Source organism: Gossypium raimondii, chromosome 9 (genome assembly GCF_025698545.1).
Source record: "Gossypium raimondii isolate GPD5lz chromosome 9, ASM2569854v1, whole genome shotgun sequence".
Classification (NCBI taxonomy): Eukaryota; Viridiplantae; Streptophyta; class Magnoliopsida; order Malvales; family Malvaceae; genus Gossypium; species Gossypium raimondii.
Window position 1 is genome coordinate 5,898,453 of NC_068573.1, and position 144,179 is coordinate 6,042,631.

At 33.2% G+C, this 144,179-nt stretch overlaps 6 protein-coding genes and 1 long non-coding RNA gene across 14 annotated transcripts in view; 1 reads left to right on the top strand and 6 right to left on the bottom strand.

Moving 5' to 3' along the window:
• Positions 1 to 2,053, top strand: part of LOC128032534 (uncharacterized) — a 2,344-nt gene extending 291 nt beyond the window's left edge. Inside the window, exon 2 of the mRNA XM_052621139.1 lies at positions 1,610 to 2,053. Within this exon, the coding sequence (XP_052477099.1) occupies positions 1,610 to 2,053 (444 nt within the window). The remainder of the gene's footprint in view (positions 1 to 1,609) is intronic.
• Positions 2,054 to 17,359: 15,306 nt separating this feature from the next.
• On the bottom strand, positions 17,360 to 18,190 carry LOC105797421 (probable leucine-rich repeat receptor-like protein kinase At1g35710). The gene is made up of 2 exons (XM_012627403.1): positions 17,923 to 18,190; positions 17,360 to 17,763 (listed from the first exon to the last, which is right to left on the bottom strand). The coding sequence occupies exons 1-2, from the start codon at positions 18,188 to 18,190 to the stop codon at positions 17,360 to 17,362; spliced, it is 672 nt and encodes a 223-aa protein (XP_012482857.1).
• A 30,164-nt stretch (positions 18,191 to 48,354) lies between these two features.
• On the bottom strand, positions 48,355 to 49,257 carry LOC128032535 (uncharacterized). The gene is made up of 4 exons (XM_052621140.1): positions 49,061 to 49,257; positions 48,887 to 48,979; positions 48,716 to 48,817; positions 48,355 to 48,558 (listed from the first exon to the last, which is right to left on the bottom strand). Exons 1-4 carry the CDS (start codon positions 49,115 to 49,117, stop codon positions 48,355 to 48,357), a joined length of 456 nt encoding a protein of 151 aa, XP_052477100.1. The 5' UTR covers positions 49,118 to 49,257.
• Positions 49,258 to 60,518: 11,261 nt separating this feature from the next.
• Positions 60,519 to 62,818, bottom strand: LOC105797422 (probable leucine-rich repeat receptor-like protein kinase At1g35710). 2 transcript variants are annotated; one of them, XR_008188707.1, is made up of 2 exons: positions 62,468 to 62,818; positions 60,519 to 62,260 (listed from the first exon to the last, which is right to left on the bottom strand). XR_008188707.1 is itself a non-coding variant. In XM_052620763.1 (2 exons), exons 1-2 carry the CDS (start codon positions 62,610 to 62,612, stop codon positions 61,712 to 61,714), a joined length of 807 nt encoding a protein of 268 aa, XP_052476723.1. In that variant the 5' UTR covers positions 62,613 to 62,818; the 3' UTR covers positions 60,519 to 61,711. The 2 variants fall into 2 exon arrangements, 1 of the variants encoding a protein (XP_052476723.1); XM_052620763.1 differs by having other exon boundaries at positions 62,355 to 62,818.
• Positions 62,819 to 97,504: 34,686 nt separating this feature from the next.
• On the bottom strand, positions 97,505 to 100,968 carry LOC105798237 (MDIS1-interacting receptor like kinase 2). The gene is made up of 2 exons (XM_012628227.2): positions 98,217 to 100,968; positions 97,505 to 97,958 (listed from the first exon to the last, which is right to left on the bottom strand). Exons 1-2 carry the CDS (start codon positions 100,966 to 100,968, stop codon positions 97,570 to 97,572), a joined length of 3,141 nt encoding a protein of 1,046 aa, XP_012483681.2. The 3' UTR covers positions 97,505 to 97,569.
• Positions 100,969 to 124,200: 23,232 nt separating this feature from the next.
• Positions 124,201 to 126,270, bottom strand: LOC128032815 (uncharacterized). The gene is made up of 2 exons (XR_008189155.1): positions 125,825 to 126,270; positions 124,201 to 124,599 (listed from the first exon to the last, which is right to left on the bottom strand). It is a non-coding gene; the product is annotated as an uncharacterized LOC128032815 (long non-coding RNA).
• A 1,273-nt stretch (positions 126,271 to 127,543) lies between these two features.
• LOC105798239 (uncharacterized) lies at positions 127,544 to 131,611 on the bottom strand. 7 transcript variants are annotated; one of them, XR_008188650.1, is made up of 7 exons: positions 131,422 to 131,607; positions 130,910 to 131,035; positions 130,641 to 130,709; positions 130,341 to 130,448; positions 129,848 to 130,233; positions 127,870 to 127,999; positions 127,544 to 127,767 (listed from the first exon to the last, which is right to left on the bottom strand). XR_008188650.1 is itself a non-coding variant. In XM_052620642.1 (4 exons), the coding sequence occupies exons 1-3, from the start codon at positions 131,039 to 131,041 to the stop codon at positions 130,049 to 130,051; spliced, it is 339 nt and encodes a 112-aa protein (XP_052476602.1). In that variant the 5' UTR covers positions 131,042 to 131,337; the 3' UTR covers positions 127,544 to 127,999; positions 129,848 to 130,048. The 7 variants fall into 7 exon arrangements, 1 of the variants encoding a protein (XP_052476602.1); XR_008188651.1 differs by having other exon boundaries at positions 127,544 to 127,779; XR_008188649.1 differs by having other exon boundaries at positions 127,544 to 127,999; positions 129,848 to 130,186; positions 131,422 to 131,611.
• Between the last annotated feature and the right edge of the window lie 12,568 nt (positions 131,612 to 144,179).

The following is a 144,179-nucleotide window of genomic DNA, read 5'->3' on the forward strand; positions in this document are numbered from 1 at the left end:
TTTGAATTAAAAACAAAGAACAAGCCATGTCAGTTAGGTGAGGAAGTTGACGTGGATTGAGTCAGTTGCTTAACACGGAAGCCTATAGAACCACATAAATCCTTATTGTCTATAAATGTCTCAGGTGCAAAATGCAATAATCCATTTTGGAATTTGACCCCTCAGTGAATTAAATGACAAATTGAAGTTCCCTACATAAAATGGAAATTCAGGAATCGTGCCCGTTAGGTTATTCCAACTGAGATCTAAGCTGCTTAAATGAGTTAAATTCTCAAATTGGAAAGGTATCACTGCTTGGAGAAGGATATGGCTAAGATAATGTTTTGGGAATTTAGTTGAGAAGGTATATCTCCACTAATGATGTTGTGGCTTAGATTCAACTGGTATAGAGATATGCCACCAATTTACAGGGGATTCCTTCCACTCAAGTTATTGTTTGCCAAAATTAAGTACATTAAATTTAGAAAATAACCAATCTGAGATAGAATCGGGCCATTCAATTTGTTGTCTGAGAGATCTAAGTATCCCAGGGCATTCAAACTCTCAATTTCATGGGGTATGGGACCTTCCAAAAGATTCGAAGCCATGGATATATGCCATAAATTAGGTAAATGAAGTAGAGATAAAGGGATTGAGCTAGTGAGTTTGCTACCAGAAAGAAGCAATAGAGTCAAAAAGATTTGAGTTAAGGTACAAACGACATAAGCTCGGTAAAAGACCTAGAAATGAAGGGATTTGACCACTCAAGTTATTGGCACCAAGATCCAAGTTAATCAACCTCTTAATATTTGTTATTGTTGAAGGGATGAAACCATTTATTTTATTTTAGTAAAGAGAGAACGATTCCAGTTTGAATAAATTGCCGAAAGTTGGAGGGATTGGGCCAAAATTTTTATTTGAACTCAAATAAAGAGAACTGAGATTCTTTAATTGACCTAGAGAGGAAGGGATGGGACCCAAAAGCATGTTTAAGGATAAATCCAGTGTAACCAAATTCATTAGCCTTCAAATTTCTTGCGGAATGCATCCGTTAAGTTGGTCCCTAGAAAGAACCAACGATGCAAGATTGGTTAAGTTGTTGACAGAAGATGGAATTGAACCAACAAGCATATTAAAATATAGATCTAATGTAATCAAATTTGTCAGTGTCCCAATTTCTTGCTGAATTTTTGAACTTTGGCCTGCAATACAATAGCAGAGAAACATTGAAGCTCAACCAGTACAACAGCTACATTTTATTTATATGTAACTAGCTTTAATTCTTTTGTAATTTGTCTTTAAAGTTAGTAAGATTAGTTGCTTATTTGAATGATGTTTAATGTGATGTAATTGTTAATAAGTCAGCTTTATTTTGTGTGTAACTCAAGCTATGTTTTAGTCAAGTAATTAGTGACAGCAGTTATACATTCGGAAACCGTCTTGTAACTTATATGTTTTTAACTTAATGAAAGTTAATATGAAATCAGTTTTTTAAGTTTCATTTTTATTCAATTCTCTTTGCATACGTTTCTTTACTTTTCTTCTCCTTAGTTTTTCTGTAAAAACACCAACAAATGGTATAAGAGCCTGTCATCTTTCAAGGCCTCTATTGTTGGTAGCTGTTTTTAAGAGAAATCTTGAAGAGAAAGAAATTGAAGTTGTTTTTTATTATTGCTGTAACGTGAGTTTTACACCACCACCACCACCTGTTTTTGCTGGTGAGAACTACCACATTTGGGTAGTGAAGATAAGGACTTACCTACGAGAACATAACTTGTGGAAAGTGGTTGAAAATGACACAGAACTAGCTCCATTGAGGGTCAATCCCACTATTGCACAAATCAAACAACATAGTGAAGAGTGTGCTAAGAACCACAAAGCAATGTCATGCTTGCAAAATGGAGTGTCTGATGTGATTTTCACTCGAATAATGGCCTGTGACACTCTAAATCAAGCTTGGGAGAAGTTGAAGGAAGAGTTTCTGGGGTCTGATAAAACCAAGCAGCAACAGTTGATCAACCTCAGGAGAGATTTTGAGAACTTGAAAATGAGAGAGTCTGAAACCATTAAGTAGTAATCGGACAGAATAATGGCCACAGTCAGCAACATCAGGCTCCTTGGAGATGATTTCAGTGAGAACATAATTGTTGAGAAGGTTATTGCAACCCTTCTTGAAAAATTTAAGTAAAAAATCTCTTTATTGGAGGACTCGAGAGACTTATCAACCATCTCACTGTTAGAGTTGATAAATGCTTTATTTGCAATCGAGCAAAGAAGGGCTAATAGGCTGAAGGAGCATCCTGGATGAGCTTTCCAAGGAAAAACCAAAGAAAGCTCAGGTTCGAGCTATAGAGGAAAGAAACCATGGCATGACAAAAAGGAGAAACCAAAGAGAAAAGTTGGAAAGAAAAGGTTCCTACTATGCATTCACTGCAAAAAGTCCATACACTTGGAGAGGTGCTACTCGTACAGGCCTGCTATTCAGTGTAAGAGCTGCAAGAAGTTTGGTCACGTTGAAAAGGTTTGCAAGAACAAAAGAAGGGCACAAACTTAGCAGTAGAATTAAGCTCAAGTTGCTGAGGACATTCAAGCTCAAGAGTAGCATGTTTTCACTGCATCCTATTTTGTAACCTTCAACAAGGTTAGAAGGGACTGGTTAGTGGACAATACTTGCACTTATCATATGGCATCTGATGAAAGGTTATTCAAATATCTTAACAGCAGCTTTGTTTCCAAAGTCAGGATTGGAAATAGAAACCTCATTGAAGCCAGAGGTAGGCGCAATGTTGTAATCAGCAGATATTCAGGCAACAAAACAATTTTAGATGTTCTTTTTGTACCTGATATAGATCAAAATCTGTTTAGTGTTGGTCAGTTGATAGAGAAGGGTTATTCACTTATTTTCAAGAATAACTCCTGTGTCATTGAGGATTCACTTGGTCAAGAACTAGTTACAGTTGCTATGACTGAGATGTGAATTAGTTGGAAATGAAAGCCTATACTAGTCTTGCTGATAAAGCTAGTTTATGGCATAAAAGGTTAGGCCATGTCAATTATAGATCACTTGGTTTGCTGCACAAATTCAATCTGGATGAAAACATGTCAAAAGCTGAAGTCAAAGATAGAGTTTGTGAAATTTGTCAGCTTGGGAAGTAAGTGACGCTGCCATTTCTAGTCAACAAGGCATGGAGAGCTCGAGACAAGCTTCAATTGGTCCATACTGACAATTGTGGACCAATGAAGACCTATTCTCTAAATGACGGCAAATACTTTATGCTATTCATAGATGACTATACAAGGTTCTGCTGGGTTAATTTTTTGAAACAAAAGTCAGAAGTACCTGAAGAATTTAGCCAGTTCAAAGCCTTAGCTGAGAATCAATCAAGTTGTAAGTTTAAGGCCTTGAGATCAAAGAATGTCACTGAGTACTTGTCAGAAAGGTTTCAGAAGCTATGTGAGCAGGCTAGAATTCAGCATCAGCTGATAACCATTTATACTCCCCAGTAGAATAGAGTTTGTGAAAGAAAGAATCGAACAGTATTTGACATGGCTAGATGCCTATTGTTTGAGAGTAAATTACCAAGTAAATTTTAGGCTGAGGCTGTGAACACATCAGTGTACCTACTTAATAGATTGCCAACCAATGCTACCAAAGAAAAAACTCCTTTTGAAGCTTGGTTTGGAATTAAGCCAACAGTTTCACATCTAAAGGTGTTTGGTTGTGTCTGCTATACACTTATTCTAGCTGAGAAGAGAACCAAACTAGAAAAGAGATCTGTGCCAGGAATCTTTGTTGGTTACAGTAGCACAAAGTAGGTGTTTAGGGTCAAGTACAATGCTGATTGGTCCCTAAACAATCACAAGGTAAGACTTGTAGTGAAAGGATACAACCAACAATATGGCATCGACTTCATAAAAACCTTTGCTCCTGTTGCAAAGTTAGATACTATAAGGCTTTTGTTTACCTTAGCTGCTCAAAAGAAATAGAGAGTGCATCAACTGGATGTTAAGTCTGCTTTTCTGAATGGCTTCCTCAAGGAAGAATTCTTCATTGAACAACCAGATGGGTTCAAGATTCCTGATGAAAATTATAAGGTCTACAAGCTAAAAAAGGCCTTGTATGGTCTGAAGCAGGCACCAAGGGCCTGGTATGATAGATTTGATACATATCTGTTTAGGTTCGGGTTCGAGAAGAGTATTAGTGAGCCTACTCTCTATGTGAAGAAATCAGAGAATGACCTTACTGATTGTATCACTTTATGTAGATGATTTGTTCGTAACTAGAAGCAAGTGGGAGCTTATTGAAAAGTTTAAAATACAGATGCAAGATGTTTTTGAAATAACTTACTTGGGGAAAATGACTTACTTTCTTGGCATGGAAGTGAATCAGTCTGATCATGCCATCTTCATAAGTCAGTAGGCTTTTTCCCTAAAGATCTTAAACAAATTTTGCATGTCAAACTGTAAAATTGTTAGCACACGAGTGGCTCAAGTTGAAAAACTAACCAACAATGGCAACCATGAAAGAGTTGATGAGAAAGAGTATAGAAGCCTTGTAGGTTGTCTGCTTTACTTGACACCTACAAGGCTTGATATCATGTTTACTATTAGCCTTCTATCTAGGTTCATGCATTACTGTGATGTTGTTCACTTTAAGGCAGCTAAAAGAGTTATTAGATATGTGAAAGGAACTTTGAATTATGGAGTGAAATTTGAGAAGGCAGAAGAACAAGTTAACATGATATTTTGATAGTGATTGGGCAGGATCCATTAATGATATGAAGAACACATCTGGCCATTTCTTTACCCTTGGCTCAGGGGTCTTCTGTTTGAGTTCAAAGAAACAACAAATAGTAGCTCAATCAATAGTAGAAGCAGAGTACATTGCAGCAGCAGCTGCTGTTAATCTAGCCATTTCACTTAGGAAGCTTTTATGTGATTTGAATGAAGATCAAGTTGAAGCTATTGAGATTAGAGTTGACAATCAGTCAGCTGCTACCATAGCAAAAAATCCAGTATTTCATGGCAAAACCAAGCATTTTAAGATTAAATATCTTTTTTTTTAAAGAGGCTGAACAATCAAACACTAATTCTTCTTCTTACCAAACCTTGCAGCTCAGGAAACCAGTTTGTTGATATTTCAACTAAGTCTCTCAGTGCTACAAGGTTTGATAAGAAGAAGAATTAGTGTTTGTTGAATATAGTCCAAGGAGGAGTGTTGAACTTTTTCTTGCAATGCAACAGTAGAGAAGCATTGAAGCTCAACCAGTACAACAGCTACATTTTGTTTATATGTAAGTAGCTTTAGTTATTTTGTAATTTGCTTTTAAAGTTAGTAAGATTAGTTGCTGATTTGAATGATGTTCAATGTGATGTAATTGCTGATAAGTCAGCTTTATTTTGTGTGTAATTTAAGCTATGTTTTAGTCAAGTAAATAGTGGGAGCAGTTATACATTAGGAAACTATCTTGTAACTTTTATGGTTTTAACTTAATGAAAGTTAATATGAAATTAGTTTTTTAAGTTTCATTTTTATTCAATTCTCTTTGCATCTGTTTCTTTACTTTTCTTCTCTTTAGTTTTTCTGTAAAAACACCAACAGGAATGGATCCATTGAGTTAGTTTCCATAAAGAACCAATGATGCAAGATTAGTTAAGTTGTTGACAGAAGATGAGATTGGATCAACAAGCATATTAGACGATAGATACAGTGTAATCAAATTCGTTAGCCTCCCAATTTCCTGTGGAATGGATCCATTAAGTTGGTTGTCCAGAAGAAGCAATGACTCTAGATTGGTTACATTGTTGATAGAAGATGGGATTGGACCAACAAGCATGTTGTTTCATAGATGGAGATTAACCAAACTTTTCAGCTTTCCAATATTTGGTGGAATGAAACCATAGAGCTGGCAATTTCTGAGATAGAAAGTCAATAGGTTTTTTAGGTTCCATATTTGGGGAGGAATGATGCTCCATAATGGATTAGAGTTTATAATCAAGTGAGTGAGATTGGTCAAAAGACCTATAGCTGAAGGTAGATGAACAATGAGGTTCCTCATCAAATTTAGAAAAACAAGATTCTCCATCTTCTCAATTTCCATGGGAATGGAATGAATCTAATTTTAAGAAACATCAGGAATTGCAAATTGAGTAAGGTTTCCAAGTGAAGAAGGTAACTCACCTTTAAGATTATTTGAGGACAGGTTGAGGCACTTGAGTTTGGAAAGTGCACCTATTTGAGGTGTTATACTCCCATTTAGACCATGGCCACTAAGATCAATCTTGATGACACTTCCAGCAGAACTACATCTAACACCAGGCCATGTACAATGGTGAACACCTATGTTGCTGTAGTTTCTCCACCACCGAGTTTCCATCAATGCTTTTTCCTCAGCTACAAGAGATTCTGAATCATTATTTGTTACTCTAGTAATCTCACAGCTCCTTACTGTTATATAGAGTAAAAAGAGCAAAATAACAATAAATGTGTAAAAGGAGAATGCCATAGCTATTAAGATCAGGATTGAAGCTTTACTCCCAATTCTCTACCTAATTTTAAAGAGCGGGAAAAACATATACATATATATAACGATATGAGGTGTTTATTTGGATTACTATAAAATTAAATTTGTTTTTCACCTCTTTTATAATTTCTTATGCAGTTAATATTTTAATTAGATAAAAGATGCATTTTGGAATATAACCATACACAAAATTTTGCATCTCTTTAATATTAGGGGTGAGCAAAACTCGATTCGACTTGAAAAATAAAAAATTAACTTTCGAGTTCGAATCAAGTTTAATTTTCGAAATTGAATAAATTGAATATCAAACTATAATATTTTACATTTTTACTTCAAACCCCTAAATCTTTTTTAGTTACCTTAATACTTTTACTCCCCTCCCCTTTCATTCCACCCCCATCTACCCCAAACCCATTTTTCCCCTTTTTTTTTTGAATATTTCCCCCCATTTATTTTTTCCCCAAATTTTACTCCCCCAACCCTCAAAACTTTTTATTTTCCTCCTAAATTTTTACTTGTCACCCTTTATCCCTAAATAAAAATCATCCAAAAAATCTCTAAACCTAAATAGTAATGATTTTATTCATATCTACTATTTATGGGATTAAATTAAATTTCATATTTTGTACTATTTATATTATCGATTTACTTAATCATATTAAACCTTTATAAATTTCTTTTCAAATTGAATTATTGATGATACCATAAAATATTCGTGTTAAAATTTTATATTGGTATAAATATTTTCACATTTTATCTTTAAGATAAATTTTATTAAAAAAATTATTTTCTATATTTAAATAGTTTATTCAAAATACATAATGACAAAAATTAGAAGATAATTGAAGCAACTAAGCAAGCAAAGAAGTTAACCCGTATATAAAATATTGATAAATAAATTATGAGGAGATGAAAGTTAATAACAAATTTGATTACGGCGGGTGACAGTGGTTAAAAGAATCAAAAGTCATTTTTTTTAAAATTTAACTCAAACAAATATATTTGATTCGATTCGATTTAAATTCCATTTCACTTGACCTGGTTCGAGAAAATTTCAAATCAAGTTAGGATGATAAAATAGGATTTGTCAACTCAATTAACTCTTTTGATTAGATCCAACGCTGACCCCTGTTCAATATGTTGTCAAAATACTATTTATGAAATCAAACAAATATAATTCATATAAAAAATTATAAAACATATAAAAGTAATATAATTTTATTAGGTAAATGTTATATTTTTAAGTCTTTAGTCATTGCCTAAAAAAGTTGTGTTTGTTTGGTTGAAGTTTGTAATGAAGAACGTGATTAATGAAGGAAAGCCATAGGTGCTTTGAATCATTATTCCTTCCTAAATCCCTATCTCAATGAAGGAAAAATGATTCCGAGCATTGACAAAAATTCACTTAGATCTGTCCTTCCATGGTATTTCCAATCCAAAGCTGTCAGCAAATTATAAAATTAAAAAAATAATTTAAATAAAAATATACATAAGATCCTATATTCCACCATAGACGCCAAAAAACTTCTAGGTAGAATATTATCCTGTATGCATTGACTTGTATTTGTAAACTGGACGCTCTAAAGGACTCCTTCCTTGAAGCTTCTAACAAAGTGACAATGATGAAAAACTCATGCCTTCTATTTACTAATTGGGAAAGAATATTGATAAAAATGTTATTTTAACAATATTTATTTTTTAAATTGGGAAAGAATGAAATCTATGCGATGTCTAAATCAAACAAATAAAATTTATATAAAATAAACAAAATGTATACAAAGCATTTTAAGTAAGTCTTTGGTCATTGCCTATAACACAAGTTGATTAGTATCATACAAAGATTAATGAGGTCCACATTAACTCGTTCTTGAAAAGAAAATAAAGTTGGAAATTAAAAATATGAATGGACTTTTCCAATCAGTGTCGGTTCCTAGTCTCACACATTCTTATCTTTCATGACAAAAATTTTCCATTAACTCCCTTTTGGAAAGAGGTGAAATTTTTAATTTAGAATTTTATGCTGCAAAAGTTCATATTCTAAAATATAATACGTAGCTTTCAATTTTGGGTGATTTATATTGGATTTTTTTATATAAATCAACAATTAAGTTACATTAAGGAAGGGGAAATGGTTTATAAAATCAGGGATCGAACGTTAGACATAATGTTAAATAATTTGAAACCTATACAAGTTCATCACTGAGTCGGTGACGTGATTGGCTTTATTGAATTTTTTTTAGTTCAAATAACTTTTTTTAAAAAATTTTAACTTATATTTGGATGGATTAAATTTTAGGATGTGTTTAATAAACTAAAAATTTAAGCGCTAAAAAAATTAAGTATTAAATTTTATATCTGGAGGAGTGTCGTGAAGAACCAAATATGGTGACCGATCTTGGAGTACTGGAGTGGGCAAGCAGTTGATCAAATGGACGACACATGAAAAAGCATACCCCCAATACTTCATCGGTAAATGGGCTTGAGTGAGTAATGTAAGCCCAACTTTCACCACATGACAATGCTTTCTTTCAACGATCCCATTTTGCTCCGATGTGTGTGGACATGTAACACAATGAATGATGATGCCATGTTGAGTGAGATAGGAAGTGAACGAACTGAATTCACTACCCCAGTTACTCTGAAACTGCTTTATTTCCCTGTCGAACTACACTTTAACAAATTTCTGAAAATGCATAAAACAATCAATAGCTTGAGATTTCTTTTGAAGTAGAAACAACCAAGAAAATCGACCATGAACATCAACAAACGAAACATAATACCAACTGGACCTGGAATTGATAGGAGCCAGACCCCATATAAAAAACAACAAGATTGAACGGATTGTGATAGGCGGTGGTAGAAGCCAAAAATGAAAGCTTATGTGACTTCCCTTGTTGACACACAAAACGTACATGCTGAACATTACAAAGTTTGAAAATCAAACTTAGGACCCTAGAAGATGGGTGCCCAAGTTGGCAACGCAACAATTTAAATGAACTACATTTAGTGGACGAGTAAGAACTATATCCCAATTTGGTGTTATTTAAGGATAAATTGGGACTACGGACGACATTCAAAATAATGGAGGAGGTCATTAGGGAAAACCTGTAACACCCCTGACCCATCTTCATCCCCAAATAAAGGTTACGGAGCATTACAGATCAAAAAGGAACTTTTAACTTCAAAACATAATAAATAATCTAACTTAAAAATAAATTTCAAGAATTTAATACATTCATAGAAAACATATACATTTGGGCCTTAAATTGAGCTTATGCAACCCTAAAAACCGTTTAGGTACAATTCGAGACTAATTCAAAACAAATCAGAAAACTTTGGAAAAATTTAAAAAATTTGAAAGCATAGGTCACACAGCCGTGTGACATAGTCCAAACCGTGTGTACATTCCAAATAGGGACACGGTCGTGTCCTAGCCCGTGTGTCCGCCCGTGTGTGTATTCGAAATAGGGCCACATGGTTGTGTCGCAAGTTATGTGCCAAACTGTGTAACTCTCTAACTTAGGATAAATAGTCGTGTGAAACGTGCACCAAAATTATTAATGCCACATGACCGTGTGGTAGCCCGTGTGCTCCAAATTTAACCCCTAAAACAAACCGTCACAACATCGATTCTTGCTCAACAAGACTCACCATTTACACATGCATTCAATGGTTCAAAATACTTCTTAAACACACACAAACATGCCATATCAATCAACCTATAGGTTCTAACCAATATGTCACTCAAAGGCACCTCAATTCAAATCAATTTACGATCACTCTATGGCCTAAACCTATTTCATTACAGCCATAACATTTCAACCACACATACATACATATCAAAAAACATACATTTACATGTCACTCAAAGTGACTAAAATACACTTATTTACAAGGCTTTACAAGTCCACCACAAAACATAATCTCCTAAAGACATGTCCAAACCAAGTGGACCAAGTAACATATTCATGACACCTATTACATGAGTCTTATACATGCCATTTATAACCATAGCCAAAACATTCAAAAACTACCAAAATAATTGACGGATAGTGTGATAGGGCTCCAACAAGATTCCAACCGGGTGAGCTTTTCAATGATCTATAAAACAAAGGAAAAACAACTACGTAAGCAAGTAATGCTTAGTAAGTTTGTATAAAGAAACTTAAACTTACCGTTCCTTAACATTTGATCATTCAATGATGCTCATTAAATCATATAGCACTTCCCTTTCCTAACACCACAATTCATATCATTAGTATATAGATTAACAATACATCATCTATGAACATGGCAGACAACATGAATTGTTTACAATTACTCATATTGCATCACATATGTGATTAATGCTCTTTTTCCATGCATTATTGAAGTTCACCTTACCGTTTCATACAGTCATCGATATCTATAATTCTATATATAAGCTTTTCCATTCCTTTACTTACCCATTGAACCATACAGAATAATATCAGGTATTCGGGAACACCTTTCTATATAACCATAACCTTTTCAATAATGCTCACACAAGCTGTGGGTCGAGATGTTAGCTACACGATGCTGTTCACACGAGTTGTGGAGAATTCACAACCTATGTAGGACCTCAGCCATCGGTAAGACATCCAAGACCAACACCCGAAACATATAATCTCTAATGACATGTCATTTGTATCCTAAGCATTCCTAAAGTTCAAACGAGACTTTTTCCATCGATTATTCAAATATCGAATTATTATTGAATCTGTTGAAGGCCCAATTTTCCTGGGCCCAATACCAAAAGAAACCGAAATTAAAAGTCCAAGTACAAATTACAAACCCAAAAACAATTAAACTACAACCTAAAAATTAAAGGCCCGGTGACCTAAAATGTTTAAACATTTTCAAAAACCCTAAAAACCCTAGCCTCTAACCCAAGTGCCGCTACACCTAGCCCTTAACAGCCCTACCACCGCCACTGCATCACCACTCCTCCACGCGCATCTGACACTGCTCTGTCACCTGCAAGAAGCCAACAAACAGAAGACAACAAGCAGAGAAAAAATAGCAAATAATAAAAAATAGAGGCAAAAATATTGTAATTTCGGCTATTAAAAGGCCACAACTACAACATTGTTGCTTCTTTTTTTGGGACAAAAATATCAATACAAAAAAACATATAATAGAAATTCAAAAGGTGATTATTTATGGTTATGATTTTGATTTTTTTATTTTTTTCTTTGAATCTGCTTTTTTTTTAAATACAAAAGAACAAAAAGAGAAAGAAAAACTAACCTGGCCCTCGACCTTCAACGGTGGTGGGTGGTGAAGTTTATGTCACCAAAAAGGGGAGAAAACTGAAAGGTTTTCTCTATTTCTCGAAAGTTGGGTTTCAGTTTCGGCATTTTTTACTCTAAAATCGGGATTCTGAGTAAAAAAGGAGTAAAATAGGGGTTTTTTAGGTTTTTTTAGCCACTGTGGATGGCGGCCCTGTCGTTGGTGATCGACGGCAGCCACAGTGTCCTGATGGCCAACCTTTGGCCAAAAATCGGAAGGGAGGGGAGAGTAGAGAGTGTCTCTGAATTTTTTTTTTTAAAGAATGGGAGAAATAAAATTTTTGAAATTTCTTTTGGCCTAAATAGCCTAGTGAAACGACGTCGTTTCACTCAGCTCCCCAAACGTCCAAAATGGCTTCGTTCTGGGGAGGCCGACCCGAAGACCTGACCCACGGGTCGAGGATTCACGTGTTTTTTAAATAGGTTATTTGCGCATTTAGTCTTTCCGTATTTTCAATTTGTTTTGATTTAGTCCTTTTGTGTACTTTTTTATTTTAAATCGAACCCCATAATTTGTTTAGCTTTTCAAATAAGTCCCTGGTTCGCTGATCCCCTAGGGAAGGGATGCGTGTCCAGGATTGGATTTATTGTCCATTCGACCCTCGTATCTTTGCGCGAGTTTCATTTAGGCCCTGATCTTTTTTACTTTTTTTTAGATTCTGCCCTTTAATTTTATTTTAATTTCAATTCGGTCTTGGGTCCATTTAACTTCAAATTTTGTATATTTTTATTCTTTTTTGCAAACTATTTTGTTTGTTATTTTTATTATTATTTATTTGTTTAGTCCTTTTTTAATCAAATGCCTTATTTATTTTATTTACTTAATATTTCCCTTATTTCATTTTCACATTTTTTATTTATTATTTTCTTTTCTTTTCTTTTCTTTTCTTTTTATATTTTTATTTTACTTAATATATTTCAATTATTATCATCATTGTGGTTTTACTTATATTATTATTGTTCCCTATATTATCATTTGCATCATTATTATTGTCTTTGTTTATGCTTGTTAACATTATGATTGGTTAATGTCAATGTGATGTGTTAATTTTTTATTATTATGCAATATTATGTCATTATTACTTTGAATGTATGTTGCACTATCATTATTAGCTACGTATGACTCCTTTTTACGTATTAAACAATTTCTTTTCAAACACAATCAATTAACGTATATCTTTTTAAATATTTAATTTCTTTTATTTACCCAAGTTTGTAAAAAATGAAAATCTTGAAAACAAAGGCAATGCTTTGTATTTGGGTAGTGAAGATGAAGACTTACCTACAAGAACATGACTTGTGGAAAGTGGTTGAGAATGACACAGAACCAGCTCCATTGAGGGTCAATCCCACTATTGCACAAATCAGACAACACAGTGAAAAGTGTGCTAAGAAGCACAAAACAATGTCATGCTTGCAAAACAGAGTGTGTGATGTGATTTTCACTCGAATAATGGCCTGTGACACTCTAAACCAAGCTTGGGAAAATTTGAAGGAAGAGTTTTTGGGGTCTAATAAAACTAGGTAGCAGTAGTTGATTAACCTCAGAAGGGACTTTGAGAACTCAAAAATGAGAGAGTTTGAAACCATTAAGTAGTACTCTGACAGAATAATGGTCACAGTCAACAACATCAAGCTCCTTGGAGATGATTTCAGTGAGAGCATAATTGTTGAGAAGGTTATTACAACCCTTCTTAAAAAATTTAAGTAAAAAATCTCCTCATTGGAGGACTCGAGAGACTTATCTACTATCTTATTGTTAGATTTGATAAATGTTCTATATGCACTCGAGCAAATAAGGGCCAATAGGCTAGAGGAGCATCTTGAAGGAGACTTTCAAGGAAAAATAAAAGAAAGCTTCGGTTCGAGCTATAAAGGAAAGAAACCATGGCATGGCAAAGGGAGAAACCAAAGAGGAAAGCTAGGAAGAAAAGGTTCCTACCATGAATTCACTGTAAAAAAGTCCATACACTTGGAGAGGTACTACTCGTACAGGTCTGATATTCAATATAGGAGCTGCAAGCAGTTTGGTTACATTGAAAATGTTTGCAAGAACAAAGGAAGGGAAAAAACTTAGTAGCAGAGCTCAAGCTGCTAAGGACATTCAAGCTCAGGAGAAGCATGTTTTAAATGCATCCTATTTCACTGCATCCTATTTTGCAACCTTCAAAAAGGTTAGAAGGGACTGGTTAGTAGATAATAGTTGCACTCATTATATGGCATCTGATGAAGGGTTATTCAGAGATCTTGACAGCAGTTTTTTTTCCAAAGTCAAGATTGGAAATAGAAACCTCATTGAAGCCAGAGGCAGAGGCAATATTGTAATCAGCACATATTCATGTAACAAAACAATTTCAGATGTTCTTTTTGTACCTGATATAGACCAAAATCTGTTTAGTGTTGATCAGTTAATAGAGAAGGGTTATTCACTTATTTTCATGAATAACTCTTGTGTCATTAAGGATTAACTTGGTCAAGAACTAGTTACAGTTACTATGATTGAGAGATGTTTTATGCTAGATGTGAATTAGTTGAAAATGAAGACCTATATTAGTCTTGCTGATAAAGCTAGTTTATGGCATAAAAGGTTAGGCCATGTCAATTATAGATCACTTGGTTTGCTACACAAATTCAATTTGGTTGAAGACATGTCTAAAGTTGAAGCCAAAGATAGAGTTTGTGAAATTTTTCAGCTTGGGAAGTAAGTGACACTGTTATTTCCAGTTAACAAGGCATGGAACGCTCGAGACAAGCTTCAATTGGTCCATACTGGCATTTGTCAACCAATGAAGACCTCTTCTCTAAATGACAACAAATACTTTATGTTGTTCATAGATGATTATACAAGGTTCTACTGGGTAAATTTTCTGAAACAAAAGTCAGAAGTACCTGAAGCATTGAGCAAATTCAAAGCCTTAGCTGAGAATCAATCAAGTTGTAAGCTTAAGGCCTTAAGATAATATAATGACACTGAGTATTTGTCAGAAAGGTTTCAAAGGTATATGAGCAGGCTAGAATTCAACATCAGCTAAAAACCATTTATACTCCCCAGCAGAATGGAGTTTGTGAAAGAAAGAATTGAACAATACTTGACATGGCTAGATGCCTACTGTTCGAAAGTAAATTACCAAGTAAATTTTGGGCTGAGGCTGTAAACACATTAGTGTACCTGCTTAACAGATTGCCAACCAATGCTATCAAAGAAAAAAAACTCCTTTTGAAGTTTGGTTTGGAATTAAGCCAATAGTTTCACATCTAAAGGTGTTTGGTTGTGTCTGCTATACACTTATTCCAGCTGAGAAGAGAACCAAACTAGAAAAGAGATCTATGCCAGGAATTTTTGTTGGTTACAGCAGTACAAAGAAAAGCTATAGGGTCTTTAATCCCTCCACCAATAAGATCATAGTGAGTAGGGATGTAAAATTTAATTAGGAAAATGTATGGAACTAGAATGGTACAGATGCAAGCTTGAGTGAGCAAGGTTAACAAGATAGTAATCTAGAACCAACTGAAGAAGAAGAGCTAATTGGTGATGAATTCGATAATGTATCTATGAGAGACATAAGAACCATCACTGACATCTATCAAAGATATGATGTTGCAATACTAGAACCTACCAATTTTGATGATGCTTCCAAAGAAGACTGTTGGAAAACAGCCATGGAAGCTAAAATGGAGATGAGTACACAAGAACAACACTTGGGAACTGGTTGATAAACAAGACCAAAAAAGAGTTATTGGTGTAAAGTGGGGGTTTAGGGTCAAGTACAATGTTGATGGGTCCCTAAACAATCACAAGACAAGACTTGTGGTGAAGGGATACAACTAGTAGTATGGTATCGACTTCATAGAAACCTTTGCTCCTATTGAAAGGTTAGATACTATAAGGCTTTCGTTTGCCTTAACTTCTCAAAAGAAATAGAGAGTGCATCAACTAGATGTTAAGTTTTCTTGAATGACTTCCTCAAGGAAGAAATCTCCATTGAACAACCAGATGGGTTCAAGATTCCTGATGAAAAGGATAAGGTCTATAAGTTAAAAAAGGCTTTGTATGGTCTAAAGTAGGCACTAAAGGCCTGGTATGACAGAGTTGATACATATCTATCTAGGCTCGGGTTTAAGAAGAGTATTAGTGAGCTTACTCTCTATATGAAGAAATCAAAGAATAAAACCTTGTTGATTGTATCACTTTATGTAGATGATTTGTTAGTAACTAGAAGTAAGGGGGAGCTGATTGAAAAGTTTAAAATGTAGATGCAAGATGTTTTTGAAATGACTGACTTGGGGGAAATGACTTATTTTCTTGGCGTGAAAGGGAATCAGTCTGATCATGCGATCTTCATAAGTCAGTAGGCTTTTGCCCTAAAGATCTTAAAAAAAATTTGCATGTCAAAGTGTAAAATTGTTAGCACACCAGTGGCTGAAGTAGAAAAACTAACCAACAATGGCAACCATGAAAGAGTTGATGAGAAAGAGTACAGAAGCCTTGTAGGTTGTCTACTTTACTTGACACCTACAAGGCTTGATATCATGTTTGCTGTTAGCCTTCTATCTAGGTTCATGCATTGCTGCGATGTTGTTCACTTTAAGGAAACTAAAAGAGTTCTTAGATATATGAAAGGAACTTTGAATTATGAAGTGAATTTTGAGAAGGCAGAAGAACAAGTTAACAAGATATTCTAATAGTGATTGGGCAGGATCCATTGATGATATGAAGAGCACATCTAGCTATATCTTTACCCTTGGCTCAAGGGTCTTTTGTTGGAGTTGAAAGAAACAACAAATAGTAGCTCAATCAACAGCAGAAGCAGAGTACATTGCAGTAGAAGTTGCTGTTAATCTAGCTATTTGGCTTAGGAAGCTTTTATGTGATTTGAATGAAGATCAAGTTGAAGCTACTGAAGTTAGAGTTGACAATCAGTCAGTTGTTGCCATAACAAAAAATCCAGTATTTCATGGCAAAACCAAGCATTTTAAGATTAAATATCATGTTTTTAGAAAGGCTGAACAATCAAAGGAAGTTAATCAAATTCATTGCAGCTCAAAAAACCAGCTTGTTGATATTTTAACTAAGTCTCTCAGTGCTACAAGGTTTGATAACTTAAGAAGAAGTATTAGTGTTTGTTGCATACAGTCCAAGGAGGAGTGTTGAGCTTTGCCTACAATGCAACAGTAGAGAAATATTGAAGCTCAACCAGTACAACAGCTACATTTTGTTTATATGTAACTAGCTTTAGTTCTTTTATAATTCGTCTTTAAAGTTAGTAAGATTAGTTGCTAATTTGAATGATGTTTAATGTGATGTAATTGCTGATAAGTCAGCTTTATTTTATGTGCAATTTAAGCTTTGTTTTAGTCAAGTAATTAGTGGGAGCAGTTATACATTAGGAAACTGTCTTGTAACATATATGTTTTTAAATTAATGAAAGTTAATATGAAATCAGTTTTTCAAGTTTCATTTTTAATCAATTCTCTTTGCATCTGTTTATTTACTTCTCATCTCCTTAGTTTTTCTGTAAAAACACCAACCGGAATGGATCTATTAAGTTAGTTTCCATAAAGAACCAATGATGCAAGATTAGTTAAGTTGTTGGTAGAAGATGGGATTAGACTAACAAGCATATTAGAAGATAGATCCAATGTAATCAAAATTGTCAGTCTCCCAATTTCTTGTTGAATGAATACATGAAGTTGGTTTCCATAAAGAACCAATGATGCGAGATTGGTTAAGTTGTTGATAGAAGATGGGATTAGACCAACAAGCATGTTGTTTGAGAGATGGAAATTAACCAAATTCTTCAGGTTTCCAATATTTGGTGGAATGAAACCATAGAGTTGCCAGTTTCTGAGAAGGAGAGTCAGTAGGGTTTTCAGGTTCCATATTTGGGAAGGGATGATGCTCCGTAATGGATTAGAGTTCATAATCAAGTGAATGAGATTGGTCAAAAGACCTATAGATGATGGCAGATGAACAATGAGGTTCCTCATCAAATTTAGAGAAACAAGATTCTCAATCTTTTCAATTTCCAAGGGAATAGAATGAATCTAATTATAGGAAACATCAAGCACTACCAATTGAGTAAGGTTTCTAAGTGAAGAAGGTAACTCACCTTTAAGATTATTTGAGGACAGGTTGAGGCACTTGAGTTTGGAAAGTGCACCTATTTGATGTGTTATACTCCCATTTAGACCATGGCCACTAAGATCAATCTTGATGACACTTCCAGCAGAACTACATCTAACACCAGGCCATTTACAATGGTGAATACCTATGTTGCTATAGTTTCTCCACCACCCAATTTCCATCAATTCTTTTTCCTCAGCTACAAGAGATTCTAAATCATTATTTGTTACTCTAGTAATCTCACAGCTCCTCATTGTTATAGAGAGTATAAAAAGCAAAATAGCAATAAAAGTGTAAAAGGAGAATGCCATAGCTATTAAGATTAGGATCGAAGTTTTACTCCCAATTCTCTACCTAAGTTTAAAGAGCGTGAAAAACATATACATATATATAAAGAAATGAGGTGTTTATTTGGATTACTATAAAATTAAATTTGTTTTTCACATCTTTTATAATTTCCTATGCAGTTAATATTTTAATTAAATAAAAGATGCATTTTGGAATATAACCATATACAAAATTTCGCATCTATTCAATATTAGAGGTGAGCAAAACTCGATTCGACTTGAAAAAAATAAAAAAATTAACGTTCGAGTTCGAATCAAGTTTAATTTTCAAAATTGAATAAATTGAATATCAAACTATAATATTTTATATATTTACTCCAAACCCCTAAATCTTTTTAGTTACCTGAATACTTTTACTCCCTCCCACTTCCCCCAAAAACTTTTACGCCTCACCCCTTCCATCCCACCCCCCATCTACCGCAAACCCATTTTTCCCCAGTTTTTTTTTGAATATTTCCCCCCATTTATTTTCCCCAAAATTTTACTCCCCAACTCTCAAAACCTTTTATTTTTCCCTTAAACTTTTACTTGTCACCCTTTATCCCTAAATAAAAATCATCCAAAAAATCTCTAAACCTAAATAGTAATGATTTTATTTATATCTACTATTTATGGTATTAAATTAAATTTCATATTTCGTACTATTTATATTATCGATTTGTTTAATCATATTAAACCTTTATAAATTTCTGTTAAAATTGAATTATTGATGATACCATAAAATATTGTGTTAAAATTTTAAATTGGTATAAATTTCACATTTTATTAAAAAATCATATTTGTTATATTTAATATAGTTTTTTATTTCAAAATACATAATGACAAAAATTAGAAGATAATTGAAGCAACTAAGCAAGCAAAGAAGCTAACCCATATATAAAATATTGATAAATAAATTATGAGGAGATGAAAATTAATAACAAATTTGATTACAGTGGGTGATAGTGGTTAAAAGAATCAAAAGTCATTTTTTTAAAATTTAACTCAAACAAATATATTTGATTCGATTCGATTTGAATTCTATCTCGCTCGACCTGGTTCGAGAAAATTTCAAATCAAGTTAGGATAATAAAATAGAATTTGTCAACTCGATTAACTCGAAAAAATTTCTTTCGATTAGATTGAACGCTGAACCCTGTTCAATATGTTGTGAAAATACTATTTATGAAATCAAACAAATATAATTCATATATAAAGTTATAAAACGTATAAAAGTAATATAATTTTATTAGGTAAATGTTATATTTTTAAGTCTTTAGTCATTGCCTAAAAAAGTTGTGCTTGTTTGGTTGAAGTTTCTAATGAAGAACGTGATTAATGAAGGAAAGCCATAGGTGCTTTGAATCATTATTCCTTCCTAAATCCCTATCTCAATGAAGGAAAAATGATTCCGAGCATTGACAAAAATTCACTTAGATCTGTCCTTCCAAGGTATTTCCAATCCAAAGCTGCCAGCAAATTATAAAATTAAAAAAATAATTTAAATAGAAATATACATAAGATCCTATATTCCACCATAGTCCTAGCTAGGTAGAATATTATCCTGTATGCATTGACTTGTATTTGTAAACTGGACGCTTTAAAGGACTTCTTCCTTGAAGCTTCTAACAAAGTGATAATGATGAAAAACTCATGCCTTCTATTTACTCATTCCACTCCATGGAAACTTTCGTAATGATTTTGTAACTTATATGGTAAACATTTACTTCATACTGTTTTTATTTTTAAAATTTATTTAATTTTGATATTTTATTTTTTAATATTTTTATAATTTTTAAAATATTTACTAACATGACATATAAGATAAATAGTATCATATCAACATCAAGGGTATGAAAATTGCAACACAAATATTATTAAAAATTATTGTTTTAATTATCATTTCCATTAATAAAGAAAAGAAATTTGACTTTTGAAAAGTTAAAATAGTCGAATTTTGCTAAAAATTAAAATAATAAAGGCTAAATTAACAACAAATGCAGACATTAAAGGTTCAATTTATCATTATGCCTTTAAATAATATTATATATCCATCTATTTTAAAAAATATTGATGATTTTTTATCAATTAAGTACTAAATTATATTGTATTGATCTGTTTAAAGGTTAGAATGAGTGACTTGCAACTCGGTATAGACTAATTAAATTAGATGAACCTTTTAATAATTTATTTAATCAAATTAGATGAATACAAATCAAATAAAAATCTAGTGCTCTATTGATTCCAACAATATTGTGTTTTTTTCCTTTTAAAAGAAACATAATTATCATGCAACAAGGGATTGCATGTATATGGTTGTAGCAAAGTATAGTGAAGCCAAGTGTATTTATCTTCCAATATTTCCAAAGATATAGTAGCTTGTCTAACTACTTTCGGCCCAGTCTTTACACTTATTCATACATTTTCTCCTATTATTGCTGTACTGCAATTAGTGTTGGGGCAGATGCAGTTATAGAGCAAAAAGAATATTGATAAAAATGTTACTTTAACAATATATGTTGAATAGTTTAATTATTATTTAAATTGGGAAAGAATGAGATCTATGTGATGTCTAAATCAAACAAATAAAATTTATATAAAATAAACAAAATGTATACAAAGATTGATGCCATTTTAAGTAAGTCTTTGGTCATTGCCTATAACACAAGTTGATTAGTGTCATACAAACATTAATGATGTCCACATTAACTCGTTTTTGAAAAGAAAATAAAGTTGGAAATTAGAAATATGAATGGACTTTTCCAATAAGTGTCGGTTCGTAGTTCATATTATAAAATATAATATGTAGCTTTCAATTTTGGGTGATTTATATTGGATTTTTATACAAATCAACAATTAAATTACATTAAGAAAGGGAAATGGTTTATAAAATCAGGGATCGAACGTTAGACATAAATGTTAAATAATTTGAAACCTATACAAGTTTATCATTGAGCCGGTGACGTGATTGGCTTCATTGAATATTTTTTAGTTCAAATTTCTTTTTAAAATTTTATTAATTTATATTTGGATGGATTCAATTTTAGGATGTGTTTAATAAATTAAAATTTTAAGTGCCAAAAAAATGAAGTACTAACTTTTATATCTGGAGGAGTGCCGTGAAGAACCAAATATGGTGACTGATCTTGCAGTATCGGAGTGGGCAAGTGGTTGATCAAACGGACGACACATAAAAAAACATACCCCCAATATTTCATCGGTAAATGGGCTTGAGCGAGTAATGTAAGCCCAACTTTCACCACATGATGATACTTTCTTTCAACGATCCCATTTTGCTCACTCAACATGGCATCACCATTTATTGTTGAAAGAAAGCATCATCATGTGGTGAAAGTTCACCAGTTTCAGAGTAAAATGGTGATGCCAGGTTGAGTGAGACAAGAAGTTCACCACCCCAGTTACTTTGAAACTGCTTTATTTCCTTGTTGAACTACACTTTAACAAATTTCTAAAAATGCATAAAACAATCAATAGCTTGAGATTTCTTTTGAAGTAGAAACAACCAAGTAAACCGACCATGAACATCCACAAACGAAACATAATACTGTCGAAACCACCTTTTTTGAAAAACAAAAAATTTTAGTTGTCGACTTGAAAATGAAAATTGGAGTCACCACCGATCTTTTATTGAGGTGTGATCGGATCACCTTGAAAATAATTTTAGGTCTGCGAATTTTGAGAAAACAGGTTCGGGAATCAGTTACGCACGAGGAAGGGTTAGCACCTTCGTGACGCTGAAAATTGGTACCGAATTGATTGCTTAATGTCTTAATGTCGAAATTTTGAAAAGATTCTAAAATACGATCCTTTAAAAAGAAAATTCGAATAAAATGAATTGGATGATAAGACTCACTTATTTCGAGGAGATAAATTGCCACACTCAGTAAGTTATAGTGCGTCAGCTCAATCTTCGAAATTAGGTTTGTCCTTTTTTAATTTTTTTAAAAAATTCATGTATTTTGAGAAGGATATTTGATTATTTGGGTCAAATGAGAAAATCAAAACCCAGTAAGCTAGGGCTCGATTTCGTAAAATTCTCAAATATCGAATATTACCTTTATTTTCATTTATTATAAAAATCCTCGTCTCAAGAAAACAACATGTCATATCTAATACGTTAGGACACAACGTGTCGAATTCCTGAGAATGAGCTTTTTATTTATGCTTTGATTAAAGCGGCTATTCGGTTTTTTTAGATTCCGAGAAAGATTAGAATCTAGTAAGTTAGGACACAATCTTTTCGAGGATCCTGAATTATTTTGAAAGACTTTTGTATAAAATGATTTTGGTATTTAAAAATGTGAAACGTAACCTTTTAAGCAAACAAAAAACGATTGAATAATAATACACAATGCGAGATGATGATTCATAAACTAAAACGTATACTAGTGAATGTTAAACAATCAATAAGTATATATAACAATACAAAACACATTAATACCATGATTTCATATCACATATTATCCAAATATTAACAACAATGTTAAAAAGTTAAATGAATTGAAAGTTAATTAAAGACACACCGTATAAAATGAAAGGTAGGTGTATATAAAAGGAAATTAAAACAAATGAAATATGTGAAAACTTGAAATATATAAGAAGAATTTAAAAATAATATACACACACATTTGGAATTGAATATTGCATAAGGAAAAATCAAATAAGTGGTGTGTGTAAAAATGTATGTATTAAGAAAATGAGGTTAATAATAATATATAATAATATATGTAAAAGTGTTGATGTAAACAAAATATACTAAAATAGGTAAAATATAATAACATAGTTTTAGAAGAAAATTATATGAAATTAAGAAAAAAATGAAATCTCTAATTTATGACAAGAATAATTTAAAATCAATCGTATATATATATATATATACAAAGTATGGTATCGTAAAAGAGTATTATTATATAAATATTTGAAAATTTAGAAGTATATTTAAATGAATCAAAATATAATGTAAAGTTAAAATCGTTAAAGGTATACTATATTTAGGGCTAATGTATAAAAGAAACATGAAAAATATATTATATAAAAATGACATATAATAGTAATATATAAAATGATTAAAATAATAATACCCAGTAGGATAAAGCTATGCGCATGAAAATTAAAATAATGGTGCAAATAATAATAGAACTAGTAAGTAAGTAAGTAAGTAAGTAAGTAAGTAGTACTAATAATAATAATAATAATAATAATAATAATAATAATAATAATAATAATAATAATAATAAAAGACTAATAATAAAAATATTGATAAACTAATATTAAACAAATCAATAGAAAACAAATAAAAAGGATTAAATTAAAATCAAAATAGAACCGGAAGGAGAAAACGAAAATAAATCGAAATGGAGGGCAAAATCGTGACGTGCGAATAATATGAGGACCGAATGGGAAATATTTCCTTCCCCCAAAACGCTGCGTTATGAGAGGGACTAAAGTGAAACAAAAATGAAATAAGAGGTTTAATTTAAAAAGAGATAAAAGAACTGGATTGAAGCGCGCTTGAAAAACAGAGGGACTAGGGTTGTAAATAACCCATTAATCAAAACATGCGGATCCCCCATGGAGCGGGTCGGGTCACGCACGGATCTGGGTCAATACGGCGCCATTTTGGAGCCACTGATCAGACTCCAAGCGGCGTCGTTTCGTACATCACGTAAGGGCCAAAAATAAAACCCTAAACTGGTAGCCACCACTTCATTTTTCAAAACGAAAAGAAAAAAAATAAAAGAAAAGAAAAATAATAATAAAAACAAGAACCCCAAATGCTCTCCTCTCTACGCCGCTCTGAACAACGATCGTTCAAGAAGGATCTCCGAACCTTCGCTCCAACTCCGATTGCGACGGAGAGAGCAAAGATGAAGCCACGAGGTACGTTCCTCCCCTTCTTTTTATTGTTTCCTCCATTAACAATCGATTGACGAACACAAAATAAAAGAAAAAAAAGTAACCAGCAAATGAAAAAGCAAAAGAAACTCATAAATCACCTCTTAGTATTTCGATTTTTTTGTATTCTCAATGCATAAATCGTTTACAGTGTTCGAATGGCTTTTTTATAGCCCGGTTTGTAGAAAAAAATAATAAAAAATACAAGGTTCACCCCTATTCTGTTATTTTCCTATTGGTTGTTGCTTCCGTGTGTTTTTGCAGGTATTTGGCCAGCCTGGTGGTACGGAGGTAGCCGTACGGATGCGTGCGTGGCTGGGAGGCATGGTGATGCACGCGCGAGAGGAGCCTGACTTGCCTGCGGCGCAAATTGTTCCAGAAACCCTAGGGTTTCTAGATGTTTCAAGCAAATGGGACATTTCGAGTTGGGCTAGGGTCTAGGCAAATTGGGTTTAAATTTTAATGGGCCTTAGTGGGTTAGCATTTAAGCATTTGGGCCACTGTATTGGGTTGATTTGTTTTTGGTCAAATGTTTGTTTTACTTGGACTATTTTTTTTAATAATTAGATTGGAGACTTTTTGGATTTATTTGGTTAATATTGGGCCAGGCTGGGCAAAATTTGGGTATTACAAATACCAACTAGACCCGGAATTGATAGGAGCCAAACCCCATAAATCGAAAACAACAAGATTGAACAGATTGTCATAAGCGGTGGTAGAAGCCAAAAAAGAAAGCTTATGTGACTTCCCTTGTTGACACATAAAACATACATACTGAACATTACAAAGTTTGAAAATCAAACTTAGGACATAAGAAGACGGGTTCCCAAGTTGGCGACGCAACAATGAACTACATTTAGCAGATGGGCAAGAATTGCATCCCAATTTGGTGTTATTTAAGGATAAACTGGAACTACGAACGACATTCAAAATAACGGAAGAGGCCACTGGAGAAAATCTGTAACACCCCTAACCTATCTTTATCACCAAATAAAGGTTACGAAGCATTACAGTTCAAAAAGGAACCTTTAACTTCAAAAATAATAAATAATCTAACTTGAAAGTAAATTTCAAGAATTCAATACATTCATAGCAAACATATATACTTGGGCCTTAAATCGAGCCTATGTAACTCTAAAAACCATTTAGGAACAATTCGAGACTAAGTCGAAACAAATTAGAAAGCTTTGGAAAAAGTTTAAAAAATTGAAAGCATAGGTCACACGGCCGTGTGACATAATCTAAACCGCTTGTACATTCGAAATAAGGACACACGACCGTGTCCCAGCCTGTGTGTCCACCCGTATGTGTATTCGAAATAGGGCCACATGGTTGTGTCACAAGCTGTGTGCCAAATCGTGTCACTCTCTAACTTGGGATACACAGCCGTGTGAAACCTCCACCAAAATTAATAGTGACACATGACCATGTGGTAGCCTGTGTGCTCCAAATTTAGCCCATAAAACAAACCGTCACAACACCTATTTTTGCTCAACAAGCTCACCATTTACACATGCATTCAATGGTTCAAAATACTCCTTAAACACACACAAACATGTCAAATCAATCAACCTATTGTTTCTAACCAATATGTCATTCAAAGGCACCTCAATTCAAATCAATTTACAATCACTCTATTGCCTAAACCTACTTCACTACAACCATAACATTTCAACCACACATACATCCATACATATAAAAAATCATACATTTACATGTCACTCAAAGTGACTAAAATACATTTATTTACAAGGCTTTACAAGTCCACCAAAAAACATAATCTCCTAAAGACATGTCCGAACCAAGTGGACCAAGTAACATATTCATGACACCTATTACATGAGTCTTATACATGACATTTATAACCATAGCCAAAAAGTTCAAAAGGTACCAAAATAATTGACGAATAGTGTGATAGGGCTCCGACAAGATTCCAACTGGTTGAGCTTTTCAATGATCTACAAAACAGAAGAAAAACAACTACGTAAGCATGTAATGCTTAATAAGTTTGTATAAAGAAACTTAAACTTACCGTTCCTTAACATTTAATCATTCAATCATACTCATTAAATCATATAACACTTGCCTTTCCTAACACCACAATTCACATAATTAGTATATAGATTAACGATACATCATCTATGAACATGGTAGACAACATGAATTGTTTACAATTACTCATATTGCATCACATATGTGATTAATGCTCTTTTTCCATGCATTATTAAAGCTCATCTTACTGTTTCATATGGTCATTGATATCTATAATTCCATATATAAATTTTTCCATTTCTTTACTTACCCATTTCCATACAAAATAATATCAGGTATTCAGGAACACCTTTCTAACCATAACCTTTTCAATAATGCTCGCACGAGCTGTGGGTCGAGATGTTAGCTACACGATGCTGTTCACACAAGTTGTGGAGAATCCACAACCAATGCAGGACCTCAGCCATTGGTAGGACATCCAAGAGCAGCATCCGAAACATATAATCTCTAATGACATGTCATTTGCATCCTAAGCATTCTTGAGGTTCAAACGAGACTTTTTCCATCGTCTATTCAAATATTGAATTATTACAAAATCAATTATAAATAACATAGCATTAACAAATAATCAACCAAAATAATATTTAATACGTATAAAATTCATACGAACTTACCTCGATACCATGATCGTTTTAACGAATTCGAAAACTAATCCAACACCTTAGCTTTGCCTCGATTCAAGTTTGATTGATTCTTTTCTTCATCTAAATAGTAGTTTAACTCAATTAAGTGTCTAAAATAACTTCAAATCTTCAATTCAAACCCATAATCCATATTAAGCTAAAATTACATGATTACCCCTAATAGTTTAACTTTAGTACAATTTAATCCTTAAAACCATAACTTGCAAATTACATAATTGCTCATAATTACCCAATAATCGAATTTTATTAAGGTCCTAAACAACCCATATTTATCAAAATTTCACATTAATCTTTAGTAATTTTACATTTTAACAAATTAATCTTAACCCTAAATTCAACAAAACCACTTAACAAAACAAGTTTATTTATTAATCAAATTTAATAATCTAATCAACTAACATTAAAAACGTATCTAATTCATTCATGGCAAGACCCCCAACCTTTAAGAATATTATAAATTAACCCTCGGCTGAGTAGATTAAGCTAAAGTAAGTTCAAAAACATAAAAATTACTAAAAACTAATACAAAAACCACTTACATGCAAGTTCTTGAATTTGCTAAGCTTTAAAGCATGAAAATGGGGTTCATTGGCTAGGAAAACCGGTGGAAGAGATGAAATTAGGAAGATGATACATTTTATCATCTTTTGTTATTATTAATTACTATTTATTTACCATTTTAACCTTTAAAAATATCAAATTTTGCACAAACACCAAGCCACAAAATTCCACTAACACATATATATGATATTATTACCATTTAGATCCGTTCATTAAATATTCTACATCCAATTAGTCTTTTAACAAAAGAGATTAACTTTTGCACTTTTTCCATTTAGTCTTTTTTTTAATTAATGAACTATCTAAACCTTAAAATTTCCTAACAAAAATTTAATACGGCCTTAATATAGCTCTATAATCATTAAAATATTTATTTACTCATCAGAATTGTGGTCTCAAAACCACAATTTCCATCACCACTAAAATCGGGTTGTTACAAAATCGATACAACTCATCATGCATGTGGCCTCAAAGCAAAACTTTATTGGTCTGAGCCTTTACAAAACAATGAAATAGGTGAAACTAAAAGATAACATCATTACCCTAAGAAAACTAAGAAACCGAGATCAAATTCTTTCAAATAGTAGGAACATGTAACATATTTCTGAAATGCAAATGTTTGCGTGAAGTATATACGACACTATGGCCTAAACGATTAATTTTTGCACATGTACCATCACCTATAAGTAGAGGTGTTTTACTTGAATACTCACTTGATTCATGCAACACAAAGGCATAATGGAAAATATGATTTGTGGCACCGAAATCAAGACTCTCAGTAGAAGTAATCGAGATTGAAATTATTGGGCCAGAGGAAGCAATGGACAGGCCAAGAATGTTGACCGAAGTTGAGCCACAAGACTAGATACTAGCCCATATGCTGGTTGGTATGGGATCTAATTGGCTTGGACTAGGGGTCAAGATTGAGACACTAGCAGCCTAGAGAAACCCAGTTGTAGTTGTGACCCAACATAAAATGAGGAATAATTAGAATTAGGGTTATAACCTCCCACCAAAACCTTATCCACACCAGGAAACCATTAAACGACCTATTGAATTGGTAGTAGCACTACTAAGCAACATGCCCTATTCGGCCATACAGCTAGCACTATGGATGGCCACAACCACTCCAGTTGTGACCATGGTAAGAACCACGGCCACTACGATGTTAAAAACTGGCCGAACGAGAATCAACCATAACAACATTCAGTGCAGCAGGATACGATGCGATTTGAGCAATAGGTTGTTGAACCAAATTCACCTGAATAGGAATATCAAAGGTGAATTATTTCTGTCTACTTCCACACTTAATAAGCATGTTGACAAGTTAATCCAAACGCAATGACTCAAAAGTATATGAGGTGACACATTAGAAAGGACTCAAACTTCACCAATATTTTGACAAGAATGATATTCACCTGTTCATTAGTATGGCCACATGCATCGAGTTGATCACAAATGCCCTTGATTTTAACCATATATTCCTTTATTGAAAGATGACCTTTCTTCAGAGAATGCAATCTATGCTTGAGCCAAGAAACCTTGGCATTGAAGACGGTGGTGAACAGTAGGCATGCCTTGCTCTAGATGCCATGAGCGGTGTTCGCACCTGTAACGACGACAGCACATTGCCACTGACAGTCGATAAGAGCCAAGAAGCCAATATTTTACCATGTTGACGATAAGAAGCAAAATCAAGGTTCGAAATCAACTTCCCTTCTTGATCTGACACAAACCGAGGAACGATGATTGTTGACACCATTTTTTGGATGGAAAACGAGGTCGACTTGGGTTTTTGAAAATGAAAACGAAAATGGGAGTTGCCACCAATCCTTTTTGATAAGGTGTGAGCGGGTCACCTTGAAAAGTGGTTGTTTTTAATAAATGATTTGATTTTATTAAAACAACAAGTTTGGTCCATGAAATTCAGAAAAATGAGTTCGGGAGTCAGTTACGCACGAGGAAGGATTAGCACCCTCGATACACCCAAAATTGGTACCTAGTTGATTACTTAATGTCTTAGTGTCGAAAAATTAAAAACTTTAATAAAGTTAAAAATACGATCCTAAAAAAAACTCGGATGATATGGATTGAAATTCAAGAGGATATTTGGCTATTCGGTTAAATGAGAAAAATCGACACCCAGCACCTTAGGGCACGTTTTCTCGAATTTCCCAAATGCAAAACATTGCCTTATTTCTAAAATTTTTTAAAGGATATTTAGCCATTTGGTTGAACGAGAAAAATCGACATCCATCACCTTAGGGCACGTTCTCTCAAATTTCCCAAACGCAAAACATTGCCTTATTTGAAAAGTTTTAAAAGGATATTAAGCCATTTGGTTGAATGAGAAAAATCGACACCCAGCACCTTAGGGCATGTTTCCTCGAATTTCCAAACGTAAAACATTGCCTTATTTTAAAATTTTTGAAAGGATATTTAGCTATTTGGTTGAACGAGAAAAATCGACACCCAGCACCTTATGGCACGTTTTCTCGAATTTCCAAACGCTAAATATTGCCTCAATTAGAAATATTTTCTCTTTTTTTTTTTGAAATATGATATTTATATGCATGATGGAATAATAAACATGATTATATAAATAAAAATGAACAAAAACGAATAATAAATCAATCATGCATATACTATAGCAAATAAACAAACAAATAAACTAAAGCATAAAAATAAACATATAAATAAGTACATAAATGAACATAAAAATAAAGGAAAATATATATGAAAATTATAAAATATAAAAAATGTATGTACATATGAGTATTTTAAAATTATTAAGTAAAATACATATATATAAGTATGTATACATATATTAATGAGAAAAAAGGTATATAGATATACGTACATAAATATGCATATATATAAAAAGTATTTATATATATATATTACATAAATTATATATGAAATATATATAAGCACTTATATAATAATAATATAATATAACATGGCACATATATTTAAAGATTACATAAGTAAATATAAATGGAAATATAATGATAATAATAATAATAATAACAATAATAATAATAATAATAATGGTAACATTAAAATAATAAAGTTAACAAAAATTGACTAAATAATAAAAGATGCTAAAAAAGGGATTAGATCGAAATGAAATAAAAAAATATAAGGCCAATTCGAAATAAAGGAAAACGAAAAGGATCCAATTGCGACGCGCGTGAAAAGGGAAGAACCGAAACAACAAATAAACCCAAAGTTCTAAAACGCAGCGCCTCAATGGAGTAAAATGAAACAAAAGGAAAATCTTAGGGCTAAATTAAAATAAAAGAAAACAACAAAATTGGACCAAATTGTAATGCGCTGAAAAATAGGAGGGACTGCGCGCGTAAATAATCCCTTTTAAGAAAACACGCGGATCCTCCCCTCTGGGTCGGGCCACCGCGTGGGTCAAGGGGTGCCTTAAACGATGCCGTTTCATAACTCCTATTTAAAACAATTTTTTAAAAAAAATTTCATTCTTTCATTGCTTAAAAAAATCAAAAATAAAAGAAGAGAAGAAACCCCTCAACCCCCTTTTCCCTTGGCCGAACGGGCCACCGTCGATCTCGCCATTCGCGGTGGTCGGAGGCACCTGACGGTCATTTTTTAAAAACCGTTTCAGGGGGCCGATTAACAGCCGAATCTTCATAGCCTTGGGACCGTGGAGCAAAACCTCGAACGTCACTTTTCTGGTCCGATTTGGGCTTCAAGACGGACTCGTGACGTGGCGCAAGCGAAGCGACTCAGGTACCGTTTCTTTTTCTTTTTTACTGTTTCTTTGTTTGTTGATGTAGAAAAAAATTGAAAACAAAAAAAAAGCAAATTTGAAACAGAAGAATCGCAAATCACCTTCAAATTTTGTTGTTTTTATTTCTTTTTGCTAATATCTATTCCTTTAGTTACAAAAGATCGGAAGCCAAGAGCTTCAAAATACATTTTCTTCGGCTTTTATAGCCGAATGCTACTGCTTTTGTTGTCTTGTTTGCTACTGTTTCTTGCTTGTTTCTTTCTTTGCAGGTAATGGCGCAAGTGGGACGATGGGACAGTGGCGGTGGAGTTGGAGTTGGTGCGGATGGGACGTCTGGCGGTAGCGACAGAAGCCCTAAAGTCAGCAGATACGGCGCCTAGGGTTTCAATCTCTGAAACCCTAGGCAGATTTTTTTGGGGGGAATTGGGCCTAGGCATTGGGCCTCACCTTTGGGCTGCTAGGTTAAATTTGTTGGGATGTATTTGGTTTAATTGAGTTGGGTAGGTTTAGGTAGGGTTTTTTGGGTTGTATTGGGTAGAGGGTTTTGCTGGTATGGGCCCGGGTCAAATTTTGGGTAGTGGGATTGGGACAAAATTGGGCTGTACAGCTGCCCCTCTTTGCTCGTTATCGTGTAACGATAATAGAGCAAGGACTAAGAAACACCAATTTTGCCCAGTCTCACCGAGTCTCGACTTCTTTTGATGCTCCTCTTCTTCAAGTAGCCTCGTTCCAGTCCACTGTGCCTTGTTGCTTTAATCCACTCTACTGCACTTCAGAAAGATCTGACTTGTAGCTTTAATCTTCTTCGCAGCAACTTTAGCGGAACGAAATTTTTGGTTTTAATTTGCTCCACTGTAACATCAGGAAGAGAAGACTTGTTGTGGTAGATTTAATCCGACCTACTGCAACTTCAGAGGTATAGGATTCATTATTTTAATCCGCTCCACTGCAACTTCAGGGAGATAGGATTGGATGTGATCTGCTCTACTGCAACTTCAGAGAGATAAGATCTGGGGTTTTAATCCGCTCCTCTGTAACTTCAGAGAGATAGGATTGATTTCTTTCGTCTTCTCCACTGCAACTTCAGGGAGATAAGACTGTATGTGATCTGCTCTACTGCAACTTCAGAGAGATAAGATCTGTGGTTTTTATCCGTTCCACTACAACTTCAGGGAGATAGGATTGATTTCTTTTGTCTGCTCCATTGCAACTTCAGGGAGATAAGGCTGGATGTGACCTGCTCTACTGCAACTTCAGAGAGATAAGATCTAGGGTTTTAATCCGCTCCTCTGCAACTTCAGTGGGATAAGATTGATTTCTTTCGTCTGCTCCACTGCAACTTCAGGGAGATAAGACTGGATGTGACCTGCTCTACTGCAACTTCAGAGAGATAAGATATGTGGTTTTAATCCGCTCCACTGTAACTTCAGGGAGATAGGATTGATTTCTTTCGTCTGCTCCACTGCAACTTCAGGGAGATAATACTGTATGTGATCTGCTCTACAGCAACTTCAGAGAGATAAGATCTATGGTTTTAATCCGCTCCACTACAACTTCAAGGAGATGGGATTGATTTCTTTTGTCTGCTCCACTGCAACTTCAGGGAGATAAGACTGGATGTGACCTGCTCTACTGCAACTTCAGAGGGATAAGATCTGTGGTTTTAATCCGCTCTACTGCAACTTCAGGGATATAGGATTGATTTCTTTAAATCGCTCCTTTGTAACTTTAGGGAGATAAGCACGTATGTGATCTCGCTCTCTCGCAACTTCGAGAGATAAGATCGTGGTTTTAATCCGCTCCACTACAACTTCAAGGAGATGGGATTGATTTCTTTTATCGCTCCTTTGCAACTTCAGGGAGATAAGACTGGATGTGACCTGCTCTACTGCAACTTCAGAGGGATAAGATCTGTGGTTTTAATCCGCTCCACTGCAACTTCAGGAAGATAGGATTGATTTCTTTCGTCTGCTCCACTGCAACTTTAGGGAGATAAGCCTTTATGTGATCTGCTCTACTGCAACTTCAGAGAGATAAGATCTGTGGTTTTAATCCGCTCCACTACAACTTCAAGGAGATGGGATTGATTTCTTTTGTTTGCTCCACTGCAACTTCAGAGAGATAAGACTGGATGTGACCTACTCTATGCAACTTCAGAGAGATAAGATCTGTGGTTTTAATCCACTCCACTGCAACTTCAGGGAGATAGGATTGATTTCTTTCGTCTGCTCCACTGCAACTTCAGGGAGATAAGGTTTGAAATTCTTCGGTCTACTCCACTGTAACCTCAGGGAGAATAGACCTGATGCGATCTACTCTGCTGTAACTTCAGAGAGATAAGATCCTTGATTTTAATCCACTCCACTGTAATCTCAGGGAGATAGGATTACTATCTTTGATCTGCTCCACTGTAATCTCAGGGAGATAAGATCTCTGGCTTCAATCTGCTCCACTGTAACCTCAGGGAGATAAGACCTAATATGATCTACTCTGCTGTAACTTCAGAGAGATAAGATCCTTTATTTTAATCCGCTCTACTGTGACTTCAGGGAGATAGGATAGTGTCTTCGATCTGCTCCGCTGTAATCTCAGGGAAATAAGATCTCTGGCTTCAATTTGCTCCACTGTGACCTCAGGGAGATAAGATCTGAAATATTCATTGATCTGTTCTCTGGGGAACATGACCTGTATAATGAACCTAATTATGCCTAATGATTAGGATGGCATGATCAAAATGAATCAAATGCTCCTAACTAGACATGTGTGAATGGCGTTTGCATGAATACAGAATTTTATTTTATTTTAATTTTTTGTAGAATGATCCCGCTTAGGTTTTCATTACTCGAACTTTATTAAAGCTTTACGACTGACGTGCTACAACGCCTTCTCGCTTGACTGGCTTTTCTGAAGAAACAATTAGCCAGGTTGCCTCCACTGTAAACCTCAAAGTTTAATCCACTGGGACGCTAAAATTTGTACCATCATTCTCCCACTACAACCCAATGGTAGAAATATGTGGCTTTTCCTCAATCTTCTCCTATCACAATTCAAGGATACAGGACGCGAATTGTTCTAGTTCCTCACACCATTCTCAAGGTGTCATACTCATGTGCAAATGAAGGATCTCTTCTCTGAGGTAACCTCTTACTATTGCCTGATAATCATTGCTTGCTTATTTATTTAAGCTTTGTCACCAACATGGCGCATTGTCAATCAACACATTTGAAAACAAAAATCTGAAGAGAATATCTAAATTTAGACTATTCCTTCTCAAATTTCCAACCTTTAAAATTGATGTGTTCTAAACGATAGTCCTACTTTAGGCTCCTATATTATTTAGAAACTTTTCAGAGTAATATGCAAAACTTCCTTTGTGAAAGTTTTATTAGTCCATTAATCATTATTCTAATGCAACATGTTTGCAAAAAAGGTCATAAAAATGGATAAGAATAAAGTTGGTTCTGAGAATAGCTCGAAGGAACAAATTATCGAAAATAGTAAAAAAGGATGACAAAGAAGTTGATTGGGAATGTATATCTTGGAAAAGAAAAAAGGTATTACAAGAACAACAAATTTAATATAAATAATATAAGAATTGGGTGCCCCAGATATCGCAACTTGAACTTCTCTGTACGAACTTTCTGAAGACCATTTTGAGTTGGACACGTGCTTAGGAGATCTACAGCGCTCTGTCGATGCCCCAAGATGTCGCCTATCCTTTCTTGTTGATTCAAGCATAACAAGATCACCACATGCCCCAATATGATCAAAATTTGAATCACTTTGATCGCCTCATGCCCATTTTGAACAAATATTTGAGCCGCCCTTTTTGGGTTTTCAACTCAAATCCCCTTTGGCCTAAGACGCCCTTTCCGGGTTTTCCCCTTAGCCTCTCCATTTTTTTCTTGTTCTTTTTCATTCTGAATTTTTCATCTAGATTTCTCTTTTTTCATTCTTCTTTCTTTTTCTCATTTTCATTTTGATCTTGATTTTGATTTTTTCTTCTTTCTTCTTTTTGTTTTTTTTATTTTAATTTTTGATTTTTTTATTTTCATTTTGACTTTGATTTTGATTTTTCTTTTTCTTCCCTTTTTTGATTTGAGCCTTTTGGGGCGCAACTTCGACAGAAAAATTTGGATATTCCTCTTTAATTAGGATGGACCAAACAACAACTTGAAGAGATGAAAATTCAACTTCAAATGGGCAAAGTTATGCTGACTCCACGGGAAAGACATTGCCCCGACAAAGAATTACATCGTTCATACTATAAATTTCTAACATCGTGCTGTTGTGCAGATTTCATTATCGGCGTTTAACCCGGGGCATATCCTGGTATGATCATATGAAGACATCTTTGAACCTTAAAGGTCACTCAATAAGGTGTTGCTTCGTCTTTGCGGTCAGGTTAATTCTAATCTTCACCAAGTCCACAATTCCTTGTGAGGTAGGATCTGTCTATCCTCTTATTCTACCATCCTTAACAAGTTCGGAGATAAGCTACGATCTATGTCATCCTTAACAAGTTCGGAAATAAACACATGCCTCGCTCAAGAGAAAAATCTGAGTCTGTAACAGTGTCACTCATGTCATTGATATCTGGGGACTCATAATAAGTACCAAAGAAAGTATAAATTTATGAATAATTATTTATACAATATGATTATGAATGAATGACGTGGAAGAAAATCTAAAAGAATGAAATAATCAGAAATAATTATTTAAAAAGAATGAAAGAATATTGTCTCAAAAAGGAATGCAAAGATGTATTTTATTAGAATAATGACGTTCAGACATTAGCCTATTTCACAAAGGAATTTCTATCGCTTTAGGCTAAAAACAACAAAAATGTTCTGAACATTACTCTAAACAAGCCCTGATAACTATAAGAATTTCTTCCACAAGCTAATTGCTTAAAACACTCCAGATTTATAACGGCAGGTATCTAACAAGGTCCCTTTTCCTTTATGTCTTCATGTATGGCATGGATGTGAACGCTTCCCAACATTTCTTCATACATCACATTCATCCCGTTGTCAATATGATTGGATAGATGGCTTTTTGCACTAGATGAGTCACCCAACTTGACAATACCTTTGTTGATGAATTTTTCGACTAGCTTCTTGAAGGCAATGCAATTCTCTATTGAATGCCCCGTAATTCCCGCATGGTAGTCGCATTGTGCTTTCGCGTCGTACCATCTGGGGTACGGAGGCTGTGGAGGTTTTAAGTAATAAGGAGCAACAGCATGCGCATCGAACAAGCTTTGATACAGCTCCTTATATGACATCGGAATTGGTGTGAACTGGAGCTTCTCAGTACCTGGTTTCACTCCAGATTCTTGCTTTAAAGGGCTCTGATGGCTGGTGGTCTCCGTCTTTGGCCTGCCCACAGTGATTGGTTTTGAGTGGCCCTTGTTATATCCGCCTACATTATCCCTTTTATTCCCCTTCTTCCTTGGGGACTTTATAGTATCTAGGTACTCTACCCTCATCTGCTTTATTTCAGTCGGGCTATCGAGAGCAACAGGAAAATTGTTCCTCACATTGGACCTTGAGTCTGTCAAGTAACCCACTGGTGTTGCTATACCAGTCTGATACTGTTGTGATCTGATAGTAAAGAGTTCCACGTGTGGACGCCCATCCGGCTGGACTTGGACACTTGTCAGAGTATAATCTAGAGAATGGTCAAGATCCTTATTATGAACCCCAAAGTGGACCACTGGGTCCTTCCTTTTTTCTAACTCTCCAGCTGGCAGTCGGTTGAACTGACTCATCAAGGTTCTTTGTAATTCTAGCATCTGATCCTTCATCTCCTGTTGAAATTCAGTCAATTGCTCCCGCATCTGAATCTGCATTTGCTCTAATTTTTCCAACCTTCGTTCCATTTCTCTAGTCTTTGCTTGGGTATCGTAAGGGTATTTGGTTGGTTGGTTTTCCAGGTTAGCTGAAATAAATTTACTCATTTAGACTCTTTCAATGGATTTTAATGCATGTCATGCAATGTAATGCAAATGCATGAAATGAATGCCTAAAGAGACGTTGATTCTGATTCAATTACATTTAGGAAACTTTTCTAGAAAGCAAATTCCCTTACATAAAATGGATACATGTACGACCTCACCCTCATATTCTAAGAAACAACATCGGTCTTTTCCTTCATCCGCATATTTGAGGTAATCTCGCCAATAGATGCCATTGCTAGCTCATTTTCTTGATCTTGGTCGCGATCCATCATATGCCCATCTTCATAAGGCTCGTCAGCATCTTTAAGGGGTTGGAAGGTTGAAAGCTCTTAGACAATTGCCTTAAATCCTCAGGCTACGAAGCAGGGTCACGAACTCTTTCATCGCCATTCTTGTGTTTCTCAGAATATATTTGGGAAGTCGTATTATTTTCCACTTTATCAAGGAATCCGTATTCCATGACAAGCTTTCTAATTTAGTAATCGGACTTGAATCAATATCTCTTTCCTAAGATGCAAATGCAATGTAATGCAATCATAATCAAAATACAACAAGAGGGGTTAGAACAAAACATAAGCAAGCACGGAAAACAAAAAGTACCTAATCAAGTAAATACTAGGGATTTGGAGTGGCTCTACCTAGGTTAAGTTCCTAAGTCCACTATATGAGGGTCGGTTCTAAAGATAAGGTACCCGAACCTGCAGATTCCTCAATCTTCACCCATTATAGGCTCATACAAACCGAGTTCGGTTCAGGGGAATACATTTCCCTATGGCTGCACGGAGATGAAAATCTCACGAAGACATAGGTACGGATGTATCCCGAAAGTGATCCACTATCCTGCACGGAGGTGAAAACCTCACGAAGGACTAGCTTCTCACTCCCACTTAAAAAGGTGTAACCAACGGTCATGCAATGCAATGCAGAAAGATATAAAAATTTACAATACAAAACATGATGAAAACTATAACTCAAAACAAATGAAATGTAATGAGAGGATCGTATATTTAAATCACATTTTCAACTTTCGACAAAAAGAGAAGAGATAATCAACTCGTGGCTTGACTCTCTTATTTAAAGTCCCCAGTGGAGTCGCCAAGCTGTTGACACCATTTTTTGGATGGAAAACAGGGTCGACTTGGGTTTTTGAAAATGAAAACGAAAATGGGAGTCGCCACCAATCCTTTTTGATAAGGTGTGATCGGGTCATCTTGAAAAGTGGTTGTTTTTATTAAATGATTTGATTTTATTAAAACAACAAGTTTGGTCCACGAAATTCAGAAAAATGAGTTCGGGAGTCGGTTACGCACGAGGAAGGATTAGCACCCTCGATACGCCCAAAATTGGTACCTAGTTGATTACTTAATGTCTTAGTGTCGAAAAATTGAAAACTTTAATGAAGTTAAAAATACGATCCTAAAAAAAACTCGGATGATATGGATTGAAATTCAAGAGGATATTTGGCTATTCCGCTAAATGAGAAAAATCGACACCCAGCACCTTAGGGCACGTTTTCTCGAATTTCCCAAATGCAAAACATTGCCTTATTTCAAAAAATTTTTAAAAGGATATTTAGCCATTTGGTTGAACGAGAAAAATCGACACCCAGCACCTCAGGGCACGTTCTCTCGAATTTCCCAAACGCAAAACATTGCCTTATTTGAAAAGTTTTAAAAGGATATTAAGCCATTTGGTTGAATGAGAAAAATCGACACTCAGCACCTTAGGGCATGTTTCCTCGAATTTCCAAACGCAAAACATTGCCTTATTTTAAAATTTTTGAAAGGATATTTAGCTATTTGGTTGAACGAGAAAAATCGACACCCAGCACCTTAGGGCACGTTTTCTCGAATTTTCAAACGCTAAATATTGCCTCAATTAGAAATATTTTCTCTTTTTTTTTGAAATATGATATTTATATGCTTGATGGAATAATAAACATGATTATATAAATAAAATGAACAAAACGAATAATAAATCAATCATGCATATACTATAGCAAATAAACAAATAAATAAACTAAAGCATAAAATAAACATATAAATAAGTACATAAATGAACATAAAAATAAAGGAAAATATATATGAAAATTATAAAATATAAAAAATGTATGTACATATGAGTATTTTAAAATTATTAAGTAAAATACATATATATAAGTATGTATACATATATTCATGAGAAAAAAAAGGTATATAGATATACGTACATAAGTATGCATATATATAAAAAGTATTTATATATATATTACATAAATTATATATGAAATATATATAAGCACTTATAAAATAATAATATAATAATATAATATAACATGGCACATATATTTAAAGATTACATAAGTAAATATAAATGGAAATATAATGATAATAATAATAATAATAATAATAATAATAATAATAATAATAATAATAATAATGGTAACATTAAAATAATAAAGTTAACAAAAATTGACTAAATAATAAAAGATGCTAAAAAAGGGATTAAATCGAAATGAAATAAAAAATATAAGGCCAATTCGAAATAAAGGAAAACGAAAAGGATCCAATTGCGACGCGCGTAAAAAGGGAAGGACCGAAACAACAAATAAACCCAAAGTTCTAAAATGCAGCGCCTCAATGGACTAAAATGAAACAAAAGTAAAATCTTAGGGCTAAATCAAAATAAAAGAAAACAACAAAATAGGACCAAATTGTAATGCGCTGAAAAATAAGAGGGACTGTGCGTGTAAATAATCCCCTTTAAGAAAACACGCGGATCCTCCCCTCTGGGTCGGGTCACCGCGCGGGTCAAGGGGTGCCTTAAACGCCGCCGTTTCATAACTCCTATTTAAAACAATTTTTTTTAAATTTCATTCTTTCACTGCTTAAAAAAATCAAAAAAAAAAAGAAGAGAAGAAACCCCTCAACCCCCATTTTCCCTTGGCCGAACGGGCCACCGTCGATCCCGCCATGCGCGGTGGTCGGAGGCACCTGACGGTTGTTTTTTAAAAACCGTTTCAAGGGACCGATTAAAGGCCGAATCTTCATAGCCTTGGGACCGTGGAGCAAAACCTCGAACGTCACTTTTCTGGTCCGATTTCAGAGACCCGAAGACGGACTCCGGCGACGGCGCAAGCGAAGCGACTCAGGTACCGTTTCTTTTTCTTTTTTACTGTTTCTTTGTTTGTTGATGTAGAAAAAAATGAAAACAAAAAAAAAGCAAATTTGAAAGAGGAGAATCGCAAATCACCTTCAAATTTTGTTGTTTTTATTTCTTTTTGCTAATATCTATTTCTTTAGTTACAAAAGATCGGAAGCCAAGAGCTTCAAAATACATTTTCTTCGGCTTTTATAGCCGAATGCTACTGCTTTTGTTGTCTTGTTTGCTACTGTTTCTTGCTTGTTTCTTTCTTTGCAGGTAATGGCGCAAGTGGGACGATGGGACAGTGGCGGTGGAGTTGGAGTTGGTGCGGATGGGACGTCCGGCGACGGCGACAGAAGCCCTAAAGTCAGCAGATACGGCGCCTAGGTTTCAATCTCTGAAACCCTAGGCAGATTTTTTTGGGGAGAATTGGGCCTAGGCATTGGGCCTCACCTTTGGGCTGCTGAGTTAAATTTGTTGGGCTGTATTTGGTTTAATTGAGTTGGGTAGGTTTAGGTGGGGTATTTTGGGTTGTATTGGGTAGAGGGTTTTGCTGGTATGGGCCCGGGTCAAATTTTGGGTAGTGGGATTGGGGCAAATTTGGGCTGTACAATGATGGTTCCAGTGACATATCTTGTAAGCCCGTAGCCATTGACGATGAGCATCACTTGATGTTGCCACTGGACGAAGGTGTCCTCTTAGAGCTTGACTGTGTCATGCCAAGGAAACAAATGCACGACTTGGTAGGCACCATCTCCATCAGAAAAACATGGCGACGATGAGTGGTTGACTCGAGCTGGATTCTGGTAAGACACGTCTTCATTCGTGGAGCTTTTTGGATGAATAGTAGTCATTGAGCATAATAGACAACAACGGAGATCAATTTTCTTTCTTTTACCCAATCAAGACCCAAAAACAGCTCTGATATCATGAAAAGATCTCACAAACAAGCACAAAAAAACTAGAAATAATTTGCTCTGATTTCTCATTGATAAATTGAAAAAATAGCTTGATTACTTCTGATACAATAGAATGTATTTATACACATATAAAGAGATGATAATCTGTTGCTAACAATATAACAAAACCATCAACAATATAATTGACTATTGTTCATCTAATTCTAATATATGATGATTTGTGTTGGTTGAGGATATCCTGTGATATGGATTAAGGTGCTTGTAAGGGTATTGGGTTTTGTTAATTGGGGGTTGTTCAGGGATCTTGTTGAGGTGCTCCTTCTTAGAGTCTTCTTTTGTATTTAGCCAATGTTGCTTATATTTAGCAATATAATCATTGTGCTGATTCAACCTTAATTCAGTTGGAACCTTCGGTATTACAAAGATTAAAAGGATGTAAGTTTGAATATTTTTAAAAATATATTTTATTCAATTTAAGAGTTGAAAAGGATTATGAGTAGATTTAGAGATTATATAAAAAAATCAATATAATAATTACTCTCAACGTAGACGTAACCTTTTGCATCTATTCAATAATTTATCCTAACTTTTGACATACATGTTTAATTGGGTACAAAAAAGAATAATAAGGGAAGACTGGAAATCACCACTGTCATGCCGTTCTCTATACTTTATAGTCTTACTCTTACATTTAGCCACAAATTTTGTTGACAAAATTAGCGATATGAATGGAGTTTTCCTATCATTGTCACTTTGTAGTCCCACTCATCCACATCTTTCATGACAAAATTTTCCCATTGAATCCCTTTTGGAAAGAGGTGGAGATTTTAATTTACTTTGTTTTACTTCAACATTTTCCAAATTAAGTTTCAACATGGATTGATTCGAAATATGGATTAGCGTGTACACCAGATGTAAAAATAAAATTTCATCTTCTCTTTCAAATTGTCCACTTTTATTTTAATTATAATTTTTTACGTTGTAGTGTATTTGAAATATTGTTTATTATATCAATTATAAAAATAACATATAATAAATTATTAAATTTATGCAATACCTACTAAATTACAATAAAAATTAGTTCAAATTGTGAATAAAAGAAATTTTAAATAGGAAAATATATTAATTTAATAGTATTAAATACACTCCAACTATTTATCATGTATTGTCATTTTTTCCGAGTTAGTATCCAATTAATTTATGAAGTCAATTCAATCAACTATATTATCAATATTTACAAACATTAATGTGGATGAAATAATTTGTGTTTTAACATTAAAATATATAAAAGTATTAAAATAAAGCTTTGATTAAAATGGTAAATAAAATATTTTATGAATGCTAGTGGTACATGTTCAAATCTTAACAATTGTAATATTTTTATGGATACATTCTTATTGTATATGAATACTAACTCGATAATTATGCGGTAACCAAAAACATAATTTAATTTTATTGAATATATTACCTTGTAATACCGAATTTTGCCCCGGGCACAAATAAATAAACACCAAAAATTAAAAAAAAAAACAATAAGCGTCCAGTCCATTTACAATAAAAATAAACCCAAACCTAATTCAGTCCAAATTACAAGGCCCAATTACAATTAACCCCATCCCAATAAACAAAACCCAAATACCTAGCCCAGTAACCCTAAACAGTTTCGGCAGTAACCATAACAGCACCCTCAGCCGCCACTCTTCCGTCTACCCTCCACGTTACCACCGTATGGCCTCCGTACCTGCAAGCAAATAGCAATACGACAACAACGAAAAAAGAAAAAAAACAAAAGAATAGTTTGTAATATTCGGCTATATAAAGCCGAAAAAACAGTGATGTAAAGGTCTTTTTTTTTTACGGAGATTCAATACAAAAATTAGAAAATTTCAAAAAAGTATATAGAGATTAGAAGGTAGTTTATTTTTTTTCTCTGTTATTTTTTTCTTTGTTTACATTTTGTTTTTTAGAAATAAACACAGAAAAGTTTTTTAAAAAAAAGATTGAACCCTACCTTTTTTAGTGCTTGCACCGCCATGGGAGGCTGAGGTTCGTCGTTTCTGATGAAAAATGATGTTTTTAGACCAAGGGAGTCGAAAGGCCCAAAAAATGCCCCTTTTCCATTTTTTGGCCACCGTGAACGGCGGCACTGTCACCGGCGACTGGCTGCCGCCATGGTGGTCTGGCGCTGGAGCCATGGCCGAATTTTGAAAGAGGGGAGGGTTTGAGATTGTTTTCTGACTTTTTTTTTAAGAAAAAGAGGAGAAATGAAATTTTTCAAAAATTTTTTTGGTTTTATAGAAGGTTGAACCGGCGCTGTTTTGAGCCTTAATTCCAGTGGCCAAAACGACACCATTTTGGTCTTAGCTCCCCTGAACCTACGTGTTGACCCGACCTAGGGGGAGGATCCGTGTGTTTTGCTTCGACGGGCTATTTACGTGCGTGGTCCTTCTATTTTTGCAATGGTTTGCAATTTGATCCTTTTTCTTTCTTTTCTTTTTCTTTTAAATTAGCCACGTAATTTTATTTTCGTTTCATTTTGGTCCTGCGTTAAACGCAGCGTTTAGGAAGCCTGGATTAATTTTCCTATTGGTCCTTCAACATTTTTTTGCGTATCTATTTAGTCATTTTATTTGAAGTCTATTAATCTTTTATTTTTAATTTATGCTTAAAACTTTACATTATCTTGCAAATTAATATTTTGTTTTTTTAAACTTCATTTATTTATATTACCTCTTCCAAAATTATCATACATACTTTTATTTATTTATTTATTTTCATCTTAAAAAAATCAATTATGTATACTTATAGCAAATTATTCTATTTATTTCAAATTGTATGTATCATTTGTATTATATTGTTTATTCATATATATATATTAATATATTATTGGTTTTAATTCTAGTTTTATATTAAATTTCGTCTATATATTATTTATTTCAAGCTATATGTTGTTTGTTTTCTAAAATTATTCTTATTTATTCTATACTTTTCTATAATATATATATATATATATATATATATCTCGTTTTAAATGTCTTTATATATATATCTTATGTTTTATATTGACACGATATGAGTTGAATCATGTATATATAATTTTAAATAATTTTATAAATGATTTATTTAAAGTTGTTCTATATATGTATATTATTTTATTTTGAATCAATTTGTATACTAGTTTTTTTTTAAAGTTATTTTATATTCTTTAAATTGCCTTGATAATATCCATTTTAAACTTTCTTTTGTATTGTTTGCTTGATATTGTTTTCTAGTATTTTAGATTTTCCCATTACTCATCTCATTTTGTTATTAATATATATGTTAAGATAACATGTTATATGATTATTGCTATTATGTGTATTGAATTTTTTAACTTGTATTTATTGATTATTTGATGTTCATTAGTATACATTTTGTTCATAAATTATCACTTTACTTTGTACATTATTATTCCATTGCGTTTTATTCGCTTAAAAGGTTACGTTTAATATCATTTAAGTGTCGAAATCATTTTATTCAAAAGCTTTCAAGATAACGCAATACTTGGTATTTGGGATCTTCGAGAAGATTGAGCCCTAACTTATTGGGTTCTAATTTTCCTCGCTGAATCTAAGTAATTGAGTATCCTTTTTTAATCAAAACATATAAATAAAAAGCTAATTCTCGGGAATTCGATACGTCTTGTCCTCTCGAGATGAGGATTTTTTAAAATAAAGACAATATTCTATGTTTGGAATTTGAGAAATTGTGTCCTAACTTACTAGGCTTTGATTTTCATCTGACTTAAACAATTGGATATCCTTTTTAAACTTCACTGTATAAGTTTTAAAAATCAAAAGACAAGCTCATTTTCGAGGATGTGAAACATCACATCCTAACTCATTGGGTGTGACATTCTATCTCCCGAAATAAGAGGGTCTTACCGTGCAACTTGATTTATACAAGTGTCCGGTTAAATAAAAGGATCGTATTTTAAAATCTTTGCAAATTTTCGATATTAACACTAATTAATCAACAAGGTACCAATTTTGGATGTATCGAGGGTGCTAATACTTCCTCGTGTGTAATCGACTCCTGAACCAGTTTTCTGGATTTTGTAAACAAAAAATTATCGTTTTAGTAAATTTAAACTTTTATTAAAATGACTAAATTATGAGGTGATCCGATCACACCTAAATAAAAAGGATTGGTGGCGACTCCGTTTTTGTTTTTCAAAATCCAAATCGATTTTTTTTTACAAAAAAATGGTTTCAACATACCAAATACAAGTTGATTGGTTAGCTTTGTGCATCAACTTGTCTTCCATCTTTTTAAAGAGTGAATTGGAGAGTCTAATTGATGTTCTTCCTCAAACAAAGCGACTTTGATATAAAAGTAATATTTTTTTTTGATTTTTAATATAGAGTAAAACCTAAAAAATAAACACAACTCGAATCTAAGTCACACTTAGGACAATGAACACCCTTAATCACAATACTATTCTATTTGACTAATATCATTCCATGCAATTCCTAATTAATTACATAATTCATTGTGTGATATTTACAGCCAATGTAAATATTAATTTTATCACAAAATAATTTCATAAAAGTGCAATTATTGGGACATTAATTACCCTTTTGTTATTACAAACAACTCTAATTTTCCAAACGTGTTTAATATATAATATAAATATATAGATTACAACATAATATAAATGGATAAATCTGAATTTTGATTTAATGTGTCATATTGTATAAATGAAATTTAATTTGTTGCAATTATATATGCGAAACTCTAATTGTGGTTCAAATGTATACTTGAAACTTTAATTTTGATTTAATTATATACATTTAAAGAAATAAATATATCAATTTATTTTTATATGGGGTAAATATAATTATTTATGCATGCAATATATAAATATAAAATGATGTGATATCAATAATTATGTTAATAATTTATAAGAGTTGGATCAAATCAAAATTTTATGCACAAAACTACATAAAATCAAAATTCATGTATGCAATTACACATTAAATCATAATTCATATATAGTTTTGAGATTTATCCCATCCCATTCCTCGCATCCCACTGCGGTTTTATTCTTTTAAGAATAAAAATAGCTATTATAATAAAAAACTTAATATATCTATCTATTTATTTATATTATATATTAAGTGATTAATTGAATCGGTATCATGTCACCTACCAACCGTATCTCAAGTCAATTAGTAAATTACTAAATATCCATCATTTTGTAACTACAATTTTTTTTATATTTTATATAAAATCTAGAAAAATATACACATTATTGGATTTGGACCCAAGGCTCCATAGATTTTAATATTTTAATTTAATCATTTTAACCAAAACCTCATTTATATTTTATATTTTATAAATATATTTGTTACATAACTATTTTCACTCATATCATGGGTTATGCCATAATCTAATATTGTATTTATATTATATATTACATCATAATTTTTTATTTTGTTAATTACACCATAATTTCTTATGTTCTTTTTGATAGTATAAATTGTAGTTACATAACCACAACTTTTGTAAAGTAGAGGACTAACTGAAAATTGTATCTTTTTATTTTACCATTATCATTCCATGCAACTTTCGTAATTAATTACATAATTGTTTGAGAGATATATGCAGCAGATGTAAATATCAATTTTGACATTCTTTTTCAAGTTACCATCTTTTATTTGTTCATTTTATAGCTAATGAGAACTGTATTTTACATCAGAGAGTGATGTCTATATCTTTTGGGTGGTTCTACTTGAGATATTGATAGGCCGGAGATCCATGGACAAAACCCAACCAAATGGGGAGCATAACCTGGTGGAATGGGCTCGTCCTTTTCTTAGAGAGAGATGGAGATTTTATCGACTTATAAATCCTCGCCTTGAAGGATGCTTCTCAATAATCGAAAGTTAGACCTATGATGAGTAAAGTTGTTGAGACAAAAATAACAAACTTGGAACCATAATAATGACATTTAGATCATGCCTCACTTCGCTATTTCTTTCTCGATTTACAGTTGGGGATGAAGGGCAATCACTACACCAAAACAGGCCTTTAGCGGCGCTTTTTTAGGCCTTTAGCGGCGCTATTTAGCGCCGTAGATACTTTTAGCGGCGCTTTGGAAAGCGCCGCAACAGATGCCGCTAATGAATGCCCCGCTAACTTTAGCGGTGTTTTCGGAAATAAACGCCGCTAAAGGTGTTGGTCTTTAGCGGCGCTTCTAGCACAAACGCCGCTGAAGAATAAGACCTTTAGCGGCGCTTTAGTAGAAGCGCCGCTAAAGACCCTGATCTTTAGCGGCGTTTTTGGGATAAGCGCCGCTAAAGATCAGGGGTCTTTAGCGGCGCCTCGACAGCAAACGCCACTAAAGAACCTAATCTTTAGCGGCGCTTTCATTACAAACGCCGCTAAAGACCATGATCTTTAGTGGCGCCTTTTCCACAAACGCCGTAAAAGACCCTAATCTTTAGCGGCGCTTTGACCAAAAACGCCACTAAAGGCAAAACACCTTTAGTGGCGTTTTTTAAAAAAACGCCACTAAATTTGGCAGATTTGTAAAATAAAATTTTTTATATTTTCAGCCCTCCTGTAAAAACAAATCAGAAGAAATCATATCTAAACCAGCCAAAAGCAATAAATCTATATATTAAACAAATAATATAATAAATATTAATAAATAAAATAAAATTCTTATTATTCTTACAAAAATGTTAAAAGTTAAAATGATAATTAAAAGTCAAAATTGAAGTATATTTACACGGTAATCTAAGACGGCGGCGGTTGCGACTGCTGAAACATCTTCATCATACTTTGAAGCTGCTGCTGGAGTTCATCGAACTTTTGACGCTGCTCTGTTTCCCTCGCTGCAGCCTGTACTTCTCTCGCTGCCGCCTCTGCTTCTCTTTCTTGCCAGATTCGCTTCTAAGTCATTCTTGGAGTTCTTCATACTTTCGTTGAACCTCAGCTTCTCTCGCTGCTGCATCTGCTTTAAGTTGTAGCTGGAGTTCTTCATATCTTTTTTGAACCTCAGCTTCTCTAGATGTTGCCTCTGCTTTAAGTTGTGTAATTTGCTCAGTTGTTGTCGCTTGCATCTGAGCCATCTGGTCTCTTAACCTTTGAACCTCAGCTTCAGCTCAACTCCCCGAAGGCATATATTGTTGCGAGCTAGATCCAAAATATTGGGATGGGTTAACAAAAGATCCTTGAAATCGAACCCGACCATACCTTTCAGGACCCAAAACTTCAGTGATAATCCGGTTATCAATGTCGTCAATATGAACAGAACTATCACTGGAAACAATCGCTTCGTACTCCGCCTTTTTATCCTTTAATTTTTCCTAAAAAATAAATCAAATAGTTAGGAACGCAATATATATTAAAAAACCCAATGCAACATAACTTAACAATATTTGCACTACAATAAATGAAATAAATCATTAGAAAATAAACACTATAAATAATTAAAATAAGTGAAATTGTATTAAGCAAACGTACCATAATTTCTGCAGCTTCAGGAGTCATAGGGTTTCCATCTTTCTTCCTATGTGTAATGTCAAAAAGTTGAAGGCGTCCAACTTTTTGACCGGACGATAGTTCCTACAATACAATAGTAAAAATATTAATGTAAGTAATAAATATCTGCCAATATTAAAAAATTGAAAATACCTCTGCATGAGCTACACACGCAAAACTTTTCGACCCAGCTGTGTGAGTGAATTTTTGTTGCTGCCTACTTTTTTTTCCAACTTCTTCACGATCCTACATTATGAAATTATTAGTATGTTAATTAGGAAATACTATACACCAAAATAATTACAAAATTTTATAAGTTACACATACCTCTCCTTTCTTCGAAGTCCAAAATCTAACGACCTCTTCCCACTGGTACCTCAGCATTCCCGGCGGGACATTTTGTAATCTCTCGTCGAGTGTTGTTTTTGTCTTAAAATAGTCTTTCTTTAAAGTGCTCTTATGGTCTCTCCATCTTTTTCCCAATGCCTTCTTTACATAAGCATCGGAGACCTCTAAAGCAAATCTCGCCTACAAAAAACACAACTTAAGAAAGTAAATGTAAACGAAACTTAAACCCAAGTATTATAAATGACATACACGTTTTGTTACCTTAATGTTATCGAGAGCTTGGTTCTTGTTACTCTCGGGCACTTTATGCCATGACTCAAGTTAATTGGCAACATATTTGCATTCCGTGCTAGAATGCCCATGTATCCTGCTAAAAGGCGAGCTTCTGATCCAACCGGCTGACCAAAGCTATTATTGGATACTTGGACACGCTCGACTGGATCTAGGTCGTATAAATCGCTCGATCTGCACGTCCGCGACCTCTCGCGTCCCACCAGTTTCATCTGAAAAATAAAAGTATTGTAATATCTGAAATTTAAAAAACACAAACAAGAAGTCAACACACATGTAAATTAAATGTTAAATTACTTTGAACTTCTATAGGTTCCTCAGGTGTAACCGGAACATTCGAAGATCCAATAGCAGTCTGTTGTTCAGTGCTGTTTGTTTCGCCGAGTTTGGAGTACCTTGAACAATGCGGTGCGATCGCACTTTTCTTCTAGGCATTTTATCGCAATACAAATAAATTAGTTAAAACTTAGTATACAATTAGAACAATAATATCACATATAAAATAGTTGAAATATCATCATTCGTAAATGTAATTAGATAATCGTAAAAGCTTACTACATTATAATTCGTAAATCTCTTCATCCGTATCCTGACGGACCCATTGAAATTGTGTACTAGTACTAGGGATGTTTTCGTTTAAGTTCTGTTCTGGAAATGGCAAAGTTTGTGTTCTGTCGTCAATGTCATCTCTACTTCCACTGCCCATCTCAAACAAGTCTCTAGGGATGTTACGGAGTACAACGTACCAACCCTCATCAGTTGGGTCTTTTGAGTAAAAAACTTGTTTGACTTGAGAAGAAAATACATACGGCTCATCAATCAATTGTTGTCCTGTGTGAATCAATTGAGCGAAGTTTACCATTGTGAAACCAAATTGATCTTGCTTGATTCCACGTGCAGTATTAACATCGGCCCAATCACCTCGAAATAAGACAACTTTCCATTTGACGTAGTAATCCAACTCAATTATGTCAGTAAGAAGTCCAAAATATTCCACATTTCCCTCCACAGGATTATTGTCCCTAGCACTAGCATAACTTGTAATTGAGGAATTAACCACTATTCCACAATTTTGCGTTCTCCTCAATCTCTCGCGGTATTTTGTATGAAATCTGAATCCGTTTATGAGGAACGACTATATCTTTTAACCACCGATTTGGACCTTGGGAAAGCCATTTAACTTCGTCATTGACATTCTTCCCACTCCAAACCTATTGAATGGAAAGTAAACTGAGTAATTAAAAATGTAAAATCCAAAACATTATTATTTTTCAATGAAGCTCCTATTGCATACCGTTTGGCTTAACCATTCATGAAAAGTTTCTGTAAACAACTTATTGATATCTCGATGTTGTGTTCTTCGGGAGCGCGAACGAGATCTCAATATTTGTTTGTACTCACTATGTTAAAAATATGTTCAGTTTGTTAGACTATAAACAATTTTTAAATCTTGAATATTTATCAAATTTCTAGAACTTACTTGCGTAAAGGTTCCATTGCTTCGTGGTGAAACAGAACATATCGATGTGCTTGAACCCACGATAAATCATCTAATTCTGCAATTTCAACTTTACCGATTGGTTCTCCAAAACTTTGGAACAAATAATTATCGGCAAAGTTATGATCCGTGAGTCCAGCATTTCTATTTAGTCTATTGAACCTCGTTTCAACATCTTCCAAATATCTGGAACAGAAGGTCATACATTCCTCTGCCAAGTAGCCTTCAGCAATCGATCCTTCTGGATAACGCTTGTTGCGGCAATAAGACTTTAATTTGGATAGGAACCTAAACACGGTATACAACATTATCAAAATTTGTAACTAAAGGCATATAGGTGAATGAAGGAAATTTTAAAAAATACTTCTTTAACACCTTTCTATGGGATACATCCATCGATAGAAAATGGGTCCGCCAAGAATTGCTTCGTGCGGGAGATGAATTATCAAGTGAACCATAATGGTGAAGAAGGAAGGTGGGAAGATTTTCTCCATGTTGCATAAGGTCAAAGCGGCTCGATCCTGCACCTTCTGAAGTTCTTGAACATCCAAAACTTTGCCACAAATGGCTTTCATTATGTTGGATAGTTCAATGATACAAGACGTCACCTTCTTGGACATACAACATCGTAGAGCAACTGGCATTAAATCTTGCATCAAGATGTGATAGTCATGTGATTTCAGCGAATATAATCTTCGATCTTTAGCACTAACACATCGAGATATATTTGATGCATACGCATCTGGAACCTTTATATCCTTCAACACCATGCAGAACAGTTCTTTCTCCGTCTTGGACATTGAGAAAATAGAAGGCGGCAACCGATATTTCCCATTCGGAAGTGGACTGGGATGAAGATCAGGCCGAATTCCCATCTGAACTAAATCAAGTCGACGCTGAAGATTGTCTTTTGATTTTCTGTCGACGTTCAAAATTGTACCCACAATGTTCTCGCAGACATTTTTCTCAATGTGCTTAACATCAATATTGTGTCGTAAAAGGTGGTGCTCCCAATAAGGCAACTCAAAAAAAATACTTCTTTTTTTCCACAAGTCTGCCTCATTAGGATCATCCTCTTCATCGGAGTTGTCATCAGCTTCATCATTTGATCTTTTATTTCTTTCCGTGTTTGTCGGTTGATTCATCCTCCCATAAATGAAATTCATATCTTCCAACATTAACAAGATTTCAGATCCACTTGTCTGCGAAGGAGCTTCTCTGAACTCTTCAGTACCGTCAAATGCTGAACTATGAGATCTAAATCTATGACTTTCCGATAACCACCGACGATGCCCCATGTAAGAGAACTTCTTCCCATTGTATAACCATTGCGAACATGTTTGTGCAGCACAACAAGGGCACGCATAACGACCCTTGGTACTCCAACCGGATAAATTGGCATAAGCGGGGAAGTCATTAATGGTCCACATCAAAGCTGCACGTAAATTAAAGTTCTCCTTTCTCAGCACATCGTATGTCTCGACACCAGCCCATAATTGTTTTAACTCTTCAATAAGTGGCTGTAAATAAATATCGATATCATTCCCGGGCCCTTTCTCTCCAGGGATAATCATAGATAAGATAAGGGAAGATTGTTTCATGCAAATCCACGGAGGCAGATTGTAAGGAACAAGCACTACTGGCCAAATACTGTATGCAGTACTCATGATCTTGTAAGGATTAAATCCATCAGATGCTAGGCCAAGCCTCACACTCCTGGGATCGCTTGCAAAGCTTGGAAATTTATTGTCAAATGATTTCCAAGCTAAAGAATCTGCCGAATGCCTTAATAGTCCATCATCAGTTCGTCCTTCATGGTGCCACGTCATTGACTCCGCTGTCTTCGACGACATGAGAAGTCTTTGAAGCCTTGGTATCAGTGGAAAATACCGTAAAATCTTTACCGGCTTCTTTTTTGGCTGTGCATCATTTTCATCGTCGTTCCCATCTTTTGTGTTTCTATTCATCCAACGGGATTCGCTGCATACATGACAGCACTGTTGGTTTCTCCGATCGCCCCAGTACAACATGCAATCGTTTGGGCAACTATGGATTTTGTTGTACCCAAGACCTAAGTCTTTTATCATTTTCTTCATATCTTTGCATGACTGAGGGATTTTTGCAAACGGAAACATTTCTCTCAAAAACTCTAACAACATTGTCAATGAGTTCCCGGTCCACCCTCCCAAACATTTTAACTGGAAAAGACGAATGCAGAAAGACATTTTGCAAACTTCGATCCCTCATATAGTTCTTCGTTCATCTCATTAAGTAGCGTAGAACTTTGCCGCTTCTCCATTCGGCTCTTCATGATGTACACTTCTTAGGGTTCGGTAAAAGCATTTCCACCTATATTACGGTCATCGATGGCACAAAGTCGGGTGGGAACGATCAGTAAACCATGACTGTGAATATTAAATGCTTCCGCAACATCCCTTCAATGTCATCCCTCTAATGATCGATGGTAAGCAAGTACTATCATAAGATACATCCATCCTTGAAGAGGAAGTACTAGCGGGCATTCTCCATGAAAAAACCATTGTTTATAACCACGAACAAATCCATCAACAATTAGATGCTCATATACAACTTCACGATAATGCCAGTTTATGTTGACACACTTCTTACACGGGCAAAGAATCATGTTCTCTTGGCTTGCATATTGAAATGCAAAATTTAGAAATGTTTGTACTCTATTTCGATAACTGTAAACACCCTCGACAAATTCATCCAAGACCGGTCCATTTCTTATTTCTTGAAGCCTAATCTTGACAATAAATTGCACGGGTAAGTTATGTATTGTGTAAGCTATGTAAGTTGTGTATTATGTAAGTTATTATTATGCTTTAAGTTATGTAAGTAATGTATTATGTAAGTTGTGTATAATGTTAGTTAGCAAAGTTATGTATTATGTAAGTTATTTAAGTTATGTAACATGTAAATTATGTAAGTTGTGTAGGCTATGTATGTTAAGTAAGTTATGTATTATGTAAGTTATTTAAGTTAAGTGGTTGTAAATTATGTAAGATGTGTATTATGTAAGTTATCAAAGTTATGTATTATGTAAGTTATTTAAGTTATGTAACATGTAAATTATGTAAGATGTGTATAATGTTAGTTACCAAAGTTATGTATTATGTAAGTTATTTAAGTTATGTAACATGTAAATTATGTAAGTTATGTAGGCTATGTATGTTAAGTAAGTAATGTATTATGTAAGTTGTGTACAATGTTAGTTAACAAAGTTATTATTATCTGTTTCCATTTAAGTTATATAAGTTGTGTATTATGTAAGTTGTATATTATGTAAGTTATTAAAATTGAAATGTAGGATATATATCCATACCATATATGGGGTGATATATTAAAAATATAGGTTTTAATATTTAAAAATAACATATAGGTTTTAATATTTAAAAATAACATATAGGTTTTAATATTTAAAAATAACATTTACATTTATTTTAAAATTATAAAATTCATTTCTAATAAAATTGAAATGTAGGATATATATCCATACCATATATGGGGTGATATATTAAAATATAGGTTTTAATATTTAAAAATAACATATAGGTTTTAATATTTAAAAATAACATATAGGTTTTAATATTTAAAAATAACATTTACATTTATTTTAAAATTATAAAATTCATTTCTAATAAAATTGAAATATAGGTTATATATCCATACCATATATGGGTGATATATTAAAATATAGGTTTTAATATTTAAAATAACATTTACAATTATTGGCAAAATTATAAAATTTATTGACAATAAAATTGGAATATAGGTTATATATCCATACCATATAGCTAAATTTTTAATATATATATATATATATAAAGTTTAAGTAATGTAATATATTTAAGTAATGTAAGTTATAAATTTTTATGCGTTATATATTTAAGTAATGTACTATATTTTAGTAAGTAATGTAAGTAATGTAATATAAATTTATTCATTGACATAAAATCGAAAATCGATAATTTATTCACGTTAAACCGAATAAACTAATCGCCAATAATTTATTCATTTACTGAAATATAAAAAGTGATTTAAGAATCATAATCTGAAATTTAATAATTTGCGCAATTTTTTTGGAATGGGTAAATGATACGTACAAAAATAACATGTACTATATTTAAAACTAGCATAACTTGTAATAAGCGGCAAAGTTACACGTAAATTAAATTGAGCTGGCAACATATAAAGCAAAGATGATAATTAAAACCGATACCCACAGCTTTAAAAGCAAAGATGATAATTTAAACTCCGTTTTAAAACTAAAAAAAACCAACTCAATTAAACGATAAAGCTGAAATATAACCAAATCAGAAATTTAAACATTTGGAGCTGTTTTTTTTTAAGAAAACTATCTAGGGAAATATATTAAAAATACCTCAAATTTCCTCAACTTCGAAGCAAACTTCAAAAAAAAAAAAACACAGACAAGTAAATTAGTACCAACAAAACAGAATAAAAAACAGAAGGGAACAAAAGAATATTTAACTAAATTAAGATACAAATCTAAATTTGAATTTTAATTATCACAACAATCAGAACAATACATAAACAGCAATGCAGAACAAGACTCTATATTTCTTCAGATTTACCGTATGAAATATTTCCAGATCAAATTCACTTAATTATTCATACCAAATATTAATATCAAATATTACACAACTTTGATTCAGATGAAATATATAAGCTCAAATTCACATCAAAGAACATTTGACAGTAGCCTCAATTAAGCAGTACTAACCAACCCTTCTTTTACAAACCTTGAACATTTGACAGTAGCTAAGCTGCTGTCTACAGCCTGTCTACAGTCACAATTTTGGCAAATTGCAGCATTGAGTCTCATAGCCCACAAGATATAATTAGTTACATTTAACTAAATATGAGTAGGTACTATTAAATAATATATGTTGCTATCGCAAAACAAGGTAGAAAATAGAACATCTATTTGCATATTCATTTAGAAAATCTCGCAAAACAGACTCCATGTCAAACAAGATCCCTTTTGTTCAAATTGAAGAAAAATCAGTCATCCCGAGGTATTGAAATTTAAGCAGCAAAAACTGGTATCGATTTCTCCGCACTCAAACCACAGGTGTGAAACACATTTTAAACATTTAAAAATTTCATAGCTTTATTTTTTTACATAAGCTCGATCCTGTACCTCATGAACAACATGATAACAGAAATGAGTCTTATATATTTTGTAATCAATTTTTGCAGGCATTGAAGGCTAAATTGGCGAGAAATAGTGAACTTCAACTCATCTGCAACATTTATTCAGCAAATTGAATTTTCTGTTTTCAGTTGTGTCTAGTTCTGTTCTAAGCTATTTTGGTATATGAGAATGGGATTTTAGTTTAAAATACTCAAGCATTCGATCCTTACACTGGAATCCAAGTAGCATAGATTAAAACCGGTTTTATTTTTTCTTTTCTAACAAAATCCTAACCAAATAAACGAAATTTATAATCAAAATAAATCATTAAATAAATAAAATACCAACAAAACATAAAGCACAGCAATGTTATTGTCAACAGAACATAACAAAAAATTTAAAGAAAATGAACAACGAAATAAACAAAATGAAGGGAGAAACACGCAGAAATCCCCAAACCCTAGACATGCAGAAATCCCCAAATTCCCCAAATTTCCCAAACAAACTACCAGTAGCTTGGTGATTGAAATCCGAATCTAAACCCCAAATTCCCAAATTACACTACTCGAAAACCCTAAATCAAGACAAAGTATTTCGAAAGGAAAAAACGCTTACCTTTTAACCACAAATTTCGCAGCTTTGATAGTATCCTCTGAAGATTGACTAAATATTCTTGCTTCGTTTGTGATGATTCTGAGTTCTCCTACACCTTTTTCAATCTTTGTATTTTTTCACGATTTCTGGGGAAAAGTTGGGGGGCCTTTTTGGGGACAAAAATCGTTTTTCGGCTAAGTGTTGGGATGAAATACAGAATGAACAATTGCGGCGTTTGTAATATAGCGCCACTAATAACGTTAATGTGGTAGATAAACGACAGCGTTTTCTTAAAACTGGAAAGCAAATTTGCGGCGCTTTCGCGTAGCGCCGCTAAAACATACCTTTACTGGCGCTTTTACAATTGCGCCGCAAAAGCCAGTAAATTCCCGAACAAAAACTACATCGTTTTGCCCAAACTATTCATAAATTTTTGCGGCGTTTACGATTAAAACGCTGCTAATGCCCATTTTTCTGGCGTTATTTACAAAAATGCCACTAACAAATTAAATTCTTCTACTGAAACGGCACCGTTTTTTAGGAATTTTTAAAAAAAAAAATTTAATTCATATTTAAAAAACACAATATATAATTACAAATTGCGGCGTTTACTAATAAAACGCCGCTAATGACGTTAATATGCAATAGAAAACGACAACGTTTTGATTAAACTACACAGCAACTTTGCGGCGTTTTCTTCCTAGCGCCTCTAATACCCAACTTCAGTGGCGTTTTTGCCCTTGCGCCGCGAACGCCGTTAAATTCTCAGCCAAAAACTACACCGTTTTTACCAAATTATTAATAACTTTTGCGGCGTTTTTGCTCTAAACGCCGCTAAATCTCACATCTTTTACTTAGTATTATTTGTTTCTTTCTTTCTTCTATGTTTCATTAGAATTTTAATTAATTAATTATTAAAATTTTAAGTAATGTTTAAAACTATCTGATAAAATTATAAATGATCCCTAACTTGAGTAGTACCATTAATTGACACCCTAAACCCTAAATCCCTAACCCCTAACCTTTAAATCTCCTAGACCCCAAATTCCTAACCCCTAACTCCCTAACCCCTAAACCTTATATCCCAAACCCTAATAATCATATATACCCCCTATATATATACCTTCCAAAAAATTCCCTAAATCTTTAATAATCATAAAAACAGTTGAAATCGATTAAACAATAATTAATAGTTAAAATTTTGTATTAAGTAGCAATAAACAATATTATTCTTTATAAAATTTATTTTTATATAAAGAATGGAATTTTTAATACAATATTTTATTGATAAATATTGAATAAATTTCTCTAATTAACAAATTTATTATATTCTTAATTTCTCAAATAGATATATAAATGAAAACAAGAAGGACGAACAACTATATATATGGCATTTTTCTTAAATATTGATGAAGTGATAACAAAAGGAATGATAGCGACTTAGGACGTATATATATGCATATATTTTAATTAATTGAATGAGATCAATTCAAATTCACAATTTGCGGCGTTTTTATCAAAACGCCGGTAATGTCTACCTTTTGCGGCGTTATTGCTGAAAACGCCACTAAAAATTTAAATTTTTCTACCCAAACGGCGCCGTTTTGGGAAATTTTAATACATAGTAGCGGCGTTTTTTGCTGAAAACGCCGCTAAAGCTCGCATATTTTTTTATATTCAATTATTATTGAATCTTTCATAAAAATTTTACATAAAGAATTATTAAAATTTTAAGTAATATTTAAAAGAATTAGAAAAATCAAATGCTTAGGGTTAAATGTTTTTAAATATATACAAGATAATTAATTGTATCATTTAACAAGTCTCAAATTATAAATTATCAATCGACATGCATAAAGTGATCATGATCTACCTATTATAATATTCAATATATTAAATTTATTCGAATATATATTTTACAAATATATAAGAACATATATATTTACCATAAAAATAATCAAAACAAATCTAAATTAAACCCTAACATGACCGATAATTGAAACCCTAAATCTCAAACCCTAAACCTCTAACCCTAAATTAACCTTAAATCCCAAACCTTAAATCTATACCCGTAGTACTCCTTAAAATACCGTCCATAAAAAATTTCCTTTGATTTATTTTGTATAAATTAATTGTTAAAATATATATTTTTGTATAAATTGGTGTTTAATTTTATATTAATTCCTTTGATTTATTTAGTCGAACTTAATACTACCAAAATTTATTACTCTTATAAAAGTTAATTCTATTTTAATTTATTCTTTACAATACAACAATTTAAGTTTTATTATATTTTATTTTATTCATAATTTAATATATTTTCTCTCGTAAAGTAGTTTAAATCAACTGTAATTGAAAATTAGTAATAAATAGTTAGTGTTATATATATACGACTTCTCTTTAATAAAAACTTTTATATTAATCAATATTATTTGTTAATTATAATTTAAATGTAAAATTGTACCACTATTATAATAAATAGAACAAAATATTAATTACTTCAACTTATAAGATTTTTGTTACTATTAGCGGCGCTTTTGCAAAAACGCCGCTAAAGGTAAATGCATTAGCGGCGCTTAGCTACAAACGCCGATGAAGACAAGAGAATTAGTGGCGCTCAGTTAAAAACGCCGCTAAAGATCCGACAATTACCGCGCTACATAAAAACGCCGCTAAAGGCGGAGAATTAGCGGCGCTAGGATAACAACGCCGCTAAATACCCGAGCAATAGCGGCGCTTATAGAAAAACGCCGCTAAAGATCCGAGCATTAGCGTCGCTTAGATAAAAACGCCGCTAAAGGTTTAAAAAATCTCAAAAACGACGTCGTTGGTCTTAGGTTTTTTGTGGCGCTTTATATAAAACGCCGCTAATTCCTATTTTTAGCGGCGCTTCCGGAAAATCGCCACTGATGCTCTACCTTTAGCGGCGCTTTGGCTAAATCGCCGCTAATGCTCGATTTTTTGTGGCGCGTTTGTTCCAAACGCCGCAAAAAGTGCCGCTAAAAGCCTATTCTGGTGTAGTGAATGAAGGAAGTCTTGAATGGAACCACATAAATCCTTGTTGCCTGTAAATGTCTCTGGTGCAAAATGCAAACAACCCATCTGGAATTGGATCCCTCAGGGAATTAAATGATAAATTGAGGTTTCTCACATTTACTAGAAATTCGGGAATCATGCCTGTTAGATTATTCCAACTGAGATTTAAAATGTTTAATTTAAACTCTGAAATTGGGATGGTATCACACTGAAATAGAGACTGAAAACAATAATGACAATGCGGCTAAAGGTATGTTATTACAAACCTAGTATGATTGGTATTTGAGCATACTCCAATAAATATTCAAGAAAATATGATATTCATATCCTCTTAAAAATACAACACCAGATCAACTACTATTTTTTTATTTTTAACTTTCACATCTCATAATTCTTAAGCTCGACAAGAGAAATTTCATGAAGAGGCATTGAAATTGGAGACTTAATGCGTAGGAATTCTTGAGACACTAATTTCATTGTTGGTCGAAAATTGGGTTTGGCACGTAAGCATGTGAAAGCAATCACAGCAACAAAAGTGATGTCTCCTATTTTTTGACTTTTGGGGTGATAATCGAGGGTCCAAATTTCATTTAGTATGACATTTTGGACACTAGATGGCGATGACAATGATGATAGTGTTGACAACAATTCACTAGGATGTTTTCCCATCAATATTTCCAATGCCAATACTCCAAAGCTATATACGCCGCATTTTTCAGTCACAACTAATGAATAAGCAAATTCTGTAATTTAAACAAAAAGTTAAAAATAAATTTTAATTTATATTGTATATTCAATGTGCATCTATAGTTGCATTTGAATTTTCTAATCTCAAGTTAAAACAAAAATTTTATTTATATTTTATCTTTGTTAATTTTGCTTTTTCCCATTTGTTCCCCTAATATTATTCTGTTAAAAACTTGATCTCATTTCGGAAACTTGTATCATAAGCCGGTTGCTCAGCTTCCAATCGTTGGAGTTTTTTGTTGCATAAACACTGCCATAACCCGTAATTCCAATGCAATATTTGATATCAAAATCCTCTGTGGCTTTGATGATGTCTTCAAACGCAATCTTTCCATCAAAGTTCCGAGTAGAGAATAAATCTCCATTTTCAGTTGGACTTGGATCTTATTTCAAAGCTTTAATTCTATATCGTCGAAATAGGGTGAACATCACAAACGCAAAAGTAGAGACAAAAAATAACAAAGTTGGAACCAGAATAACAACAGATAGATTGTGCTTCACTAATTTGCTATTTCTTTCCTTGTTTACAGTTGGAGATGAAGGACAAGGACGAAAGCCTTGAATGGAACCACATAAATCCTTGTTGCCTGCAAATGTATCGCGTGTAAAATGCAATAATCCATATGGAATGTGACCCCTCAGTGAATTAATGACAAATTGAGGTTCCACACCGAAAACGGAATTTCGGGAATCATGCCCGTTAGATTATTCCAACAGAGATCTAAGATGCTTAAATGAGTTAAATTCCCAAATTGGGAAGGTATCACTCCTTGGAGAAGGTTATGGCTAAGATCAATGTTTTGGGAATTGAGTTGAGAAGGTATATCTCCACTAATGATGTTATGGCTTAGATCAAGCTGGTTTAGAGACAAGCCACCAATTTGCAGGGGAATCTTTCCACTCAAGTTATTGTTTGCCAAAATTAAGTCTGTTAAATTTGACAAATTACCAATCTGAGTTGGAATGGGTCCACTCAATTTGTTGTCTGAGAGATCTAAGTATATCAGGGTATTCAAACTCCCAATGGGGTATGGGACCTTCCAAAAGATTCGAAGCCATGTGCAGAAAAATTAAATTGGGTAAATGAAGTAAAGATGATGGGATGGAATTGGGAACGTGATTGGAATAAAGAGTTAACACCATTAGATTCGTCATATTTCCAATTTCATAAGGGATGGAACCATGTAAAAGATTTGTGTCAAGGTACAGCCCCTGCAAATTGGTCAAATAACATAGAGATGAAGGGATTGAGCCAGTGATTTCGGTATTAGAAATCCCCAACTCAGCGAGATTTTTTAATTTTTCCAATATCTGATGGAATGAAACCTTCAAAAAGATTTGAGTCAAGCCGCAAACTACTAAAGCTGGATAAAAGACCTAGAAATGAAGGGATTTGACCACTCAAGTTATTGTAACTAAGATCTATGTAAGACAACTTCCCAAGATTTCTAATTTCTAATGGCATGGAACCATTTATTTTATTTTGATAAAGAGAGAACGATTCCAGTCTGGATAACTTACCCAAATTTTGTGGGATTGGACCAACAAGCATATTAGAAGATAGATCCAATGTAACCAAATTTGTCAGTCTCCCAATTTCTTGTGGAATGGATCCGTTAAGTTGGTTGTCATCAAGAACCAACGATGCAAGATTGGTTAACTTGTTGACAGAAGATGGGATTGGACCAACAAGCATGTTGCTTGAGAGATGGAGATTAACCAAACTCTTCAGCTTTCCAATATTTGGTGGAATGGAACCGTAGAGCTGGCAGTTTCCGAAATGGAGAGTCATTAGCTTTTTCAGGTTCCGTATTTGGAGAGGGATGATGCTCTGCAATGAATTAGAGGTCATAATCAAGTGGGTGAGATTGGTCAAAAGACCAATAGCTAGGCATATGAACAATGAGGTTCCTCGTCAAATTTACCGAAACAAGATTCTCCATCTTCTCGATTTCCAAGGGAATGGAATGAATTTCATTATAAGAAACATCAAGCACTGCCAATTGAGTAAGGTTTCCAAGTGAAGAAGGTAGCTCACCTCTAAGATTATTTGAGGACAGGTTGAGGCACTTGAGTTTCGAAAGTGCACCTATTTGAGGCGTTATACTCCCATTTAGACGATGGCCACTAAGATCAATCTCGATGACACTTCCAGTTGCACTGCATCTGACACCAGGCCACATACAATGTTCGACATCACTCTTGCTATAGTTACTCCACCACCCTGTTTCCCTAATGCTTTTGCCTCTGCTACAAGAGATTCTAAATCATCGTTTGTTGCTCTCCTAATTCCACTCCTCATTACAATTGTGGAAAGCAAAAAGAGCGTAGAGATACTAGTGTGAAAGTAGGATTTCATAGCTATTAATTAGGTAATGATTGATGCTTCACTCCCAATTCTCAAACTGTATTTTATTTAAATACATATAAAAACTAATTTAATTTTATTAGATATTATATTTAAGTCTTTAGTCATTGTCTCACACAAATTGATTAGTATTATGCTATTGAATTGTCTTCGTCTTTTAGGTGTAAACTGGAAGTTGTAGCGGATGTTCTGTGTTGCTTCGTAAAAGTTTCTAAGGAGAAAAAGCGATGCTCTTTTATCAAGTCCTTCCTAAATCTCTCTTTCTGTCTTACCTTCGTTTCTTGTTTTGGAGAAGGTAATTAATTTAAATTAAGTTGTGTCTTCAAGATTGATCAACTGGGCAAAGTAAATTCTTGTGAGATATATCTATTTTTTTTCCTTCTAAATTTTATCACTTATAAGAATATAATTTTAAATTCAATTAGAGATAATTCATTGAAAGGTATTGCAATTGGAGATTGTGTATAGGAACAATGATCGGTAAATTATAAAATAAAATAATTTAATAAAAAATACACAAGATCCTAATAAAGATGGATCATTGTTTAGAAGGATCAATCCTTTAAAAATGAAAATATTCCTGTTTAATTATTTATATTACTAATAGGTAAAATGGCGAGATAATCTTAGTAGAAATTCTACCATTAATAAATGAAGTGATTTGAAATCAGCCATTTTTGCATAAAAGTAGCTACCTTTTTTGTTCTTAGGGACAAAAACACATCATTATCATGTAGGAAGAAACAAGGGAGTGGATATACATGTACGTGGAAAAGTCGAGTGTATTTGTCTTCCAATTTTTTTCCATGGAATGTTAACTCAGAACGCCCCCTCTTAGAAATGGATTGATTATTTTTAGTTATTTATATATTGTTCCTTTTATTCTTTTTATTATCAATGGTAAAAGTGTAGAAATAATCTTAGTAAAAATTCTACCATTATTAATGAAGTGATTGGAAAGGAACCATACTTAAGAAATGTTGTTTGAATTGGAACGGATCAATTGGTTAGATTGTATTGATCTGGTTAAAAGGTTAAAATAATTGACTCATAAATCGGTACAAATTAATTCAATTGAGCTAAAAAGAACTCGATTGAACGGATTAAACTGTGTTTTTTTATGAACTTTTTAATGATTTATATAATTAAACTAGAAGAATGGATGAAATAAAAATTAATGACCTCGTCGATTTGACCAATTATTTGATTATGAAAATATTGCGCTTTTTCCTTCTAAAACAACGTCACTATCATGCAACGTGTAACAGGGGTTTGGATATATGTGCTTGTAGAAAAGTGTAGTGAAGCCAACTCAAGATTTCCAAAGATATAGTAGCTTGACTAACTACTTTCGACCGTCTCTACACTTATTCATACATTTTCTCATATTACTATTGCATTGCGATTAATGTTGGGGCAGATGCAGTTATAGAGAAAAAAGAACATTGATAAAAATGTTTTTGTTATAAAATAAAGAGAGATAGAGAGAATAAAGAACAAAAAAAATATAAAAGTAATAGAGAATGTCCTTTATTAATCAAAATGGGTAATTACAATACTTCATCAGAATCTCTATTTATAGGCATAAGAAATATAAAAGAAGTAGAGATCTAATTTTAATAACTATTAGGATTTAAAGTACATCAAAACTTTATCTTAATCATGATGGACATCCACTTAATAAGATATTCATAACACTCCCCCTTGGATGTCCATTGGTAGATAATGTGCCTCGTTAAAACCTTATAGGAAAAACCCTGTGGGATAAAAACCTAATGAGGGAAAAAAAAGTACACAATCTATAATACGAATAATATGTTGCCTCATTAAAAACCTTACCAGGAAAACCAAATGGGACAAAACCTCGGTTAAGGGAAAAATAGTACCAAATGGGACAAAATCTCGGTTAAGGGAAAAAGAGTACAATGCGTGTTTACTCCCCCTCATTAAAACATCACATACTTTCTCATATTCTACGTATTCAATCTTGAAAACTAGTTTTTCAAATGACTATTTAAATGTATTTGCTAAGCATTTATATTACCATTCTTTTAAAAGTAATGAGTGAGGGAAATTTGGGGAAATATATTTTGATCTCTTTAGGAGATTCAACAATAATAATAACAAACTTTAATCATGATTCTTATAAAAAACAAAAATAGGTATTTTGGATCATTTTATAATCCTCTTTCAACTACTCAAATTTACCACATATGTTCAAATTATTTCAATTCATTTAAATGAATAATTTTTCGAGAATTTCAATATGCTTCTAGCATTCTAAATCCTTTAAGGATTTTAATATAAACATTAATATATAGTGATTCATGAAAGGTTGCAACAATAACCATTAGACTTAAGTTAAATTTTTTATGAATTGTCAATTTAATAATATATCTAAAGGTTATTGCATCCACCACAAAAGAATATTATATCTTTTCATAATCAATGCCAGGATTTAGCAAAAAAAATTATATTTTTATTCCGCTTTTGCAAAACTACTTCAATTGCACCCTCACTAGCTTTATACCTTTAGATATTTGGACTACTGGTTCAAAAACTCCACGAATTTAATTGTACTGGAGTTGCGTCTTTCTATTTTGATCAATTTATTCCATATCTATATTTCTCAATAGATTTATGCAAGATCTTCCTTTTATTTCATTATTTCAACAATAATATTGCATGCAAAATCATTGCCAACCACTTTTATTATTCGGTTCCACATTTTCTCGAATTGACATAATTTATCGAGATCTCTTATTTTCATTATTTTAATCTTTAGTTTTAGGTACCTAAATCTATTCTAGAGTTTTACTTATTAGTTTTGTCTTGGGTCTCTTCTGGAGCACCCGCCTCCACTATATGACCATCGAGAAAAATTTTTATCTTTGGAACCGATCAATCAATTATTTATAATATGATTCTATATTTTTTTTCAAAATCTTTTGAAGTCGTCCCACAGATCAAATTCTTTGGCACCTTAAACTTTCACCCTTACAACTTCATCTTCGGGATGTTGAAAGATTCAATCTCAGAATGGATTATGGTTCTTATTCCCGATCTTTGATTTATTGTACAAGCATGGGTAAAGTATGGATTTGGTAAGAAACTTTTATATTTCGACCATATGTTCATTTTTAATTAAGGTATGTATGTCTACTATTAATTTTTATTTGACATAAATTTCACATTCGATGGTATTTTATTTTTGCCTTTCTAGGTTAATTTTTTATTATGTAAAAGACATAATTGTTAATTTGATATGTTTGCTATTAATATGATATGTTTTCTCTATTATTATTTTTGGTAAATCATTCTTTTGAAGTTTTTTAATTAAGTTATATTATCATAATATTTAGATGTTTTGATTATGAAATTTTGTTATTAAATATGCTTGAAATTTTAATTATGGTGGAAAGTGTTATTAACCTATCATTGTTGATTAAAAGGAAATTTGATAGGATCTTTTTAGTCTTATTAACTTGCTAATATTGAATGATTGTATGATATCTCATTAAATTGACTTTATAAATATCTTATTAGAGCAACATAAGATTTTATAATATATATGTGATATTGAAATTTGGAACAATGTGTATCGGATAATTTTCAAGCATCATACACAAAAATTTTGATTGTTTATTAAATGATTTTTACAATTAGATTATAAATGTTATTACGAAAATAAAATTGTTTTACTACTTGTAATAGTGCTCGTGATAATAGTCAAGGTGATGACGATGATGTTAAAGATCTTCCGGTATATTTTACTATGTTTTATTTATTATATCATGTTTATTATAATTAGAGACTAATCATGACAACATGAATAGATAGATTTTGATTTGAAATCTCACGGATGTTTGCGATGGTGATTATGAAATAAAGAATCTATTGGGATGTTTATAAGTCCGTCCTACTAGATTTGTTGTATTCCCCAAAGTGAATGTAAACATAAAGAAAATAAAAGATATACTCATGGACCACTAAAAGTGGGAACAGAGTAATAAATAATAGAACAATGAGAGTTCTCAATATAACTTTTCAATGGGTAAAGATAACTTATGTTGTCAATGTGATATGAAAGATTATTGGCCACATATGTGGCGTATGCCCAAATATTTTGTTTCTATAAATATTCTTTGAGGAATGATATGAAAACGTAGTAATGAATTCTATCATTATAGATAGAAAATATTTATCTTATTTGGTCTGAAACAAACAAATATTATTCCAATATTTGATAGTACAAAGTTAGTTGAAAGCTCCGTAAGAGCTAATATATTACTATCTAAAAAGCACAAAATTTGTGATGGTTAATACATTACTTTTAAAAGTTATTTGTAATGGATCTCATATTGAGATTGTGAATGAGGAAAATATTATATTTCATATGAATAAAAAGGAATTGGGTTATTAATTTATATTTATTTTATAATCTTTGTAATATTCTTTTGTCATCATCCCTATTAAAGGGTTGGAAGCAAAATATTTGATTGTGAAAGATCTACTCATGACCAATAATAGAATATGATAATTCTATCTAAAGCTTATTATGGTTGGATGCACCTAAAGTTACAAGTTTTTTTGAAAACTGTGAGTATAACTCTACAGTATTCAGAATAAATTCTCAATTAAAATTACGTGGTAAAATATTACTGATGAGAACTTGCAAGAGAGAAAACTTATGTATGAAAAGTCATTGGTTACGTACCTGTTGTACACCTGGAAAATAAGATACACTCTCAAAGTTTGCTATTAATAGATTTTTGGGCATTTGAAGATTTTAGCATATTCCCTGAAGTGAATACTACATATAATTATATAGAAATTATATTTATGGACTTAGTGGCATTATAGACTTCACATTTATTTAGACATTTCCGAAGTAAATGTCACAATAGAACTTATATGTGGATACAAATTAAAAGGAATGATAATAAAATTATCAATTTGTTACAATTTAGTACAATTGAAACACATGTTAAAGTAAACTAAAAGTTTACTAATACAAATGTGTTTACTACTTGGCATGACCAGTTAGACCATCCTGGATCATATATGATGCAAAAATTAATTGTGAATTCATATGGACATCCATTAAAGAATCTTCTGATTCTTTAATTTAAAGAATTCTCATTTGTTGATTCTTTTCAATAAAAATTGGTTCTTAGAAACTCACTAGCTAAAGTTGAGATTTAATGTCTTGCATTTCTAAAATGAATATGGGCCCATTCATCAACCATGTGGATGATTTTGATATTATATGATTTTGGTAGATGCATCTACAAAATAATCACATGCGTTATCAACTAGCAACCTTCCGTTTGCGAGATTGCTTGTTTAAATGATTATATTCGGATTATGTAATTAAAACAATTCGTCTTGCTAATGTTGGTGAGTTTACATCCCAAGTTTTTAATGATTATTGCATGTCAATTGGGATAAAAGTTTAACATCATGTAGCTCATATTCACACACAAAATGATTTAGTTGAATTGTTTATCAGATGCCTCCAACTGATAGCTAAATCATTACTTATGAGAACAAAACTTTTTATTTTAGCATGAGATTATATTGATTTACATGTTGTACGCATCAAGCCAATAAATTATAAATACTCTCCATTATAATTGATTTTTGGTCAAAAGCCAAATATTTCCCATATTATAATTTTTGGATGTGCAGTATATGTTCCAACTGCTCCACCATAACACACAAAGATGGGCGATCATAAGAGATTAGGAACCTATATTTATATGAGTCTTCTTATAATATTTTTGAGCTATTAATTCGATATTTAGTTATGTCATGAGTTGTCAGTTTTCCCAACATTAGAGGGAGAGGATAAAAAGCTGGATTAATAAAGTACTTGAAATGGATTATCAATGTATAATATCATCATACAAAGCAATGTGAACCAGAAGTTCAACAGATGATTCATTTTACAAATCAACTGCTAGATTCATTAAATCTCACATACCAGCTAAAAATGATCCAATATGAATTGATGTCCTAATAGGGCAAACTGTTAGTGCAAAAGAAAGTAATCCATGCCTAAACCGTGGAAGACCGGTTGGTTCCAAAGATAAAAATCCTCATAAAAGGAAAGGAGCAAATACTCAAGGTGATTATATCATGGAGACAAGTTCTCAAGAAGAGGCCAATGATATAACTAATTATAATCATAAAACCCCAGAAGGGATTCAAGTACCTGAAAATGATGATAACGAAGAGATCTCGATAAGTTATGTTACTTCAGGGAAAAGATAGAACTGGAAAATATAGTTATATATAAAGTTATGTTACCCATAGTGCTCAGGCCTTAATTGAAGACTGAAATTGGAATAGCTCTAGAAGGCAATCGACAACAACTTGAGTAATAGATTTGGAGTGACCTTATTATAAAAATGAATCTCATTTGTATTAACCAATTTTTGTTTGATAAGAAGTATTAAAACAATTCTTGTGGTTTGATTTTGTAAATGCCTTATATTTTCTCACTATACAACCTTGGGAAACTTATTATTTTTGTAAAGTTGTTTTAGGTAGTTCATACACTTTATATTTGTTAATTATTTAGAGAAATTATATGAGCAATTTTAAATGTAAAAGTTTTAGTGAACATGGGATGTATGATTTTGAAGTAAATTTCATACATGTATGCAATGGTTCATAATAAGAGATTGGGAATGTATATTTATATGAGTCTCCTTATAATATTTTTAAGATATTAATTCGAGATTTAATTATGACATGAGTTGTCAGTTTTTCCAACATTCGGGGGAGAGGATAAAAAGCTAGATTAATGAAGTACTTGAAATGAATTATCAATGTTAAAAGATTTGCATAATCAAAATACTTCAAATCTGACCGGAACCCCACTTATTGATGACTTACTTGGAGATGGTATAGATGCTGGTTTGAGTCCCAACAAACAGAAATATGATGATGATCCCTTTGTAGGTGTCTCATTTCACTCTGGCGAGGGTAGAGAAAATGTAGACGATCTTTTCTCTAGGATGATTATAGATGAAAAGTTAGTTGGCAATGGTAATCATGTGGCCGTTAATAAAAAATCTAAACTAATTGATATCTTTGGGACCAATTCTGAAGCTCCATTCGAGCCAGAGAATAAAACAAATTTTGTTAATGATTTAATGGTTGGCTTGTCAGTGAATGAGAATCCACCTAATTTGAAGTAGAAAGGAATTACTTTTAAGGCCCTTGAAAATATATTTGCCAATATTAACACTCATTTTAGCCAACAAGCTTTTAATGATACTTTGAGCGGCATCTTTGGTTCTCAAGCCACGGGGATAAATAAAACTCTGATGTTTCCTTTAGGAACCATGCCATATGCTATTCCTCCCAGAATAAATTTGAACCTAGCCTTTTCCTCTCAGCCTATGAATTATGGTGCTATGGGGAGTTTCTTTGCACAGTAACAATTGTTGCTACAATGTTTAACTTACAACAGTTTGGTAATCTTAATGCACAAAATGCTGGGATTAATCATGTTTCCAGTAGATCAAATGGAGGATCACCTCTGCCTGATATTTTCTAGTCAAATTTGCCAACTCAAACAGCTAGTTCTATGAAGAACAATTCTTGAAAAGAGTGTACAAACTATAATACGCATAATATGTTACCTTATTAAAGACCTTACAAGGAAAACCCAATGGTAGAAAACCTTGGTTAAGGGAAAAAGAGTATAACGCGTATTTACTCCCCCTCATGAAAACATCATATACTTTCTCATATTATACGTATTCAATCTTGAATACTAGTTTTTCAAATGATTATTTGAATGTACTGTTAAGCATTTATATTACCATTCTTTTAAAAGTCATGAGTGAGGGAAATTTGGAGGAAATATATTTTGATCTCTTCAGAGATTCAACAATAATCATAACAAACTTTAATCATGATTCTTTTATGAAAACACAAATAGGTATTTTGGATAATTTTATAATCCTCTTTCGACTACTATTCACTAAGTCAAATTTACCACATATGTTCAAATTATTTCAATTCATATAAAAGAATAATTTCTAGAATTTCAATATGCTTCTACATCCTAAATATTTAAAGGATTTTAATATAAAATTTACTATATAGTGATTCATAAAAGGTTGTAATGACAACGATTAGACGCAAGTTAAATCTTTTATGAATTGTGAAAATAATGTCTAAAGGTTATTGCATCCACCACAAAAGAATATTATATCTTTTCATAATCAATGTAAGTACTTAGAGAAAAACTTCATATTTTTATTCCACTTTTACAAATCTATTTCATTTGCACCCTCACTAGCTTTATACCTACGAAATTTTGCAGGATGTGATGAAGGAGAAGACCGCCGCTGGATTATGGAAGAGGTTGGAACAAATATGTATGTCGAAAACTCTAACTAGCAAGCTGAATATGAAGCAGCGTCTTTATGCTCATCGTTTGGAGGAAGGTGCATCTGTGCACGAACACTTAACAGTGTTTAAAGAAATTCTCTCAAACTTGGAGGCCATGGAGGTTCAGTATGATAAGGAAGATCTAGGGTTGATTCTACTTTGTTCATTGCCCCCGTCTTATTCAACCTTTAGAGATACGATTTTATATAGCCGCGAGTCTCTCACAGTTGATGAAGCATCTTGTGGTTAAAATCGACTCTCAGGGAGAGGGTCTTATTGTTCGTGGGAGACAAGATCGAAATGTTGATGATGATCGTGGAAGGACACATGAACGGAATCCTCGCAGTAAATTTAAGAGTAGATCGAAGTCTTTAAACAGAGGTAAAACTTGCAACTTCTGCAAAAAGAAAGGGCACATTAAATATAAGTGCTATAAGCTACAAAATAAGATCAAAAGGGAGGCTGCGAATCAAAATGAAAAATAATTAGAAAATTCTGGTAAAGCTGATGTTGTAGAAGACTACAGTGATGGTGAACTTCTAGTCGCTTCTGTCAATAATTATAAAGCGAGCGAGGAGTGGATCCTTGATTTGGGTTGCACCTTCCACATGAGTCCCAATCGGGATTGGTTTACAACTTACGAAACAGTGTCTGAAGGTATTGTTTTGATGGGAAATAATGCTTCATGTAGAATTGAAGGTGTTGGAACAATTAGAGTTAAGTTGTTTGATGGAGTCGTCAGAACACTTAGTGACGTACGACATGTTCCAGAATTAAAGAGAAATTTAATTTCGCTGAGTACTCTTGATTCAAAAGGGTATAAATACATAGCTGAAAGTGGGGTTTTGAAAATTTCCAAAGGTTCCCTCATTGTGATGAAAGGGCAGAGAAAGACTGCCAAGTTATATGTTTTGTAAGGTTCTACTGTTACTGGTGATGCAGCTGTCTCATCCTCTTCCTTGTTAGATGATGATATTACTAAAATTTGGCATATGCGCCTAGGGCATATGAGTGAGAATGGTATGGCAGAATTGAGCAAAAGAGGACTTCTTGATGGGCAAGAAATTTGCAAACTGAAGTTTTGTGAGCACTGCATTTTTGGGAAGCAAAAGAGAGTTCGATTCACCAGAAGAATCCATAACACGAATGGAACATTAGAGTATATTCATTCTAATCTCTAGGGGCCATCTAGAGTGCCTTCGAGAGGTGGAGCTAATTATATGCTAACTTTTATTTATGATTTTTCCAGAAAAATGTGGGCGTTCTTCTTGAAGCAGAAAAGCGATGTGTTTTCCGCATTTAAGTCTTGGAAAACCATGATTGAAAAACAAACAGGGAAGCAAATAAAATACCTCCGCACAGACAATGGCTTAGAGTTCTGTTCTGATAAGTTTAATAAATTGTGCAAGTCAGAAGGGATCATGAGACATTTGACAGTTTGTCATACTCCACAGCAAAACGGTGTTGTAGAACGAATGAATAGAATGATCATGGAGAAGGTTCGATGTATGTTGTCAAATGCCAACTTACCAGAGTCATTTTGGGCCGAAGCAGCCTCTATTGCATGTTTTTTGATCAATCGATCTCCATCCGTTGCCATTGAGAAAAAGACTCCACAAGAGGTATGGTCTGGTAATCCTGCTGACTATTCTGATTTAAAGATTTTTGGTTGTCCTACGTATGCTCATGTTGATAATGGAAAATTGGAACCAAGATCTATTAAATGTCTTTTTCTTGGTTATAAAGCTGGTGTAAAAGGGTATAAGTTATGATGTCCTGAAAATAGAAAAGTTGTGATTAGCAGAGATGTTGTTTTTGATGAAACTGCTATGCTACCTAACTTATCTCTTAAAGACTCTTCCAATAAAGAAAATCAAAAGCAGGTGGAACATTAGATTAATCTAGAATCTACAACAGAGTTGACTAATAAAGCCAGTACAAAAATTCAAAATAGAGTTGCTTCTTCACCACAATACTCTATTGCCAAAAATAGAACTAGAAGAGAAATTAAACCTCCAAAAAATTATGCCGAGACTGATCTAGTTGCTTATGCTTTAAATGTTACTGAAGATATAGATGCAAACCAAGAGCCATCTAATTATTCTGAGGCGGTTAGTTGTGAAGACTCAGAAAAGTAGATGTTTGCTATGCAATAGGAGATGGAATCACTACACAAAAATAAAACATGGGATCTTGTGAAACTTCCTAAAGGTAAAAAGGTTGTTCGTTGTAAATGAGTGTTTAAGAAGAAAGAAGGGACTTCAAGAGTTGAAGAACCCAGATATAAAGCAAGGCTTGTTGTAAAGGGTTGCAGTCAAATTCCAGGAGTGGACTTCACAGATGTGTTCTCTCCAGTTGTGAAGCATAGTTCAATTTGAGATTTGCTTGGTATTGTGGCTATGCATGATTTAGAGCTTGAGCAGTTAGATGTAAAAACTGTATTTTTGCATAAAGAACTTGAAGAGGATATTTACATGCAAAAACCAGAGGGTTTTACAATCTCAGATAAAGAGGACTATGTTTGCTTGCTGAAAAAGTCCCTTTACGGTTTGAAACAATCACCAAGACAGTGGTATAAGAGGTTTGATTCCTTTATGACTTCTCATGATTTTAAAAGAAGTAGCTTTGACAGTTGTGTTTACTTTAAGAAAAAAATGATGGTTCTTTTGTGTATCTACTCCTTTATGTTGATGACATGTTGATAGCAGCGAAAGATAAATGAGAGATAAGAAAGGTCAAAGCCCAACTAAATGAAGAATTTGAGATGAAAGACTTGAGACCAGCAAAGAAGATACTTGGTATGGAGATTCTTAGAGATAGAAAAGAAAGTAAATTGTACCTAAGACAGAAGGGGTACATTGAGAAAGTTCTTTGCAGATTCAATATGCAGAATGCTAAGCCTGTTAGCACTACTTTAGCAACCCATTCAGACTTTCATTGGTTTTGTCTCCACAATCAGATGATGAGATTGAGTACATGTCACATGTTCCATACTCTAGTGCAGTAGGATCTCTCATGTATGCCATGGTTTTTTCACGTCCAGATTTATCATATGCAGTTAGTGCAGTTAGCAGATACTTGGCGAATCTCGATAAAGAACATTGGAAAGTAGTTCAGTGGTTTTAAGATACTTACGAGGTACTACTGATGTTTGCTTACAGTTTGGAAGAACTAGAGATGGAGTCATTGGGTATGTTGATGCTGATTTTGCTGGAGACCTCGATAGAAGAAGATCACTCACAGGTTATGTCTTTACAATTGGAGGTTGTGCAATCAGTTGGAAAGCCACTTTGCAAACTACAGTCGTTTTGTCTACCACTGAAGCTAAGTACATGGTGATTACTAAGACTTGTAAAGAAGCTATTTGGTTGAAGGGACTCTTTAGTGAACTCAATGAAGACCTTCAAATCAATATAGTATTTTGTGACAGTCAGAGTGTCATCTTCTTTACAAAAGATCAACTGTTTCATGAGAGAACAAAACACATTAATGTTTGGTATCATTTTGTTCGTAATATTATTGCTCGTGGTGATATTGTTGTGAGCAAAATTAGTACTCATGAAAATCCTACAGATATATGACTAAGTCACTTCCTATAACCAAGTTTGAGCACTGCTTAGACTTGGTTGGTGTTCATTGTTGAAAATAAACCCTTAAGGGGTTTTATGGAAGAGGTGGAGAAACTTGTTCGTTGAGAGTCGCGATGAAGAACTTGTTCATTAAGAATTCGTGTCAAGGTGGAGATTGTTCGAATTAAGTGACCCAAATCCTTATTTAAATTAAATACTGTGGTAAAATAAAATAAAAGTAAAATCCCTATAGAATTATACTTCTTTTATTTTATTTTAGAATAAGGTTTTTTAAACCTTATTAAACTTCATCTATTTGATATTATTAAAATAAGGAGTTTCACTCCTATTAGAATAAGGTTTACAAGCCTATAAATAGGCATAGTCTACTCCTCTTGTAATTAATTCGAATTTGACATAGTGAATTTTCTTCTCCTCTACCTGTGGTTTTTTCCAGAAAGGGTTTCCACGTAAAATCTGTGTGTTCTTTATTTTTCTATTTCTTTTTCTTTGTGATATATTACCGACATTATATTTTTCTCATATAGCAATAGTGGTTCATATGAAATATAATATTTCCTCATTCACAATCTTAATATAAGATCCATTATAAATATATTTTAAAACCAAAGGATTAACCATCACAAGACATTAATATATTAGCTCTTTTGGAGCTTTCGACTAATTTTCTACTATCAAATATTGGAATAATATTTGTTTGTTTTAGTACCAAATAAGATAAATATTTTCTCTATATAATTATAGAATTTATAACTACATTCTCATATCCTTCCTCAAAGAATATTAATAGAAACAAAATATTTGGGCATATGCCACATATGCGGCCAATAATTTTTCATATCACATTGATAACATAAGTTATCTTTACACTTTGAAGAGTTACCTTGAGAACTCTCATTGTTCTCTTATTTATTACTATGTTCCCACTTTTAGTGGTTCATGATTTTTTTTATGTTTGCATTTACTTCAGGGAATGCAATAAATCTAATAGGATAGACTTCTAAACGCCTCCATTGATTCTTTATTTCGTAATCACCATCACAATACATGTGTGGATTTCAAATCAAAATCTATCTAATTATGTTGTCATGATTAGTCTCCAATCACATCCTCAATTACAACAACAATCATGATCTTCATATTTTTATTTTTCATAATTGTTATGTCTTGATATATTCACTTTAGGGAATAAAGCAAAACTAGTGGAAAGAATTTCATTGTTTTCATTAGTAACTTATTATTTTGCTTAACCATTAGAAGGTATGAGACATTCGAAAATCTTGTTAAAGTCATTTTCACAATATTACTACTTGAGAGCACATTAGATATTTCAATCATATAGTGTAATATATTCCTTTGGGAAATATATATAATACAAACACATGAGTATCTCATGTTATTTTTATATATGATTTTAATGTAAAACACATGAAGATTTTACTCAACATATATCTTCTTGATCTGAAAAATAATATTATATTTTACAAAATTTTGCGTCACAAGGAGCTAAAATATAAGCTCTTAAAGAGCTTTTTACAGTTTGATGCAATATTAGCTCTTCAAGAGCATATAATCATTTTATTATATAACCTTAATGAATGCTTAATTTATTTTAAATAAAATTTTATTTATTCATACAAAATAAAATTAATAGGTATAAATAAAACATATATTAAATGTAACAAATAATAGATTCATGTCAAATTAAAATAAACATTGTGGTTAGATAATATATATTTTATATATCATATTATAATGTCAAATTAAAATGACTTTATATAAAAATAAACAAAATTTATAAAATTATATAAAATCAAACAAATAAAATTTATATAAAAGTAAACAAAATGTATAAATTTTAATTTTATCCAATATATTACATTTTAAGTAATATATTAGCAATTAAAATTTCAAAATTCTTATTCGTGTTCATCGGATCGAAGAATTCAAATATAAAATTCTAAGATTCAAGTTCAATCATACTTCACTTTTAAAGTTTAAATTCCAATCAAGATAAAATAAAAAATTTCAATCTTATTCGATTGGGTATATTTGCCTCGATTTCAAACTCGATAATTTCTAATCAAATTCAAGTTTAAAATAAATAAAATTAATTACGAATATTAAAATGAAAAACTTGATAAGCGTTACAAGCTACTCGAATTAAATATTACAATGCTTGAGTTTAACTTGCTCAATACCTAAAGCTTAATTTTATAATTACGAAGCATAAATATTTTATGTAATCCCTACTCACATGTAAATCTTTTTCCTCAATTATAATATTTTATAATCTTTAACATGATTCTTTCTATGAACATAATTAGTATTTATTTAATTCATCAAAGAATAATCAAATCAAAAAATGAATAATAAATATGGCAGTTAAAATTCTTATATTGAAACTGTTGATTCCAATAACTTGAGAAGGGAAATTTGAGGGATTGATTAAATCAGGAATAGGATAACCCTGCATGAGCTTTATAATTAAACACTCCTCTAGAAATAATTTCCAACATTCCAATAATGGAGCTGAATGCGAAACTTTACTTTGTTTTACAACTTTAATTAATGTAAATATTTTTTGTATCCCTACCAATTTCAAATATAGTAAATTGATCATGCAAAACTATAAAATAATCTCCCAAATATTATTAAAATTACAAAATTTTATAAAGAAAAGGTATAGAAAATTTTCAAAATTTAAAAAAATTGTATAAACTTCTTAAAATTTCTTTAAAATTATAGAAAAATGTTAAATTATATAGTTTTAAAAATTCCAAAATAATAAATTAGAGTCCTTAAACAAGTAAAATATCAAATTAAGTTTATCATACCAAATTATCTTTTATTTTCTCCTATTTTTCTTTGAAAGAGTTTTGAAATATATATAGCCTCAAATTTGTGTGCTCTAACTTGTAATTTAGTCATATTGTCAACAAAATTCAATTTGGCCTATTTAATTTTTTAAAATCTAACTCAAATAAATTTATTTGATTTGATTCGACTCAAATTTCATTTAACATGACTCGATTTAGGGAAAAAATTGAGTTTGGATGATAAAATAGAACTTGTCAACTCAACTAACTCTAAATGTTTCCACTCTATTCGTTTCGACTCAACTCGATCAAACACTTACCCTACTCACTCATTTTTTTCCCAATTGCTACTAATTTTTGGAGAAAAAAAAGAACTTTTGGTGAAAACAATTTCAATGCTAAATGCAAAATAATATCATTCTATTATTTTGTTACCTTGTTACTACAAAATAATATTATTCTATTACTCAGCTACTTGCAAAAACAATGTGGACCCATTTTTATTTTTTTTTTAAATAATTATTTGATTCGGAACAATGCAAAGAAAGAAATTTCTTCATGTTGACTTAATAGTTCATATGGAGAAAAATATATATGATGTGAAAATAGCATATGCTTATACATGACTGACTATTAGGGATTTGCAGAACATGATCCATTTTAATTTGTTTCAACTTTTACCTGTTTATGGTAAAACCATTAGTCAAGGTTAGAGTGATTGGCAGAACATGGTTGGTAGTCTCAGATGAACTTTTGTAAGACTACTGATTAAGCAAGTTCTGCATTTTCTATCATTTGAAAGATAGAAAATCTTCAGTGTTTATAACAAAACAACTTCAGCACTTGATAATTCTTTTCACTATATGCATAAACTGTTGCTAATCTTTAACCACAAGCATTTGAAAAATAGCTAATATGCCACTTTTCATTATGGTTTAAGAATCGGAGTCTAATTTTCAATACCTATAAGGCATACTTACAAACCAAGGTAGATAAAATAGTAGAATAACAAAACAAGAATAGACTCAAAGTTTGGAAACCTGGTGCAATATATCCGTAGGTTCCAACAAGCATTGTTTGATTAGATGAACCAGGATAAGTGAGTCTAGCTGTGCCAAATTCAAGACACAAGCCACAAGATTGGAATTCAATAAAATGTGTTCTACTATATGTCAATAACGGTAGTAGGAATAATCACCAAGCAATAAGAAAAAAAATAAGAGTACGTAGATTTTACGTGAAAAACCCTTATCAGGAAAAACCAGGGGCAAAGGAGGAGAAATTCACTAATGTTGAAAAACAACAATACAAGAGGTTTGCGGCTATCTGCAATTTTGAAGGGTTAAAACAACCCGTCTAATAGAAGAAGTATAGTCCTATACGGATTCAACTAGTGTGGCAAGGTTCGTAACCTGTGATCACTATGTTCTCAATTTCAGTAGTAGACAAAATAATTGTAGTCTACAAAAGTGACTTTCCAACTAATGGCACAACCCCCAATAGTAAAGATGTACACCGTGAGAGACCTTCCTTTATCAAGGTCTCCAGCAAAATCATAATCAATGTACCTAATGACTCCATCTCTAGTTCTTCCAAACTGTAAGCAAACATCAGAAGTACCTCGTAAGTATCTGAAAATCCACTAACCTGCTTTCTAGTGTCCCTTATCAGCATTCGCCATGTATCTACTAATTACACTAACTGTATATGATAAATCTGGACGTGAGCAAACCATTGCATACATAAGGGATTCCACTGCACTAGAATATGGAACCCCGTGACATGTAGTCAATCTTATCATCTGATTGCGGAGACAAGACTGATGAAAGTCTGAAGTGGGCTGCTAATGGAGTACTAACAAGCTTAGCACTTTGCATATTGAACCTGCAAAGAACTTTCTCAATGTACTCTTTCTGACTTAGATAAAATTAATATGCTTTTCTATCTCTGAGAATCTCCATCCCGAGTATCTTCTTTGCTGCTCCCAAATCTTTCATCTCAAATTCTTTACTAAGCTGGGCTTTGACCTTTCTTATCTCTCATTTATCTTTGGTTGCTATCAACATGTCATCAACATAAATGAGTAGATATACAAATGAACCATCACTACTCTTCTTATAATAAACACAACTATGAAAACTGCTTCTTTTGAAATCATGAGTAGTCATAAATGAATTAAACTTCTTATACCACTGCCTAGGTGACTATTTCAAGCCAAAAAGAGACTTTTTCATCAAGCAGACATAGTCCTCCTTTTCTGAGACTATGAAACCCTCTAATTGTTGCATGTAAATGTCTTCCTCAAGTATTCTATGCAAGAATGTTGTTTTCACATCTAACTACTCAAGCCCCAAATCATACATGTCTATAATATCAAGCAAGACTAGAATCAAACTATTCTTAACAATTGAAGAAAAAAATCTATGAAGTCTACACCTGGAATCTGACATAACCTTTTGCAACCAGTTTTGCTTTATACATGATTTCTTCAACTCTTGAAGTCCCTTCTTTATTCTTGAACACTTATTTACAATGAACAACCTTTTTACCCTTAGGAAGCTTCACTAGGTTCCATAATATTCTTATGAAGTGATTCCATCTCTTCTTGTATAACAATCATCCACTTGCCTAAATATTCACAACTAACTACCTCAAAATAAGTAGATTATTCTTGACTTGCATTTATATTTTTAGCCATGTTTAAAATATAAGAAACTAAACCAGCCTCAACCAACCTCTGTGGAGGTTTAATTTTTCTTCTAGGTCTGTTCTTACCAATAGAATATTATGGTGCTAGCTGTGGTGAAAAAACAACTCAGCTATGAGTTTCTATACTAACATGAGAAGTAGACTCTATTGTAGATCTTGAATCAATCTAAAGCTCCACCTACTCCACATGTGTGTTTGATCTCTACTGGTCTTTATCGGAAGAGTTTTTAAGAGGTAAGTTATGCAACATAACAGTCTCATAAAAAATAACATCTTTGCTAATTACAACTTTCCTAGTTTTAGGAAACCATAACTTATACCCTTTAACTCCAGCTTTATATCCAAGAAAAAACACACATAATAGATCTAGGCTCCAATTTACCATTATCAACATGAGCATACATAGGATACCAAAAAATCTTCAAATCAGAATAATCAGCAGCAATACCATACCATACCTTTTTTTGGAGTCTTTTTCTCAATAGTAATGGACAAGGACCGGTTAATTAGTAAACATGTTGTAGAGGCCGCTTCAGCCCAAAATGACTTTGGTAAACTAGCATTCGACAACATGCATTAGACCTTGTCCATTATTGTTCTATTCATTTGTTCTGCAATGTCGTTTTGCTGTGGAGGACGACAAATTGTCATGTAGCACCTTATACCCGATTTGAATTACCGAATTCGGATATTGGATGTTACCAAACCTAAACATTTAGCAAAAAATTTTATAACAGGTGTAAAGTCATTCTAAACATACTTTTTATTCCTTTATTTGTTGTTCCTAAAATAAATATTTATAAAAGAAAATGTTTAATAATTACATTAGATTTTCAAAAGTAGCATGTGACATAACAGTTTAAAACTTTGTTAAAGACAGACTTCAACATGGCATAGAATACAGTTTGCATATCCCTACAATGTCCTCTGTATGCATAATAATGCCACATGAGCAGCCTTCCTAGCGCATTTCTAGCTTGGTCTCTCCAGAACAACTGACCTATATCTCTGAATCTTTAACGAAGATTACCTTAAACGTTTGTTGTTGAAACTTCTCAACTTGAAGAGTTCTGAATTTCTTTTTTGATAATAACATATACTTTTCCTTTTTCTCAGTGAATTCAAATACGCTCATTTCCACACTTATCGATCATATATTCATTCTACTCATATGACGGACTATAATATTCACTTCTCATTGCGAATCTATTTCACAACCTCTTCAGAGATAGAAACTGATGCATTCCACAAAATATATTCTTATCGACACCGTTCTTCGGTCTAATGATACTAGACTCAGCCCAGTTAGAGTTGGCTTGGCATAGTCATACATAGTCAATAGAGGATGATCCGTTTCTTCAATAATGTCTTTTTTTCTCTTGATTATCTATGACAATTTGATGTTGGTCTTGTCTTACTTCTCTAACCTCTCTACGATTTCTGCAAGCAGTTCTTTCAATTTCACTATAAAAAATTATTGGTTCCAATGAGTTGCCTATAGTCATAAACTAAAATAACCTGTCATAAACCAAATAAAAGAGGATAAATATCTCAAAAATAAATTAAAAACAAAAAAACATAACATAAAATAAAATAAAATAAAATAAAATTGGTTAAATTAACAGAAATAAGATTTTCCTAATATTTTAGTCCCTGACAACGACGCCAAAAACTTGATGTCCACTAATCTAACTAATAAATTGACTAAAGCAAGTGCACCTATCAATTAACAGTATAGCTATGGTGAGCACATATATCGTTCTCTCGAGGACTACAATTATTAGTAATTATCACATTTCTATTATTTAACCTAATAATTCAATATCTTCATTAAAATTTAAAATAAACTATCTAAATTAACTAATGAATGCACCAAAGAATAGAACACAAAAACAGTCAAATATCAACCAAGTGGCAAAATAATACCTGGATAAGAATCCGCTTAGATTTCATCTATAATTCTCAATCTAATTTATGCAACTTCTTTTCTTAGTTCTTTGATCCGTAAAAATCCCTAATTTATACTAATTTCGAACATAAGAGCAATTAACTCTAGGTTATTAATTGGGATTTTTTTCTAATTAAAACCTCTATTATTGCATTAATTCGCTTTATGGATCCCCCTATTAAATTTGACTCTAATCCTGTAGATTTATGTCGTCCTATTTCTAGGATTGCATACAACTCCATTCAATTATGCACGATTTAATTACAAGAAGCGTTTTGTATGCAAATTCGATTTCAATTGAGACATTCACATAAATGGTTTTAACGGGAATTTATCATATAAACTGAAAGATGAATTATCAAGGTTAACATCGTTTTGTATGCAAATTCGATTTCAATTTATTGGTTTTTAAGTAAGTTAACATAATTTCTCAGGATTCGGTCATAACATCTAGGCCGGGTATGGGGTGTTACACTACTAATTACCTAATTCTTAGTAGTGATATTTACACTAGATGTAAAAATAATTTTCCATCTTCTTTTTTAAAATTATCCACTTCTATTTTGATTACATAATTGTTTGAGTGATCTATTTAGTAGATGTAAATATCAATTTTAACATTCTTTTTCAAGTTACCATCTTTTATTCATTCATTTTATAGCTAATGAGAACTGTATTTTAGCAAGGCATCTTACATCAAAGAGTGATGTCTATAGCTTTGGGGTGGTTCTACTTGATGTTAGAATTTAGTGACCTGAATCCTTATTTAAATAAAATACAGTGGTAAAATAAAATAAAAGTAAAATCCATATAGAACTACGCTTCTTTTCTTTTATTTTAGAATAAGGTTTTTTAAACCTTATTAAACTTCATCTATTTAATATTGATTAGAACAAGGTGTTTCAATCTTACTACACTCCTATTAGAATATGGTTTTACAAGTCTATAAATAGACATAGTCTACTCCTCTTGTAATTATTCGAATTTGACATAACAAATTTTCTTCTCCTCTGCTCGTGGGTTTTTTTTCCGAAAGGGTTTCCACGTAAAAAATCTATGTGTTTTATATTTTTATTTCTCTTTCCTTTGCAATATATTGTCATTACCGACATTCTATTTTTACACTTGAGATATTGATAGGCTGAAGATCCATGGACAAAACCCAACCATATGGGGAGCATAACTTGGTGGAATGGGGTTATCCTTTTCTTAGAGAGAGATGGAGATTTTATCGACTTATAGATCCTCAACTTATAGACCTATCATGAGTGAAGTTGTTGAGACAAAAAATAACATAGTTGAACCGTAATAATGACATTTAGATCATGCCTCATTATGCTATTTCTTTCTTGATTTACAGTTGAGGATGAAAGGCAAGGAATGAAGCCTTGAACGGAACCACTTAACTTCTTGTTTCTTGTAAATGTCTCAGGTGCAAAATGCAACAACCCTTCTGGAATTAGACCTTTTAGGGAATTAAATGATAACTTGAGGTTTCTCACATAAATTTGAAATTTGGGAATCATGATCGTTAGATTATTCTGATAGAGATTTAAAATGTTTAATTTAAACTCTCAAACTAGAAGGTATCACCTATAAATTGTAATACCCTACCCCATATCCATCGTTGAATTGGGGTTCCGGAGTATTACGTTAACATTTTAAACCTTTAATATTACTAACTCACAACTATTCAAGTATAATTACAAATAATCAAATCACATTTCATTTATAATAAACATACACTTACGGGGGCTTTAAACCGAGCTTACGGGCTCCTAAAAATAGTTTGGGAACATTTTGGGGTCAATTCGAAACAAAACAAAAAAATTAAGAAAAAGTTGAAAATTTTGAAAATAGGGGACACATGGCCATGTGCAACGTATTCAACCGATAAATCAAGCCATTGCATACACCATTCCTTGAGCAAAAAGACATACCATATCTAGATAATTTCCTCGGTTCAAATCACATTCAAATCATTAATCACATGCCAAATTTTCATCCATCCTATATCTAACCAATATGCCATTCAAATGCACCTCAAACAAAGATTAATCATTCAAATAAACAAGTTAAAAGAACATATGACATTAACCACATTTTCCTATTCAAACATCCACCAAAATAGCCAAATATAACCATTCTCACCAAGTTTCCATTGAACATAATATTTACCTATTCACATCAATAATTATGTACATTCAAAAGAGTCAAGCTCATGAAACATGCTTATTCCATTCACAAACCATATACAAGCATTTGTTCCAAGGCAAAACATAATTCAAAAGTTTACATGACATTCAAGTAACCTTCACTCAATTCAACTATAGATTAAAATACTCTTGACTCAAACATTATCATCCTAGGTACATGCCAAGACACAAAAAGAAATATGTCACCAACATTGAGTTCGATATTGTCGTTGGATGCTGAGTCAATAGTTAAAATATAGGTACCTAACCTGCACACAAAACAATGATCAAATACTAAATAATTTCAAAACCCAAAGAACTACATTTGTGTTTAATAATCCATTAATTCAAATATCTAACTTGTAATGGTTATTACCATATAGTGTACCATAGGTTCTTCATGAACATGTCATATGCAATTCGAGCTATCTCTTATTTACTAACCAACTTCAAGGGACCGATTAAACATTATTAATATTGACCAACCTATTATTGGCACCCGGTGCCTAACAGATAAATTGTAACAAAGTTTTACGCACAGCGCTAGTCGAATAAACCGACATTAGACGTGCCCTGCACTAGTCGAATAAATCGACAAAGATTTGCACCCAAAGCTCGTCAGATTAACTGACGGTATTAATTGTGTGCCCAGCACTAGTCGAATAAATTGACAAAGATTTGTGCCCAGTGCTAGTCGGATAAACTGACGATATTAACTGTGTACTCATCACTAGTCGAATAAACCGACAAAGATTTACGCTCAGCGCTAGTAAGATAAACCGACGATCACATACATAATTACAAAATCCAAAATTTTCTTATTTTATAATCCAACCATTGCAACAAATAACTATACGACAATATTTGATCCATTCCATGATCATATATACATATATAATTTAACAATTCTTCATTCAATCCTGAATAACCAAATTACGTACAAAAATATAATTAAATAACCATGTAACAGTTAAATTAATTAAACGACATAAATAAATAGAGTTCGAGTTCAAGGACAACGAACTTAACGTATTGTGAGGGCTATTAAGGTCGAAGACGATTACTCGACAACCTTCTCCTTTCCACAATTACCAGCTGATCCTTTCGTTTCTCAATCTAAAATTAACAACATAATTAATTTAATTTTTTTACTTACCAAGAAACATATACTCAAACCATTAACCTTTAACCACATTTCACATATTTGCACTCAATATTAACCTTCAATACAATTTAATCCTCTATTCCAAAACATGCTATTTAGTTACAATTCAAGCAAATTGTTGACACCATTTTTTTGATAAAAAGGGGTCAACTTGGATTTTGAAAACAAAAACGAATATGGGAGTCACCACCAATATTTTTTGATGAGGTGTGATCGGGTCACCTCGTAAAAGTGGTTCTTTTTAATAAACAATTTAATTTTATTAAAACAAAAATTTTGGTTCACGAAATTCAGAAAAAATGGGTTCGGGAGTCGGTTACGTACGAGGAAGGATTAGCACCCTCGTAACGCCCAAAATTGGTACCTAGTTGATTAATTAATGTCTTATTGTCGAAGATTGAAAACTTTAAAGAGATTTAAAAATACAATCCCTTAAAAAACTCGAATGACATGGATTAAAATTTAAGATTCTCTTGTTCCGAAGGAATACCACATCCAGCACGTTAGGTCACGATACTTTAAACCATCAAAACCAAGATCACCTTATGGTTTCAAAAAACATACTTTGAAGTTTTAAAAGGATATTTGGCTATTTGGTCAACCAAGAAATCAAAACTCAGCACGTTAGGGCACGCTTTCTCAAATTTCCAAATGCAAAATATTGCCTCACTTTGAAATTTTAGAAGGATATTTGGTTATTTGGTCAAACGAGAAATCGAAACCCAGCACATTAGGGTACATTTTCTCGAATTTCCAAATGCAAAATATTGCCTTACTTTGAAATTTTAAAAGGATATTTGGTTATTTGGTCGAACGAGAAATTGAAACCCAGCACATTAGGGCATGTTTCTCGAATTTGCAAATGCAAAATATTGCCTTACTTTGAAATTTTAAAAGGATATTTGGCTATTTGGTTGAACGAAAAAATCGAAACCCAGCACATTAGGGCACGTTTTCTCGAATTTCCAAACGCAAAATATTGCCTTACTTTGAAAACTTTTCCTTTTTGAAGTATGGTATTAATATGTATAGTAAAATTATAAAGTATAAAATATATATATATATATAAGTATGTATTAATATGTTTATGAAAATAAAAATACATATATAGATATATATAGATATGTAAACAAATTATAAAATATATATATATAAAATATATATAAGTATGTATATGTACATAAATCAAAGGTATGTATGTAGAATAAAAATAGTTTATTACAATTTATATATATATAAAATAATATTGTATAAAATATTATTAACTTTTAAAGGATAGAAGTATATATAAATAAAAATTTTAAAATTGTATTATAAAGTAAAATCATTAAAATATATAGACATTATTGAATTAGTATAAAACATAAACTAACACATTATGAAATTAGATATATATGATAAAAGAATTAAAATAATAGTACATAATAAAATAAAATAATATATAAACTAATACAATAATAATACCTATAATAATAATAATAATAATAATCAATAACATAACAAGAATAATAAAAAATGACTAATTTGAATTTTAAAACCGAGATTGGGGAAAAAAAAAAAGAGGGACCATTCTGAACACGCGTATAACATAGAAGGGCCTAAGGAGAAATTTTCCTTTCTCCTCCAAAACGGCGTCGTTTCACCAAGGGCTAAATTGAAATCGCAGAAAAATTAAAAGGGTAAAATTTAAAAACAACTAAAAGCACTTGATTGAAAATCTAGTAAAAAGCGGAAGGGCCAAAAGCACAAATAACCCTTCTGCTACAAAACACGTGGATCCTGCTAGCGGGTCGAGTTGGCCAAATCAAGTATCTCAAAACGACGTCGTTTCGGACGTTTTGGAGCTGGCCCAAAACGGCGTCGTTTCATGCGCCTATAAAAGTCAATTTTTTTTTCAAAAAAATCACTTCAGCCAATTTTTTTTTAAAAAAAACCTCAAAACCTCTCAAGAGCTCTCTTCTCTCTCTAAACGCCCAGAATCCGGTGAAAGTCTCTGGTCGACTGCCGCCGTGCCGATTGCCGGTCATCGGCGACGGCGCCACCGTCTATGGTGGCCGGGAAGTAAAAAAAATTCTTTTTTTCTTCCGGTGCACTCCCTTGGCTTCTCCAAGCACTCCAGCACCACCGATGAAGGTAAAAAAAATCTTTCTTTTTATTTTATTTAGTATTTCGAAATAAAAAAACAATAACAATAACAATAAAAAAAGGAAACACCTTTAGTTTTTTTTTTTAGTCTTTTTTTTTGAACCTTTTTTCTTTATTTCTCCAAAAAATCCTCTCTTTTACATTGAAATTGTGGCCTTTATAGCTTTGATTTACAAGTTTTTTATTACATTTCTCGCCATTTTTGCGGGAGTTGGTGGTCGCAATAGTGGCGAGAAAGGTGTGGACGACGGTGACGGTGAGCATTGGTGGTAGTCTTGTTGGCGAAATTTGTCGATGAGGGTGTGCAAAATTTGGGTAAAACCAAAAAATTGGTTAACCAATCGAATTGATTAATCGATCGGTTAACCGAATTTTTTCGGTCGGGGTCGGTTAATTATTTTTTGATTTTTCGGTTAACGGTTAATTCGGTTCGAAACCGGATAAATAGGCCCACTATTCACCTAAACCCAATCCAAACCCAAGTATTCAATCCAACCCAATTACCCAACCCAACCCAATCATAAAAATTACAAATAATTTAATAAATAAAAATAAAATTCTAAAACTAAAACTAAAACTAAAGTATAAAAGCCTAAAAATAATTTAATTATGTATGATTCAATTAGGTTAATTCGGGTAATTCGGGTAATTCGTTTAATTCAGGTAATTCGGTTAATTCGGGTAATTCGGTTAATTTGGTTAATTCGGTTAATTCGGTTAACCGACCGAATTAACTGAAAAAATTTCGGTTCGGTTAATTTTTTTGAAAAAATTTCGGTTCGGTTAACGGTTAAAAATTTTGAAAGGTCGGTTAATTCGGTTAATGCTATTTCGGGTCGGTTAACTGGTCGGTTAACCGAATGAACACCCCTAGCTGTCAGAGGCTAGGGTTAGGTTTTTTTTTGTTTTTTGATGATTTTGGGCTATTGGGCTTAGTTGGGTTTGTTGTTTTTTGGTCTACTGTTTTGTTTTGGGTTTTTGTTTGTTTTGGGTATTTGTTTTTTTTTGACTATTTTTCTATTTGGGTTTTGCTGGTATGGGTACTGGGCCCGGGTAAAGTTTGGGCTGTACAGCTGCCCCTCTTTGCTCGTTGTCGTGTAACGAGAACAGAGCAAAGACTAAGAAAGACCAATTTTGCCCAGTCTCGCCGAGTCTTGACTTCTTGGTGCTCATCTTCTTCAAGTAATCCTCATTCCAGTCGACTGCGTCTTGTTGCTTCGATCCACTCCACTGCACTTTAGAGAGATACGACTCGTAGCTTTAATCATCTTCACAGCAACTTTAGGAGGACGAGATTTGTAGTTTTAGTCTGCTCCACTGCAACGTCAGGGAGATAAGACTTGTCATGGTAAATTTAATCCGACCTACTACACCTTCAGAGGTATAGGATTAGCAGCTTCAGTCTACTCCACTGCAACTTTAGGGAAATAAGACTTGCATATTTAACCTGCCTCACTGTAACTTCAGGGGAATAAGGTTTATTACTTCAACCTGCTCTACTACAACTTCAGAGAAATAAGGTTTGATATGGTCTGCTCTACTGCAACTTCAGAGAGATAAGACTTGTATCTTCAACCTGCCCTACTATAACTTCAGGGAGATAAGGTTCAATATGATAAGATTTGCTATCTACAATCTACTCCACTACAACTTTAGGGAGATAAGACTTGTTATGACAGATTTAATCCGACCTACTGCAACTTCAGAGGTATAGGATTTATCATTTTAATCCGCTCCACTGCAACTTCAAGGAGATAGGATTAGTATCTTCAACTTGCTCTACTGCAACTTCAGGGAGATAAGGTTTGTTATCTTCAGTCTGCTCCACTGCAACTTCAGGGAGATAAGACTTGTTATGGTGTGATCCGCTCTACTGCAACTTCAGAGAGATAAGATCTGTAGCTCTTTGAGGAAACATTTGCTATCTTCAGTCTGCTACATTGCAACCTCAGTGAGATAAGACTTATAGCTTTAACTTGTTTTACTGCATCTTTAAGAAAATAAAGTCTGATGTGATCTGCTCTACTGCAACTTCAGAGAGATAAGATCCATCATTTTAATTTGCTTCACTGCAACTTCAGGAAGATAGGATTAGTTTCTTCAATCTGATCCAGTGCAACTTCAGGGAGATAAGATTGGATGTGATCTGCTTACTGCAACTTCAGAGAGATAAGATCTGTGGTTTTAATCCGCTCTACTGCGACATCAGAGAGATAGGATTGGTTTCTTCATGCCACTACTTGCAACTTCGGGAGATAAGGCGGATGCGATCGCTCTCATCGCAAATTCAGAGAGATAAGATTGATAATTTATAGCTTTAATCTGTTCCACTGCAACTTCAGGGAAATAAGATTTGCTATCTTCAGTTTAATTAACTGCAATGTCGGGGAAGTAAGAGTCGTTGTTGTAGCTTTAATCTTTTTAACTGCAATGTCGGGGAAGCAAGATTCACTGTTGTAGCTTCAATCTGTTCCACTGCACCGCCAGAGAAGTAAGATTCACCGTTGTGGCTTCAATCTTTTTAATTGCAATGTCAGGGAAACAGGATTTGCCGTTGTAGCTTCAATTTGTTCCACTGCACCGCCAGGGAAGTAAGATTCGCCGTTGTGGCTTCAATCTTTTTAATTGCAATGTCGGGGAAGCAAGATTCACCGTTGTAGCTTCAATCTGTTCCATTGCACCGCCAGGGAAGTAAGATTCACCGTAGTGGCTTTAATCATTTTAATTGCAATGTCGGGGAAACAAGATTCGCCGTTGTAGCTTCAATTTGTTGCACTGCACTGCCAAAGAAGTAAGATTCGCCGTTGTGGCTTCAATCTTTTTAATTGCAATGTCGGGGAAGCAAGATTTATCGTTGTAGTTTCAATCTATTCCATTGCACCGCCAAGGAAGTAAGATTCGCCGTTGTGACTTCAATCTTTTTAATTGTAATGTCGGGGAAACAAGATTCATCGTTTTAGCTTCAATCTGTCCCACTGCACCGCTAGGAAGGTAAGATTCGCCGTTGTGGCTTCAATCTTTTTAATTGCAATGTCAGGGAAGTAAGATTTGCCGTTGTAGCTTCAATCTGTTCCACTGCACCGCCAGTGAAGTAAGATTCGCCATTGTGGCTTCAATGTTTTTAATTGCAATGTCTAGGAAACAAGATTCACTGTTGTAGCTTCAATCTGTTCCACTACACTGCCAAGGAAGTAAGATTTGTTGTTGTAGCTTTAATCTTTTTAACTGCAATGTCGGGGAAGCAAGATTCGCTGTTGTAGCTTCAATCTGTTCCACTGCACCGCCAGAGAAGTAAGATTCACCGTTGTGGCTTCAATCTTTTCAATTACAATGTCAGGGAAACAGGATTTGCCGTTGTAGCTTCAATTTGTTCCACTGCACCGCCAGGGAAGTAAGATTCGCCGTTGTGGCTTCAATCTTTTTAATTGCAATGTCAGGGAAGTAAGATTCACCGTTGTAGCTTCAATTTGTTCCATTGCACCGCCAGGGAAGTAAGATTCACCGTAGTGGCTTTAATCCTTTTAATTGCAATGTCGGGGAAACAAGATTCGCCGTTGTAGCTTCAATTTGTTGCACTGCACTGCCAAAGAAGTAAGATTCGCCGTTGTGGCTTCAATCTTTTTAATTGCAATGTCAGGGAAGCAAGATTTATCGTTGTAGTTTCAATCTATTCCATTGCACTGCCAAGGAAGTAAGATTCGCCGTTGTGACTTCAATCTTTTTAATTGTAATGTCGGGGAAACAAGATTCACCGTTTTAGCTTCAATCTGTCCCACTGCACCGCTAGGAAGGTAAGATTCGCCGTTGTGGCTTCAATCTTTTTAATTGCAATGTCAGGGAAGTAAGATTTGCCGTTGTAGCTTCAATCTGTTCCACTGCACCACCAGTGAAGTAAGATTCGCCATTGTGGCTTCAATGTTTTTAATTGCAATGTCTAGGAAACAAGATTCACCGTTGTAGCTTCAATCTGTTCCACTACACTGCCAAGGAAGTAAGATTTGTTGTTGTAGCTTCAATCTTTTAACTGTAATGTCGGGGAAGCAAGATTCGTTGTTATAGTTTCAATCTGTTCCACTATACTGCCAATGAAGTAAGATTCGCTGTTGTAGCTTCAATCTTTTTAGGGGGACAGGATCTATAATCTTCAACCTACTCCACTGCTGCTCAGAAAGATAAGGTTTGTGACTGAAATCTGCTTCCCTACTACCTCGGGAAGATAAGATTCACCGTCTTTGATCTGCTCTACTACTTAGGGAGATAGGACCTGCAATCTTCAACCTACTCCACTGCTGCTCAAAGAGATAGGATTGGTGGCTTAAATCGTCTTCCCTACTACCTTGGGAAGATAGGATTCACCGTCTTCGATTTGCTCCACTACTTATTAGGGAGACAGGATCTACAATCTTCAACCTACTCCACAACTGCTCATGGAGATAAGGTTTGTGGCTTAAATCTGCTTCCCTACTACCTTGGGAAGATAAGATTAACCATCTTCGATTTGCTCCACTACTGCTTAGGGAGACAGGATCTGCAATCTTTAACCTACTCCACTGCTGCTCAGAGAGATAAGGCTAGTTTTTTCGATCTGCTTCACTGCTAGCACAGGAAGACAAAATATGCTGTTTTCAGTCTGCTCCACTGTAAACTCTGGGAGGTAAGACTGGTGTCTTCGATCTACTTTGCTGCAAATACAGGAAGTAAAGATCTATTTTTTTCAATCCATTCCACTACAACTTCAGTGGTATAGGGTTTGCAGTTTCACCGATCTGTTCTGGGGAATCTGGCCTGTAGAATCTATTTTATGGACCTATTTATGCCTAGTGATTAGGATGTAATGATCAGAATGAATCAAAATCTCCTAACTAAATGTGCATGCATGAATGCAAAATGTTATGAAAATGATTCCTCAATGTTTGAGTTGTTATCGCCCATTGTTCAATAAGGCTTCATTGCCAACACGTCAGAATGCTATCTTTTCCGGCTGGTAATGCTCATATCTTACTTAACCGGATTGCCCCCACTGTAATCTTTAAGGTTCAATCCATTTTAATTTTGGGACATAAAATTTGAACCATCTTTCTTCTACTGAGTATAAGATCTAGCTCTTTCTCAAATCTCTCCCACAATAATTCAGGGGTATAGGATCTGAATCTCTTTGGCCTTACCGTTCCCAAGGTCTCGTACCAAATTTTTATGCACAATTGGAGAACTTAATGCAAATGATGTCATGTAATGCAAATGCATGAAATGAATGCAAAACAGATGTTGACTCTGAATCAACTCCATTTAGAAAATTTTACTAAAAAATAAATTTCTTTACAAAAAGCAGATGCATGTACGGCCTTGCCCTTATACTCTAAGAAACAACATCGATCTTCCTCTTTATCCGAACATTTAAGATAAATCTCACAAATTTCCAATGGATGCCACTATTAGCTCTTTCTTGCTTTATCCTGGTTGCGATCCATCGTCTGCCCATCCTCGTAACGCTCATTAGCTTTTTTAAGGAAGTCGGAATGTCAGTGACTCTCAAATAATTAGCCTGAATCTTCGAGCCACGAAGTAAAATAATGTACTCTTCCATCACCCTTCTTTTGTTGTGTTTCTTGGAATGTATTCGGACAGCCATATTATCGTCCACTTTATCAAGAAATTCGTTTTCCATGACAAGCTTTCTAACTTAGTAATCAAACTTGAATCAACACCTTTTTCTAAGATGAAAATGCAAAGCAATCATAAATAAAACAAAATGAAACAGGTTAGTACAACGAAAAAGAAAACAAGAATAAATAGAACACCTATTCGGGTGAACACTAATGGTTCGGTGTGGTTCTACCTAAGGTAGGCTCTTAAGGCTCTCTACATGCGGTTTGGTTCTAACGTAAAGGTACCCGAACCAGCAGATTCCTCGATCTTCACCCATTATAGGCTCATACAGACCAAGTTCAGTTCAAGGGAATACATTTCCCTATGGCTGCACGGAGATGAAAATCTCACGAAGACATAGATACAGATGTATCCCGAAAGCGATCCACTATCCTGCATGGAGGTGAAAACCTCACGAAGGAGTAGTTTCTCACTCTCACTTAAAAGGGTGTGACCAACGGTCATGCAATGTAGTGTGCATAAAGATACCAAAGCTTAAACTAACACAACAATTATAAACCACAATGATGAATATCATAATAAAGACGAATGAAATGCAACGAAAGTATCGTATATTTAAATCAAGTTTTCAATTTTTGACAAAAAGATAAAAAATAATCAACTCGTGGCTTGATTCTCTTATTTTGGGTCCCCAGCAGAGTCGCCAAGCTGTTGACACCATTTTTTTGATAAAAAAGGGTCGACTTGGATTTTGAAAAAAAAAACGAATATGGGAGTCGCCACCAATCTTTTTTGATGAGGTGTGATTGGGTCATCTCGTAAAAGTTGTTCTTTTTAATAAACAATTTAATTTTATTAAAACAACGATTTTGGTCCACGAAATTTAGAAAAATGGGTTCGAGAGTCGGTTACGTACGAGGAAGGATTAACACCCTCGTAACGCCCAAAATTGGTACCTAGTTGATTAATTAATGTCTTAGTGTCGAAGATTGAAAACTTTAAAGAGATTTAAAAATACGATCCCTTAAAAAACTCGAATGACATGGATTAAAATTTAAGATTCTCTTGTTCCGAAGGAATACCACATCCAGCACGTTAGGACATGATACTTTAAACCATCGAAACCAAGATCACCTTATGGTTTCAAAAAACATACTTTGAAGTTTTAAGAGGATATTTGGCTATTTGGTCAACCAAGAAATCAAAACTCAGCACGTTAGGGCACGCTTTCTCAAATTTCTAAATGCAAAATATTGCCTCACTTTGAAATTTTAGAAGGATATTTGGTTATTTGGTCGAACGAGAAACCGAAACCCAGCACATTAGGGTACGTTTTCTCGAATTTCCAAATGCAAAATATTGCCTTACTTTGAAATTTTAAAAGGATATTTGGTTATTTGGTCGAACGAGAAATCGAAACCCAGCACATTAGGGCACGTTTTCTCGAATTTCCAAATGCAAAATATTGCCTTACTTTGAAATTTTAAAAGGATATTTGGCTATTTGGTCGAACGAAAAAAATCGAAACTCAGCACATTAGGGCATGTTTTCTCGAATTTCCAAACGCAAAATATTGCGTTACTTTGAAAAATTTTCCTTTTTGAAGTATGGTATTAATATGTATAATAAAATTATAAAGTATAAAGAATATATATAAGTATGTATTAATATGTTTATGAAAATAAAGATACATATATATATATATAGATATGTAAACAAATTATAAAAAATATATAAAAACTATATAAGTATGTATATGTACATAAATCAAAGGTATGTATGTAGAATAAAATATTTTATTACAATTTATATATATATATATATAAAATATTATTATATAAAATATTATTAACTTTTAAAGGATAGAAGTATATATAAATAAAAATTTTAAAATTGTATTATAAAGTAAAATCATTAAAAATATATAGACAATATTGAATTAGTATAAAAACATAAATTAACACATTATGAAATTAGATATATATGATAAAAAGAATTAAAATAATAGTACATAATAAAATAAAATAATATATAAACTAATACAATAATAATACCTATAATAATAATAATAATAATAATAATAATAATAATAATAATCAATAACATAACAAGAATAATAAAAAAAGGACTAATTTGAATTTTAAAACCGAGATTGGGGCAAAATAAAAAATAAACAAAAAGAGGGACCATTCTGAACATGCGTAAAACATAGAAGGGCTTAAGGAGATATTTTCCCTTCTCCTCCAAAACGGCGTCGTTTCACCAAGGGCTAAATTGAAATCGCAGAAAAATTAAAAGGGTAAAATTTAAAAACAACTAAAAGCACTTGATTGAAAATCCAGTAAAAAGCGGAAAGGCTAAAAGCGCAAATAACCCTTCCGCTACAAAACACGCGGATCTTGCTAGCAGGTCAGGTCGGCCGGATCGGGTATCTCAAAACGACGTCGTTTCGGACATTTTGGAGCTGGCCCAAAACGGCGTCGTTTCATGCGCCTATAAAAGTCAATTTTTTTTTCAAAAAAATCACTTCAGCCAATTTTTTTTTAAAAAAAACCTCAAAACCTCTCAAGAGCTCTCTCCCCTCTCTAAACGCCCAGAATCCGGTGAAAGTCTCAGTCGATCGCCGCGTGCCGATTCAGGTCATCGGCGACGGCGCCACAAATCTATGGTGGCGGAAGTAAAAAATTTTTTTTCTTCCGGTGCACTCCCTTGGCTTCTCCAAGCACTCCAGCACCACCGATGAAGGTAAAAAAAATCTTTCTTTTTATTTTATTTAGTATTTCGAAATAAAAAAACAATAACAATAACAATAAAAAAAGGAAACACCTTTAGTTTTTTTTTTTAGTCTTTTTTTTTGAACCTTTTTTCTTTATTTCTCCAAAAAATCCTCTCTTTTACATTGAAATTGTGGCCTTTATAGCCTGATTTACAAGTGTTTTTTTATTACATTTGCTGCCATTTTTGCAGGGAGTTGGTGGTGCACTGTGATGGCGAGAAGCAGTGGACGACGGTGACAAAGTGCAACAAGTGGTAATCTTGTGGCGTAGGTGTCGAGAGGCTAGGGTAGGGTTTCTTTTTTTTTTTTGATGATTTTGGGCTATTGGGCTTAGTTGGGTTTGTTGTTTTTGGGTCTGCGTTTTGTTTTGGGTGTTTGTTTTTTTTGTTGTTTGGGTTTTGCTGGTATGGGTACTGGACCCGGGTAAAATTTGGGCTGTACACAAATCTCATGCGAACCGATTTTCCGCAAAGTCCAAAACAGTTTATACTTTCAATTAATTTACAATATAATCCTAAAATTTACCATTTTCAAAAGTAAGTTCCCTAAACCTTAAAATCATCAAAAGTCATTTAATAAATATATTGATTTAACTCCAAACTTAAAATCCATCAAAATAACACCAAGAAATTGAAATTCTCTACAATGAAAACTTCCACAAACATCACAAATTCTAAAAATTGCAATATGAGTAAACTAGTTTTTGATGTTAAAGGTTCCGAAAATATAAAATTTAAGTAAAAAGGATCAAAATCTAGTAACCAAATTAACTTTGAAACTTTCAGCCCTAGGCGGTGCTTTTCTCTTCTCCTCCCGCAAGCTTTTCTTGTTTCGAAATTGAAACAAATTGACAAAGGAATTTTTAAGCTTCTCTTCCTATCCACTATCTATTATTCATCTTTATTTTATTTATAATAGTTTAATATAACATAATATATATTACATACATATAAATATGATATGACCGTCCACTTAATTAAACAACAAGGGTATAATTGCTTTTCAAATCCTTTAATTATAAATTAGTTTATAATTTAATAACCATCACACTTTTATCACTTAAGCAATTAAGTCCCTGTACCTTAATTTAAGTTCTAATTCAATGAAATTACCTAACCGAAATTTAATTTACTTCTAACATAATTCCGTAAATATTTAATAAAAATACTTACAGTCGATTCTGAAAATTGGTCACAAAACCATATTTTTCGATACCACTCACTTTCAAGTCGTTACATAAATAAAGACTAAAAACAATAATGAAAATGCTTTTATAAATAAACTAGGTAAAACTATGTTATTACAATTATCATATGATTGATATTTAGGCATACTCAACTGATATTTAAGAGAATATGATATTCATATCCACTTAAAAATGCTTCACCAGATCAACTACTATTTATTTATTTGTAACATTCACCGCTCATAAACATCTCATAATTCTTAAGCTCGATAAGAGATATTTCATGAAGAGGCATTGAAATTGGAGACTTGATGTGTAGGAATTCTTGGGACACTAATTTCATTGTTGGTCGAGCTTTGGGTTTGGTCCATAAGCATGCAAAAGCAATGATAGCAACGAAAGCGATGTTTCCTACCAATTTCCGACTTCTTGGGGGTGATAATCGAGGGTCCAAGATTTCATTTAGCATGATATTTTGGACACTAGATGATGATGATATTAGTAATGACAACAATTCACCAGGATGCTTTCCCATCAATATTTCCAATGCCAACACTCCAAAGCTATATACGTCACATTTTTCAGTCACAACCAAAGAATAAGCAAATTCTGTAGGTAAAAAAAAAATTAAACATAGATGTTAATTTATATTGTGCATTCAATTCTAGGTGCATGTATAGTTGTATTTGAATTCTCTAATCTCAAGTTAAAACAAAAAATTTATTTATATTTGACCTTTGTTAATTTTGCTTTTCTCACTTGTTTCTCTCATATTATTCTAATATGTAATTCAAAACAAATAATCACTACAAACTAAGAATGGATGAAGCTAAATAAAAAGGGGAAAAGGGAGTGAAGTTACAGAACCTGGAGCAATGTATCCATACGTTCCAACAATTACAGTCCGATTAGATGAATCAGGATCAAGAAGTCTTGCAGTCCCAAAATCAGCAATAAAAGCTTCCCATTCTAAGTTCAACAAAACATTATTGCTTGAGATGTCTCGATGAACAATTGGATGGTTGCAATCATGATGCATGTAAGATAGAGCATGTGCGACACCTTTGACAATGTTCACTCTTTTGGTCCAATCCAATTCCACAGCTTCCTCATCAATGCTCAAGGCATAAAACAAGCTTCCGTTTTCCATATATTCATAAATCAAGAACATGCAACGATTGTGGAGACAAAATCCGTGGAGCTTGACGATGTTCTTGTGTCGTATTTCAGTTAAAAACTTGATCTCATTTCGGAAATTTGTATCATAAGTTGGCTGCTCAGCTTCCAATCGGTGGAGTTTTTTTAAAGCAACAACTCTGCCACTTGGTAAGACTGCTCTGTAGACACTGCCATAACCCCCAGTTCCAATGCAATATTTCATATCAAAATCCTCTGTGGCTTTGATGATGTCTTCAAACGCAATCTTTCCATCAAAGCTCCAAATAGAGAATAAATCTCCATTTTCTGTTGGACTTGGATCAGGTTTCAAAGCTGTAGCTTTATATCGTCGGAATAGGATGAACATTACCAACACAAAAGTCGAGACAAAAAATAATAAAGTTGGAACCAGAATAACAACAGGCAGATTGTGCTTCACTACTTTGCTATTTCTTTCCTTGTTTACAGTTGGAGATGAAGGGCAAGGACGAAAGCCTTGAATGGAACCACATAAATACTTGTTGCCTGTAAATGTGTCGGGTGCAAAATGCAATAATCCATCTGGAATTGGACCCCATAGTGAATTCATTGACAAATTGAGGCTCTCCGGATAAATTGGAAATTCAGGAATCATGCCCGTTAGATTATTCCAACTGACATCTAAGATGCTTAAATGAGTTAAATTCCCAAATTGGGGAATCCTTCCACTCAAGTTATTGTTTGCCAAATTTAAGTATGTTAAATTTGACAAATTACCAATCTGAGTTGGAATGGGTCCACTCAATTTGTTGTATGAGAGATCCAGGTGCTTTAACTTCAAACTATGAATTTCATGGGATATGGGACCTTCCAAAAGATTCGAGGCCATGGATAGATACCTTAAATTGGGTAAATGAAGCAGAGATGAAGGGATAGAATGGGAAATGTGATTGGAATCAAGATGCAACTCTTTTAGATTGGTCATATTTCCAATTTGAGAAGGGATGGGACCATGTAAAAGATTTCTGTCAAGGAACAACCACAGCAAATTGGTCAAGTAACAAAGAGATGAAGGGATTGAGCCAGTGAGTTTGTTATCAGAGAGGAACAATAGAGTCAGATTCTTTGATTTTCCAATATCTATTGGGATGAAACCTTCAAAAAGATTTGAGTCAAGCCACAAAAGACTCATGTTGGGTAAAAGACCTAGAAATGAAGGGATTTGACCACTCAAGTTATTGGCACCAAGATCCAAGTTAGTCAACCTCTTAAGATTTTTTATTTCTAATGGGATGGAACCATTTATTTTATTTGTATAAAGATCTAAATATTCCAGACTGGATAAATTACCCAAATTTGGTGGGAGTGGGCCCAAAAGCATATTGGAGGATAGATCCAGTGTAACCAAATTCGTTAGCCTACCAATTTCTTGTGGAATGGATCCATTAAGTTGGTTATGCTGAAGGAGCAACGACCCTAGATTGGTTACATTGTTGACAGAAGATGGGATTGGACCAACAAGCATATTAAAAGATAGATCCAATGTAATCAAATTTGTCAGTCTCCCAATTTCTTGTGGAATGGGTCCATTAAGTTGGTTTCCATAAAGAACCAACGATGCAAGATTGGTCAAGTTGTTGACAGAAGATGGGATTGGACCAACAAGATTATTAGAAGATAGATTCAATGTAATCAAATTTGTCAGTCTCCCAATTTCTCGTGGAATGGATCCATTAAGTTGGTTGCCTTGAAGGAGCAACGACTGTAGATTAGTTAGGTTGGTGATAGAAGATGGGATTGGACCAACAAGCATGTTGCTTGAGAGATGGAGATTAACCAAACTCTTCAACTTTCCTATATATGGAGGAATGGAACTATTGAGCTGGCAGTTTCGGAGGTGGAGAGTCCTTAGCTTTTTCAGGTTCCATATATGGGGAGGGACTATGCTCCGTAATGGATTAGAGTTCATAATCAAGTGAGTGAGATTGGTCAAAAGACCTATAGCTGAAGGCAGATGAACGATGAGGTTCCTCGTCAAATTTAGAGTAACAAGATTCTCCATCTTGTCAATTTCCAAGGGAATGGAATGAATTTCATTATAAGAAACATCAAGCACTGCCAATTGAGTAAGGTTTCCAAGTGAAGAAGGTAACTCACCTCTAAGATTATTTGAGGACAGGTTGAGGGACTTGAGTTTTGAAAGTGCACCTATTTGAGGTGTTATAGTCCCATTTAGACCATGGCCACTAAGATCAATCTCGATGACACTTCCAGCAGCATTACATCTGACACCAGGCCATGTACAATGGTGAACACCTATGTTGCTGTAGCTACTCCACCACCCAGTTTCCAGCAATGCTTTTTCCTCAGATAAAAGAGATTCTGAATCATTATTTGTTGCACTAGTAATCTCACTGCTCCTCACTGTTATAGAGAGTGAAAAAAGTAAAATAACAAAACAAGTGTAAAAAGAGAATGCCATAGCTATTAAGATCAGGGTTGAAGCTTTACTCCCAACTCTCTAGCTAATTTTAAAGAGCCGGTAAAAACATATACATATATATAGACTTGATCCAACATTTGCCTTTTTATCACTGTTCTATTATTCTTCCTTGGGATAATGATAATGGTTTTTCCCATTCCGTTTTGTATGAAAGTATGCTCAGATAAATATTAAAAAGGTAATGATTTATTCGACCCTATAATTTTATAAAAAAATTATTTTATCTTTCTATTTAATTTTGTCTTTTTAACCCTTAAACTTATATTTTTAATTAAATCACCCTAAAATGAATAGAAAAGTTAACATTTTTAATTTTGATAACATGGATGATACATCAGCATTTAATTAATTTAAAAAATTAGAAATCATTAAAATTATTTAAAGAGTATAAAACTATAAAAAAATTAATATTTTTAAATCTTAAAAAATTAATTAAACGGTGGCATGTTATCCACATGACAATCCATGTGTATGCCACGTTAACAAATGTTAATTTTTTCATCCAATTTGAGGTGATTTGACAAAAAAATACAAGTTGAAAAGCTAAAAGAGACAAAAAATAAATAAATAAATGGAGGGCTAAAATGATTTTTTTATAAAGTTGAATGGCCTAAAAAATTATTATGCCTACTAAAAATAATTACCTTTCTGTAAAGTTATTATGAAAATTATTGGCCGCGTACATGACCAATGTGTTCAACGTTTCATTGGTAGGAAATGAAGACCAAAATTGATTTTAGAAACTAAGCAGCTCAATTTTGTTGTATTGTTCTTCTAATAAAGCAATAATGATACTGTTAAACCCCAATTTTTCTAACATCAGTTTTATCGGAATGAACACAATGATAAAATTATACTCTATATTATGATATCGTAACTTTATTTAAGAATGTATGATTACTAAATGATCACGATGATGAAAATTTAATAAAATAATATTATTTTAAAATATAACATTTGACTAATCAAACCTATCTTAAAACGTATCTTGAGATATTTACATGGTACCATTACTCATGGGCTGGTTTTTCGTCGATCTAACGGACTATCTTTGGTTGAGTATGTTGATGCCAACTGGGGACTTGATTTTGATGATCGTCGATCTACTACAGGATTTTGTGTCTACTTTAGTCGTACACCTGTTTCATGGTGTTCTAAGAAACAAATTGTGTCACGATCTATAGCAAGGCTGAATATCGAAGTCTAGCTGCAGCTTCTAGTGATATTACGTGGTTAGTGTCTCTGCTAACAAAGTTACAAATTAGCTCTACTGATCCTCCAACAGTTTGGTGCTGTTCAGCTAATCCAGTATTACACTCTAAATTCAAACATGTTGAACTTGATCTATTTTTTGTTCGCGAGAAAGTGGCTGATGGATCTGTTGTTGTCGGTGAGGTACCAACATGTGACCAAGTTGCAGATATTTTCACTAAACCTTTGTTTCTCTCGTTATTTGCTCAGTTTCGAAGTTTGCTTCAGGTCTTACCTCTTGAGAAGCTAGGTGAATGTTAATAGTCATTTAAAGTCTATTATGGTTGTTAGTTTGTTATGAAATCTGGTAATCAGTTTGATATGCAGTTGGTTAAGAACAGTTACTTCTTGTATCAGTATATAAACATAGTCAATGTATTCAATCCGAGTGAAGAAAGAATGAATGAAAAATATTATTTTGGAGTTCATCATTCTCAAACATTTTCTACTTAGTATCTAATAATACTTTTACTACTCAGTACTTAACACACAATGATGAAATTATACTCTATATTACAATATCTTCACATTATTTGAGAATGTATAAGTACGAAATGATCACGATGATGAGAATTTAATAAAATAATATTATTTTAAAATATAACATTTGACTAACCAAACCTACCTTAAAGTACAGCAGGCGTGCTAGGTTACTTTTTATATTTAAATGTAGAAAATGAAGTGCAATTGGTTGTTTAAATATGAAAATGTTATAGTCTTCTTTTCAGGAATCACTTATATTTGAAAATGTGCTCTCATAAAGTTTGTTTTTCCCCTGGAAATTGTAGCCAAACTATCTCACATATATTTGATAAGGTTTAAGACATATGTATGTGTATCTCTATGAGGTAATCCTATAGAAATTATTTATTTTGTTCTATTAAGAAAATAAAAGATTGGCTAATTAAAACATATTTTTTACATAAATATATCAAGCAAGTAAGAGTTAAGCCAGAAATTTTGTTTAACTGGTCGAGATAAGGTTATAAAATTTGAAGGACTAAAATTAAAAAAATTGTATTACAAATATTTAAATTAAATTAAATTATTAATTTTCTAAATTTCTAAAATTATGATTTTCTATTTAATCAAAGGTTAAAAAATACTAAATTAAAACTGTTTTTATTTCAGAGCATGGTTGGTAGTCCCCGATGAACTTTTGTAAGAGTACTGATTAAAAAGACATGGTTTCTAAATCACTAGGATTATTGATAATAATAGATCTGCAAAAACCAAACACAAAGGGCAGTATTCAAAATTATAATGATAGAATTATTAGAAAGTGAAGAGATCAAATAACACAAAGATGCCATGCATTGTTTAAATAATGCTAGACAAGAAAATCAAGTTGAAAAACTGGCATGGAGTTCAACAATTTCCCCTGAATTTTGAGATTGAATTTTGGCTTCATCATCCATCTACAGATCACGGTCGTTGAGTTGCAGTAGAGATATAGCTTGGAGACGATCTACTACTGATATTTTTCGGGAAAGAAACTCTTGAGACACACACTTCATTGTTTGTCGGAACTTTGGGTTCGACCTTAAGTAAGCAGAGGCTATTGTTGCAGCAAAAACAATATCCTTCGCACTTCTTCGATCACTTGGAAGCAATGAGCGTGGATCTAAAATATCACTAACATTATATTCTTGGAAGACAATGCCGATAGTGATACCAAGAGTTCACAAGGATGCTTTCCCATTAGCGTTTCAAGTGCCAATACTCCAAAGCTATAAACATCACATTTTTCAGTTACAACCATAGTATAAGCAAGTTCTGAATTTAACAAATAAGAAACGCAATTAATATATAGTTGTTAAAACAACAAAAGAACTTTAGTACTTGATAATCATGACAAAATATCCTTAAACTCTTGCTAATCTTTAACCATTATGGTTTAAGAATCAGGATCTAATTTTCAATACCTATAAGGCATACTTACAACCCAAAGAAGATAAAATAGTAGAATAACCAAACGAAGACAAACTCAAAGTTGGGAAACTTGATCTGGCGCAATATATCCGTAGGTTCCAACAAGCATTGTTTGATTGGATAATTCAGGATCAATGAGTGTAGCTGTGCCAAAATCCGAGATTCAAGCCTCAAGATTGGAGGTTAATAATATGTTATTGTTTGATATGTCTCAATGAACAATTGGAGGGTGGCAATCATGATGCAGATAAGATAAAAGTACATGCTATATCTTTGATTATATTTACTCTTTCAATCCAATCCAACTCCATTGCTTTAGTGTTTAGTAAGAAGACACAAAATAAGCTCCATCGTTTATGGAGACAAAATCCATGAAGCTTCACTATGTTCTTGTATCGTATTTCTGATAATATTTTTGTCTCATTCTTAAAACTTTGTTAGAAATTAGCCATCTATGCAGCAGCTCTCTCACTTGATAAGATGAAAACATTTTCCCTTCAAACAGAAAACATTTGGCCATATTGAGAACAATTCTATTCTTTCTCTCACAAACACCATTCTGCTGCAGTGTGTAGATGGTAGTTAATTGATGCTGAATTCCAGCTTCATCACAGACCTTCTGAAACTTTTGAGACACATATTCAGTCCCATTATCTAACCTCAATACCTTCAGCTTGCAACTTGCTTGATTCTCAGCTAAGACCTTAAACTTGCAGAAGAAATCAACCACATCTGACTTTTGTTTCAAAAAACTCACCCAACAGAATCTAGTGCAATCATCAATGAACAACACAAAATATATGTTGTCATTCAAATAAGAGGTCTTCATGGGTCCACAAATATCAGTATGGACCAGTTAGATCCTCTCTTGAGCTCTCAAAGCTTTGTTAACAGGAAAAGGTAATTTGGTCTACTTGCCAAGCTGACAGACTTCACATACAAAAGTTTTAGGCTCAATCTTGGACATGTCTTCAACTAGGCTTATCTTATGAAGTAAACTAAGTGACTTATAGTTCACATGCCCCAGCCTCTTGTGCCACAAACATGATTCATCAGTCAGAGTAGTATATGCTTTTACTTCTAACTGATTCACATCTAAAGTGAATGATCTGTCATGCATAGCTACTGTCATTAGCTCTTGAGCAAAAAGATCCTTAATCACACAAGTTTTTTCTTCAAAAATAAGGGAGTAACTCTTCTCTAACAACTGACCAACACTAAGTAAATTCTTGTCAATATCAGGTACAACAAGAACTTCTGAACTTGTTTTGTTACCTGATTGAGTGCAGATCACAACCTTGCCTTTGCCTTTGGCCTCAATACACTTACCATTCCCAATTTTAACTTTAGACACAAAACTGGTGTCTAACTCCCTAAACATGCGTTTATCTGATGCCATGTGATGAGTGTAGCCACTGTCAATCAACCAATTCTTTCTAAATTTGCTCAAACTTGCAAAACAAGAAGCAGTAAAAACATGCTCCTCCTAAGCTTGAACATCCTCAGCAGCTTAAGCTTGATTCTACTGCTATGGTTGTGTTTTTACCTTGTTTTTGCAAACTTTTTCCATGTGGCCAAGTTGCTTGCAGTTTTTACATTGAATGTCAGACTTGTACCAACAATAATTTTCTTAATGAGTGGACTTCTTACAATGAGTGCATGGTGGAAACTTCTTTTTAGCAGCATCCTTCTTTCTTTTTTCTTTCTTTTCTGACCAAAGCTTCTTGCCCTTGTAGCTTGAGCTTGAGCTCGAGCTTGAGCTTTATTTGCTTTTGGCCTGAAAGGCTCCTTCAGAATGCTCATCCATCATGTTTGCTCTTCTCTACTCTTGTGCATAGAGAGCATTTATTAGCTTTGTCAAGGATATAGCTCATAGGTCCCCAGAGTCCTCCAAGGAAGAAATTTTTTACTCATACTTCTCTGGAAGAGTTGTAATGACCTTTTCAACTATTCTTTTGTCACTGAAATCATCCCCAAGAAGCCTGATGTTGTTGATTGTAGACATAATCCTATTAGAATACTACTTGATGGTTTTAGACTCCTTCATCTTCAGATTCTCGAAGTCCCTCTTTAGGTTGATTAACTGTTGTTGTATGGTTTTTTCTGACCCTTGAAACTCTTCCTTGAGTTAAGGCATTGTTTTCTCTCTTTCTCTTTGTAAATTCTCACTTGTATTTTGGAGTGAAATATATTTGGTAGTGCCCGAGGACGTAGGCAAATTTTGCTAAACCTCGTTAAATTCTTGTGTTCTTTATTGTATTATTCTGCATGAATTGTGAGTGTGATTGTAGTGATTTATTGTGCTATTAAATTACGATAAAGGGATATTCTGGCTAGGAAAGACCTGGTACTTAAGCGATCCTTGCGATCCACCTCTCTTTCCTGGGAATTGAACTCAGTGTGGTTTTTTAGTACAATAATTTTACTCTTTTACACGCTTTCGCACAACAATTGGTATCAGAGCCAGGTTCGTACTTGGGGAATACAATCGCTCACGGCACTGTTCACGTACTGTAGTTGGGATTGAGGAGAAAAATGGAAAAGGCATCGTCATCAGCAAAGACTACTGTGACCAATGCAAAATTTGAAGTAGAGAAATTTGATGGTACCAATAATTTTGGTATGTGGCAATGTGAGATCTTGGATGTCTTATGTCGCAAGAGTGGATATAGCCCTTGAAGAAAAAACGACAAGATGGATGACAAGGAGTGGGCTAAGATCAATAGGCAAGGTGTGGAACAATTCGCCTATGTTTGGCTAAAGAGCGAAGTATACATCATGAGGGAGACATCGTGAAGAAGTTATGGGATACTTTGGAAGAAAAGTTTCTAACAAAAAGTCTTGAAAATAGGCTTTATATGAAAAAGAAACTTTATCGATTCACATATGCACCCGGTATGTCGATGAATGACCATGTGAACTCATTCAATAAAATTTTAGCAGACTTGCCAAATTTGGATGAGAAATTTGAAGATGAAGACAAGGCATTACTGTTGTTGAATTCTCTTCCTGATGAATATGATCATCTTACCACCACATTGCTTCATGGGAAGGATACGATCACATTTGATGCAGTCTGTAGTGCATTGTATAGATCTGAGACTCGAAAGAAATATAAAAAAGATCACAGAGATACAACTGTAGAAGTCTTAACAGTAAGAGGTCGTTCGTACAGCAACAAATCTGGTAAAAGGAGCAAGTCCAAAAGGAGACCTGCCAAAGATGAATGTGTTTTTTGTCGTGAGAAAGGGCATTGGAAAAAGAATTGTCCTAAGTTACAAAAGGGCAAGGTTATTTCTAATGCTTGTGTAGCTAAGCATGATGATGAGTCAGACTTTAGCTTGGTTGGCATGGCAATGGCGTGTCATACAGATGAGTGGATTTTAGATTTGGGATATACTTACCATATGTGTCCTAATAAGGACTGGTTTTCTAGTCTTAAAGAACTAGAAGGTGGAGTTGTTTTTATGGGCAATGACAGCGCTTGTAAGACAATGGGAGTAGGAACAATCCAATTGAAGAATCACGACGGCTCAATTCAAGTCTTGACAGATGTTCGCTACATACCTAGCTTGAAGAAAAATCTCATCTCATTAGGGGTCCTAGAATCTAAAGGGCTCACAATCACTTTGAGAGATGGATTACTAAAGGTAGTAGCTGGGGTATTGACGGTGATGAAAGGCACAAGAAGGAACAACCTATACTATTTAAATGGAAGTACAGTTATTGGATCAACATCAACAGCTTTTGCAAAAGATGCAGATTTAGAGGCTACCAGGTTATGGCATATGCGATTGGGACATGCTGGTGAAAAAGCTTTGCAGAGTTTGGCGAAGCAAGGCTTGTTGAAAGGTGTAAATTCTTGCAAATTGGAATTCTGTGAACATTGTGTTCTGGGCAAGCAGACGGGGATAAAATTTGGTTTAGCAATTCACAATACAAAAGGAATTCTGGACTACGTTCACAGTGATGTGTGGGGAACTACTAAAGTGGCTTCTTTGGGAGGTATGCACTATTTTGTTACTTTTGTTGATGATTATTCAAGAAAAGTATGGGTGTATCTGATGAAAAGAAAAAATAAAGTTTTGGATGTATTTCTGAAATGGAAGAAGATGGTGGAGACCCAGACTGGTCGAAAGGTCAAACGACTTCGATCAGATAATGGTACTGAGTACAAGAATGATCCATTTCTACAAGTATGTCAAGATTAGGGCATTGTGCGACACTTCACTGTTCGAGATACACCACAACAGAATGTGGTGGCAGAACGTATGAATTGGACTATACTGGAGAAAGTTCGATGTATGTTGTCCAATGTTGGATTGGGCAAGGAATTTTGGGCTGAGGCAGTTACATATGCGTGCCATCTAATTAACCGATTACCATCAGCTGCAATAGATGGAAAAACTCCTATGGAGAGGTGGGCTGGTAAACCTTCTACTGATTATGATTCTTTACATGTTTTTGGTTCCACTGCATATTATCATGTAAAAGAATCTAAGTTAGACCCAAGAGCAAAGAAAGCATTATTCATGGGTATAACTGGTGGAGTAAAAGGATATCGTCTCTGGTGTCCTGATACAAGAAAGATTGTTTTCAGTAGAGATGTGACTTTTAATGAATCAACCATGATGAAGAACAATGATTCACAAAAGGATAACAAAACCAATGGCACTTTGCAGCAGGTGGAGATTGAAAAGGTTAATGATGATCCAGCTAATATTGAAGGAAAAATTGATGAAGAAGTTTCGACCCAAGAACTTCTACAGCAACATGATTCAATTGCATATAGGAGGCCAAAAAGAGAGATTCGTATGCCTGCTCGCTTTGATGATATGGTGGCCTATGCACTTCCAATTGCAGATGATGATATTCCTTCTACTTACACAGAAGCAAGAAGTAACCCTGATGGTGTAAAGTGGAAGCAAGCTATGAAAGAAGAAATGCAGTCTCTTCATAAAAATAGGACTTGGGAGTTGGTGACACTACCCAAAGGAAAGAAGGAAATTGGATGCAAATGGGTATATGCAAAGAAAGAAAGATTTCCTGGCAAAAATGAAGTTCGATACAAGGCTAGATTGGTAGCAAAGGGTTACACTCAGAAAGAAGGAATAGACTACAATGAAGTGTTTTCTCCAATTGTAAAGCATTCGTCTATTCGGATTTTGCTAGCCTTGGTTGCGTAATATGATCTTGAACTAGTTCAGCTCGATGTGAAGACCGCATTTTTACACGGTGATTTGGAAGAGGAAATCTATATGACTCAGCTAGATGAATTCAAGGTTGCCGATAAAGAAAATTGGGTTTGTAAACTGACAAAGTCGCTTTATGGATTGAAACAATTGAGGCAGTGGTACAAGCGATTTGATCAGTTTATGAAAGGGCATGTTTAACAGTTGAAGAAGGCACTATCAAGTGTTGTTGACAAAGGCAGAGAGAATTGTGTGAAGATAAGATTATTCCAATCAAATCTTCAAGGTGGAGATTATTGGAAATCATCCATATTTATAGAAAGTCAAAGATATGGGTATTAGAAAGATATGGGTATTAGAAAGATATGGGTATCAGAAAGATATGGGTATCAGAATCTGAGATTTAAGGCACCAAAAGTGGGATTGAGATTTGGCATAAGATAATTGCAACTTTGATCCCTAAACCTCAACTATAAATAGGCCTAACCATTTCTCTTCTTAATCATCCCAAATTTTCCATTCTCTACTTAAGGCATTGTTTTCTCTCTTTCTCTTTGTAAATTCTCACTTGTATTTTGGAGTGAAATATATTTGGTAGTGCCCGAGGACGTAGGCAAATTTTGCTAAACCTCGTTAAATTCTTGTGTTCTTTATTGTATTATTCTGCATGAATTGTGAGTGTGATTGTAGTGATTTATTGTGCTATTAAATTACGATAAAGGGATATTCTGGCTAGGAAAGACCTGGTACTTAAGCAATCTTTGTGATCCACCTCTCTTTCCTGGGAATTGAACTTAGTGTGGTTTTTTAGTACAATAATTTTACTCTTTTACACGCTTCCGCACAACAATTATCCTTGTGAAGATCACATCTGAAACTCCATTTTGAAGGCATGACATAGCCTTATACTTTTTGGCACAGTCCTTATTGTGTTGCCTAATTTGAGCTATGGTTGGATTAGCTCTCAAAGGTGGTGGCTCTGTGTCAACTTGAACAACACTCCACAAATCATGAGCTTGTAGATATGTTTTCATTTTCACAGCCCATATGTTGTCGTTTTCACCAGCAAAAACAAGTGGTGGTGGTGGTGTTGAGAAACTCATTCTTTTGCAGCAACTAAACAAACCAACAAAAAAGGCTTCTGTTTCTTTTCTTTCAAGCACGAATCACTCGAGGAACAACACACAGCAAAAGGGCCTCAAAGATGACAGGCTTTTGATACCATTTGTTGACTTAAATAAGCATCCAAAGATCAAAAACAACAAAACTTGTGTTTGAAAGATGAAAAACAGAAGCAAAAATGGATGTTGGTTGAGAGAAAAGAGTTGACAAAAATCATTACTTGAATAAGCAACATCGCATGTACACAAGTCTATTACATTGGAAGAAAACAAACATAACTTATGCTAGTATCCAAGCTGTAAAATCAGCTTAATTATAACCTAAGAAGCTACTAAATCAGAGAAGTACTTGACTAATCCTTAGCAAAAAAAAAAAAAACAATCAAACTAAGAAAAGTCACATGTTACAAAAGTTTCTCAATAACCAAAATACACAATGGATATTTGCTTGCTGCTGCATTGTTGACAACTTTCAACATGGACGTTCTAAAGGACTTCTTCTTTGAAGCTTCAAACAAAGTGACTATGATGAAAAACTGATGTTTTTCTATTTACTTATTCCACTCCATGGAAACTTTCGTAATCATTTACGTAAGTCATTTTGTAACCTTTTCTGGTTTTGAGCTTTTGTGTCTGTTCTTGAGGTTTGCAGGCTGTTACTTTTGTGTATTTGCAATTGCAGGGGTCCATTGGACTTTGTTATTCTCGGTTGTAGACAGAACATAGTTTTCCTTTGCTGAGGAATATATATACATACATTATAACCCTTAGACTGAATTCACTGCAGATGTGAATTTCAAATTTCATTTTCAATTTTCAAATGATCCACTTCTATTTAAATTAGAAACTTTTTTTATGTTGTATGTGTAATTATTCCTTCCTCAAATCTCTGTCTGATATCTTCGTTTTATTATTATTATTATTATTGTGGAGATGATAAAGGTAAAGACATTCCTAATTGAGTATGTATAGACCTGTAAAAATTTTAAATAAGGCATGATGATAATTTTAGCTCTTAACATTTATATATTTTATCAGTTTGGTCTTTATGTTTTTTAACTAAATTTAACCTTCAATTTTTAACTATCAATCTTTCAAAACGAGTCGAATTGATTTTTAATGGAAATACCAACTAAAATATTAAAATTTTAAACATAACAACTTGTATGGCAACCTATATGTACTTCATGCTATTTTAAAAAAAAACATTATCAATCTTTTATAATTTATTTGATTTTGATATTTTGTTTCTTTAATAATTTAATAATCTTTAAAATATTTATTGATATAATATATAAGATAAATAATATCATATCAACATCAAATGAACTAAGAAAAATACATTAATGTAACATCTACAATGGTTGGCAGCTCTCTTGCTATATAGTTACTCCACTACCCAGTTTCTATCAATGCTTTTTACTCATCTACAAGAGATCCTAAATCATTATTTGCTGCTCCAGTAATTTCAATGGTCCTGGAAATCATATAGGGTAAAAAGAATATTATAGAATATTATAGGGATACAAATGTAAACATAGAATGTCATAGCTATTAAGCCTTTACTCTCAAACATAAGGTAATTTATACTAATAATCAACCTTAATTAATATACTAATAAATAAATAAATTATTAAAGTAAATATAAAATTATCATTTTGATGTATGACATCTATTATTTTCCTGTTAAGAAAAATTGTATTATTATTTTAATTCTTCTTAAATTTTATTTGAGAAAAAAACTTAAATTGATTAAAATAATAAAAATAAAAGGTAAATTGGTTTAAAATTTAAGATTACTATGTAATACAATATAATATAAGAAATGAGTTAAAATGAAATTATATATTATATTACGATACCTTGATATTATTTAAGAATGTAAAACTACGAAAAAATCAAAATATTAAAAATTTAAATACAATAATATTATTTCGGAATGTAACACTGAATTCGACTAACCAAACCTTGAAGTAAAACAGACGTGGTAGGTTACTTTTTATATTTAAATGTAGAAAATGCAGTGCAATTGATTGTATGAGAATGTTAGTCTTCTTTTCTGTAATCACTTATATTTGAAAATGTGCTCTCATAAAGTTTGTTTTTCTGTGGAAATTGTAGCCAAACTATTATAACTTCAGATCATTGATTTCACATGTGTTGGATAAGGTTTAAGATAGGGCTGAACATATATATATGTATACCTCTATGAGGTAATCCTATAAAAATTATTTATTTTGTAACATTAAAAAATAAATTGGTGATTTAAATGAAACATTTTTTCATAAATATATAGCTGCAAGTAAGGGTGAAGTTAGAAATTTTATTTATTGATCAAATTTATCTACTTCTAGATCATGCAAAACATTTAAATAATATTTCCATCTATCTCAGTAAAGATTGATTATTGTTTGAAAGAATCAATCCTAAAAAATCAAAACTGATCCCTCTTAAAAAAACATTAGTTCCTTTAATTATTTCTATATACTATTATTTAATGATTTATATTACTAATTATAGTAAAATTAATGAAATAGTCTTAGTAGAAATTCTACCATTAAAAAACAAAGTGATTTGAAATGAACCATTCTTACATAAAAGTAGCTATCTGTTTTCTTAGTGACAAAAAAAAAATCATTATCATGTAACTTGAAACAGGGGATTGGAAAAGTCTATTGTCTTCCAGTTTTTTCCATGAAATATTAACTCAGAACATCATTGTCTCTAGTCCAACTACTTTTGGTTTAGTCTTAAGGGACAGGTATTCATTCATTTTCTCATATTGCTTTTGCATTGCAATAATGTTGGTGGAGAAGATACAACTATAGATATGAAAATAATTTTAAGCGATGATAGTATAAACATTGGAAGCCATAGCTATTATATATGTAGACGATTGAAGCTTTATGGCCAATTCTAAAAAATTCAGCTAATTTAAAGATGTTGGAGACAGTCTAGTCGCTCTTAGTAGTAGAGTTTTTCTCTCAACTTGGGGGTTAGGCCTCTTCGTGAGTTTTGTCCGAGTTTGATCTCAGTTTAGGTTTTCTTCGAGTCTAGATCTGATTAGGATTAGGCTTTTTTTTTTTTTTCAATTTTGCCTTGGATTATACCTAGGTCTTGATATCTTCCTAAGCAGCCATGAGGGCTTCAACATGGAACTGTCAGAAATTGGGCTCTGTTTTATTGTTCAGATTATATAGGCAAAAAAATAAGAGAAACTTGTTAAACTTACTCCTAAAATCATGTGACAAAAAATTAAAAATTAAAAATCCTAAAAGACTTGGTCTACAGACCTATTATTAATCAAGTCTAAGGCACATTCTCAACATTCCTCCTTGCCTTAGTAATTGCAAAAGCCTAATTTGTTTTTTAATACTTTAAATCTAAATTTTGGAAGAGCCTTGGTCAACATATCTGCTATTTGATCTTCAATCTTGCAAAAAACAAACTTGATTTCACTAATCTTCTGTTCTTCCAAATGATATTCATCAATCCTACTGTACCAAGCCCTAGAAGTTTGTTTAAAACTATATGAGGCCTTGTTCAACATGCAAACTTTCCCCTTCTGTCCCTTGACTTGAATGCCTCGAGCTGATTTTCTCTCATTGCTTCAATCCGCTTGTCATCCTTCTCAGCTTCTTTAAACTCAGCAAACTCAAATACATCAATATTGCACCTTTCAGAAATTTTCGAAAAAGATCTTGTGTCAGAAATTGGAAAATCATCTATGTTGTCATCAAAGTACTGAGGAGTCTCTAGCAATTGCTTCATTCTTGGTTTCTCCTCCTTTAGCTTTAGAGCAAAGCTTTTTGCTTTCATTTTTACTTTGAGTACATCTCTACCTTTTGAGTCTTTGATCAAGCACCATTATCTTCAAATATGACATTGAAACCTTTTTCAATCAATTGCCTAACACTAAGAAGATTTTGGTCAATGTTAGACACACATAGAACATCAGTTATGTGTTTCAAACCTGTTAAACTTTCAATAGCCACTGTTCCTTTTCCCTTAATTGGATTAAACTCACAATTTTAAACTTTTATTATGGAAATGATTATTTTATCAAGTTCTTTAAATATTGTTGGGTCATTGGTCATGTGATTTGTGCAGCCGCTATCGATCAACCAAGAATCACTAAAGAAACATGTAACCATAAAAAGGAACTCATCTTCTTATTGCTCAATAGATGCTTTTTCCTCTTCATGTTGTTGAGACTTATAAACCCACTCTATGTGCCCAATACTACCACATTTTCTGCAATTGATATCAGGCCTCCAACAACACTTCTTTGGCAAGTGATTTGTCTCCTTACAGTGTAGACATGGAGGATATGTCTCGTTGTTGTTATTGTTGCTGGTATTCTATTCAATTTTCTTGTTTTTGCCTCCTGAATTTTCAAACTTTACCCTAAAAACACCCTCTACTAATGCTTCTTTTCTCATCTTTCTCCTTTGTTCTAGAGCCTGCAATGCATTCACTAATTCTGCCAAGGATATACTTGACAAATCCTTAGATTCTTTTAATGAAGAAAATTTAGACTCGTATTTTTCAGGTAAAGTGACAAGAATTTTTTGCACTATTCAATCATCAGAAAAATCCTTAACCAACAATCTTACCTTGTTTAGTATTCTCTCCAACTTGTTAGAATAGTCTTTAGTGATTTCTATTTCTTTCATTTTCAGCATTTCAAACTCTGTAATCAAATTGAGCACCAACATATTTTTTTGTTCTTTCATTGCCCTAGTATTCTTTCTCGAGGTAGTTCTAAATTTCTTTTATTGACCCCAAATTCATAATTCTTGTAAATATTTAGCTTGAAACAACAGGGAAAAGACATGCTTTAGATTTGGATTTCCTTGTCTTCTTCTCTTTGTGAGTTTGTAGTTGATTCATTGTTGGATTGGTTGGCAATGACGGAACATTGTAGTCTTCTTCTACTACTTCCCAAAGATCTGTCGCATCAAGATAGGTTGTCATTCAAATAGCCCAAGCTTGATAGTTATCACCATAAAAAATTGATGGAACAATATGAGAAAACAACATTGTGTCAGCTTCCATGTCTAAAATTTATATGTTTCTCTCATCTCACAGATCCCTTAAGATAAGAGCTCTGATGCCAATTGTTGGTATTTTAACCAAAAAAATATGAAACATAGAAAATGTGAAAGAAAGATATATTGAAAGCACATTATAATCTGTTGTATTGTTCAGATTATATAAGCAAAAAAATAACATAAACCTGTTAAACTTACTCCTAAAATCATGCCACAAACATTGAACTTAAAAATCTCTAAAGACTTGGTCTACAGACCTATTATTAAGCAAGTCTAAGGCACATTCTCAATAAGAGCTTTAGCATGGTATTGTCAGGGATTGGGCTCTGTCTTGACAATTCATGTTCTTAAGGAGTTAGGAAGAGACTAAGATTTAAGGACGGATGGTAGGTTGATCCTAAAGGGATAAGTGGTGGTTTGTCTCTATGGTTGACTGAGGACTGAAGAGTTAACATTTTAGAACATAATAAGAATTTAATTGATACTATTGTTTTTAATCAAAATTTTGAGGAGGAAATTTTTTGGGTTTTTGGAGCTTTGGTTTTTGAAGAGATGGGGCATTTGAAAGAAAAAAAAAGTTTTGGGATTAGTGGGGATAGATATGTGTATGAGATTATAATGATATAGTTGGGGATTACTTAGGGTAAAATTTAGACCGAGATATGTTATTATAAACTAAAACTTCCAATTTTATAATTTTTAATATAAAATCTCCTTAGCTTACATGATAAATATTTTATTGCTATGCACGTTGAATGTACTGAACTTTTTCCAAACTATTCTATTTTATTATAGAAAAACGCATTTTGTTAATGAATGGTTACAAATTTACCTTCATCGGACCATCTGCTCTAGAAATCTTCAAACCAAAGGTATCCATTAAAAATTTTAGAAAACAATTGATCATTCTGTAGTTGAATCTTCATCTCCATTGCTTTACACAAACTTCTTATTCAATCTACACACTTCTAAGCTATTTTTTTTATCCATCACACTATTAAATTTGGATATTTAATTCAACTTACAAATTTTTTCTCTCATTTCAGGATGTCGTTAAATAAATGCCACCCCTTTACAAACTACTATGGACATTTTCCTACCGTCGAGATCTTCTACCAATTGTTGGTGTTTTGAGAAGTTGAGAGAACATAAAAATAGAGAGAAAAACAAAGGAAATACTTAGTAGATTTTTTTAACTGCTATCAAATTCTCATCATCTTTCATTTCATATGAATTACAATATATGTAGGTGAAGTGGTTACAAATACTCAACAAATCCCACTAAACCACCTTGAAAATGTAAAGTTAAAACTTACAACACAAACTGATTAGGTAAATTAGTACCTAAAAACATCAAACATGAGTTGAGCTCGCAACTTTCAATGAGCTTGCAACTTTAAATGAGCTTGCAAGTGTAGAGCTCACAGAATTGTTTGAACTCACAACTTCAAGTGAGCTCGTGGCTTTGCAGGTTGAGTTTGCCACTGCATGAATGGCCATTTCACAACACTCCTCCTTAACCATAATGCTGCGAACTCCAATATCATGCCTTAGCCTCTCGAACCTCAACATTTTAAAAGGTTTTGTGAGAATACTAGCAAGTTGAACATCTAAACTACAATGAACTAGCTTCACTTCATTTGATCACTCGACATCTCTAACAAAATGGTATTTTATCTTGAAGTGTTTTGTCTTGCCATAGAAGACAGGGTTCTTTGCAATTGCAACAGCATATTGATTGTCACAATATATCTCTGTTGCTTCCACTTGCTCAAGATTTAAATCAGACATCAACTTTCTTAGCCAAAGTGCTTAGCTTACTGCTGCAACTGCTACGATGTACTTAGCTTCAGTGGTTAATTATGCAATAGTTTCTTGCTTCCTTGAGCTCCAACTGAATACACTTGATCCCAAAGTGAAGAAATACCCTAAATTGCTCTTCATATCTTCAACAGAACCAGCCCAATCACTGTTTGTGAAACAAGTCAACTTCAGCTCCTTTTCTTTCACATATTCAACTCCATAACTTAGGGTTCCTTTAACATACCTGAGAACCCTCTTCAATGCATAAATCTCAAAAGTAGACTAATAGAAAACAAAATGTAACTAAGTCATTCAACACCTAAATGTATCAAGTTGTCATCAGCTAGTTCATTTTCAACTAAGTTTAATTACAATGTAATTAAACAAAAACCTTGTTGTTACAACAAGCATATATGCTACAACATATTTACAAGTTGAATGCACTTCAACCAAAAATATCACAGTAGCATGGTTGGCCAATTTTCAACACCAACAAATTTATTTAATATTTGATAATATATTAAAAAAATTTATTTTATATATCAAAAGTTGTGAATATGTATCTTTATTTACACCATATATTCTTTATTGTTTGCGTGAAGTATAAAGTATTTGGGTATTCCATATTATTGAAATAGAGTTGATATGTTTTAATTATCATCAATGTTTAAATGTTCTAACAAATAATTTCATTTACTTGGAGGCGCCATTCATTTATCATTCTCCAAAGTTTGTTGTTTGTTTTATAGATGTTTCTTCCCAACCCTTTTTGATATGTTTAGTCCATGCCCAACATTGTATTACTAGCTCATCCACTTTACATTTTTCACACAACTTTCAACATATTATACTAAACATACTACCCACTCTGCCAAATCAGTCTTTAAACAAAATTGGTTCAACACATTTAATAGAACTCATTGCTCTAAAGGCAAATAAAAGAATCGATTCTTGAGATATTAGGGCATTACCAGATTCCAAACAACTTTCACAACAACACAACCCCTCAGGCATTTAGCTACGACTCAATTTGTAACCTACAAATACCACAACCAACATCAACAGTTGCTAAAACCTCACCCTTTCATGATTCGCAGTCCTTAAGAACCAACCAAAGAAAGTTTTTAACACGTTGAGGAATTTTTGACTTCCTAATACATTCCCATTTACCTTCTTTCGGTCCCAAACTAGACCTCGAAAGTGAAGCATTGCTGAACTTTGGCCTACAATACAACAATAGAGAAGTTTTGAAGCTCAACCAGTGCAGCAGCTATGTTTTGTTTAACATGTAACTAGCTTAGTTCATTTTGTAATTTGTACATTTGAAACATTAAGACTAGTTTGCTTATCTGAATGATGTTTTGGCTAATAAGTTAGGTTTACTTTGGGTGCAAGATAAGTTATGTATTTTCTCAATGTAATTAGTGGGAGTAGTTATACATTAAGTAACTGCTTTGTAACTCATATACTTGACTTAATGAAATTAGTAATGAAATTTAGTTTTTGATCATTTTTGTATATGTTTCTCTTTGCTTCATTTTCTTTCTTGCTTTGGCTGATATCCCAAACAAATGGTATCGAGAGCCTGTCATCTTTAAGGGCCTCTATTGTTGGTTGTTTGCTTTTGTTTAGTATTTTGAAAAGGAAGAAACTGAAGTTGTTTTTGTTGCTGCAACATGAGTTTTTCATCACTACCACCACCTATCTTTGCTGGTGAAAACTACCACATATGGGTAGTGAAAATGAAGACTTACCTTCAAGCTCATGACTTGTGGAATATGGTGGAAACTAACACAGAACCACCTCCATTGAGAGCCAACCCCACTATAGCACAAATCAGACAACACATTGAAGACTGTGCTAAGAAACAAAAATTAATGTCATGTTTGCAGAATAAAGTTTCTGATGTGATCTTCACTTGGATAATGACATGTAACACTTCAAAACAAGCTTGGGAGAGGCTGAAGGAAGAGTTTATGGGGTTTGATAAAACTTGGCAACAGAAATTGATCAACCTGAGAAGGGAGTTTGAAAGTTTAAATATGAGAGAGTCTAAAACCATTAAGAACTACTATGATAGAATAATGGCCACAGTTAACAACATCAGACTCCTTGGAGATGATTTCAAGGACAGGAAAATTGTTGAGAAGGTCATCAAAACCCTTCCTGAAAAATATGAGTCAAAGATCTCCTCATTGGAGAACTCGAGAGATTTATCAACTATTTCACTGTCAGAGTTGATAAATTATCTTTATGTACAAGAGCAAAAGAGGGCCAACAGGCTGGAGGAGCATCCTAAAAGAGCCTTCCAAGAAATAAGTATAAAAAGCCCAGGCTCGAACTACAAGGGAAAGAAACATTGGCTTGATAAAAAGAAGAAACCAAATAGGGACACTGGGATGAAAAGGTTCCCACCATGCATTCAACGCAAGAAGTCCACACAATTAGAGAGGTATTGCTAGTACAGACCTGACATTCAGTGTAGGAGTTGCAAGTAGTTTAGTCACATTGAAAAAGTTTGTGAAAAAAAAAAGGAAGGGTACAACCACAACAACAAACCAAGCTCAAGCTACTGGGGACATTTAAGCACAAAAGGAGCATTTTTTTCACTACATCCTATTTTGTAACCTCAAGTAAGGTCAGAAGGGACTGGTTGATAGATAGTGGCTGCACTTATCATATGGCATCTGATGAAAGGTCATTCAGAGTTCTTAACAGCAGCGTTGTCTCTAAACTAAAAATAGGGAATGGAAACTTCATCAAGGCCAAAGGAAGAGGCAATGTTGTAATCAGTACACACTCAAGCAACAAAACAATTTCAGATGTCCTATTTGTACCTAATATAGACCAAAATTTGCTTAGTGTTGGTCAGCTAATAGAGAAAGTTTACTCTCTTACTTTTAATAATAAGTCTTATGTGATTAAGGACTCATTGGTCAAGAACTAGTGACAGTAACTATGACTGAAAGATGTTTTATGTTGCATATGAATCAGTTAGGAATGAAGGCTTATGCTAGTTTGGCTTATGTGGCTTGTTTATGGCACAAAAGGTTAGGCCATGTTAACTATAAGTCACTTGGTTTACTAAACAAGTTGGATCTGGTTGAAGATATGTCCAGGGTTAAAATCAAGGATAGAGTTTATGAGGTTTGTCAGCTTGGGAAGCAAGTGAGACTGCCATTTCCAGTTAACAAGGCATGGAGAGCTCAAGACAAGCTTCAATTGGTCCTTACTGACACTTTTTGACCAATGAAGACCTCTTTTCTAAGTGACAGAAGGTACTTCGTGCTGTTTATAGATGATGGCACAAGGTTCTGCTGGGTGAATTTTTTGAAACAAAAATCAGAAATACTTGAAGTATTTAGCAAGTTCAAAGCCTTAGCTAAGAATCAAGAAAGTTGAAAGCTAAAGGCCTTGAGATCAGACAATAGGACTGAGTATTTGTCAGAAAGGTTTTAGAAACTATGTAAGCAAGTTGGAATTCAACATCAGTTGACAATAATCTATACACCTCAGCAGAATGGTGTTTGTCAAAAGAAGAATCGAACAATACTGACATGGTTAGATGCCTGCTGTTTGAAAGCAAATTGCCAAGCAATTTTTGGGTTGAGGCTGTAAACACCTTAGTGTACTTACTCAACAGACTATCATCAAAGGTAGTCAAAGATAAGACTCCTTTTGAAGCTTGGTCTAGATACAAGCCAACTATTTCTCACCTAAAGGTGTTTGGTTATGTCTGCTATACACTTATCCCAGTTGAGAAGACAATAAAACTGGAAAGAAAGTCTGTACCAAAGATCTTTGTTGGTTATAATAGCATAAAGAAGGGGTACAAAGTCTTCGATCCCTCCACAAAAAAAATTGTGGTAAGTAAGGATGTGAAGTTTGATGAAGGAAATGTATGGAACTAGAATGGCATGGATGCAAGCTTGTGTGGACAAGGTCAATAAGACAGTGATCTCCAGCTAGTTGAAGAAGAAGAACAGATTGATGATGGATTCGATGATATACATGTTAGAGGTACAAGAACCATCACTAACATCTATTAAAGATGTGATGTGGCAATATTGGATCCTACAAACTTTGATGAGGTTGCTAAAGAATATTGTTGGAAAAGAGAAATGGAAGCTGAAATAGAGATGATACATAAGAACAACAGATAGGAACTAGTTGATAGGCCAGTCTAGAAAAGAATCATCAATGTGAAGTGGGTGTTTAGGGTCAAGTACAATGCTAATGGGTCTTTGAACAAGCACAAGGCAAGACTTGTAGTGAAGGGATACAGCCAACAGTATGGTATTGACTTCTTAGAGACCTTTGCTCCAGTTGTAAGGTTAGATACTATAAGGCTTTTGTGTGCCTTGGCTACTTAAAAGCAATGGAGAGTGCACCAATTGGATATCAAGTCTGCTTTTCTGAATGGTTTTCTCAAGAAATAAATCTTCATTGAACAACCAGATGGGTTCAAGGTTTCTGGTGAAGAGCATAAAGTTTATAGGCTCAAGAAAGCCTTGTATGGTCTGAACCAGGCACCAAGGGCCTAATATGACAAAATCGATGCCTATCTGTCTAGGCTTGGGTTCGAGAAGAGCATCAGTGAGTCTACTCTTTATATAAAGAAATCATAGAATGAAACCCTACAGATTGTGTCATTATATGTAGATGATCTGCTAGCGACTGGTAGTAAGAGGAAATTGGTTGAAGAGTTCAAAAGGCAGATGCAAGATGTGTTTGAAATGATTGTCTTAGGGGAGATAACTTACTTCCTTGGCATGGAAGTAAAGCAATTTGATCATGCTATCTTTATAAGTCATCAAGCATTTGCTTTGAAAATTTTAAGAAAATTTTGCATGACAAACTGCAAAAATGTTAGCACACTAGTGGCTCAAGGTGAAAAAGCTAACCAATAATGGCAACCATGAAAAAGTTGATGAGAAAGGGTATAGAAGCCTTGTAGGTTGTCTACTCTATTTGACAGCTACAAGGCATGATATCATGTTTGTTATTAGCCTTCTATAGTTCATGCATTGTTGCAATGTTGTTCACTTTAAGGCAACTAAAAGAGTCTTAAGATATGTGAAAGGAACCTTGGACTATGGGGTAAATTTTGAGAAAACAGAAGAGCTCAAGCTGATAGGCTACTCTGATAATGACTAAGCAGGGTCCATTGATGATATGAAGAGGCCATTGGGCTACTTTTTCACTCTAGGCTCAAGGGTCTTCTATTGGAGTTCAATGAAACAACAAATTGTGGTTCAATCAACAGCAGAAGCAAAGTACATTGCAGTAGTTGTTGCTATCAATCAAGTCATTTGGCTAAGAAAGCTCTAATGTGATTTAAATAAGAGCCAAGAAAAAGCTATTGAAATTAATGTTAACAATCAGCCAGCTATTTCCATAGCAAAAAAACCTTGTGTTTCATGGCAAAACAAAGCACTTTAAGATTAAATATCCTTTTGTTAGAGAGTCTGAACAATCAAAAGAAGTTAATTTGATCCATTGCAGCTCTGAAAATCAATTTGTTGATATCTTGACTACGCCTCTTAGTACTTCAAAGTTTGATAATTTAAGAAGAAATATTGGTGTTTGTTGCATATAGTCCAAGGACGAGTGTTAAACTTTAGCTTGCAATGCAACATCAAAGATGTTTTGAAGCTCAACTAGTGTAACAGCTATCTTTTGTTTAACATGTAACTAGCTTAGTTCATTTTGTAATTGGTACATTTGAAACACTAAGACTAGTTTGCTGATTTGAATGATGTTTAGGTGATGTTTTGGCTGATAAGTCAGCTTTACTTTGTTTGCGAGATAAGTTATGTATTTTCTGAATGTAATTAGTGGAAGTAGTTATACATTAGGTAACTACTTTGTAACTCATATATTTGACTTAATGAAATCAATAATGAACTTTAGTTTTTGATCATTTTCATCTGTTTCTCTTCACTTCATTTTTTTCTTGCTTTGGCTGATATCCCCAACAAGCATTGATGTCCATGACTAAAAATATGCCATGTTTGGTCCATTTCCAAACAACTCTGTCATACCCAGCTTTTGAATTTGGTGCTGGAATCACTACCACTGTTGTGTCGTTGGAAGCACCAAAAATAACCTATCCTTAAGAAATATCGAAAAGAATAATATAAGGGAAGTAAGGCCAAATCCTCAGGGATTGAATTGCTACAACTTCTTGTTCCACTAAATCTTAGGCATAGTCATACCCAAGAAAGACGTCTGACCTGGGAAAAATAAAAGAACAGAATTAAAAATATGGACGACTTAAAATTGAATAAATTGAAATTGCGATTGTAAAAGGAAGCAGAGTTGAGGGAATGGATTCTTCAATTTGAGGGATTCCAACCTCCGATTATCTCGATCCTCCCTTGGTTCAATCATAAGCTTTTAGGTGAGCCTTCTCATTACCCAAAAACCAATTATAGTGGAAGAGGACGCCTACAACTACCAGTTCCACTTAAGTTTTAACCTTACAATTTAGAGGAACCTGACTCTAGCCAACCGTTGCTTTTGTGGGACTATCTTACACTAGATCATCATTTCTCAATGGCAAATGCCACACCATTTTGTCTCTTGGGCTCGACAACCTCTGACGTAATAAGTTAACGAACCGACTGTGAAACCTTCCCAAACATACAAAGCGACCGCCTTTTCATAAGATGAAAAGATTAATTTTGGAAGGACATGGACAGAAGCGTCAGTCCCGTAATGCAAATAAATGATGAATACCCGTTGAGAATGGTTAAGTGTGGGTTCTAAGCCTCATAAACTCTTTTGGAGGACTCTTGTTAACCTTTGGCTGGATGAGTTTAATGGCTCATGCTTTCGAGGAAAAAAACATCAGTGTAATGGAATGAAATTTTATTGGAAAGGAAAAGAAACAAAAAGGCTAGAGCCTTGTGGGAAGGAGCTTTTTACAGAAGTGATGAGTGAATATTCATGTCACTCCATCCCCTATTTATAGGACATAGAAAACCTAGTTTATTCCTATTTAAACTCTAAAAGATAAATAAAGATATAATTTGAAATTAAATCTAAATAATACCATAATAATCCTAACAATAATCCTAAAAATCAAATTCGAATTTAAATAAAGTCTCATAAATCTCTTCTTCAAATTTTTCCCCAAGTCTTTCACACTTTGTATTTTTAGCACCACTTCTTTCCTATTTCGCACGTTGACCCATTTTGTCTTTAAATTTACGTTTTTTGACCCTAAATTTCCTTTTTCCTTCAATTGAGTCCCTACAAGAAAAAAATCATAAAAATCCCAAATTAGTAGGATCATACTCAACATATATGTAATTAACACATAAAAGTATGTCATTTTAGAGTATTATCATATTTCCCCCTACTTAGCCCATGTTTGACCTCAAGTATGGTTCCTATCCCTCTGTGTAATTTAGATTTTACCATAAAAGAAGTATCACTCCAAAATTTTATAAAAATTAGGCATAATGCATATGAAAATAAAGTGAACATTTAGCTTGCTTTAGGTAAAACCGAATAAGTACTCTAACTTAAACACACAAAAATTAAATCGACTTGAATTATTTCTTGAAAAATAGGTAATTTCCTAAACTTACCAAGACACCCTATTTGATCCACCCTTCGTCCCCAAATACAATTCTTTTTTTTTCTTAGTTTCTTTCTTAAGAATGTATTGGCCCTTTTGAAGCAAAGAGGGGTGACAACCCAAGCACCCCACCTCAGTTACTCAACCTCTTAAGCTTTGTTATTGCAGAAGGGCTGGAATCATTTATTTTATTTTGATAAAGAGAGAACGATTCCAGTCTGGATAAATTATCCAAATTTGGTGGGAGTGGACCAAAAATTTTGTTTAAACTCAAATCAAGAGAACTGAGATTCTTTAATTGACCCAAAGAGGGAGGGATGGGACCCAAAGGAATATTGGAGGATAGATCCAATGTAACCAAATTTGTTAGCCTCCCAATTTCTTGTGGAATGGATCCATTAAGTTGGTTGTCATCAAGTACCAACGATACAAGATTGGTTAAGTTGTTGACAGAAGATGGGATTGGACCAACAAGCATACTAGAAGATAGATCCAACAACTGTAGATTAGTTAGGTTGGTAATAGAAGATGGGATTGGACCAACAAGCATGTTGCTTGAGAGATGGAGATTAACCAAACTCTTCAACTTTCCAATATTTGGTGGAATGGAACCATTGAGCTGGCAGTTTCCGAGATGGAGAGTCATCAGCTTTTTCAGGTTCCATATATGGGGAGGGATGATGCTCTGCAATGGATTAGAGGTCATAATCAAGTGGGTGAGATTAGTCAAAAGACCTATTGCTGAAGGCATATGAACAATGAGGTTCCTCGTCAAATTTAGAGAAACAAGATTCTCCATCTTCTCAATTTCTAAGGGAATGGAAACAATTTCATTATAAGAAACGTCAAGCACTGCCAATTGAGAGAGGTTTCCAAGTGAAGAAGGTAACTCACCTCTAAGACCATTCCAGGACAGGTTGAGGTATTTGAGCTTTGAAAGGTCACCTATTTGAGGTGTTAAGCCCCCATTCAGACCATGGCCACTAAGATCAATCTCGATGACACTTCCAGCAGCACTACATCTGACACCAGGCCATGTACAATGGTGAAAGCCTATGTTGCTGTAGTTACTCCACCACCCAGTTTCCATCAATACTTTTTCCTCAGCTACAAGAGATTCTGAATCATTATTTGTTGCTCTAGTAATCTCACTGCTGCTCACATATATATAAAGACCTGAGACGTTTATTTTGGACTAGTATAAAATTAAAAAAAAAAGTTCACGTTTTTATTATTTCGTATACAGTTACTATCTTAATGAGCTAATAGATGTATTTAGGAATATTACCGTACAAAACTAATTTAATTTTATTAGGTAAAATGTTATACCTTTTAAGTTTTTAGCCATTGCCCAACAAAAGTTGTGTTTTTCTTGGTTGAAGTTTCTGATGAAGAAAAGCAATAGGTGCTTTGAATCATTCGTATTATGTATTGACTTGTATTTGTGTTTTGAGAGTAAACCGGACGCTCTAAAGGACTTCTTTGAAGTTTCTAACAAATTGCCTACGATGAAAATCTCATGCTTTTCTATCTACTAATTCAACTACATGGAAACTACTTCATGCTAATTATTTAAAAAAAATTATCAATCTTTTATAATTTATTTAATTTTGATATTTTATTTCTTTAATATTTTATAATCTTTAAAATATTTGTTAACATGACATATAAAATAAATAGTGTCATATCAACATCAAGTACATGAGAATTGTAATGCGAATACTATTAAAAAGTTATTACTTTAGTCGGCATTTCCACTAAAGAAAAATGATTAAAATGTTACTATTTTATCAACATTTAAAATTTTTAATGATCTATTTAATCAAATCAAATGAACCAATCGAATAAAAATTAGTAATCTAATCTATTCGACTATTTTTTATTATGAAAATATTGTGTTTTTTCCTTTGAAAAACATCATTATCATACAACGTGTAACAAGGGATTCACTACACTAAAACAGGTCTTTAGCGGCGTTTTTTTATGCCTTTAGCGGCGCTTTTTAATGCCGCTAAAAGTATTTGCGGCGTTTTTGAAAGCGCCGCAAAAAATGCCGCTGTTGTCAACGCCGCGAACATTTGCGGCGTTTATTTCTATAAACGCCGCTATAGAGCAAGACCTTTAGTGGCGCTTTTCCACAAACGTCACTATAGAGTAGGACCTTTAGCAGCGCTTTTTCCACAAACGCCGCTATAGAGCAGGACCTTTAACGGCTCTTTTTGCACAAATGCCACTATAGACCAGGACCTTTAGCGACGCTTTTTATACAAACGCCGCTATAGATCAGGACCTTTAGTGGCGCTTTTCCCACCTACGCCGCTATAGATCAGGACCTTTAGCGGCGCTTTTCCCACAAACGCCGCTATAGATCAAGACCTTTAGCGGCGCTTTTACCACAAACGCCGCTAAAAACATATCTTTTAAAAAAAATAATTTTTTAAATAATATTTATTTCTATAATAAATATTATATTATATTTTAAGGATAAATAAAAAATATTATTTAAATTAAATTTTCTACAAAAATTTTAACTTTAAAACTAAATATAAAATTTAATGAATTTAAATTTAGAATTTAAATTAATACATTAATAACACAATTAAAATCCAAAAGTTAGAACTCTTAAGTAAAAATAAAAATTTAGAATCAAAACTAAAATAAATAATACATATGCAAGGTAATAAAACATACAATGCATTTTCTTACTCAAATAAATAATACATTTACTTAATCAATGAAATCTTGTACATCATTGAAGTCACACCATCAAATATGTACCCATCAAACTTATACTCCTCCAGCCACCATCTTGCATATGAAAGAAGATACCTCAATACCTAAAGCAACAACTAAGAAAATAATATTTACAACTGGAAGGGAGGAAGCCAAAATCTTTAAACAAGCTATTCATTAAGAAATGTTTAGGTAGAAGTACATACTTCCCAGCTTCCATAATTAAAAAGGCGAGAATCCCACACCGAGTGGTGACCCCTTGACCCCGTGTGGAAGTAATGAGCATCAGTTCCATCAAACATGTTCAGCCCATCTAACACATTATTGGAAGCATGGCTGTATTCATAAAACATCATTCAGATACACAGGTAGATAAGAAAATAAAATTAGCAACTTAACTATAGAATAAAAATGAACGGGGAAATAGCAAACAAATGCTTTCACAACAAGCTGGTCGTGAACAATCGTACTAGAAATTTTATAGTATTCTAGTCATTTATATATTCTCAATCAATTACGACTTTGCTTCTCTCTTTTAGATTTATTTTTTAGCAACCTTTTAGGAAGCAAAAATCAACTAGAGAAACGAAGGAGTAAAAGTGACAACCAATAAGATCCTAAATTCTCATGGCCATATTTGCATCAAGTCTACTGGAAAAATGAGCATAAAGCCAAAGCAGGAAAAGAATAAGAGTTCAAGTTCTCATTTTATTTACAAAACAATCAGGGAAAATGTTGGCATAAAAAGTATAACATCAAATATAGCTGAAGGGCATGTTTCTAGAAATTATATTCTCCTGCAGACATAACTATATAGTGAAGATGAAACAATTATAAAGAAAATTATAGCTTTAGTACCTTTAATATCTAATGAGCCTTGCACATGGTTGGCATACAAAGACGCAGGAAAATTATAGCTTTAGTACCTTTAATATCTAATGTTTCATAATTGCCCAAACATAAACATGAGATTTTAAGCAATAAAACAATAGACAATAATTTAAAGTTTCTAATATTAGTATTTATTTGTAATAATTATATTTAGTTATATTAAATAAAATTATTGATAAATTTTATTTTATTTAATAATGATGATGTATAATATTATTATTTATTAATGATAATTGAGACCCATGCATCCATACATTATAACCTAAAAATCAAGCATTAATTTAGTTTTCTATGTTAAAAGATAGAACTTGTTTTAAAAGGTATTAATTTGAAATAAGATAATTGACTAATATTTTATATTAACTTCTTTACTTGTATTTAATATTTTAGTCATTCTTCAAAACAAAGTTAATTTTCCAAAACTTAAGATTTTATTTTACTTTTCAATAATTTAATTATGTTTATTAACTCTTACAAATTAAATCTTGTAATTGGATAAAGATTGGGATTGATACCCACTCCACTACAACAAATATGAAAATATGGAAAGAACATATGAAAGTATGTAGAAATAGAACAACGATGAAACTGTGAAGATAAATAGAAAGAAATAAAACAACAAATCACAGTTAATTGGTCTCTTATATTAGCAAAATAGAAGCTAAAATATTTAATCCAACACAGCTCCAGTTTAAGCCACTCAGTAAATGCATTGGAACTAAATGTGTTACTTGAGCATAAAACATACAGGCATAGAAAACTGAAATCCTCTTCTTCTACATGCCTCTATTAGGGAAAAGGTAATTTTTGGTTTGACATATTCACATATAATGAGAGAATATACATTTATCATTTTTCGGATGTCTAAAAACCGTAGGGAACAAGGATTTAGATTTATACCTGCCTATAATTTGCTTCTTTTGAAGTAACATGTAGCAAACAATTAGTCTATATGAATAAAAGAAATAAGAGTATATAGTAATATCCCTCTGCTGAAATACGCATATTCAGTTATATTCCAGTTCATATAACTACTGCTAGGATTTAGATTCATAACTGTTGATAGTTTCTATGAATCAATCTATAGGAAACAATCATCATCACATAAAACCAAAATCAGAGAGCAAATAGCAATTTCACTCTGCTAGAATATAAGAAGATATTAAATCATACTATACCATCAATGTATGATCCATCATATTCCAATTTATATAATTATTAGATATAATATGATTAACCCAAATGAAGATCAACCAACATATTTAAGCATAAGGGTATGGGCAAATAAATTACCTTGATTAGCTTTGGATTATTTTCAACGACATGCTTAAGACCTTCATCAGTAATCCTTTGGCAATCAACCAGGCTCAAGCATTGCAAGCTTCCTTGGCCTCTAGCAGTTATTTGTAAAAGAACATCATCCGTAATCTTCTCATTCAGTGGCGGATTTATGTGAATATCCCTCCATAAAAGAGGATCATTCTGAACTACAGATCACAGAGATGTGCAAACATTCTCAATAACAAAAAGATCCCGCACACCCAAATAGCCAAGCGCCAAAATAAGAGCTTCATGAGGGGTTCCTTCATGTCCCTCAGCACGAACCTCACAGTCCTGAAATTCTTCATTTTCCTGATCAACCGAAACCATATCTTCATCCCCAAATGACAAAACATCCTCTACATTATAACGGAAAACCACTGTCAAACTACCCAATACAAATAAAAACTAACACGAGACTAAACTAAGTTACAGGGAATAAAACAATTGAAAATAAAGGCACGACCTTCATTTTCAATGCAACTAGCTATGGCATTATCTGACAACTCATGCTGAAGTAAAAAGCTAGCAATAAGAATATTTTCCATTCACACTTCTTCTCTTTGCTTCAGTACTGAGCAAAAAAGAGTTAGCAAAAGAGTTAGCAAAAGTAGCAACTAACTGCTACCTGATGAACTAATCTCAGCTTAACGAAGCTCAATAGTTTCAAATTCTTAGCTAATTAATCTTTGAAGCTAAAAACAACATGAAAAAAATGATAAAAGAAGGCAAATAAGGAAGCTTAAATAATAATTCGATTGCTAACATGATAAAATCTCTGTATTTGATCTTGTGCATCAGGAGGTATCTCTCTTCCAGGGATGAAGGGATTTTTCTGTTACAGCAGAAAATCAGATACTGCTTAAAATACAAATAAAATGAAATAAGTAAATCCAAGAACAAGTATTAGCATAAAATGAAATAAGTAAATCAAAAGCAACTATAGAACTCCAGAGAATAAAATTTTAATCCTGTATGTAGCTAAGATCTTTAACCAATCAAATATTCCACAATGAACCAAGATAAGAACACAACCTCATCTTGAGATGGTAGCGTGGAATTTTTGGACTCCTGTACAATTTGCTCTTTGGCATCCTCCATGCCTGACGTAGCTCCTTGTAAACCCATCCCTAAATATTTGCTTGCTGAAACATATATGTTCTGCATCAAAACCAATTATATAATTGCAGTAACAATGAAAAACCCCCAAATACCAAATATTTTACAATTAATAACATGCCAAAAATTTTACATTACATTAAATATTACAAATACTAACCATTGAATTTAATTAATTTGAGGCAGAAGAAATGAGGTCCTTACTTAAGCTAGAAATACGAATTAAAAACCCTATGAATATCAAAACCTAACAAACAATCAAACCACAATATATTCTCCAACTAAAATTAAAAACAACCCTACATAAAAAAAACCCTAGGTGCTAACAATTATTTTACAAGTTAATTCAGCACATAAATGACGATAAATTGGAACTAAATTCAAAGATTGGAGGAAATAAAATGCGAAATTGAAAAATACCGAAGTACCTGAATATGTTTCAGCACTCTGAATGGATCAGAAATTCAAAGGAAAAGATTTGAAAAATGGCGTTTCAAAAAAAAAATACAAAAGAAAAAGAGGAAAACCAATAATTAGACTACCAAAAGCAAGAACAGGAACACAAGAAAGAGAAAGAGAGAAAGGAAAAAACACAGAGTTAATAAGCTTTTTTGTTTTTTTTCTTGGACGTGGGAAATTAGGGATTTTGGGGGGAAAGTTAGGAGGGAATTTTACAAAATGGCGCCTGTTTTTTTAAAGTGAAATTATTTCATTTAAAATAAAACAACACTGTTTTGCTATGCTAAAATGGCGCTATTTTTTTAAAGTAAAAAATTTTTTGTGGCGTTTGTATAAAAACGCCGTTATTGCTTAACTTTTGCGGCGTTTTTCATAAAAATGCCGCAAAAAATTATTTCATTTGGAATAAAATGACACTGTTTTGCTATATAAAATGGAGCTATTTTTTTAAAGTAAAATTATTTTTTGTGGCGTTTTTTATAAAAACGTCGCAAAAAAATTATTTCATTTGGATTAAAACGACACTGTTTTGCTATGCTAAAAATCTTTTATTTTGTTTGTTAAAAATTATTAGTTAAGTGATTTTATAAAACATTTATTATTTTTTTATAAATTGAATTTTTATAAAAAAATCAAGTACTCTCAAAATAAATATCGTATATTTTAATAAGAAAAAAATGATTAAATGGCTGTAATTAATTATTAAGTTAGAATTATCCAATATAAGCAATTATTCTTTCACATATCAAATTTCTATTAAAGATTGAGACGTTAATCATGATTTTATATTATTCATTTCCGATCTAATCTCTATTTTATTAGAAATATTTCTTCCTAACTAAAATATAATTATTTTGCTAGATGTTCGATGTGGAATGATTTTAGTTTTTTATTTTAATTTTATTTGTTATAATTTGCTCCTATATATCCAAAATAGATAGTTACCTATCCGTATCAATTTGTTACATTTTTTTATTTATTAATTTTTTAAATCTAATATTTAAATATATCAAATGGTTTAGATTAAATATTTTTTAGTCATAAACATCGCTAATGTTACTTTTTCCGGTGTTTACAGAAGAAACGCCACATAATAAATTAAATTCTTGTAATGAAACGACACCGTTTTGAAAAATTCTAATACATATTAGCGGCGTTTTTGCTATAAACGCCACCAAAGCTCGCATATTTTATAATTTTTTATATTCAATTATTGTATAATGCATATCAATTTTAAATTAATAATATTTACAATTTATTATTATCTCTTTTACAATTATATAATAACTTATTTAATATATAAATTAAAAAATACTAATTAATCTAAATCTTAAACCCTAACCCGACCCCGAATCTCTAAACCTTAAATCTCTAACTCTTAACCCCAAATCCCAAACCACAAACCCCTAAATCTTATTTAATATATAAATTAGAAAACACTAATTAATCTAAATCCTAAACCCTAACCTTAGCCTGAATCACTAACCCCTAAACATTATTTAATATATAAATTAAAAAGCACTAATTAATCTAAATCCTAAACCCTAACCCGACCCTAAATCCCTAACCCCTAACCCCTAAACATTATTTAATATATAAATTAAAACACACTAATTAATCTAAACCCTAAACCCTAACCTGACGCCGAATCCATAAACCTTAAATTCCTAACTCTTAACCTCTAACCCCTAACCCATAAACCTTAAATCACAACCCTTAAATCAAAATCTCTAATCCATAATCCCTAATTCCATAATCTATAAACCTTAATATTGTAAATCTTAAATCGGCCCTAAATCCTAAATTGACCATATATATACCCTAAATCATATATATTAAACCCTAAACTATAATGATAATTAAATTAAATATTTTAAAATTAATACTATCGTATCTTTTACAGTTATATTTGAAATTATTTAATATATAAATTAAAAATCAATCAATTATGTACCCAAAAATTTTAAAATTATTTTAAATAATAGTATTTTAATTTCTCCATTTTTAACAAATGGTTTTCTATATTTTTTTTCAAATTATTTCTACGTGTCATTATTTCAAATTTATCCATTTTAACAAATATTCAATTAAAATAAATTGAATTTTAATTAATATAAATAAACAAAATAAAATAGTAAATAGACAGATAAAATGTTTTTGCGGCGCTTTTCTAAAAACGCCGCTAAAGATCTGAGCATCAGCGGCGCTTTTTCAAAAACGCCGCTAAAGATCTGAGCATCAGCGGCGCTTCTTCAAAAACGCCGCTAAAGATCTGAGCATTAGCAGCGCTTCTTCAAAAACGCCGCTAAAGATCTGAGCATTAGTGGCGCTTTTTTTAAAAACGCCGCTAAAGCCCTGAAAGGTAGAAAACGATGCCGTTTGGCTTAGGTTTTTTGCGGCGTTTTCTAGAAAAACGCCGCTAAAGCGCCGCTAATGCTCGATCTTTAGCGGCGTTTTACGTAATGTGCCGCTAAAGCTTGATTTTTAGCGGCGTTTTTTGTCCAAGCGCCGCTAAAAACCTGTTTTGGTGTAGTGATTGGATATATATGCTTGTAGAAAAGTATAGTCTAGCCAAATGAATTTATTCTTGGAAACACCCAAAAACTGATGGGTGAAGTGAACTCCAAAAAATTGTATCCGTGCTAATCAGGTCGAGGAATTCAAATACGAGATCCGAGGCGCAAGCTCAGTCATGTTTCACTTTCAAATTTTAATTTTGAATCAAGATAAAACTCAATCTTAGACATATTCACTAAAATGGGTTTGCTTTTAAGCTCGATTTCAAATTTGATTATTTCTAATTAAATTTGAGTTTAAGTTAAATAAAATTAATTATAGACATTAAAAGAAAATTTTGATAAGCTGTTACAAGCTACCTCAAGTCATATTTGAGTTTATCTTGCCAATAACTTGAGCTTAATTCTATAATTACGGAGCATAAATGTTTTATTTAAATCCTTCTTACATGTTAATGTTTTTCTTCAATTATTGTAGTTTGTAAGTTAAACCATAATTAGTATTTATGTAATTTACCAAAGAATAATCAAATCACAGAATGAATTATAAATATGAAACAATTAAAATTCTTATATTGAAACTGTTGATTCCAATCATTTGAGAAGGGAAATTTGGTGGGTTGATTAAATAAGGAATAGGATAACCCTGCATGGGCTATATAATTAAGCACTCCTCTTGAAATAATTTCCAACATTCCACTAATGGAGCTGAATGCAAATGGTTAATGAAACTCTAATATGTTTTATAATTTAAATTGTACTTTTTAGTCCCTATCAATTTCTAAATGAGTAAACTGGTGTTACATCAAACAAAAATAATCTCTAGAATATTTATAAAAAATTACAAAATTTTATAAAGAAAAAGTGTAGAAAATTTAAATTTTAAAAAATTCTTTAAAATTATATAAAATGCCTATATAGTTTTTAAAAACTTCAAAATAATAAATTTGGATCTTTAAACAAGCAAAATATCAAATTAAGTTTATCATACTAAATTATCTTTAATTTCTCCTATTTTTCTTTAAAAGAGTTTTCAAATATATATTAGCTCAAATGTATGTGCTCTAAATTGGAATTTAATCATATTGTCAAAAAGATTTTAATTTGATCTAGTTAAGTCTTTAAAAATTTAACTCAAATAAATTTATTTGATTCGATTCAAACTTAAATTTCGTTTAACTTTGCTTGATTCAGAAAAAAAATCGAAATAGAATGATAAAATAGAACTCGTCAACTCAACTAACTCGAAATTTTTCACTCTATTCGTTTCGGTTCAATTCGATCAAACACTCACTCTTACTCATCTTCGTTTTTTTCCCAATTTCTAGTAATTTTTTATGGTGAAATAAGTACTTTTGGTGAAAACAATCTCAGTACTGCTACATGCTATACACTAAAACAGTATCTAGGTTGCTTTTGTTTCATCATATATTGTAATAGGGACATTTATTAATAAAGTTAGATTGAGAAAGAAAAACATAAAAAAGTATTTTGTTAGCCTGTTACTACAAAATAATATTATTCTATTACTCAGCAACTTGCAGAAACAATGTGGATACCTTTTTTTAAGATTTATTAGATTCGAGCAATGCAAAGAAAGAAATTTCTTAATGTTGAATTAATAGTTCAAATGGAGAAAAATATATATGATGTGAAAATAGTAAATGCTTATACAGGGCTGACTATTAGGGATTTGCAAAACATGATCCATTTTAATTTTTTTAAAACTTTTATCTGCTTATGGTAAAACCATTAGTCAAGGTTAACATGGTTTGTAGTCTCCGATGAACTTTTGTAAGACTATTGATTAACAAGTGTAGGGAATTAACCTAGGTATACAACGAACAAGTAAATAAAGTAGAAAATCGAAAAAATTGAACACACAAAATTACGTAAAAAAAACTTTTTTAAAGAAGAAAAAAACCACGAGTAAAGGGATATTTCACTAAATAAGAAAAGAGTACAAGAGATGGAGAGCAGCAAAAGAAACCTGAAACCCCAAAAGAAAAATCCTATAAACTCAAAGAGCAGAATCCTCTTAATCTTAATATTTTTTATTGTGTAAAAGCTAGAGTAATTAAGGCCTATTTATAGCCTAAAATTGGTAGCATTTATGACTAGAATATCCCTAGATTAATCAGAGTTTAAGTGAGAAACAAAAACAGAATTTAGCTAAGAGAAAAAAAATCGAGAAACTTGGGGAGCACGTCGCCACGTCGTGACGAAGAAGGATCGCATCGTTAGGATGAGGGTTTTCTTCTCGTCATGACATCGACCGTTCACTAAATTCGTTAGAACTTGCTCTGTTATTTTCTTCCTTCTCAGGAGAGTGGATTGAAGGAGGAAAATCTGTCAAGGGACTACTCCAAAGCACTATTGATTGTGAGCCTTCTATTAAGTTCTGTATCATGCATATCATGGGCAAAGTAACGTATAGAAATGTGTTGTAAAAATATTGTAATGACTTACAGCTTTAATATACTATGTTATTTGAAATATTTGTTAACTCCAGTAATATATATTTGTAAGTGTTTTCATTCAAGTTATGGTTTATGATATAATATTTTAGGTGTGAACATAGTTTTTAACTGCCAACGAGGCTTTCACAAAATGGTCTGTTTAAAAGTGTTGCATTATTGGCGTATAAATGAATTGAGTGTTTTGTCATGGACGTGTTAAAGACTACGCCAATATCATGATTTTTTTTAAACTGAATTTCAAACACTTCTGTTAACTTCATTTAAGTTTAGATTGTGGCACATCATACTGTGATCCAACGATCGGGTCGGGTAAGATGCGTTATGAAATGGGAGAAGCCTCTAAAACTTCCACTTAAATGCTTATTGCCTCAAAACGACTCAGGTGAAAACGCAAAACTCAATTGCTTTGGAGTAGGACCCTCTAGAGAATTATAGGACAATTTGATCTTTTCCAACGACGTCAAAAACTGAGGAATCATGCCTGTTAGGTTTTTGTGGCTAAGATCCAAAATGCTGAAGTACACCATTTTATCAAATTGGTATGGTATTTCTCCCTCGATGAAGTTATGACTAAGATTTAGATTTTGATAAGGACAACTAAAAACATCAGGGGGAAGGCTTCCAGTTATATAATTGTTACTCAAATATAGTTCTTCCAAAATTGTGCAATCTCCAAATTAAGATGGAATAGGTCCAATCAATATGTTATTGGAGAGGTCAAGGCGTCTTAAAGCTTTCAAATTCCTCATTCTTTTTAGTAAGGGACCTTCTGAAAGATTCGAATCAAGGTATAAAAAGCTCAATCTGGATAACTTAAATATTGACAAAGGCATCATACCATTGAGCTTGTTTTTACATAGATTCAATTCAAACAAATTCTCCAAGTTTCTAACTTCACCAGGAATTGGACCTTGTAGAATATTCGAATCTAAGCACAAGTAGCTGAAATTGGATAAGGTGGATAGTGATGGAGGGATCGAGCCTTTAAGCTTGTTGTTACAGAAATTTAGTACAGCCAAATTCTTCATGTTCCCTAATTCTGATGGAACAAAACCGCTAATTTGGTTTGAAGTAAAATATAAAATTTCCAAATTACTTAAGTGACCCAAAGTTGGAGGAATTGCCCCAATCATTTGATTAAAGTAAGTCCAATTGTTTTAAATTAATTAAATTGCCAAGGGTAAAAGGGATAGGACCAGTAATTTGTTATCGTGAAGGTCTAACTGTTTCTGTTAGTTGATGCGTTCAAGACTGCGATTTGTAGTGTTTGTTATTTTTAATGGTTTTTTTTAGGTGTTTTGTTATTTGAATTTATGTTTGATGTTTAAGTTTAGGAACATATTGTTAGTGAGTTATTCTTTTTACTTAGTATAAATTGTGAACCTTGCTGAATAAAATTAATCAATTCAATTTTCTTTTCTGATAAAATACCAACAATTGGTAATCAGAGCTTTTTTCTTAAGGGTCATATGTTAGTGTTTGCTGCATTATGGAAGCTAAAATTAATTTCTCTTTGATTGTGCCACCTATTTTTTATGGAGATAATTATCAGATTTAGGAAATGTGAATGGAGACTTACCTAAAGGCTATAGATCTTTGGGAAGTAGTGGAAGAAGACTACGAGATTCCTACATTGCCTACCAACCCCACTGTGACACAAATCAAAACATAAAAAGAAAAAACGACAAGGAAATCAAACGCAAAAGCCTATTTGTTTGCTGCAGTTTCATCAACTATTTTCATGCGAATTATGTCTCTAAAGTCAGCAAAGAAGATATGGGATTATCTCAAGACTGAGTACGAGGGAGATGAGAGAATTCGTGGGATGTAAGTGTTGAATCTTTTACATGATTTTGAGCTGCATAAGATGAAGGAGACTGAGATAGTCAATGAGTATTCTGAAAGGCTTCTTAACATAGCCAATAAGGTCAAGATGCTAGGTTTATCTCTAGCAGATTCAAGGATTGTGGAGAAAATCCTTGTAACAGTACTTGAAAGGTTTGAGGCTACCATCACCACCTCAGAGAACATGAAGGATATCTCAAAGATTATTTTTATTGGATCGTCAGCACCCCTACGACGCAGCGAAAAAAAAAATCGGCGACCCTAACCATGGATCCATGTGTGAGGAACGAATCGGGGTGATCAAGGTTACGAAATTACCTAATGTTTATTCAGAGTAGACAGCAACACCTCAACAACGAGTAGTCGATCTGCCTGTCGGACCAAGCCGCAATCTATCGTGATCCCGCCTCTACGTAATCCACCCAGTTGACTACGAACGGAAGGAATCCCCAAAAACAGTTTTGAGAGTTATTTTTCTTTGACGGCTGCTAGGCTCAAACAAAGAAAAACGGGATTATATATATATCCTTTTGTTTTAGGGTTTTTAGGAATTAAATAAATATAATAATATTTTAAACCGAAAATTATAATTACATTAATTATAATATAAGTTCGGTAAACCATATATTTATTTGAATTCTTATGCTAACCAAATTCATGTCCTCACTATACGTACAACAACCTTGTACATAATGTGTTGGAAATTTGATTACCGAATTAAATTAATTTTATAATTAATTTAATTCAAGCGACAAAAAAAATACCAACTATGGTTTATTCCGTTCATTTCAACTATAGGGTGTGACCAGAGGTTCTGTAACGTTAGCAAGTAACACTAGAATGATTCTAATGCTACAAACAATGAGTGGCATCTAGCAATGCATCATTGCTACCTAAGTCACAAGAGATCATGATTCGACATAACCTTTTTTTTTATGATTAACCTTTTATGCAATAATCCTTAAGTCCTTTATCTCTGGATTGGACACAAGTCATGGAATAGTCACACTTGCATTGTCCATTCCATGTTCCTTGATATCTTAAGCGAATCGATATACAAATAAGTATGACATCTAATATCAACTTATTTGAGCATGGCCATGCATTTCTAGTCTCACTTAATCAAGTGGCCTAAGATATTACTCCTATTATGTAGGAGGGACTTATCCTATGTTGACCAACCATATCCCTCTACATAGATTATGGTATATCCAGCATCAGTCTTTATAGAACAACCGATTACGATTGTACGTTTGACTGTATCAAAATATACAACTCACGATGTTGGGATTATGATGATCTCAAGTCGAGGATCATATAAATATTAATCATTATGAGTAATGTCATGACAATTACATAATAATCCAAGAAACATACTCATAACGGGTCAGGTCCAATATGTTGTTCTCTAACACACATATTCATGTAATGATTCGACATTCCATATCAATGACAACTCTTTATCATCAATCAACTACATGTTAGTCTTAATGCATTATCGTTGTCCTATCCAACAATAATACTTGACTAAGGAACTTTTAAGAATAATCATATTATTCTCAGGACATTATTATAAAACGATTTATTTATATACACAGAAAAGAAACTGAAATAATAATGGTAACGCCTTATATTAATAAACATGATAAATTAAGTATGTTATTACAACCATCTCATGATTGATCTTTGGGCATACTCTAACAATCTCCCACTAGCACTAAGACCAATCACTTATATATCTAATACCAAGTGACTTAGTGTGATGATCATGCTTCTCCTGTGTCAGAGGCTTGGTCAAGGGATCAGCAATGTTATCATCTGTAAGTACTCTGCATATCTCTACATCCCCTCGATTTATAATCTCTCGAATAAGATGGTAGTGCCTAAGTATATGTTTGGATCGCTGGTGAGATCTAAGTTCTTTAGCTTGTGCAATGGCTCCATTGTTATCATATCGGAGTTCTATAGCATCTGATATGCTAGGCACAACCCCTAGTTCAGTAATGAACTTTTTGATCCAAATTGCTTCTTTTGCTGCCTCACTGGCTGCAATATACTCGGCCTCTATTGTAGAATCGGCTACTATACTTTGCTTTGAACTCTTCCAGCTCACAGCACCACTATTAAGGCAAAACACAAAACCTGATTGTGATCGAGAATCGTCCTGATCGGTTTGGAAGCTAGCATCAGTGTAACCTTTTACACTTAACTCTTCCTCACCTCCATATATTAGGAAAACATCCTTAGTTCTTCTAAGTACTTAAGGATATTCTTGACTGTGGTCCAGTGACCTTCACCGGGATCTACTTGGTATCTGCTCGTCATGCTTAAGGCATATGAGACATCTGGACGGGTACATAACATGGCATACATGATAGATCCAATAGCGGAAGCATATGGAATTTTACTCATGTGTTCTATCTCCTGTGGAGTTGAAGGACACATTTCCTTCGAGAGTGAAATACCATGTCTCATAGGTAGGAATCCTCTCTTAGATTCTTCCATACTGAACCTTTTCAGTACTTTGTCTATGTATGTACTTTGGCTTAGACCTAGTAGTCGTCTTGATCTATCTCTATAGATCTTTACTCCTAAGATGTAAGTTGTTTCGCCCAAGTCCTTCATAGAAAAACAACTTCCTAACCAAGTCTTAATAGACTGCAAGGTAGGTATGTCATTTCCTATGACAAGTATGTCATCCACATACAGTACCAAGAATGTTATAGTGCTCCCACTAACTTTCTTGTAAACACATGGCTCATCTTCATTTTTGATAAAACCAAACTCTTTGATTACATCATTAAAACGAAGATTCCAACTTCGAGAAGCTTGCTTTAATCCATAAATGGATCTTTGTAGCTTACATACCTTTCCAGCATCCTTTGGATTGACAAAACCTTCAGGTTGTGTCATGTACACATCCTCTTCAAGTTTCCCGTTAAGGAAAGCTGTTTTGACGTCCATCTGCCAGATTTCATAGTCATGAAATGCAGCTATAGCTAGCAAGATCCTGATGGATTTAAACATGGCTACAGGAGAAAAGGTTTCATCATAGTCAACACCATGAACTTGGCGAAAACCTTTAGTGACTAATCGCCCCTTGTATGTTTGTACATTACCATCCATGTCGGTTTTTCTTTTGAAAACCCACTTGCACCCTATGGGCTTAACCCCTTCGGGTGAGTCAACCAAAATCCATACTTGGTTTTCATACATGGAATCCATCTTAGATCTCATGGCTTCAAGCCATTTCTCAGAGTTTGGGCTCGTCACCGCTTCTTGATAAGTCCTAGGCTCATCTTGATCTATCAGTAGAACGTCACCATGCGTTGTAACGAGAAATCCATATCTCTCAGGTGCTTGGCATTCCCTTAAAGATCTACGCGGTGGTTGTGTTTCTACAGCAATTACTTGTTCCTCAAGCCCTAGTGGAACTTGCTGTTATTCTATCTCTGATTCAGTGGTATTTTTCGATTCTCGAACTTCATCAAGTTCAATCTTTTTCCCACTTCCTTTTCTAGAAACAAATTCTCTCTCTAGGAAGACACCAGTCCGAGCAACAAGTATTTTGTTCTCAATGGGATTAAAGAAATAATATCATTTGGTTTCTTTCGGATACCCCACAAAAATATATTTTTCAGATTTGGGTTCAAGCTTATTAGATGTCTGACGTTTAACATAAGCTTCGCAACCCCAAATTTTCATAAAAGACATACTGGGACGTTTCCCAGTCCATATCTCATATGGTGTCTTTTGAACCGATTTAGATGGAACACGATTTAGTGTGAAAGCAGCTGTCCCAAGTGCATGTCCCCAAAAGGAAGTCGATAGATCAGCATGACTCATCATGGATCGAACCATGTCTAACAAAGTTCGATTTCTTCTTTCAGAAACTCCATTCCATTGAGTAGTACCAGGAGGAGTAAGTTGTGAGACAATCCCACATTGCTTCAAAAGATTATCAAACTCTAAGCTCATATACTCCCCACCTCGATCAGATCGAAGTGTCTTGATAGTTTTTCCTAGTTGATTTTGTACTTCATTTTTGAATTCCTTGAACTTTTCAAGGGATTCAGACTTATGGCGCATGAGATAGACATACCCATATCTACTGAAATCATCAATGAAAGTGATGAAGTAATGAAATCCTCCTCTAGCCTGTATATTTATTGGCCCACATACATCAGAATGTATTAGGCCTAATAAATCACTAGCTCGTTCACTTTTACCAGTAAAAGGAGACTTAGTCATTTTTCCCAATAAGCAAGATTCACATACTTCAAATTGTTCAAAAACAAATGAATTCAAGAAACCATCTTTATGGAGCTTGGATATGCGTTCCTCATTTATGTGGCCCAAACGACAATGCCATAGATAAGTTTGATTTGAGTCATTTATTTTCGATCTTTTAGTATTTATGTTGTAGATGGGATTCATTTGATCTAAAACATAGAGGCCATTATCCAATTGTACTGAACCATAGAAAACATTATTGAGATAAAAAGAACAACAATTATTCTTAATAATTATCTCAAAACCAATTTTGTCTAAACAAGAAATTGAAATAATGTTTTTAGTCAAACTGGGCACATAATAACAATCCTCTAAACATAAACCAAGTCCACTAGGCAAAGATAAATTATATGTTCCCACAGCTAATGCAACAACTTTTGCTCCATTTCCAACTCGAGGTCCACATCTCCTCTAGCCAAAGTCCTACTCCTTTGCGGTCCTCATGCAGAAGTACAAATGTGAGAACCACAACCAGTATCTAATACCCATGAAGTAGTAGTTGATAAATTAATATCAATAACATAAATACCTGAAGCAGACGTTCCGCTTATTTTGGCCTTCTTAACTTTCTCAAGATAGATAGGGTAGTTCTGCTTCCAATGTCCAGTCATACCATAATGAAAACAGTTTCCTTCCTTAGCCACCCCTCCTTTAGGTTTCAATGCAGCCGTTACTTTTCCAGGCTTAGGCCTACCTTTACCTTTGGGATTTGTCTGAACTTTGGCCTTTCCCTTGCCCTTATTATTACGAACCATCAGTATAGGCTTGGGTCCAACCTTTTTCATGTTACCTTCAACAGTTCGTAACATACTGAGCAACTGTGGCAGAGTCTTATCAATTTCATTGATACTGAAATTCAGGACAAACTGACTGTAGCTATCTGGCAACGATTGCAGAATAACATCAGTGGCCAACTCTTGGCTCAATGGAAACCCAAGCTTAGACAGGCTTTCAATATAGCCAATCATCTTAAGGATATGAGGTCCTACTGGGCTTCCTTCAGCCAGCTTACATTAGAAGAGGGCCTTAGAGATATCGAACCTCTCTTGCCGTGCTTGCCCCTGATAAAGTTCTTTCAGGTGCTCAATCATTTCATAAGCAACCATGTCCTCATGTTGCTTCAAGCTCGAGATTCATAGTGGCAAGCATAAGACATCCAACGTCTACCATGTCATCGAGATGCTTCAGAAGCGTCTCTATCCCTCGAGGCATTAGTGGGTGGCTCGTTAGGAACTGGTTGTTCAATGACATATAATTTCTGTTCTTGTTTGAGGACAATCCTCAAGTTACGGAACTAGTCAAGAAAATTTAAACCATTCAACTTGTCCTTCTCAAGGACCGATCGCAATAATAGTGTATTTGTGTTTGCAGCCATAATATATCTACAACAATGAAATTATACGTGTGAAAATTTATCAAATTTATATTAATCATTAAAAGGACTTAATTAAATGATGTTCCCACTACTTTACTACAAAACTAATACCCTCATACGTTAGTTTCGAAAAGGCTTTCTCGAAAAGCATTTCAAGTGGGTTAAGGATCCATATTTCACCTCTTCTTAAGTCAGCTTTGGCTTTACTCTCAAGATTA

Bases quoted from the DNA above. Each gene is read 5' to 3' on its own strand.
- LOC105797421 (XM_012627403.1), bottom strand. From the start codon at position 18,190: ATGAGGAGCTGTGAGATTACTAGAGTAACAAATAATGATTTAGAATCT. The intron at 17,764-17,922 runs GTGAGTTACCTT...CATCATCTATAG, and splicing joins GTCCTCAAATAATCTTAAAG to GTCTTTTGACCAATCTCATT.
- LOC128032535 (XM_052621140.1), bottom strand. From the start codon at position 49,117: ATGCTGAGGTACCAGTGGGAAGAGGTCGTTAGATTTTGGACTTCGAAG. The intron at 48,980-49,060 runs GTATGTGTAACT...TTCATAATGTAG, and splicing joins GGACTTCGAAGAAAGGAGAG to GATCGTGAAGAAGTTGGAAA. The intron at 48,818-48,886 runs GTATTTTCAATT...ATTGTATTGTAG, and splicing joins CGTGTGTAGCTCATGCAGAG to GAACTATCGTCCGGTCAAAA.
- LOC105797422 (XM_052620763.1), bottom strand. From the start codon at position 62,612: ATGTGGCCTGGTGTCAGATGCAGTGCAACTGGAAGTGTCATCGAGATT. The intron at 62,261-62,354 runs GTAAATTTGACG...AATTCATTGCAG, and splicing joins AGATGGAGAATCTTGTTTCG to AGCATCATCCCTCTCCAAAT.
- LOC105798237 (XM_012628227.2), bottom strand. From the start codon at position 100,968: ATGGCATTCTCTTTTTACACTTGTTTTGTTATTTTACTTTTTTCACTC. The intron at 97,959-98,216 runs GTTCTGTAACTT...TTTTACCTACAG, and splicing joins GTATGGATACATTGCTCCAG to AATTTGCTTATTCTTTGGTT.
- LOC105798239 (XM_052620642.1), bottom strand. From the start codon at position 131,041: ATGCAGAACATATATGTTTCAGCAAGCAAATATTTAGGGATGGGTTTA. The intron at 130,710-130,909 runs GTTGTGTTCTTA...CTGCTGTAACAG, and splicing joins CGCTACCATCTCAAGATGAG to AAAAATCCCTTCATCCCTGG. The intron at 130,187-130,640 runs GTTAGCAATCGA...TCGGTTGATCAG, and splicing joins AAATACAGAGATTTTATCAT to GAAAATGAAGAATTTCAGGA.